General features: G+C 40.7%; 1 protein-coding gene and 1 long non-coding RNA gene across 19 annotated transcripts; one reads left to right on the plus strand and one right to left on the minus strand.

Moving 5' to 3' along the window:
• The first annotated feature begins 2,776 nt into the window (after positions 1 to 2,776).
• SVIL (supervillin) lies at positions 2,777 to 108,215 on the plus strand. 18 transcript variants are annotated; one of them, XM_041408356.1, is made up of 42 exons: positions 10,547 to 11,144; positions 12,987 to 13,088; positions 43,570 to 43,636; positions 48,724 to 48,815; positions 53,611 to 53,668; positions 53,793 to 53,944; positions 54,350 to 55,016; positions 60,049 to 60,132; positions 62,103 to 62,990; positions 63,323 to 63,487; positions 64,117 to 64,151; positions 65,199 to 65,260; positions 65,615 to 65,754; positions 66,517 to 66,612; positions 67,839 to 68,091; positions 69,568 to 69,591; positions 70,607 to 71,078; positions 72,634 to 72,853; positions 78,139 to 78,268; positions 82,343 to 82,420; positions 83,002 to 83,070; positions 88,730 to 88,880; positions 91,525 to 91,608; positions 91,691 to 91,777; positions 92,791 to 92,968; positions 93,185 to 93,357; positions 94,606 to 94,761; positions 95,510 to 95,646; positions 96,224 to 96,371; positions 96,492 to 96,637; positions 97,445 to 97,620; positions 97,721 to 97,865; positions 98,368 to 98,644; positions 100,314 to 100,465; positions 101,630 to 101,735; positions 102,550 to 102,757; positions 103,569 to 103,702; positions 104,362 to 104,517; positions 104,923 to 105,066; positions 105,757 to 105,878; positions 106,658 to 106,813; positions 106,940 to 108,215. In XM_041408356.1, exons 5-42 carry the CDS (start codon positions 53,661 to 53,663, stop codon positions 107,024 to 107,026), a joined length of 6,666 nt encoding a protein of 2,221 aa, XP_041264290.1. In that variant the 5' UTR covers positions 10,547 to 11,144; positions 12,987 to 13,088; positions 43,570 to 43,636; positions 48,724 to 48,815; positions 53,611 to 53,660; the 3' UTR covers positions 107,027 to 108,215. The 18 variants fall into 18 exon arrangements, with proteins under 18 accessions (XP_041264291.1, XP_041264295.1, XP_041264282.1 ...); XM_041408357.1 differs by lacking the exons at positions 10,547 to 11,144; positions 12,987 to 13,088 and adding an exon at positions 2,777 to 2,851; XM_041408348.1 differs by lacking the exons at positions 10,547 to 11,144; positions 12,987 to 13,088 and adding an exon at positions 7,862 to 7,925.
• Positions 22,752 to 33,236, minus strand: LOC121337917. The gene is made up of 3 exons (XR_005952958.1): positions 33,162 to 33,236; positions 32,553 to 32,718; positions 22,752 to 25,536 (listed from the first exon to the last, which is right to left on the minus strand). It is a non-coding gene; the product is annotated as an uncharacterized LOC121337917 (long non-coding RNA).
• Positions 108,216 to 144,179: the final 35,964 nt, after the last annotated feature.

Raw genomic sequence — 144,179 nt, forward strand, 5'->3', positions numbered from 1 at the left:
GTAGGAGCTCAGGAACTAGGAGGCTTCTCTTGAAGAAAAGAAGGTGGTGTAGGTGTCCTGCAGCCAACCCAGTGGGCAACCTGATGGATCACTGCAGGTTCTTGCAGAGCAGCTATTTGTCTGTTGCACATGGTGGCATTCTTTCTTGGTTCAGCTGTCAAGTGTTAAATCAGTCCAAGTGTTGATGTTCTCTGCATCTAGAAGAGTATTTGTCTAGAAGAAATGTTAGTTTGATTATTCTCTTGGCTCAGAAATGATGGATCTTTGTGTCTAAACAGAGATGATTACCCACTAGCCCCTCTTTCTAGTTCATAATAGGAACTATCCTAATGATATTTTCATGTATTTTTCCTTCATGATGCACTGACTAACTCTGGAATCTGTTGTGTAATAAAGCGTCCATGAAAATGGCAAGAATTAGTATTTGAAGTGTCTTTTCCTGCTTTTGTTCTAAACTCTCAAAATGCAGGGGTTATCACACATACAGTTCAAGTGGCTTGCCAGGAATTTCTCAGATGAACTGCAGAGAGAGCGCAAAAAGTTGCAGCCAAGTTCAGTCTTGAAAAGATTAGAATTCAATTGCCAGCCCTCACATTTTGATTTCAATCTCAAATGTTTCCTGATAGTGCTCTGTATTTGTTAGGTCTTCTGTTTGTTTTGTGTTCCTGCCAAAACTTCTCATAAGGCTCCTGACACTATCAAAGATCTGTAGCATGTAGTGACACAGGCAAATATATGTATATATAAAAAACCCCAAACCACTCCGTCAAGATATTTCCACTCACACCAGTTATTCAAGGTTCCTTTAAAAGTGTAGACTTCAAAGCTGCAGGCCTTCAAAACTGCAGCACCCTCTTCTTTTCTCTTGTTCCAATACACAAAAGTAGCATTTGCCCAAAAAAAGGGAGGAATTTCCCAAAAAAAGGAGGAATTAATAAAATGTAGTAGTGGGACAATGGCAGTGTGCGCCCTGGTTTAATGTGTTCTGTGCATTATAAATGTCCCCTCTTCCCACCTCTCAGTTGCTTCCAGGAAGTCTCTGAAGTAGTTGACCAAAATGATAGCTGGATTTCAAATCCTTTATTTTCTGTTTTGTTTTGGGTTTTTTTGTTTGTTTGTTTTGTTTTGTTTGTTTATTTTCTTTTTTTTATTTTTTTAAAATACTGATACAAAGCAAGAACAGAGGAAGTAATCAGGCAACCCTATGGTTAAGTAGCAAGAAGGAATATGGAATCAAAAATAATGTGATGGTGGAAAAACTAGTTTATCTTTCTTCCAACTATCCATTGTTAACCATCACTTTTCTTCACCTTTTCTACCACACTCAATTTACTTCAATTGAAGTGCCCACTCAATTTACCCTTCTAAAGTGCAGGAGTGCTCATTTGAGGGGAATGGAAGCTGGAAATGCAAAAACAATGGCATGTGGTTTACCATATTCTTGGAATTTTAAGCAAGTTTCCTCCCTGAGGAGATAAATGTGGGTAGATCTTACAAACTATCTTAGTTCACTTGTTGTGAGCAGTTCCATAACATTAGGGACAAGACTGATTTGCTGCCTTACCTGTCCCTATGTATTCTAAGGTAGTCTATGTTTGGGGGTCTGCTTGTCTTCCAAAATCAGAATTTTTCCCAACTCAGGCAAAATTTCTATCTTATCTGTCTTTTCAATGAATTATTTTTGTTTTGACCTCTTCTCTAGATGCTGTTATTAGAGTCTGACATGTTCAGCAGCTGCAGGAAGCAGAGCAGTGACCTGACTGCTCTTGAGTGTTGTTGCTCTAGTCACATAGGATAGCATGACTTCATTTTCTACCTCCTAATAGATTAAGAAAAAAAAAAAAAAAAACTTGAATAAAGCAGTTGTGAAAGTGAAAACAGAATATTTGGCACCTAAACATATGCAGGTGAGCTAAGCCTGAGCTGAGCAAGAGTAAAAATGTTATTTTACTTAGCAGCTGTAAGAGGAGGGAGACAAAAATCTGGGCAATAGCTCAGACTGCTTCAGGTAGTTCAGGTTTGCACTGAAGAACTCTTCACTCTCTGTGGAAAAAGCAACTGCATATGGTACAGGATAGAGTTAGAAGCCCAGAGCAGCTTGTTTTGATATGTTCAGGGGATTGGCATCTTTAAGGACAGTGAGGTGCTGGGTTAATTCAGCTAGTTTTGAAACAATCTAACTTGAATACTTAATTAAAATGAGCATCCACATGGTCTGAATCCCCAGCAAATAATGTTACAGGCACAGCCAGAGGTGTTTTGTATTTGCCAAAGAATAAAATAAAACCAGTTGTAGTTCAAGGTGTGGGGATCAGAAATCAGGCCTTGTGGCAGTGTTGTTTGCAGAACTGCTTGATAGGTCAAGTGCTCTACACTAGGAGAAGTTTTGGGTCTGTCTCCTGGTTGCTGTGGTTCTAGAAAGAGAATTGGCTCTTTCAATTGCTTCCAGTGATGTTTAAAATATAGGATTTTGAGGGTAATAGTATTTTGGTAGATGCTTCTGGTTTTGTTATTATCTCCAGTGCTGCTTGGCCTTATTGAAAGACTGAATATATAATAATAAAGGCTTCCCGTGGGGTGGCCAAGGGAAAGTTCAGCTCTTGTCTGTATGAATGGGCAAGGTAGCAGTATGCTCTAAGCTGCCTTAGCCCTTGCAGTCAATCAGTTCATCCCATTTGTGCATCTGCCTGCTGGCTCTGAAAGGTTGCCATAGCCTGGGATGCACTGTGGTTCTCACCCATGCTTTGTTGTGTTTGTTTCCTGTAGGAGGACTGCCTTTGGACCACGAGCCACCTGGGCAGGGTGATGCAGCTGTACCCAGAGGGTCAGGCCTGGATGGCTGGGATTTAAGGTAAAACTTTGCTGAAAAATACATACAGATGTGAACCAAGAACTATGGGTTGTTGGTTTTTTTTGGTTTTTTTTTTTTTGTTTGTTTGTTTGTTTTGTTTTTTTTTCTGGAGGTGTTTGGTTCAAACATTTAAAGAAGGATCTGTGTCTGCCTTCTAGTGCATATGTACTTTAATAAAATGCAGTGATATAACAGCTAAGATTCCAGAGTAGCCCAGAGGACCTTCAGAAAAGCTGACTGGTATTTAAATACCTAGGAGATGCTAATGCTGCCTTGGGAAAAAATGTTATTCAATAAGGAAGTAGCAATAAGAGTTCCTGAATCTGCTTCTGAGAATTCCCTGGGAGGCAGCAGGCAGCTAAGATGGACCTCCCATTCTAGCCTTTCTATTATTCCTTCTTCCAAATGTTGAATAGCAGAGTAGCTTCAACCATTCTAGATCATGTACAACTCCTTCAAATGTAATATTTTAATTAATTACAGATCTGTGCTTTCTTTCATGTTGCCCGCTCTGTGTTGCAGACTTTTGAGTAAATATTTGCGGTTTAGATTTGACTCAGGATTTTTTCCAGCTCTTAGCTATGGAAAAGCATTTCCCTGTGTGAACACAAGCCAAGAACAAAAGTGACCTTTTTGTGTGTGGAAGTGCATAGCAGGTTCTGTTGGTTCCAGAAAGGCAGAGCTTGCAAAATTTCTGTAAAGTGTGGGATTAATCTTGCTCTTGGAGAATTGTGTAATTTTGGCTACTGGAGAGATGTGATTTCTTGGACGTGATCAGGAATGTCTCAGTGGCTTTGAATCAGCAAAATTAGTATGTAGATGATCTATCTTTTAACATTCCTTAAAGAGAATTGATGTCGAATTCTGGTCATGCTGCCAGACAAGAGCTGTCATGCTGTTAGTTCTGCTACATGTAGCCTAAGTTTTCTCTCAGAGGTATGGAAGGCACCATTTCAGCTGTTGCACCAGAATTTTCTAAGAGCTGTTTCCCTTGCAACTTGTCATAGCTTTCTGAAGTCTGGAAGAACACTGTGTGAAGAGTGGAAGCTTGAATGAAATAATCTTCTGCTGGTTTTAACATCTTACTTAAAAGAAGGAAAGTGAGGGACTGGGAACAGTGTTTACTCTTACATGTGCTAGAAAGCCTGAAAAGTTGTAAGGCCTTGCAGTAGAAAAGCAAAACCTAACCTTGACAGCTGAAGAGTTGCACTTGGACCATGATCATGGAAAACATGAACTGAATCTTGACAATTCAGGATTAATGCATATTAATAAAGTTTCCTCCAAAAATGTTAGAGCAAGCAGATCACATCTCAGTTATTAGCTGCATGCTTTCTATGCAGGGAATAATTTAATGAAGGTGAGCAGAAGTAAGGTGCTCTTGCAAGACTAATGCAGGTACTTAAAATTATGTGAACAGTCGTGGGAATTTAGTTTTTTAAGGGTAATATGGACTTGACTTGAGTCTTTGTTGAAAGAAGTTAAGCCTCCAGAGAATTTCTTGCTGAACTTGTTTCTTGGTATATACAACCATCAACTGGTTGTGAGCTTCAGACAATGATGCTCTTAGACCATGTGAATGAGTATTCTGCTGTATTTTTTAAAAAATCAGCAACAAAAGAGAGGTTTATTTTAATAGAGAATGTACAGAGCTAGAGTTTGTTAACAGTATGCAATTGACACACTCGATGTGACACAGCTGGACCCTGTCAGATAACTAAACCCTGAGCTATTTGAATACAGTCTTCAGATGAGTGTGTTCATGGTTTTCCACAGCACCTTGGAATTCTATGCAGTATTTACTGTACCTGTTACTGCCTTATAACATATATTCCTTAAGCAATTACATGGATTTCAGATTATCTGACTGAATAATTATGGGAAAAAATTGGTGATTTCTGGAGCTCATGACCAACTTTGTACTTCATTGCTGCAGTTGCATCTAGGACTGGCCAGTTGACTTTAGAGGCTGGGAAATGTGCACAATCACTTATACCCTCTTTTCATAAGATTACAATAGAAACAGTTTATGGACAGGTATTTGTTTTTTTAATTTACAGTATGCTAACTTTGCTAGCAGCATGGCATTTATCATGTGCTGTCTGTATTTCATAGCTTCCACAATGTCAACAAAGCCAAGGCTTTGTTGTGTACAAATTCATGTGCTGTCTTGCTGGACACTTGCTTATATGTGAAGAAACATAGAGTGTTCCTTCTAATACTGGTGTATTTTTAATTACATAAATTTCAGCCAACTCTTGCTGGCTAATATAGCTTGAAAAACAGTGAGTGGGTTTATTACTGCCATCTAGAATAGAATTGGAACATTGGAGGTGCCCAGCTTTTGTAAATCCTGTGTTGTGTAGCAGTCCCCTTCCGGTTAATGTTCTTGCTAGCCTAACTGAAAACTTCATCCTCTCCCTTGTGAAAATAAAGGTAAATACATGTATTTCCTTTTTTTCTATGATATCAGTAAGATTGTTCCTCTCTACCATGGTTTCAATTTTTATGGTTTTCATTTTCCAAATGCTTTGTAAGCTGAATTATTAATGCGTGCACCATTTTTAAAAATAGTGCATGCAGTACCTCACAGTCCATTGCTGACCCAGCAGTTGGGGCTTTTTTTTGGTTTTTTTTTTTTTTTTTTTTCTGTTTTGGAAACAGTTTGCTTGAACTTCTGCATTTTACTGTTCCAGGACAATGGTACTGAACTTCTTGCAAAAGCCAAGCTTACAGGAAATGTCATCCTGTCAAAAGTGGTTTATTCGTACACAGCATATGATAATGCTTTTCTTAAAATGTATTTGTTTGGCATAAGACTTGTTGTGCCTGGTATTCTCTGGCAGTGTTACTCACTCTCAGTTTACCTGAGGATGGGAGTGTAAATGTTGCATTCTCCTGGTCTCTTGTGCAGAGAGTGAAGGTCTTTAGTTGTCCTTAAAGCTCTTCCCTCTACCAGCTCTTCCCCTTATACCTTGTTGGTAAGGATAAGTGTTACGTTATTTTCTCCATAAATTCCTCCCAGTCTTTGGGATTGCATTACTTGAAGGCATCCTCAAAACTGATTTTTGTTGCCATGAATTTTATTTAGACCACAGGAAATTTTTAATGAAGATGTCAGGTGAAAAAGAGTGGAATAGGAAGAGTGCAAAAGCGTCTCCCTTACTGCTGCATTTTTCTTCAGACTAATAATTATTGGTTAGAAAGAAGCTTTGCCTCATATCAATCCCAAGAGTTAACATGTATCTCTTCACATGGCCCCTGCATGGCTGTTGCCAAATGTCCTTAGCTATTTTTACGGACAAAGCAGTGTCCTGACTATTTGAGAATTGTAAATTTTGGATGAAGCCATTCAGTTCAGTTCTGACACTACACTTCTTTCTGTAGCATGGCTTTTGAGGAGCAGCCTGTCCACCTGGGTCATTTGTCCCTAATTTCTATTCACTGAAGGATTTTGTCTTTGTTTCTGGGATCTGGACTACTCATGCCTCTTCCCAAAGCTTTTATTCCAGTGGCCTACAGAAAACATCAGACATTTTCAGCCTTAGGAATGTGTTTTCCCCCCAAAGTCTAATGACTCAAGTGTGTTGCTGTAAAGCCACGCTGCAAAATGAGAAAGGGTCAAGAAATCTGAGAAGTGATGATTCAATTGTGCTGCTTTTGCTGATTTCTTTGAATTGTGGATTCTGACTTCATCAGTAGCGTCTACAAACCTCGGTGTTTGTGACTTGCAACTGATACCTTTTCTAAAAACAGAAGGAGGCAGGAGAGAGAGCGCTCTGTTTATTTCAACAACCACAAGCAACACTTCCAAAATACACTCGTGGTTGTATCTCAGAGTTATGAATCTTAGGTTATCTGGTGGTGAGTAATGTGGTGAGACAGTAGCCTAATATGTCCACGCTTTATTTAGAAAAGGTAGCTCTTATCAGAGGCAAGGAACACCGGTGTTTCACTCTCTGTGCTTGCTGAACTCCTAAGGACAGATGTCAAATCTGTTGACAGTGTATGGTGCCAAGACACAGCACCTCCCTCTCGGGGTCTCACTGCAAGTTCTTAAGGATTTTGCAATATAGAAAAAAACAAATTCTTTTCCCCCTCCAGCCACTCACCCAAATGTGCTTTTTAGGCTGTCTGTGGTTTGATCAAAGTTAACAATGGGTTGTGATATCTCTTGACCAGACAGATTTTTTTTTTCTTTTTTAAACACTATTATCTCACTAGAGAGGAGGCTCACAAACAGATTGTAACAGCTTTTCAAATTATTCAGGCAGAGCATAGATTGTACCAATTATTACACCTAGAGAATCCTGGTGTAATAATTATCACTTAATTTTCCTCACTGCAGAGTTAAACCTGTAGAGTCTGGGAGTCTGAGTGTGTGTCTTTATTAAAACAATAATCTTTTACTGTTTTGCCTACTTAAAAATAAAATGGAAGAGCAAATCCTCCCTGGCAAACCATGCCCAGGAGATGATCAATTTTGGGATTATATAGAGTTTGCATTGAGGATAAACTGGGCTGGGGGGCATAGGCTTTGACACAAAATGTGTGGCTTTATTCCCATGGACAGACAATGCAGCAAACTGGGGATTGCTGAAGACTGTCACTGTCCTCCTTAACCTGCCACCTTCTCATCGATTCAGAGTGCAGGGAATTGTCCATCCCCGTGGCAATAGCATCACTGTAATTTGTGGCTGATAGTGAAAGAATAAATTATTTATTCTCCCAGAAAGACATAAAGTGTTTGTGTTGGGTTTGGTTTTGTTTTTTTAATGTTGTTGGTGTTTGGTGCTTTTTTAAGATAAATAAAAAATCCTCTGTGAGTCATTTTAGACTCTCACAGAAACTTGAATGTGCTAAATGGGTAGGTTCCCCTAGCTGAGCCAATGGGGATGGCCAGGCACAGGCAACACTTTTATCCCACGAAAGGGAGGAGGGGTGAATGAGCCAGAAGATATAAGCTGAAACAAAGCCATGCTGTCCTTCTGAGTCATTCGCATACACTGGATGGGTAAGGCTTCCTGCTTCCTGGGACACACAAGTGGGGTCATGATTCTAACAATGGATGCTGGTAAGTCGCTTTTTATTAAATTTGTCTGGGTTTTTTTCCTGGGAAGTCTCTCCTTCTCCTCCCCCACCCTCCCCCCAAGCTGAAAAGAAGCTATCTGTAAACTGGGAAGCTGAGTTGTTAAATAAGAGAATGCTGAACCCAGACTTTGCACGCTGTGTACACTTCACTGTGTGTTACCCTGGTGTTACTTCTTTGCTCTTACTCACTGGAGCACATATCCTCTCCTGCAAAGCAGGACCTCAGAATCAAAAGCCTGTCTGTTAATTTGTACTTCTGTCTTCACTGGGACAGAATCTGTGGCCTGAGAAGTGCTTGATGTCTCCCTCTCTTTGGTGATAGAGCTGATAGTGTCTGGAAGATACATTCTAGATGCTAGGCTTGTTGTGAAGGGATAGTGGTTAACTAATGTATTGTCTGTGGCTTCCTCTGCTCTGTGTTTACAGAAATTTTGTATTGGGGAGGAAGAGGAAGAAACTGATATATTTCTGTGTTAGGCAGCTCTGTTTTATGTGCTTGAAGTCGAGGAAGCCTATGTTCTGTGGAAAAGCACATGCAGGATTTTTATTTTTGATATTTTTTAGTTAGGTACAAACATGAAATCTTCAACATAGTTTCTTGTGTGATATGGAGAATGAATGTAGAGTGGTTTCTATAAAAGAAACAAGCAATCCCTGTCTTGCTTCTAGAGAGGGGGTGTGTTTCCATGTCATAACTTGCATCCTTCAAATTCCACAGTAATAAAAGACCTTGGATTTTAATGGTTATGGATAGGGCATAAAGCACCAGTGATTGTGCTGTGGCAGCATGCTCTCGGCTGCTCTTTCTCTATACCAGCTGCAAGCATGCCTGCTGCATTTTTAAGAGCTCTGTTGAACTTTTGTCAGCAGCTGGTTCAGCTACTTTTTTTTCACCACAGTGCAGAAGCATAATGTGACATATTCTACAAGCTCTATTCAAAATTATTAACTTACTCAGGCAGATCTTGCTGGTCTGTTTTATCTACTTGTAACATGCTGAGTTTACTCCATGCTAATGAAATGCTCACTGTCCTTCATGCATCTGAATTGGATCAGTTGGGCATTTTCTAGGTCCTAAAGAGAAGGATATCTGTGCCTTTCTATAGCTCTTTGACTTTACTGAGACTTCCAGAAAGTGACCCAACTGGGTTATTCATGCACAATTTAAAGGAGACACCAAACCAGTTCATTTCACCCACCCACACGTAATTGAAGTTGTTTTATTATTGTCTTTGTAGGCAACTTGTGACTCTTTTTTTGTGTTCAGGGTATGTTACATGCTTTGGAAATCAGTTAAACCCAGGCCCTTTAACAGAGATGATAAAATTGAACACAAGTGTGAAAATGAATAAGATGGTGTATGGCTGACAATTCTCCATTGAGTGGAAGCTGATGATTTTTATATTTTGGCCCTTCCATTAGAGTAGCTTCTAGAGGCCCTTAAAGCAGTTTGCATAGCAGGAATTGGCAATCCTCTTCTACCCTTGCCAGAGTAAGGAGGGTGGATGCCTAGATGTAGATGTCCTGCCCAGTATTTTGGGAGGATGCCCTGGCAATGTTCAGAATTTACGTGCCTGTGGGAGGTAGAGATACAGACTTTGCCCACAAGACACTTCTGCCCCTTTGAAGTACCAGAGCTCCTGTACTGAAGTGGAGTAATTGATGTTTTGGGATGTAATGTTTTGGAAAGACTGGTGGGATGTTAATAATATATGTTTGAAAAAATACCTTTTATTTGTGTATACCTACATGCTTGCATTGTGCACTGTTTCTTTGCACTGTGAGGTGAACCCTGAAGATAATACTGCTCATCTGTGTTTTGTTGGATCCAACCCTGCTTTTTTTCTCAGAACAATGTCACTGTACTGGTTTCTCAGTAATTATTATGCTCTTGTAGACCTAGTGGTAATTTTTAGTTATACCAACTTATATGGTTAGTAAACATATACTTTGGAAGCTTTTAATTCTGTGAGAATTCTTAAATTACAGTTCTTAACTTCTTTGTGGGAAAATGGTTCTAACTACCTGAAAGGAAACATTGTAATTCAAGGATTTATAACAGGGTATTCTAGTACTTCTCAAGTATATTTAGGTTACAGAAAAAATATGCAAGCAATTCAGTGCCTTATGCCTTAATCTGGGACATGGATAGTGTTCCATGAAGTTTATCTGCTTAGTTTCATCCACCTTTTAAAGCTGATCTTGCTGCTCTTGGAACTGTTTGCTTATTTCAAATTATGTGTTTGCTTTATAAGTCAGGGATAACTTCTTTTTTATGGGCATCAAATACTTAAGCTGTTTTTTAAGAGAAGTGAGCTTGTCTTCCTTAAGGTAATTGTAAGAATACTTGTGCATCTGTTTCAAAATTTATTTAATGGGTTTGATTCTGCTGTGTTTGCCTTAGTAGCTTCTAATTTCTGCCAGGAAGAGGACATAAAATGTCTTGGACAGGGGGAATAAAAGGGAGAGCTGCAAGACAGAGTTGACAGTATAATTGGATTTGAAGCAGCTAGAGGCTGGGACTGTTGCAACAGCTGATTTGATCCTTCTGAGTTTCAAGAGCTATTTATGGTAGATTAGCTGTATCAAAGCTCTACTGTTCCAACCATAAAAGGCTGGTCCTATGTGAAGTTGCCACACTGCATTTGGCTTAGTCCTTAGAGGTTGGAGAGCCTATAGCTTTTTATGTGGATAAATCCAGTGATGGATGGAAATACTAAAGGCAGATCAAGGAATAACACTGTTGAGGACTTCAGATGGCAGCGAACTCTTAAAAGGAGATTTTCACTAATAAATTTTTTGCTCTGATGTTTGGAATCAGCACTTGGATATAGCTCCTGCATATTTACTGCATTTGGTGAACGCATGCTTTTAGGAAAGCGCTGTTCTAAATTTATCTGACTTATCTGAATCATCTTGACTGCACATGTACTTGCCAGCCATGCATGTTGATATTTGGTAACTTTTGTGAAGTCACTTTTCTGTTTTCTAAGTGGGTGAGTGTTAGGTTCTTGGGAAAATAATCTTAACTGACGCGAGAAACTTCTTTAAAACAAGAATAATGAAGTACTTGGCCAAAGAGAGCTACAGGCGTTATCAGTAACTATTTTGAGAAGACTTTGACCCCTTTTGCTGCATCTGTACCTTCTTTCTGTCCTCTTTGTGTAAAGGCAGAGAAGTGGATTTTTTACAGGATTCTGAAGTAAGTAGCACCTCACTCGGGCAGCTTGCACACCGTTGCTTGAGCCAGTTGTTTGTGAATATTCACAAGTGCAAGTGGGTTTATTTCAGCCTGTGCATGCCAGTCCTTCAGCCTTCCTTAAGGCATTTCGTCTTTTTATTCTCGTGGTTTTGCTTAGAAGATGAGTTCATTCTGCTATGAATGGAAAGTCCTGTTGCTGGTTGTTTTGTGTGATGTGTCTCTTTTCTTTTTCAGTTTTATTATGTTAACCTTAGCCACAGTACTACAGACTGCTATAAGAACACTTCTATAATAACAAAATTTTCAGTGGTATTTTTCTCTTGTGTTTAAGAAGTTCTATAAATACATCGGAGTACTGTTGCATTGGATAACTGTGCTCTATTTTGAGACTTGGAGCATTCTGAGGAAGACTTGCTCCAACTTTCCATTCTCTTAATTTTAAACATTACCAGGACACTGCAGGTAGAAGAGGTAGAAGTTACTGGCACTGTTTTAGCTTCTTCTCCTGCATGAATATCTTTGCTCACAGTTCCTTCAGGCATTTGTTTCAGAAAATTTCCAGCATTGTCAGGTTGAAATGCAAGTGTATTTATTCCAGCCTGCTTAAAAGGGGAGAGCATAAAGGACAGAGGTACTGGAAGGCAAATTTCCTTCCTTCAGGGATATTCCAGATGTTGTATTTTAATCACCAGAAACACAAGAATAGTATCCTTGACAAAAAAAAAAAAAAAAAAAGAGGAAATAAAGATAAAAGAAAATTATGCTTCTCAATTGCCCTTTCAGAAACTAGCAATTTAAGACCACCTTCCATTTTATTAGGATTATAAATCTGTATTTCTCTCAAATGGATCTAGAATTTTTGTTCTGAGTTACATAAACCTTTGTTTAGCCTGGAGAATACCAGAAGACAGAACATGTCTGGAGCATTACTATTTTAAAACCACTTTGAGTTTAGTGATAGGAATATTGTATTGGAATAAACTCCCCCATATAGTGAATCTTTCTCCCAGAGGCTTTGTTAGATATATAACATCTTTAAATAACCACCTGTATTTGCATATTTTTATAGGAGATTGAATCCTCCTACCTGCAGAAGCAGTGAGGGTTAGGAAGAAACTACCTGATAAATATACTCCTTCGGACATCTTCTTAATTTTTGTATTGTATAACATATGTGTGCTTCAGTCTGGTACTGAGTTTTAAGCATTTTTTACATTGCTTCCACTAAAATGAGTATTTTTAATAAGCATCCTTTTTTGGATGATCTGATTTTCTTTTCCTAATTATATTTTAAAAAGCAAGTTGCTATAAATTGCTCCACTATTTAATATGCCTGTTTTGTTCCTGTAATCCTGATAGAAGGTGTCAATGTCTTGAAGTCTTAAAACAGACCACAGAGGCTTCAGATTATGGAAGTTAGATACCACAGAGTGTGCAGTAGCTCGTAACTTGAGTTTAAGACTTAAGTGCACGAAGGGTGGAATGAAGGAAACATTTTGATTGATGAAAAGTAGGAATATCAGCTTCTCTTTGTGCAGCAAAGGTTTAAACTTGTTACAGCAGGCAAATTTTCTTCCCTATCTCAATTTAAAAGTTAATTCTGCCTCTCCTATGTTGTTTTGTCTTGATTACATTGCTAAATGACATTTTTGGCAAAAATTTCCAGTAGGAAGGAGGATTTCAGATTTTCTCTGAGCTTTATTCAGCAGGACTATACCTGTGCACTTGACATTTCTTCACTAAATTCTTCGTATATGATACTTTTTATGGGATAAAGGTAGGGAGGACATAAAACAGTTTTAATCTGTCTTTAACTACGCCACGTTTATGTTTTTTATGCAGAGAAGAAAGATTAGACTGTAACTGTACACGGAACTCCCCAGAACTGTCTGGTAGAGGAAAATGAAAATGGTAGTGCACATTGCTCCTTCACAGTGAGTCCAGGTAGGCTCAGAGATGGTGGAGGTGAGCCATTTGTGACCAAGACATTTAGGCAGGTCACTGGAATCTTTTGTCAGTTTTCGCTTTGGAAAATGTCTGTCTTACACATTATAACACAGTATGAGCCAAGGTTTCTCTTGTCTCTATGTTGATGAAGTGGTTTGAAAGCTGTATATAGTTTAGTACATTTGTTTATGCAAAAGGTGATTAAGAGTGTGTGGAATTTGTGGTTTGTGGTTTTGGGGGTTTTTAAATGCAGCATTGTCGTTTTACTTAGAACATGTTCACAAGATCAGGTGTCTGTGAAACCTTTAATATAATGAACAGAGGATAAAATTGCACAAGCTTATTCAGTTTAAATTGCCATTGTTTGAGTTCATGTTTGCTCCTCAATGTGTTGGCTGCTGTGGATGGAAATTTCACTGTAATTTTAAGGAGGCAAAAACTGTGGAATAGTTTGCAGGAACAGGGTAGCTGAGATTATGCACTTTGCAGAGACCCTGCAGTCTGCAGAGTGTTTTTCTTGCTGAATGCAGAAGAATTCTGTCTTCTGTTTCTGCATGGAGAAGCCTCCATTTGGCTACTGCAGGGGAACAGTGAGCTTGCAAAGGAATTAGAGTGCACCATGGTCTCACCTTGTTAATTCCCTGTTTTTGCTATATTCCTAACTAGACACTTGAGAGTTAATGGACACATTGGAAGGTCGTGATTTTTAAAGAGCAAAACACGTCCTACTTGGAGTCTGCCTTAAGCAGATAAGAATGCATTGGGTAACTGGTGGTAAAAATGCTTCTGATGTCACTGATTCACGTGGTGGTGTGTTGAAGGGAGTCTTTCAGTACAGAGGGTACAGCAATTATGCATTAACTCTGTGATGATTTATTTGGATTCAGTTGATGGAACGGTCTCTCTTTGCTCTAATGATGCCAGGTTTCAGAGTTTAAAAAAAAAAAAAAAAAAAAAAAAAAGTGAAGTCAGTTTTCAAAGACCCAGATTAAAATTATTTGGCTTTTCATGTCTCTCTTCATGTACACAAAAAAATCATCACAAGGAACTTGGACATCAAGCATCATGTGTCATAATATTTAAGGCCAGACAAATTTCTAAAGCAACTTGAGCCTCCATCAGACCATTATGAAGGACGTGTGCAATTTCCTGACAGAACTGAGCAGTTTGACACCAAAAAATGCCAGCTGTTACCAGTGTCTGTTACAAAGGGACTGCACTCCGGTGTTAGTCCAGAGATTGTGTGCCAAAGTACTGTGAGAAGTAAATGATACTTCTGTGGAGTTAATGACTGCCAAATGTGCTCCTTGTGGCTTATACCTGTAAAATTCTTGGCAGGCAGCAAAGATGTGCAGGATTTAATTCTTGCTCTGTTATATCAGCCTTAGATTTAGACAAAATTACTGTCTATTCCCTAAAATAAAACAAAGGTAGCACTGTCTCCCATCAGTTCTCTGTTGCAGGATGAAGGACTGTGGATCACTGTTTCAAAACAGTGGCACCAAATGATCTAGAGAATATGCAAGTCATATGTGCTTCACATGTGACTTTTTCAATCTTTCCCTTTCTGACAAGAAGCCCAGTTAAGCCTCAGAGACAGCTACAATAACTCTTTAACTCTTAGAAAATAATTGCCCCAGCTGTTTATATTAGGGTGAAAAATGGACAGTATGTCAATGTCATTTTCCATTAAGTGGCAACTAGTCCCAAAAGCAAGGGGAAATCCTACTGAAAGCAGCATTTCAGGCAGCTGTTGGCATTCCAGCAGTGTCTAGAGTAGGATAAGCCTAACCCTGCAGCCACAATTTAGGTCTGGGAGTTGAGACCTGGGTTCACTTGGCTTTGGTGTCAGTCATTCTAACACCTGCCTGCCTTCAGTTCCAATAAAAAAAAACCAGCCAGATGTTTTAACACAGGCAACTGGAGCTGAACAACCAACACAGTTGTTGCTCCAGCAGCACTGGATTTCACATTTTTACCTCTTCCATTGTGAAGAGGAGCAGCTATTTTTTGTGGTGAGTAAAGCTAACCTTGAATGATATATTTCTTACTGTAGTCAAACATCCAGAGCATAAAATTCATTTGAAAAGCAGGCTCAAGGCTTTAGTATTGGTAATTCCAAGCAACTTAAGCTGAGGAAAATAAAGCTCACTGCTGGCCCTAGAGTTAGTTTTTACTAACGTGTTTCAAACAAAAGAGATATGCTAGCTCCCTGAGTTGCACTCAGCAAAAGCTGTGTGAGTTGTACATTTTGAAAACACAGCTCAGCCCCCATCCCTTCATTCTGATTGGATAGTAAGGATTGGCTTGGCAAGTAAGGAAACTTCACATTTATAGATGAAGGTTGAATTTTAGAATGGGAAACTTCATATCTGTAAAATTAACTCAGGTCTTTAAAGGCTGCATTACAGATTTAAAAACCAAATTCTCAGGTTGAAGTATCCCATATTTCTTTGAATTTCTTTCCTTAAACTAAACTTTAAAAAATAGCACAGAATATGTTTTGGTTATAGAGCTCTGCATACTAAAATACTCTTTTTATCAGTACACAGATATGTAAAGATATGCTGCAAATGTAATTGTGACTGATGCAGTTTTGACATTGTCAAAATGCATTGTGAGGTTATATGTGGAATTATTGGAAACTGTAGCTCTGCAAAAATCAACATGGCATTTTCAGTCAACCAACTGTACTGAGAACAAACAAAACCATTAGAAGTTTTCTTGTGGTCAGTTCTGCTTACATAGCAATCATCTAGAATTGTGCTTCAACTGACTAGAGTGGTTTTGTACTCAAACACTTGTGGAGGAAACATCTGTTTGCAAAAATTGTTTGTATTTGATGTCTGGACAACTTTTATTTTTTCTTTCCCCTCTTGTGGATATTTCCAGAAAGGATAAGGGTCTTTTGGCTTATTTGGAGCAATAAGGACTAACTGAACTGACAAAGTTAAATTTTATGAAATAACATGTAAATCTACCCTTGACATCTGCCAAGGCTTTTGGAGGAGTGGGGATCAGGCAGGTAGATAGGTGTGTGTACACATCTGTAAAGGGCAAACAGACACAAATGTGTTGCTCCTCTGAGCAGCTATGCTAAATGGTGCAGTGAAGGGCCAGGCAGGCTCAGAGCTGGTTCCAGCAGGTTGGCGTTTAGGAATCTATACCAAGACTTCATCAGGGCTCCTGATTGTTGTGTGCCTCTGAAGAGTGACCTGTCCAGATGGAGATCTTGCAGTGGTGGGAATGGCATGTTTAAGATGTAGAATACCTGGCTAGGTTAAGTTCTTTTAAAAAGTAGCCAAGAAATGGTTGTCTTGAAGTGCATCACAGCTCAAAAGGACAGATTTGATGATTGCCTGCTCATTTACAGCATAGTGTGCCAGATAAGAGATTAGTGTTCAGATCAGAGGAACTCTGAAAGGAGCTGAAAGAGTTGTGAAGTTAAAAAAAAGCTCCTGTATATGCAAATGTTTGGCATTTCTCTTCCGATCAGAGGCTGGCAGCCTTTGCTGTTCTGTCATTAGATGAAGTCACAACCCTTTATATGTAAGAGCTATGTTTAGGTGGGCAAAGAAAAATGATCCATCCTGGCACTTACTCAGAGTGAGTCATAGAGGCCTGGGTTTTCTGGTGTTAATCGTGTTTCTGGCTATTTGGACTATGCATATTTGCTAGCTATAAAGATTTGTAAGTGTTAAGTCAAAGGAGAAAACATAGCATCAACACTTCTGTCCAACATTTTGTTCTCTGAGTAAGTAATGTGTTCCAGACATATTGGTTAGGATTCATAGCAATTACTAATTGCAGGAAAGAAAACATAAAATCATCCATGAGACTTTGTGTTCTTCGTAGCTGCCCTGCTTTAAACCAGAGAGGCCAGGAGTGGCCTTGCTATTCATTTACTTGTAGACTGGTGCTTAGGGCTGTCTTGAAGTGGATTGAGGCTTCAGGTGGGTAACTTTCAAAATGAGATTTTTGTTTAAGGCCAGGTTTACCAATTTTGTTCTTCTGACTACTTTAGGCAGCTGATGGTTTGGATTGGCAGATAGGAACAGTGGAAGTAGCAACCTGGCTTTAAAATACCAATTTAAGAATCCTTCCCACTTGTCTTTCCATTCCCAGTTTGCTCCAGAACTACTCTCTCAAATAGCATCAGTTGGATACATGGCTACAGAGATCAGGGAACTACTCTGTCAGAAGTTTTTTCCATTTCTCTCAAGTCCTCTGGGTTGCTCAGACCTGCTCACCATGGCTGTGTCAGCGTGGGTGCTGAATTAGCAGCAGAGGAAGAGTCAGGCTTTGGAAAGAGTTGCTCAATGTGGGAGTGAGCCTGTAGGACAGGTGAGGAAGGAACACTGTCTTGGCTTGGGTTACATGGCAAGAGAAGAGATGAAAACTGGAGTATCTATGAGCTCTGTGAGGTTCCTCAGTGCTTTGCTTTCACCTCATCAAGTGAGATGTCAACATTTAAATGTTTGTGGTTTTGGAGGTCTGTCATACTCTGCTTGTGACAGCCTGTTTCCTTCATTTAGACACTTAAGCAAATGTTGGTAAGACATGTAGGAAAATGTGTTTTGTGAGTGTTGGGCTAATATTCTTATGCAAAAGAGAACTTCTGCTTTATTTTAAGGCACTCTATTGATTCTTGGACCAAGTCTACTGCTGTGTCTTCTAGCCCAGTATTAAAACTGCCCACGATCTACTTGCCTCTGTGTAATGCCTCTGGAAGAGTGTCGTCATGAGGACTTAAGTTTGAACAGTCTTCTGCTTGAAATTACTTAGTACTGCATCTTTGATTTGAGATGTATGTAAACTCTTTTCTTGAATTACCAAAGCTCATATACTGCCTGTGCTGGCTTGTTTGACTTAGGTAAAAATAGGTATAAGTAAAATTGGGGCAGAATTTTGAATTGTAACTATGAAAGAATTATATTTGATATCACAAGTACTTTAAAGTTTAATTGAAGCCAGCACAGAAATAGCACATTGGTAGTGAAATATTAAATGAACAAATATTTTTGATTGAAGCCTAGGGCCCAGTAATTGAATAGAATTTTATGAGTGACTTCAAGTGCCTGTGAGGGATTGAATGCAGACAATGAAGTGTCATGACAGCACAACTCCATGGAAGTCAATTGTCAGGAAAGAAGTGACTCCACACATAATCCTCTCAGCAAATGCTTCAGATAAATCAAGAATTGTTTGGTTCACTTTCTTGTACTTCCTGGTGTCATGAGTGGCCTTCCACAGCAGGCCACTTGCTCCCTGTGCAAGACTTTGGCAAGACAGAGAGGAGAGAAGCAGGAGTTGAGATCGAGGATTAGGGACCAGGCATTGAGATGGAAAGGCAGAGGTATCTTCAAGGGAAGCACTTAAAGAATCAGAATAAGCTGAGTTAGAAGGGGCCTACAGGGATCATCGAGTCCAACTCCTGGCCCTGCCCAGCACCATCCCCAAGAGTCACAAGAGGAACTCTCTCGTGTTTTTGTTTCTCCCGTCTTGATTGGATAAATGAGCTAGTTTAAACAGGATCTTCAGACACCTCTGCTGGGAGCAGACAGGGTTGATATGCTGGGATAATAGCCTAAGATTTAATCTAAGCATTGCATCATGGGATTACACCCTAGGAGGTGTAAATGACTCGTTCTCAACATGACTTCACTTACATGACCTGGAGCCTGGCAATGCCTCATCCGGTACCTGGGCATGTTTTACTCCTTATTCAGATCTTTGACTCAGTCTGTAAAACACAACCTGCTGCTCAACTGCAGAGTCTAAAGAATGGTTCAAGTTCAAATGAGCTTCAGGCTGATTAACACTTCTGAATTCCTTCTCTCTTGTGGCATGTAACAATTAGTTGAATTACCATGATGTTTTCTGGTGTCTGTGTTGCTTCCACGAGCACAGATTTTTGTGTTAAGCACTTTCACTGTTACCTGGGGAGCAAAGCACAAGTGTGTCCCTTGCATGTTGCTAAACTGGTGGGCAAAACGTAGCCAGGAAAGCCAGTGGAGCTGAGATGAGCCCTTCTGCCTGCAAGAGGATGCCTCACTGCATCTCCTGCTGTGCAGACATGTGTGGATCTTCCTCCACAGAGGAGTCATTTTGTCAGCTCACTGGAGGTTTAGTGTATTCAGTAGAGTTCAGTAAAAAAAAATGTAGTTGGTGGTATGTTCCCATGGCCGTCAAGCTGTACTCCCTGTGGGTGGTCCAGCAAGGCAGACAGGCTCAAAATGTTTGGAAATACGTGCACAATTTAGGACCCTGAAGCTGGCCAACATGGCTGTCTATCCTACAAGAGTATTGGGTGCCAAAAAAAATTGGGCATTCAGCTTTATCCAGCCCATCATGTTTTTCTTTGTAGCTAAAAGTCTTTTATAAAACCACCTGCCAAGTGTTGTAGCTGTTTAGATTTAAGGGTTGACAGCTACCCAAACCTGATTTTATTGCAGGCTAGAGATTTAACTGGCAAGCCACGAAAAATAAATAAATAAGGGGACTTGATGGTGCTGTAAGAGTTTTGCAGGCCAGACTCAGTTTGGATTTTTTTCACCTATTTTTGGAGCTCTTAGCAAAGCAACAATCAAGCTTTTGGGTCAGATTCTTGAAGTAAATGATTTTAAACTTCTGATGCTTTTAAAAAATAATCATAATAGTTAAAAAAAAAAACCAAAACCAAAACCAAAACATTCTGCTTCTAAGGAGATTCCATACAAGTGAAAGGCTTGCTTTCCCCTGCACCACAGAGCAAACTGGGCAAACAGGCAGCTTGTGACTTTGACAATAGGTCTTTGTGTTCTGAAGACTTAGCATAAATTATTCCCTCCCCAAGGAAGGCTAGGAAGCTAAAAAACAAGTCCAAATAAGCTGGTTTCTCTACAGAAGCCAAGCAGAAATAGTGTAATTCAAGCACAGTGATGTGTGCTTGCTGTGCCCTGACCAGTGTCCAGGACTGGCTGCAGTGCAGAGCTTTCCCCCAGGCGCTGGTGGAAATTCTCAGTAGCCTTCCCAAACACCAGTCTCTGGCCAAAGCTGTGACCTGGGAGCTAGAGGAAGCATCAAGTGATGATTTCTACAAAGCCATTTTATTTATGGCACTTCAGACTTTCTGGATTGGCCCACAGGCCATTGTCTCAGTCACAATTTTAGCCTTTCCCTTTTTAAAATAGGATCATGATTACACGCTTCAGGACTTCTAACCTTTTTTTCTTCACTGTTTCAGTTGTTGATCTCTAATTTCTCTTCCCTTTCCCTTCAGGGATTATATCCTTTTTATGACTTGTTATTCTTTACATTTCTCTTATCTTTTTTTCCTGTTGAATAGTCTACAGGTTCTCTTTGGAGATGCCTTTAAATAATATTGCATTTGCCAAGTGCTGCTGTTGGAAATTACTCTTCCAAATTCAGAGCTTTTCATTGTTCTGTAAATATTTTGAGCAGAAACAGAAACCAGAAGCTTGGAATGCTCATTTATGATCAAACCTCTTACCTTGTTTGTTCTGAAGCACTGGTGCTGAGGGGAAAATCACATAATTGCATGAATTGTTGTAAGGTAAGGTTTGACAATAACTTCAGAAAGTTTTAACTAAATTTGTTTTGTCAGGAAATGACAAAAGTAGTTCTGAGCTTTGCTGAGCTGCCTCTTTGCTGACAAAGGAGAAATATAGCTAAGGAATACATAGGAGAAATGACACTATTTGGCTTTCTAGTTTTGCTTTACAGTTTGCATAACTATTACGAGGAAGCTTCTGGCTTAATAATACACCAGGTTTAATGCATTAAATGCAGCCTTGAATTTCACATTCCTTACAAGCTGTGCTCTAAATATTTGTTGTGCTATTCAGATTCATAAAAGCTTTTGATCTGCCTGCACTGTGAACTTTTACTGAGCTCTCCTTTTGGAACTGGAGATGCTTCACATCTGGGGATGGTTGGTTCACATTGTGGCACACAGTAATGTCCAAGCCAGTGGCCTGAAACTTCAGCACTGTCACAATTTGGAAAACACAAAAAAACTGTCAAACAAATTACAGCTGGTGATACAGAAGAAATGTTTACGCCTCTTGGTAATGGACCAAAGTGTCACAAACTTTATTTAGCTGTTGCAGTGTGCCAGTTCCATATGTGTTGTAGCGCTTGCTGAAACAAGCTGACTATGGGGAATAATTGCCTGTACATATCTGATAAACTTTGTGGTTTGGACAACTGTTCTTTTACACAGGAGCAGCCTTTGAAGGGCTGGCTGTTGTGTGACTTGTAATTGCAGTGGCATGTAGGAGGAGAGAAACAGGAGGAGATAAGGGAGAAACAGTTTTCATAGCCTAGAACTGATGAGACCTGTGAAGAAGCGTCATGTCCACTGGAGGGACTAATGGGCACCCTGAGCAGCAACACAAGGTGTCTGCTGTGCCACTTAATCTCTATTAATTGACCCAGATGGCTGGATCAACTGCAGCCTTGATGCACTTTCTGACTTGTAATAAATGTGCTAAGGAAGCAGCAGAAGTAATAGAACCTCTTTGGGCACTGACATGCCATTGGGTTTTCATAAATCCCTGGAAGTGTAATGCTGGCAAATGAATATTCATAAACCAGGCTATTAAAATTTTAAGAGAACCTTGAGGGGATGATGATGTCAGATTCCAGAGTTAATTATAGAGGTGGTAAAGTTCTTGACTAACTAGGCTGAACATACTCTTACAATGGTTTTAACACAATACAACAATCAGAGGGAGCCACAGTGCTGGATGTAGGTTCTCAATCTCTTAATATATTCCTTGAACTGAAAGTCTAGCAGTGTAGGGAAGAGGAAGTATTTACATCCAACTACTGTGGAAATAAATCAGCTTCTAGTGGTTGAGTTGCTATTTGTCTTTTGAACTTATTTTTGTCACTGAATTGATTTCAGTTCCTGGCTCATTCACTTGTCATAAATTGCCCTGCAGGGTTGGGCTGCCGTGCTATGGTGGCTTCCTTGAAAATTGCCAATTGTTATATGAAATCTGTAGTGTTCATGAGCCTTATTACAGGGAATACTAAAGACTTCACTACCTTTACTTACTCAAGGCAGCAATCAGTTGGTATTGCATGTTTTGACAGCATTGATTAAAAATCTAGGAGAAATGCCAATGCCAGTCCCTCGTATTTATTAGCTCACTTGGGTAGAGCATGGGGTTTCATACCCCATGTGGGCCATTCAGAGTTTGACACTGATCCTTGTGCGTTTGCAACTCAGAATATTCTGTGACTCTTCCTATGGTATTTTGGTAGTGCAATGTGCAAAACTATTGAACACAATTATAACTACCCTGGAATCAGGTGGTTAAAGTTCTAAATTGTGGGATCTTACTGAAATTAATGCTACTGTTCCATTTCTAGTAATATTTCCTTTCTTAAATAGAAAGGGTGAAAAGAAAGAACACATTACTGTGTTTCTCAGCTCAAAATTTGTACCATAGGACCCTTTTAATAGCACAGTCCAGAGAAGGAAGAGAAAGAAAATAATTATTGGAATTTTTTTTTTAGATGTTGTATAAAAATAAAATCTAAACCAAACTAGTTGATTTGGTTTGGTCAAGAAACACCCGAAAAAAACACTGTAAACATCGATGAAGCAGTTCTTAAATCCAAGCAAAAGGCCTGAAAACAACTGCAAATCTCAAAACAGGTTAAATTGATTCTGCAAGTTTAGGATAATTTAGAAAATCATTCGAACTTGCTTTGAAATTGAAATCCTTCTTCTTAAGAGACAGCTCTTCAGCAGTCAGTAAGTCTAATAGAGATGCTTTGTGACTACAAATATGAAAAAAAGTGTTACATTTTGAAATGCATTTTATCATCAAATAATACTTTCAAGAACTCTCATCAGTTCTGGGAGTGCAACAGGAAATTGCTAATGTCTAGAGAGATATGATGCAATCTTTTGAGAAGGTAAATAATTTCTTAATCTCAGCTTTCAGCAGCCCTTGTTGGAGGGCGCATAAAGAGGCAGCATCTGCTTTTGGGTGTAAAACACAGGCAGGCTTTTTGACAGAGGCCTTCAGAGTGCTCCAAGAGGAAAGCATATTTATGACTTGCCTGATCCTGCAGTTTGCATGATTAAGTAAGCATGAGGTCTTCCACACTGCTCAGTCTTGAATCCTTTTCCTTCAAGAAGGACTTGTGCCACAGAAACTGTGTCCTGCCCACCTTCTTCCTGCTTACTAAAGATGCTTTAACAATGTGGCCTCCATACCTGAGATCCAGTGGAAAAATAAAAATATACATCTGCAAGATGTATTTCATGATGGAAAACAAAGTTCAAGACTGTTGTGGATGAAAGGCTTTTGGGTGTCACATGCTGGCAGCCAAAGCTGTGCTGATTGCATCCATGCAGGAGACAGGAAAGTTACTTGTCACAGAGGAAGAACTGAACAGATGCCAAACCTCCACCACAAACCTGTCCACTGGAAAGAAAAACCATGTTAGTTGGAAAGCTAGGCTTTTCCTTAGCAAAATAGTATTTCAATAAGTATTTGCCCTTCTTTCTCATATTGACCATCCATCAGAGGGTATGAGTGGCTCCTATCATAGAAGCCAGATGTGAACACTGGTCTAGAGAGATTGAAAGTGAGAGACTGGCATAGTGGTGGTGGTGGTCCACCCAGCACCAGTGCTGGGATCAGCAGTGGAGTGGATTTTTTTTCCTCAGTTCAACAGCACTGGACCAATGCTTCAGGAGTGTAGGGAAAACCACAAGGTAAAGATTGTGCAGAGTGTGAACTTGAACTTCTGGAAGAAAAAGGTTTTTTTCTGAAAAGGATGAAAGTACCTTGAAATAGATACCTCCTCTTTCTGTTTGCTTTCATGCCTTTTTGTATGGCTCCTGTATCTGATCTTGGCAATGCTAGGGAGGAGGAAGGTAGGGAAGAAAACCTGAATGGAGCTGGATGGAGTCTCTTTTTCCAAAAGTAAAAAGAATAATTTCTGAAGATATGTCAGCTTTTCTAGCTGCGAGTTTTTCCTGGTGTGAGAGAAAGCAGGGTGGAGGAAGAAAATGCAGATCCTGATCTTTCACTTGAGGTTAGGTTATTTCTTCAAATTCTTGGGGTCTGCTCTTCTCACTTGGTCTCCTCTGCCTCTAATGTGCCCAAGATCCCTGGGAGAGAGGAGTATCAGGAAGATGACTGGCCTCAAGTTTTCCTTACATTTATTTTTGTCAAAGTGGTCAGTGGCTGTGTAAAAATAGTCTCTCTCCCTGTCTGTGGGAAGAAGGGGGATGTGATCTCAAGGAGCCATCTTGCAGGTATTGCTGGGAACAGCTGAGTCCCAACGCCAGTGTGGGATCTGCCCCAAATTCCTGCGTTTTGGTACATTGATGGTGTGCAGTTGGAGTTTTACATCGAGTTCTTTGTCAGCACTTCAGCCAGCTCCTGTTCATAGCCAGCTCTGCCTGTGCCTTGCATGGCTGTGGCCTCTGCTGTGGAGCTGGTGCTTGTGCTCCAGAGCAGGTACACTGCAGTCCTGAAGACAGCACTGTGCTCCAGGCAATATGTCCCAAGAGTGCAGCTGGGTGAGCCTCATCCTGGTGGGATTTGTATGGAGCTCTGGTCTTTGCCTCTTTCCTTTAATGATTAATAAGCAATTACAAAGGGGTTTTTTGTTTGTTTGCTTTTTCAAACCATAAACTCCACGCTTGTTATTTTTTTTTTTGTTCAAGGAGCACATGGCTGTATTGATTGTGCAGAGCTGCCTGTCACTTTGCCAAGTTGTTGTTAGCTTGCCTGTGGCCAGGCAGCATCTATGAAAAAGCCCTGCCTTGCCTGCTCCTGCATTGTTTCCAAATAAAGGCATGTCTGAAACGGGAGTTCAGCCTCCAACTGCCGGACCTTAAAGAAAGGACTTTTTGCATGTGGATTGAAAAGAGGGGATTTTTCTGCAACAAAATGCTCCTTCCCCACCCCTTCCCTTTCTCAAATTAGGCTAAAAAGTTGCTTTAAAATTTAAATCATGCAAACTGCTTGTTTTAAACTCTCTCTCTCTCTGGCAGACAGTTAGGGAACCTAACCATCAGGCCTGGAGGCACCTCAGACTTACTAAAATGTGCAGTCTATGTATTTTGTTATACATTTAGAGCAGCTTAAACAGAAAATGCTCATGTTCCTGGCAACAATTTAAATGTGATCCTTTCCTCATCTTATGTGAGGAGTGGACAAGGTGAATGAGTACCTGTAATGCAAGGTAGTAGTTTGGGTGACTTTGGTTTTTTTTTATTATTTCTTAAACCAACAGTACTCTTCATCATGGTTTAATACAAGTTTGAGGTGGCATAATAGTGTTTAGCTGTGTATGATCTAAGGACACAGCTAACATGAGGTTGTTAGGAAGAGGTAATTTATTAGACCAGCTGGTATGGGGGGAAAAAATGAGCCAAGCTTGCAGGCACACGAGCACTTCATCAGGTCTGAAATAGAAGCAGCAGATTTCAAGGTTAAACAGAAGTTATGAAAAACTGCCCTGTTTAATCAGACATGCATTGAACTGCCAAAGAGGAGCTAGCTGGTATGATATTCCTTCAGGGGAGGAGGGAGGGTGGGAAGATGATTGTTATACTGTAGAGATAAGGACTTCACAGCCTGTTAAACAGGGGGAGGCTATAAAACCAGTACCTGATGAGCTCATGACTGTTCTTAGTATCTTGGGAGTAGGAAATTTTACTTCTTTGTCCTCTCTTTGTAAAGTTTTGGTTTTGTAGGATTTTTGAGAATCGTGATTGCCACATCAGTCATTTTTAGACAAATAGTTGGTTTTATCTAAAGGAACTCTGTCAGACAAATTTCGTTTCAGGCATTCCAATTGCTTGCCATCCTTAGCCTACACCGCTGATTTAAGAAGTTACTTAACACCAAGTTCATATTGGAAAAATGGGTTTCAAGGCTTTGTAGAATAATTGATGCTTTACTTGTGCTGCTATCAGAGTTGGCAGTATGCTGTTTCTAAGGTTTGAATTAGGTTGTGTTTATCAGTGTGGTTTCACTACACATCTGATGATGCACTCACTGTCAGTATGCACACTGTGGAGAGCAGAGGAAAACTACTTGGTACACTTTAACAAAAGCTTTTCAATCTTTTTCTTTAGTGCTGTATCCTAACTTGATAAATATTATAGTTAAAGCAAGGACAGATTAAATACGTTAAAGTAGAAGTCACAATCTTCTCGCTTGCTCATCTGACTTCTTATTGTGTTTAATGAGCTGTCTGTACAAATGCTCTCTAAATTAACCTCTATGTGTATTTTAAAGTTACAGGATCTGCCTTTATCATGCAAGACTGACTTTCAGTATCAGTTATGATGGTCAAAACGATTGAGGCTGTTGTAGTGGTCTCAGGAGTCCCAGGAACCAGGCTGTTCATTTTTCTGAGTCCCACTGCTGTATGTTAGGAAGGCAGAGCTGTTTACTCAGCTGGGTCCCGTTTATACAGCAGGAGCTGGATAGGTAACCCTGGAATTTAACCCAAGCCCTGGGTAGGTGAAGGAGGTCAGAAAAGCTTAATCTAATTCAGATAAATTACTTGCCAGGAAAGGGTATAGCTGTACTAGCATTTGTCTTTCTCTGCCAGAAGACAGCTTCTTCCAACCTGCTAAACCAACAATTTGAAAAATGTTGTCAGGTATTGGGAGCAGTTACACAGCAAGTGGGAAAGACTGCAGCAGCTTCCTTGATGTTGTAAGATATCAACAGGCCATAGCTATGCCTTGGCTTTCTTGAAGATAGTTTTATAGAAACTTCTAAAGATTAAAGTATGTTAAAGTATCTCTTCCATGGGATACTTGAGTCATGGAACTCTTTGATCACGTGGCTAGTGTTGAAGCTATGTTTTTGTGGTTTGCTCTCAAATTTGTCAGAATTTGCCTGTAATTAGCTGTGAATGCCCTCCAACATTACCACTTTAGCAGTATTGCTAGTGCTTTAGTAACCTGTCTTACAAGTCTCAGGAAATGTCCTGAGCACATACACTGACAGCAGATCACCCTTAGACTCGAGGGATCGGTGCTACTGAGTATGGCCTCTCTGTAGCAAGTTCATAGGGAAGGTAATATTAGAAGCTAAAACTAATATATTGTTTTAATACTTGGCCAAAAAGGAGTAGCATTTTTAGACTGATATGTGGTGTGGAACAAGTTACAGAAAAGCTTTTATCTGACTGGAGCTTAATGGAGTGTGATGGCTCAGTTCTAACAGATAGGGGCTTTGTATATTAGCTGCATGTTGTGTAAGTAGCTTTTATTTATGGCAGAGGTAGCCAGAATGCTCTATAAAGTTGGAATATGAGTATTTATAGGACTTCATCCTGATTAATTAATAATATTTGTGCTTGGAAAGAGAGAGAATTAGCTGGCATAACACTTGATGGGATTAAAAATGGAAAGAGGAAAAAAGTTAATTAAAGCAATTTCAGTCGATGGAAATGGGTTAACTGTATATTCTTCCAACTCAGTTGGAGCCCAAATTTGTTCTGAGATATTTTTTTTCCAACTCCTATCTCTTCATGAGAGTAACTGAAAGGAAGCAAAAGGCCTGCTGCAGTCTCCACATTAAAAAAATGAAAAATTCTGTACGGAGCCCTTGTTTGTTTGTTTTTCTCACAATAGAGGATATTAAAGAGGAAAAAAGAGTCAACAAACAGGAGCACTTAAGCCCTGTAGATAAGAAAATAGAAATACAATGTTAGTTTTATTTTTGTGTAGTGAGGGATAAATTTGTTACAATATTTAACAATGTTTGCTATTGGATTTTCCCATTAAAGTATTTTCCAGAAAGTAGTAATCATGGAACACAGTCATTTGCTTCACTGATTCGAAAAAGAAACATAACTAACAGTATGACTTCCACAGAGAAACAACTTTTGAAACAAAACATAAGAGCAGTCCACTAAATGGAGATTTCTGGCATTCCTAGAGCTGATTCACCTTGGCGCCCCTCAGTTTACTCCTTTTTCTCCTCCCTGACTTTCTGTTTTAATTTTTTTGAGATTATTTACCAAGTTACCTGACTTCTGCTGTTCTTTGCATTCTGATTGCAAGACAGAATGACAGGATAGGTGAGTTCTGTGTTTATTCTCACATAAAATGTTCTAATAGTCAGTAGATGAAAAGAAAATCTAAAAAAAACCCAACCAATGAAACATTTCTTCCTGTAAAACCCAGTTCCTCTGCAGGTGTGTTTTATGCACCCACAGACCCTTGAAATACTAGAAACTGGATGCTCATACACTGTTCTTCATAATGACTTGCAAGAAATAATGATAATACTTAGCCAAAAAAAGCTCTCAGAAAAGGAACCATTTGAGAACTTACATATGCCAAATTGTTTAATAGGATATTTTCACACATATGCACACATACCCTTGAGGGCAGAAAGTGAGAATTTGACTATAAAAATGAAATTATGGTATCCCAGTGAAATCCCATATAGTGCCCTCACTAGAGCAGTCCTCTAGTTTTGTTCAGCTTCATTAAATAGCATTCTAGTGCTCTGGATCTCCTTGGATAGGATTTTGTTCTTTTCCTGTATATTGTGAACTAATGCAACTCCTGGACTTAGTCCAGCCTGTGCTGACTTTACAGCTAGACATGGGGTATAAGCTGCTGATTATGGCTTCAAACTACTCAGGAAACAAAAATAAAGAGCTCAAGAAAATGTTGCAGCTTTTCACAGTGACTTCATGCACGGCCACAAGCTGTCAGGAATTTAAAGTTTCTTGTGCTGGGTTTTAATGCAGGCATACTTTCCATGGCAGTCTGAAATACTGCTGCAGGTTGATTTACAGCCATTGGCAAACAGTATCTTTACAAGATAGTCTGAATGTCCTAAAATGTAGCCTTCACTGAGCCTTTTTTTTTTTTTTTTTTTTTTGTTTACATGACTATTTATGCACATGATTTTTTTTAAGTCCAAGCAATCTATGTGTATGCTGAACTGCACTACAAATTGTTAAATCATTTAGAGAAGCTACTGGATTACTTAACTCTTCTACTGCTTTATTTTATTCAGTTTTTCCATTAACACAAGTCAGGCCAGGTATAGAAAGGCAATGAGGAAAACGAGCATCTTGCTTGGACTTCAACATCCTTTGTGTGAAATGTAGATATAGAACTTGATAGTAAATATGCCAGTAGTGCTGGTGGGCTGGTGTGAAGTTCCCAAATGGCTCCCAGAGGCTCCCTGGTGTAGGAAGGACAGTCTCCATGCCATAAGAAAGCCTTTCTGTTGACTCTGTGGGCAGGACACTGTGCTGACAATAAACTCAGTGCATGAATTTCATGTGTGTCTGTCCAGTACATGCTCTGTCAAGGTGCTGAGGCTCATGAACAGCTGCCTTTCCTTGCTTGAATCACAAATTGTGGGCCCAGCCCTTATGGTGCATGTGAGGATGATGGAGCATTTAACAAAGAATCTTTGTAGGGTCCCTGTACCCAAAATTCCCCAAGGCTTGCTTCTCATTTCCCCTGAGAACTGCAAGGTCCTGGGTTTGGAAACAGCGTGGTATGGTGGCAGAGAGAAGTCTTACTGCAGAACATACCCCATTTCCCTGCTGGGGTTTGCCCCTCCTGAGGTCCTAGGGACTGAGCATTCTGTAGCATCACCTGGCACAGAGCTGTGTCCCACTGTGTTAGGAGATATTGTACTGTGCTTGTCTGTGATTTTGATGGTTATACACTATTCCTCAGCAGGAATTTTGCCTCACTTTTAGACAAATACCTTGCAAGGCAAGGTATTTTTTCTTTGCCTTGCAAGGCTCTAGTCCAGCACCCCTTCTGTTGGTGTATTACTGTAACAACCAATGGCCATTAAGACATCAAGGGAGTCCTTTCTTTCCAGCTCTTAATTTGTTCAAGCTGCCTGTCTTTTCTCTTTTTTAAGGGATGTCTCTTTCCATTACACATGCTTAGTGCCTCTCTTGAAACAGTGCAGCATTCCTTTGATGCTATTCATGGGACAAACAAGTTGACTGATGAAGGGAATTTACCTGCAAGAAAAAAATGTCCAAGAGTATCAGCATGTTTACACTGTGACCTTCTGGTTATTGGCTGCTCCACAGCGTGCTGCTCAAGTTAAGCTTTGTGCACTACAGTTGGTTCACCTCTCACTAAAACAGCTCCTTAGTTTCCTGTGATCAGTTCTCTCCTAATAAAGTGTGCTAGGTTGGACAGACCTTTACTGAAATCTCCTGGAGAAGGAAAACAAAACCCTTCTCAAAAAGATGGCTGGGTCTGTGCAGGAGATGAAATGAAGTGGGTTAAGAGGGCCAGCGAGGAGACTGGGTCTCTAATGGCAGAATCTGCAGTGAGAGCAGAAGAGCCAGGGGTGGAGTGGGAGTACATTTGGAAACACTGATGAATAGAAATGCAGGGGGATTACCCATAGTATGGGGTACAGGAAGAAGGTGGAAGTATATAGAAGGCAGCAGAAATAAAATCAGAAGTGAGGGATTGACAAAAATGAGAACTGGGAGACTAAAAGGAGTAGAGCTGGGAATGGTCGTTCTAGTCTTGGGAAAGGAAAATTTGGAGCTGAGCTCCTCCATCTGTCAGTAAAAGCTGGGGTGTGACTGAGCACTTTTCTCCAGCCATCACACAGGCATCAATATTGCACCAGCCCTGGGGGCTGTTCCCTGTGTGCTCATGAGGTGGCTCTGGGAATCTGGACCATAACAAACCTCTTGGCTCCCCAAGCAACTGCCCTTGTTCTTTCATTTATAGGCTGTTTTCTCTGCTCACTTCATTTCAACAAAGTCATGATGTTTTACTTTTGAGCTTGAACTGACCATCTGTAGACCAGGGGAAGAACACCTCCCCATTACCTCACTGAAACCCCATCTGTCTCCTCAGTGAATGTGTGCCTGCAGCACATAACTGGTGATTACATGGTGGATGTGTTTCCTCTCGTGTGACCGAGAGCTGGGGTGGCAGCTGATTCTTGTAAGGTCACTGGAGGAGGTGGCCTTTTTTGGGGACTGAGTGTGGAAAGTATTCTTCAGCCTTGCTTTAAGCAGAGGTCTTATGTGAGCCATTATTCTGTTCTTTCAGCATCACCTTTGCTATGCATGTACAGATTTTGCTGAAATTGCTTTTCTGGCCTGTTCTTGAAAAATTCAGCAAGAATTTTATTCTCTAGCTCTGCACCAGTCAGGTTTAACTGACTACAGTAACTGTGCTTTGTCCTGAGCATTGAAAAAGCCAGATTTCTTCATGACAGTGTCTTCCCTACCACTTAGGTATCCTTTTGGGTTTAAAATATTCAGAACACAGATTTTAAAAAATATTAATTCTACCTTTTCCCCTATCTTTAACACAGGAGAGGAGATACTGCTGTATTTCCAAAATTCCTTTCTGAAGCCTGTCTTGGAAGTCATAATGTCTATGAGCAAAGATGAAAAATGGGAGTGTTAAAATGGAGAAAAGTCAGCTGTAACATTATCTCCCATTTAAAATTAAAACAGTGAAAGCATAAAAGCATTGGAAAGCCTTTGCTCATGGGCAGTTACACAAACTAAATTAACTGGTGACAAGTAAGCAATCACCTGTGAGGGTGTCAGAGTGTTCCATTCCAGATGTGCCTAGGTTTATTGAGATTCTCCTTTTTAACCAAGAGGAGAAGTAGTGTTCCCCTGGTACTTTGGATTTGTCACTGTGTATTCAGAGAGACTGGAAACAAATAGGTGAACCCATTTCCTCTAGCAAAGCAGTTTCTTCTAGCTTTTCTCTCATCCCAGCCTGAAAGTCTGTGAAATGTCTGTGAAATGTGACTGATTTTCAAAGTTCAGGGCTATCTTGACTTTTTCCTGAAACTCTTAACAGGTCTAATGCTCACACAGCACTTCTTCTCATTGCTTGTGTGTTGTTTAGTTTCCTCCAGCATTCATTATTGATATTCATAAGAGCATATTATGCTGCTGATCTAAGCAAATTGGACACAAAGAGAGTTGGCTTATTTTAGGACTTACCTTTGTGTAATCATGTCTGACTGGCCCTTTTTTGAATGCGTGTGCCCCATTTCTGTGTAGAAGTGAAGCATATTTTGGGTGAGAACAGACTGAGGCGAAAGTCAGCAATTCTGAGCCAAGATCTGTGTGTGCACCTGGGTACAGGTTCAGCCCAAAATGATAATGGCTAAGCTTACAAACTATCAGCTGTTTTTTTAAATGTACTGTTTTAAGAGTGAATGGGCCACATATTTTATCTCTTTTAATTATAATAGTGTGAACCCCAGGTTCATAGGAGAGCAGGACATAATTGTGATCGTTTGGTTACTTCAGTAGGGTGATAATCATAGTTTACTTTTACTCCCTGTGCTCAGACTATTTTCTAGCTGAATCATACAATAAGTACATCATTATATCTGATTGTATTAGGTAGATATTTAAACCTAACAAGGTGGTTTTGATGAAGGATGCAAATGCATTGTCTGTACTGACCTGAAGGCAAAAGCCACTGTGCTGTCCCCTCGCAGGGGTCTCGTGGCAGCGCCGTGGTACGAGGTGACCCGTGCCAGCTCTAACCGCAGAGCTGTCTCCTGGCTTTCCTCAGACTCTGCTGGGAAAGAGGGTAGGACAGTATCCAAGTCTAGCATCTTGAAGTTGCCTTAGGAGTGGTGTAAAGGAGAAAACAGACTGAATCACAAGGGAAGCAGCAGCAGAAGGATTTTTTTTTATTTGGCTGGATCGCTATTTTTATGGAGGGTAAATCATTACTTTTGAAGCCATCTGTCTGAATTGCAGTGAATCTCACCATAACTGATCAAGAGTAATAAATAATTAAATAGTAGTGCTCAAATGAGTATCTCTGCCTTGCTTTCATCTAGTTCCCTTGGTTGTGGTGTTTGACAAGTACCTGTCTGCTCCTTGGAGCTGTGAAGGTGGCTGTTCATACCTACACCGCTGCCCTACTTTCGAGCAATTCATGCAGTGAGAAACCTGATTATTTTTTCAGTCTAGTGATCGTACAATGCGCTGTGGTGGAAACTGTACCTGCACTCCCCGCAGTTTCATGCTGCTGTGGTAAAACCAAAGCGTGTCCCCCCTCACCTGTGAGAGCCTTGGCCTGCCGGGCAGCGCCCGTGGGCCCCGGGTGCCGCGGCCCTGCAAGCGCGGGGACGGCCCGGAGCAGAGGAGGGCTGCGAGGCTGCAGCTGCCGCCGGCTTTCAAGGTAAACACTGGGTGACCTATAAGCCAGCCAGTCAACTCACGCCTGGCCTTATTAGGCAAGCTGCGGAGCCGTGCCTGGGGACGGAACACGCGCAGCCCAGAACGGATCCGGCGCAGACCCCGGGAGATACGACCCAGTACCGCGGCGCTGACAGCGAGCTGCTGCCGCCTGAGCGCAGCTGGCACTGACACTGCGCTCTGCCTGGCAAATATCAAGATTATGCTAGAGGTGGCTTTAAAAAGTGAAATCTTTTTGTGTAAATGTTAGTGGATGTAGTTCTGTTCCTGGTGTGTTTTTTATGTGCTTGATTATAACCTTAGGACGCCAGTTCACACTGTCAGTCCATATAGTGAAACACTTTGTGGGCCTTTGCTGGGAAGTGTGTCTTCATTCCTTGCACTGCCTGCTTTCAGAGGAATACTGGACTAAGAGGAACTATTTTTTTTTTTTAATGACTTTGGGACTTGTTTCTCCTCTCTTAATATGCAGTTTTATGCCCTTTATTGGAAAACTGATTTTTACTGGCTAAAACAATTATCTTGCTCCCAGAAGAAAGGGAATATTGGTACCCACTGTCTGTGTACAGACCAGGACTAAGCTAGGTTGCTTCATACCCACCTCATAAAATCTGACTTCCACATGGAAGAAGTCTTTAAAAAAGTATTTACATTTTTCCTTTAGCATAATCTCCATAGATTTAGACAAGCAGATGCTGTGGAAACTTTCCCAGGCAGCTCTGGGAAGGCTCTTCTTGAGATCTGACTTGCGATTAACTTCCTGGTACCCCCTTGAGCACCAGCAAGAATGTTGGTGATTTTTGCAGGGGCCTTGGGAGTGAATAAGGGCAATGAAGAGAAAAACGCCATAGCTGCCATGAATTTAAACCTGCTCTCTAGAGACAGACTCCAGAACTGCAGCATCACTGAGTTAGCTTTTCTTTCCTCTTTAATTTTTGCTTAGCCATGCTGATTGCAAATTAAGCCTGGTACATGTGCCTTTTTCATAGTGCAGTGACAGTACTTGCAATTGAGTCTCCTACCTTGACAATCAGCTCTTTAATAAAGCATACATTTTTCTTCATTTCTTTTAATAAATATTTAATTTTTTGAGAAAGCATTGCAACATGCCATAAACAGGATGGGAGCTGGGGTCATGGATTTCTTGTCTGCAAGGTTGCTGTCTGCCTGAGGCTTGAAAAATTATATTTCAGGGTAAGTATGCAGGGATAGGATGTGGCCTGTGAAATATCACATTGCAGTGGTAAACAAAATGGGTATTTTCCTTAGATGACTACACGAAGAGCCAAAGAACTTTATAATAAATTCTTCCTTGGGGTATGCATGCCTCTCTCTGCCCTCTTATTGGATTTTTACCCACGTGCAGAGGTGTTCAAGAGCAGCCAGGGGAAAACTCAGTAGTGTGGCATTCTCCAGTGCTGTTTCACTGCCATGTCTCCTCAAAGTCCTTGAGCTGTTTAATGACTGAGATTGTCTGCATTGTTGGGAGAGGAGTTGCTGCCTTATCCTCCTTTCCAGCCATTTTGCTCAGTGCAGAAATGGTTGTGTTACATCTGGCATCTTCTGTTACTGCTTTGGGCCCAGAGACAAATAGGTGTGACTGAATTCAGATAATGTGCCCCACTGATACATCGGATTACCACATGAGAAAAGGGCATCTGGCCTTTGAACTTCCTTGAAGGAGCTCCTCTAGTCTGATCCTACTGTTGAAAAGGAAAACCTTGGACATCTTTTAATTATGCTACAGTCTTGCCATGCGATTTTGCAAACAGTGATATGAGAAGCGGGGATGTTTCTTACTCTGAAATGTGTTCCAAAATTGAAAGATACCAAATCTCCTTTTAGGAGTAATTAATTGCTGAAATTAATGAGTGGAGTGAAATCTGAAATAGTAATCTGGAGATTGGAAGGGGATTTCTAGTGTGGGTAGAAAAATACCTGTTGTTGTCCCTTTTCCCAGAGCACATTACTAAATAGCCAGTACAAAAAGACCATCCAGATTCTTTCAACACATTTTGTGCTACAAACCTCAGTCCCCTTTAAAAATCTACTAATCAGCTTTTTTCATCTCTTTGCATATGACCTGTTTTAAAGTGCGCTACACAAGCAATGCAGTGCTGAAGTTAAACTGAAGTCTTGTCCAAAACACAATCACTGGTCAAACACAAATCGTTTTGCCAATGATTATTTGGAAAGGATTGTATTTGCTTTCCACTGGAGGGATGACACCATGTCAGGAAACTTTATCCTATTTTTAAAGTTCATAAGAATGGCCTCAATTTAAGAAATGAGAAAATACTACTTCCCCACATACATGGGGTTTGGATGGAGAAGACAAACCTGACTGGCATTGCCAACCCAGAATACATACTGTGATTGCAAGGTGGGCTGCTGGGATGTGACTTGAGCTTTTGAGTGATTGTACTACTGAAGTTGTCTTCTGGGAGATTTTTGACCTGTCCTTCAGCTTTGGGCTGACTTCTTGAACAACTTGGCAGAGATTGCTGGAGGCTGGGAGGAAGGGGAAATAACAAAAGGGAGTGCCTTGCCACTTCCTTTGGAAAGATATGCCTACATACCAAAAACTGACAGGGTGGCCTGGGGTAAGCAAGAAGCCTGCAGCCTGGGAGGGGAGGTCAGATGGACTGATGGAAAAGAGTGGTCTGATTTAGCCCAGTCTTCTGACCTTCATTCCTGCCATCATCCACAGCATCTCAGGTCTTGGCATAGCTCATTTTGACTAGCTAATCCATGAATGCTCACCTTGGCCAGAAGAGCAGTTGAATAACATTTATGAGCTCCTTTAGAACTCTGCCCATGAAGAGTGGATGAAAATATTATTTCGTCATTACATTTATACAGAACATCTCCGTTTTCTGTGCTGCTCAGATTCCTGTTTATCTAATTAGCATATTTGCAGAAAGTTTCATGCAGTCACTGTGGGTTTTCTTTCCTCTGCATTGTTGATTTCTTTAAAATTTTATTTTATTTTTAGGTTTTCTTCAAACAGCTGTCATGAGCTTCTTTGATTTTTGCTTTTATGATAACTGCAAGTCACAACAAAGTATCTACCTCTCTTTATCACTTCTAAACTCTTCTAAATATAAATTCATAAGTGATCAAAATTCAAGAAGAAAAAAGGCCTGATCTTGGTGGGACCTGGCTCCTTAGTGCTTTGGGGCTGGCAGGCCTGTAAGTTGGGAAGTGTTTTGCAAGTCGTTTCAACTCCAGCTTTGATTAGAGCTATTAGTTTTGCCAGACAAAAGGAAGATATTTTCCTTCTCTTCCTGTGGGAAGCTTCAGAACAACATTTAACTGCCAGCTGGTCTTTCATGAGCGGTCTCAGATTTGAAATGTATACATGCTTAACCTCGAGCTCTAAGCCCAGATGACTGCAAACTTAGCTTCCCACTGGGCTGCCCCTGTTTCTGAAGGCTGAACTGTTGTTCTCTCTGTGTTTGCTTATGTTGGAAGCTGCTAATGCTGAAGAATTAATGATGGCAGAGGGGGACAAGAACATTACTACCGATTTGTAACACAGCCTTGATACCGTAGTTTGGCTGAGCACACTGACACACAGTCCTGGAGACTGGGTCATTTTTGAAGGACAAACTGCCCTTCCTCCTTTCTTCATCAAATATTTGGATATTAACTTCTTTTCCTCTGGGAAAGATTTGCTCTTAAGCCTGCTCTTTTCAAACAAGAAGCAAAATGCTAAATCCGACACTTCTTTTCTTGATACCCTTAGTTGACTCTGCTGACTTCTGTTTTTTGCACCATTTTCTCCACTTCCAAAGCTGGTTAAGGGCTAGCACAGAGACTCCTCTTGTGATAGATGATCCCTTTTTGGTGGAAAGGAGGAAAGCAAGTGGTCAGTTACCTACAGTTCAGTGTTCCAAATGATCTGTGTGAAGTGCATAGCATTGCTGTAATACCAAAGGCTCCAACATCTCAGAGTTTTAATATTGGAAGCAGTGTTTTCACATACCCCTTATCTTGAATCAACACTTGCAGATTCTGCACAGCAGCACAGTTTTAGTATCAACAGCAGTGCCAGGAAAGTTAAATCATAGGTCCTGTGCATGAAGCAATGGCTGATGATCACCTCCCAACCAAACATGATCTTGAAGCCAAACTCTAGGTATTTTTGTGAAGAGCTTGATAGAGATTATTTTTTTAATTGACTATGTTACTTTCCCCTATAATATCTCTTTGGACCCATGAGGTAGCCCCGGGATTCTTGACTTGCCAGCTGTATATAGTAGGAAAAGGAGTCCTGTTTGCACCAAAGCCTATCACAGATATTTCCATTTGGAGAGACTGTCTTCTTACTGTGTCCTGTAGGCAGAATCTGAACAGCACAAGCAAGAGCCCATTTAAAAATTACACAATTGTGAAAGGCATTCCACAGTTTTCCTGTCTTTCTGCAGCTCTCTGTGCTTTCCCTTCTGCACCTCATTCACCAGGACAAAATGCTGAGGATGATTTATAGCAGAGGAATGGGGGAGTCTGACCCCTCCCTCCACAAAAACAGCCATACCCCTCCTCTCTGTTGTAGGGGACATTGCCAGACAGGGGGTGACATCTGAGCTGAGCTCACCTCCTTTGTTAGCCAGAAGAGTTGATCCCTTTCCTGATCATAAGATCTTGTGCCTTTTCCTTTGTTCTGGCACCTCCTGAAAAGCACACCCAGCAGAAATAAAAGAGAATATTTACCAGAAGTTTAGTTGTCAGGCTGGGTCACTAGGGGAGCAGGACCTAGCAGAGGTGCTGCAGCAGGAGAAATGATGGCTAGGACTGTCTTTCTTGGCAGCCTTGAGCTATTGCATCAGCTCAGCTGTCAAGTCTAACTTCTCCTTCAACCTTGCTAAAGATTGCAGACACAATATTTATCAAATGAGTGGAGTTTACCTTAGCTTTATCAGAAACTTCCCTTACTGTGTACCAGATGAGTTACAGGTGCTTAAAAATGCTGCAAGTAATAATACCTCTATTCACAAGATCAGGTAAACAGTCTTCAGATAGGCAGGCTTGAGAAAGAAGGTTTTTTGTCAGGAGCTGGGTGTCTCTTGTTGCTATACCAACACATATCCTAGTCCAGAATTTCCCCATTAACTGTTACCAGCAGCTCTTAGTTAGTTCTGCCCCATCTTACTTTTGTGTTTTAAGCACACCTGCACTTATGCCTGGGCCATAAAGCACCAGATTTTCATGTTAATTGCAGGTTTGGACTAGTGCCAAGAGATTACATTTTTTGTATATATTAGGCTCAAGTACATGGAGGCCTTCACAGCTGGTCAGGAGTGCACTGCAGTGTTGGTTTGTGTTCTGTTCATAGTGCTGGGAGTGGTTAGAATTAAACACAAGAGGTGGCAAGGTTACAGGCAAAGAAAATAAATGTGGTATGTACCATCAAATATTTCTGAACAGAGAAGGTTACTTGATGAGTCAGAGGCTTCAAGAGGCTTGTGTTGGGTGACTCTTGTTCCAGAGAGCTCTGGACTGTTGAAAGATCAGCTAAGAAAAGGTGCTTTGATTAGGTTGACTCCAACATGATTTATGGTTTTAAAAATAGATTAAAACAAATATCAGGTCCATTAGACAAGATGGAATGTGTGTTCTTCTATCCATTGCAATAACTTGTTAGCATGAAGAACAGTGTTTTGTTTACCTAGACAGGCTAAATGCAACTTCATGATGAGCCAACAGCCCTTAATAGGTTTTTGGTAGAGTATGTTTTTCACTTGTGGTTTTGCAGTCTCTTTCACAGCATCATTGTTCATATCTTGTCTGTACATTGAAGTTCCCAGCATAGATCAGGATTCTGTTGTGCCAGGCATCACAAAACCTGGCACAACAGAATCCTTACAAAACCAGGTAAGAATAGTCAAGAACTTCAGCCTTGTGTTTCTAGTCAGCCTTTTCATGGTCCTGACAGCCCCAGTCCTGTGGAGAGTTTTCTACACATAGAATCATAGACTGGTTTGGAATGGAAGGGACCTTAAAGATCATCTCATTCCAACCCCCCTGCCAGGGACACTTTTCACCAGACCAGGTTGCTCCAAGCTCCATCCAGCATGACCTTCAACACTTCAGGGTTGGGGCACTTCACAGCTTCACTGGACAACCTGTTCCAGGGGCCTCACCACCCCCACAATAAAGAATTTCCTCCTAATATCCAAACCTACCTCTCCAGGTTAAAGCCGTTACCCCTTGTCCTTGTAAAGTCCCTTTCCTGCTCTCTTGAGCCACCTTTAGGTACTGGAAGGTGCTCTAAGGTCTCCCTGGAACATTTTCCATGCTGAACCACCCCAGCTCTCTCAGCCTGTAATACTGATAGTAGCTGAAATCTTTTGGGAAGGAAGAAGTCTGTTGGAGGAAAGCTGATAGATGTCCCTATTTGTTTGGATGGGGTTAAGTGCGTGGACCTGTTTCAATCACAGATTTAATGCTTCTTTGTGTCTGTGTTAGACCATCAGGTAGCTCAGTGTGGGTGACTGAGCCAGGGTTATTGCACCATTGCAAACAAATATTTCCAGACTTTCAAAATTAGCTAAAAGGGCTCCAACTCTTCAATCCAAAATCCATCAAATCTGTTTAACAAAAAAAAAGGTAGCTAGACAGTACTTTAGTGCAATTTTTCACCTTCTGTCTCGAATTAAAATATTTGGAGCTGTGGTGTCTGTTCTTAAATCCCTACCCCCACCAGTAATTTTGCTCATATGTTATCCATAAATCTTGTCTGTTTTAAATGTTCCAACTAATAGTTAGGCAAAACATTTAAGCATAATGCTATGATTATCAGAGTCCGTTTTTTGGCAGCCTGAGTGCTGTTTTTCTTAAATAAACACTGCAGTTTATCCTGATTAGATATATGAAGGAATTATTCCTCTTCTTGACATTTTTTCTGTTGTTGTTGGGGTGTTTTTTGTTTGTTTCGTTTCTTAATATGAGGATTCAGGGGTTCTGCATTCGTTTTGCAGGAATATAATATGCAATTTGGCTGGATCTTTGAAGTGGTAATATTATAAATCTCCCAATCACCGTTGCCCAATCTGTTTTAGCATTCATGTGCCTAATTTCTGTTCGTAATCTGATTACTGGCTTGAGCTGCTCCGGCTTGCAGCCTATTGCTATGCATTTACTGTATTCCCTGGGACGCACAGCCTGACAGCTCCAGTCCTGTGCTATGAAAAATCTCTACACGATATTGCTAAGACAGGCCTAAGGGCTGTGGCTGCCTGAGAATTAGCTGCTATTGTAGTTTCTCTTTGCCGAATCCTTTGTTTGTGCAACCATGTTCAGAAATCCTTGGATCTCCAGCTATTTGGGAAATGTTAAATACTCTGAGGAGCAAGGTAAGAGTTCCAAGCAGATAAGAGAAAATGCAGTTTGTGCATGTTTAATCTCTCATCTATATGTGTGCATGTGTAAATATTGTTTGACTGGCTCTCCTGCAGCTGCATTAGGTACTTTAGCAATCAGTATGCAGTTAGTCACTAGGCTATTTTGTTATTTCCTAAAGGACACTTTTGAAAGATCCGATTAGATGGATCTTTTAATTAGCTTAGCATGCCACCGACTTAGGGCCTGTAAATATACTAAGTAACGCTGGAAGGTTATATCTACTTTTTCTTTTTAGATTGTTCATTTTAAATTTCCAACATATTACATTATGGATAGTGGTTTTACAAGGTAGTTTGTGCCTAAGAGAGAGGGTATTCTACTGAACAAATGGTTAAACTTGGTGAGCAAGTCTGATTTACACTTCAGTAAAGATACTCTTAATTTTGAATAAAAATATTTTAAATTGCTATGATTATGAACATGTTTAGAATTCTTTAGTAAAAAGCAGAACAAAATGCTGTTGTAAATATTTTTCTTCTGTCTATAGAGTACAGTGAGGGTGTTTTTTTATCTTTAAATTAACCATTGAATATGACTCTGCTAAACTGATATTTCTTTTGTGGGCATATTTATTGTCTTTTGATGCAGAATTATTTACTTTTCCCCCTGTGTTTGTATTTAAGACTTCCATATTGTGGTAAGTTTTATTGGACTTTAATCCCCCCCACATGGTGTTTAATTTGAACAGGAGGAAATACATAAAATATCGAAACTCTGTAATGGAATTTAATTGTCTGCTAAGTTTTTCTGTGTTTGGGATGAGGGGAAAGATTGGGAGTCACCTCTGTGAAACACAGCAAAGTGTTAAGATGATTTTGAGGCATTAAAGATGTGGTGTGTATGAAAGTTGCTGAATGTGTTTAAGGGGTGCAAGAGCCAAACAGGCTGATGTGCCCCTCCTAGCAGCCCTTCTCCCTCTCTGCTCCCAGGGAAGCAATGCAGGCTCCTTTCTTCTGTTCTCATATTCCCTGCCCAGTTTTGGCTGGGCTAGGCAGAATTTCTCTGTGGTCTGCTTGTGGTTTTCATGGTGGACAGCTGTTCCAGTGCCAATAATTCTAGGATGGGTTGCATCCTGTTAGAACAGCTATAAATTTAAGATATGCCTGGTTCTGATTAGCTAAGCTGATATTGAGCTGGGCTTTGGAAGTTAGTGCATAGTCCTCTCAAAGTAATGTAAATCTCGCCTTTTTAGAGGATCCATATGGCTCAGAGTATTCTTTTTAATGCTGCAGTGTAAAATACAATGATTTATATACCATTCACACTGTTTTTCTTACAATATTCTGTTTTGATCTAACAAGATGCTTTTGTGTAATCTATGTGCTTTATTCTCCATTTAATGGAAAGAGAAAATGAATGTTAACAAAAACAGGAAAAGTTGCCTATTAAAGTTGAAGACTGCTATTAGCAAAGCTGCTTGAAATCTGCACTGACTTGTAGCAGATGCTTACAAAATGCCTTTTTGCACATCTTGAGCTTCTTTATCAAGTTGTTAAAATCATCTTTTTTTTCCTGTTACTTTTTAAAAGTTGTTTTCAATCTTTATACCTGTAGAGGTGGCAGAAGGAAATGGAAGAGGACAAGAAGTTTTGAAATGCTTAGACAAAATGTACATTCTCTAAATTAAGACCCATATTGTCAGCTATAATAAGTTTCATAAAACCCTTTCTGCAAAAATAAAATACATTCTACCCAAACTTAAAATACTGTGCATAAACAAAAATATATATTTTTTGCAGTTAGGTCCTCCTTGAAATAGTTAAATCTCAGTTCTGAGGCAGAGTAATAGGAGTGTAGCTGCAACTGAATTGTTCTAAAGTCTGGACTGTGTTCTAAAGTCTGGGTCTGTTTTTGAAAAATAAAATGATTGCTGTGTCAATGACCAACTGTTTATTAATGTAGGGTCTTGGGTAGTAGATTTAATACAGATGGGGACGGAAGGCAATTTTTCATTGGGAGTAAGTTGTCAGTAGCTCCATGTGGTTTTGCACAGCAGTTCCAGACCAGGATCTGCTCCCTGGCTGGCAGTGCTCTGGGGTGTCTTGGTTGCATCCTTGCTGAATGGAGGGAGAGGGTGCTTGGAACACTGTTCCCTCTTGCCACTGGTCATCATTTAGACCCTCTGGTGATGCACTTGATTGCAGAAATGAAAAAGTTTAATCTAGGAGAGGGTGGGGAGATTGCCCATTGCTTTTTATGGTTCACACAGTTTTGGGAACCCAGAGGCTTTGTCATACATGCTTTTTTAACATAAGGCTGCAATTTTGCTCTCAGTGTAAACATGAGTTCCTCTGTGAAGTGCATGTTGTAAGGCTATTCAGAAAAGAAAAAAAAGGGAGCTTCCAAACAGTAGACAATCTTCAGAAATATTTCTGTCATGGATGGTGTAATACTGTTGCAAAAAATCCTCAGCTGAGCATCTCTTGGCTTCTGCAGTGAATATGCAGTTTTTATAGTATTGCCAGGCTGCAGCCAAAAAGGCTTTTGCTGCTTGCAGCAGTTCTCATTTGCAGAGTGCTTCATAAACATGTCCATTCCCCATTTTATAAGCCGGGAAACAGTGAGTTTAAATGATCACCTCAGGCTGTATTACTACACCACAAATATTAGGAATAGAACATGGCAGTTCCATAAAGTTGATGCTTTTTATGTGTGTACTGTCTGTATTCATTTTTGCAAAGCTTTGTTTTTTCACCATCTTGGACATGCCAGCTGGTGCTCCTTTGATTAGAGAGAAGGCCTCTGCACAGTCTTTTGCAGGGGAAAAAGGTTATGCTTGGAAATTATAACCTAGTGTACCAAAAGTTCCCCATTTATTACAGGATCTTCAAATTGATGTGATTTTTTTTTTTCTATTTCACAGACTTTGCCAAAGGAAACTCAATCAGATTTAAGCCTTCACGACTGCTCCTAAGGAAGAGAGCGTTAAGGTAAGGTTGAGTTTTTCTCGCCCAGTGAAGATGGCTGGGTGCAGTAACTTTCCTTCATTGCTTGAATCTACATTTAGTCTTTTGTCAGCAAAGGTGATTATTGGTCCTCTCACAGGACAAAGCTTTTGCATAGAGCAGATGCTCTGATCAAGCATTGAAAACACCAACTGCCTCTAAAGTAATGTTAAATTTTCTAGCTGACACTGCTGAAGGGAAAGTCCCACTGTGCACTGAGTTTCCTGCCATTGCAGTGCCCATTTTAATGCCCATTTTTCCTTGCATAACATGGACAGAGTACAGACATCCAGTGTGAACCAGCCTGTAAGACTTACCTGTCTGTAAAAGCAGATGGCTGAAGTGGGTGAATTAATCATACATCCTTGCATGGAGCAGTTTGGGGGAGAGAGAAGAAGGGGACACTGCAGAATGAATGGACTGGTGGTGTTGCTTCCATGCAGGGCTGTGGCTGCCTCATGGTCTGCTTTTTTAGGACACAGTTGCACAAGGCTGAGTAAGGGGATACAATTAAACAGTTAAGCAGGAAGGCAGGTCACATTCCCTCTCTCTTTCCATCCAAGCTGCCTTGGATGTCCACATTTGTGCTTGCTGGACTCATTCACAATGGCACAGAGAGGAAGTCAGGAGTTGGGAATTGCCCCTTGCCCCAGGAACCAGCTGTGTCATTGGCTCAGCTGCACAGGAATCCACTGTCACAGGTGCACAGGCTCATATTTGTGGGCTTCTTTTCAGTCAGTGCACACAGCTGGAGCACACCTGGTTCCCTGCCATGCTGGTTCTTAGGTCCTGCAGAGGGCTGGAGGGAATGGATGTACAAGACACACGGTGCTATGAAAGCAGGTAGGGGAAAGTAGCAATGAGAGCAGGAGAGAAGGACATGACTGTAAAATGGACCTTTCACATAAGAGTCCAGGGAAGGAAGTTCTCCTGGAGGTAGAGAAAGAGAAGAAAAGTGAACAGCAAGCACCCAGCTGGCAGGTGTACAAGTGGGTTTTGTACTTCAATCATAAAATCTCAGTATATGCCACAGCTTTAATTGGGATGGCAGGTCAGTGTTACCAGTGGCATTTGGATCAAACTTCTGGCTGCTTTTGAGCATGTAACTAGGTTAGTGGGACAGCTATTTAGAAACCATATGCTGCTGCTGCAGCAGCAGATGAAGTTTTTCAGCCTGGAATCCCTGATGTGCAGCATGCAGCTCACACTCACTTTGGAAGTTGCCAGAACAGTACAACTACTGAGACCGTCAAGTACTCTACTAATCCTGCATTATACATTGTTCTCAAGAAAAACTATTGAGGTTGTGAAATATGGTTGCTAGTGTTTTAACAGGAATCATCTGAATTCCTGAACAATGGAGAGTATAATGAGTTTGTTGGGGACCTGAGGCCAAGCCACACACGAATCCTGTGTGAAACACACTGGTGGAACCTCATGCTGTTGATTGCATTTCATGAATGCAATCATGATCAAAGCATATTTCAAGCAAGGAAAGGACAATAAGTTCGTCCCTCTTTCAATATTCAGATTTATCAAGAACTTCAAGAAAGAATTCTTTCAAACATCTGGTTAATTCTTTTTTTATTTAGAGAAACCCATGTATTCCCTAATTATTTTAATACTAAATGTGCATAGCCTAGCTATTAAGTGCAAAAATTCATAGTGCTGCTGCTCAGAATCTGCACCTAAATTTACAGCATGACTAGATGTAGTTGTGGTATTTCTAGAAGAGGGGTTTGAATGAGTTTGAAGGTACAATATATTTGACAATCCATGTCTGACTATCTGACTGCTTAAGCAACTGAATTGATGCTGCGACTGCTCCTCCACCAGAGAAACGAATAAAGCAGGGAAAGGTCTGGAAAGATCCCTTTGAGTAAAAAGGGAGGTCTTGTTAAGGAATTACTTATGAATTTGTTTTTTAAAATACTTATAAATGGTGATGAATAGCCTCCTGTAATTTTCTTTCCCTATTTGGAATTGCCTTAACATCATTCCAACTCAATTTAGATTCTTGATGAATATTCTTATTGAACACCATGACATGTCCTAAATATGCCTACTTTCATTTTTAGAATTAATTTGATGTATGTGTCTATAAATACTCAATTGTTTGGCTTGATTCTATCTTCTTCAGAGCAGTGCTGTCTCTGAATCCTCTGTGCATGGGAAAGCAATGTAATTATGCACTGGATTAAAACATTTGGGTTTTCTCATGTGCAAACATTTAAAACAAGCAATTCCACCTGCAGCTTAGCAAGAGAGGGCAAAAAAAAAAAAGTGTCTGAAGAGATAAAACTCCTAAATTGTGGATAAAATAGTGTATGAAAATTGTTAGTCTTTAAAAAATGGGTAATGGTTGACAGTCTGTCCAGAGGGAAGTGGAAAATGGGGGCATAAGGGAAACTGTGAAGGGACTTTCACAAAGCAGATAACCTGTGATGCTGTCTAGTGCAGTGAGGGTTAAGCTTAGGAAGTTTGTGGTTATTTAAGGAATTTTAATGAAATCTGCCAGTGAGCAAAGGCTGAAAGCCACCCTCTGTATAAAGGAGGAGGGAGCTCCCATACAGGAAGAACTGGATGACCTTGAGGAGTAATAGAAAAAGGATGTAATGTAATAATACTAAGTGCACATTTGTGCATTGGGGGCTGATAAATTTTTCTGTCACTTACAACTGATGAAAGGAAAGCCTTTGCATATTAGTTTCTCATGCTAGGATTGAGCAACCCATACAGTGTATATGTAAAAAGGCAAGTGTGTTGTAGATCCCAGCATTCAGCTAGGTATATAATAATGCTTTCTCTATTTAAAAAAAATCATATTTTCATACGATATTGCTGAGACCCAAGTCTGGAATCAAGACTATCCAATTCTGGTCACCAGATACAAAAAAAGATTACTTAAAACTGGAATAAGAGAGGACATTGTAACAGATAATCAATGAGACTGAGAGCCTGTCCTAAGAAATCCAAGTACATGTACATAACCTCTTTTAAGAAAAATAAGCAAGGTAAGTGACAACACTGGCACGAGAACAAATGGATGGAAACCCAGTGACAGACATTTAAACAGGATTTAAAGGATCTCTGCCTTCAAAGTCGCTAGAACTCCCTGGAGGGGAGGAGCAAGAGTGAATGTAACTAGTTTACAAGCAATCCAATAATACGGTTGTTTATAGAACCATCAGGCTAGTGCCAGTCCTGATTCTGTTCTTTTACCCTTGGAAATTCACGTGGGAATTAGGCATAGTGGTGGGTGTTCATGCATAGTTCATTTAAATAAGGATTTTGCTCTTCAGTGAATGCTTTTCTGTACAAAGCCCGTTGTTCAGGGAAGCTTGAGGTGCTGCATTGTCACAGGCATTATGAAAGCAAGTGGAGATACTGCTAAATAAGGCGCAGGTATTCAAAAGTCTGAATGACTCTGAAGCTCATTCCAATGAGCTGGATCCTTCAGCACTTTTGTCTTAAGTAATTAAGTTGATTTGGCAGAATAAATTTGGGGTTAGTTTCTAGCCTTAGGCCAATATTATTTGCATTTTTCAAACTCATCCTCAGCTAAAAGGAGTAGAAACTGCTTTCACATGGGAACTGGGTATCTATTTCTCCATCCAGAAGTGTGTCTGTAAGAAAATAATATATTGTGAGACTAGTAAGAATTACAAGTGTTGGCAGTGGGGGGTAGGCATAGAAAAACATCCAGTTAACTGTCAGAGTCTCTACGCAGTCTCAAATGACACATGGATCCATTTGCTTGTGGCTGCTATTTTTTTGTTGTGTTTTGATTTTTGTTTAGTTCAATTACCATGTGTTTGCTGTGTAAGGACACACAGTTCTCTCTAATGGGCATCTTATTGCAGCTCTCCATCTTCTATTTGTTATTTTCTGTAGTGGCTAACATTGCTTTTCTTGGCAGTACCTGGAATAATTTCTCTAAGTGCAGTTGTTGAAGACAATTTGCAGCAGGTGGCATGGTGCCTAGTTGTGACACAGCCCAGTTTGTTCATTGTCATTTCAAGGGTTTTATTCTCCCCTCAATATCTTAAAAAGGGATGTTATTTATAAACTATATATTTATAAATGGGAGTACTTGTGAAACATATTAGTCAATATATGTTAAAACTCTTTTCAATGAGAATTATTCTTTGGAAATAGTGAGTACAGAATTCATACCCTTGAAAAAAAAAGCAACCATTTAAAATCTTTCCTAACAAAGGATTTTCCAATAGTAAGATAGTGCGGTTTTTCTTATCAGAATGACATTAAATCATACGGCACACCACTACTGTGACAAAACAAAGAACCTGGGATCACTGTGAGGATTTATATCTGTTACACCTGTCTACACAGTTTACTAAAGGCTTTAAGACCATTATAAGTTTTCTTATGCCCAGCTGGTACAGTCACAATGGCTGAATACAATAATTTGTTCTCTATTTTTATTGACTGAAGAAAAAAAATCTTGCTTACAAGGAGGAACACTTCCTCCAAAAAGGTCTCTGTAGATAGTTGGGATCTACTTTAGACCATTATGACACCTACATTTTACAGTTAAAATTTGCATATTTAAAGAAATATTTTGTTTCATCTAAATGGGCAGTTTTCCTGTTTTGAAAAGACATGGTATAAAATTAAATGATCTGGTACTCCTATTAGCATATTATAAACTGTGTAAGATCCAGAGAACAGTGCAGTAACAACAGCAGAGTAGTTGTGCAGAAGGCGTCTAGGTGGAGTGTACATGCAGTACTGCATTTGATGACATGTTTTAATATTTATGAAGAACCATTCAATATAATTATTTTAAATGTACTTGCTTAGTAGAGCATGTTGAAGGCAGCCAGTAATTTAATGCAAAAATGTGTCACAGTCAGCTCCAAACAAGTTTCAAATTATGTTAGGTTTGGCTTTCTGAGTTTCTTTGGGTTATTTCTTAGCTCATTCTTAGGGAAAATATTTTCTTTGGTATCTCTGTCAGACTATCTTGCAGTAAATTGGTTATGTCTTGGGTTTATTAGATTTGTAGCAGAGACATCCACAGTCTTCTGTAAACCAGATGTTGCTTTCAGTTTTCAGAAGGAGTTCGCACTTGAAGATAAAGAAGAACTTGCGAACAGCACAAAGGATATTGATGCTAATCTCTTAGCAGTACTTCCCAAAGGTAAGTAAGGGAGAGGTATTATGAACACAAGTGGTATTTTTACAGCATGTGAAGTTTCATGTATGCGAGTACAAGGCACAGTTAAAATCACTTAAGCACAGATGTTTTGTAAATGAGTTTTCTCTGTGAAGTATGCATGAAGGATGAAACAGGGGATGAACCACGATGCTCTTTTATGAGACCTGCCTACATCCCTGCTTTAAAGTTCAGCTTTGTTTACCTGGTTTCAATAGGTTAGTAGTTGAAATCCAAAACTTCTGAGAGTTTCTTTTTACAGTTAGATTAATCCTGAGTTCAAAAGTATTAACTTGACTTGTTAAGAGCCATAGGTCCTTCCAGGCCCTTTGGTGGCTGGTGGAGCCACTGTGCTTGCATGACCAATTGACTGCAACTGAATTTTTGTCTTGCATGCTAAAAGGCCTGCACTGCGTATGGAGTTTAGTTTGGGAGATATTTTTTATTTTCCAAACTTCTGTCTTAGTCTGAGTAATTTCTGAAGAAAACGGCAGTTCCATCTTTATCATTTGACACAGTTGAGGTAGAGGCAAGAATTAATTCTCTTGAATTATTTAGAGAAAATCATAATGTGCTTGATGCCCAAAGGGTGACATTTAACTGAAGAACTATGTGCAACTGGCACAAAGATGTTCATTTCATTCAAGGATATTATGGACATCAGAACTTGGATTAAAATTGTGTGTGTGTATGTTCTGGTGGTATTTACTCTTTTCAGACAAGCTACAAGGCTAAATGCACTAATTCCAACATAAAGGAACTGTCTTGCTTTTTTAATGTCATTTGTTGCAGAGTTCCTCTAGAAAGGAGCACTTCTTCCAGCATAACATTTAAGTGCTATATAAGTGACATGCTTGCTTTTAAATATGATCATTACAGATGTTCAGAAAGAAACATTGTTGGCAAAATGATGGAACAGAGTGATGTGCATTTATACAATACAGACTTCGGACAGCACCAGACAGTAATAATCCATAGTCCCTCATTATTCCTTACACTTAGCCTTACAGTCACGTGGCCAGCAACTTAACTGAGCCTTCACTTGAGAAATCTTATCTGTAAGTTGCTTCATAGTGAACTAATTTCTATTCCAGGATGTTTCTATTTCTCAAAAAAATATTCTCATAATGAAGACATCATATTTGGTGTGTACCAGACTTAAGAAACAGCAGTGGGAGCTTTTGGTTTCTTCCAATGGGACTACTTAAAGACCAGGGCTTTTTGAAAATCTACGTTATTTTCTAGAGCCTAATTTTGATCCAAGTTTGCATATGTTGAGAAATTGAAGGCATATGTTTACTTTTCAACTGATACAAACTGAACTGAGGCCTGCAGTTGGGAATTGAACCTGTCAATACAGCTTTGCTGGCATAAACAGAAGATAAATGCTTTTCCAGCCTAGTTTTAAGACCATCACCTTTCCAGTTGTCGAGAGGAGGAAGTAGGAATAAGGCTGGTAGGCTTTGCTGTTCTGTTAAATTTTCCTCAGAATGAAAATGTGTGGTACCTGTTTTGCAATGGATATTTACCATCTCTGATAAGTTAATCCTCTGGCAGGTAACCTTTTGATCCATATCTATCCAGGCTTCACAAGAGTACATGCTCCCCCTCTATTATCAACTTTTGGAAGGCTTAATTGAGTATTTACAGCCTCTGTATTGTAAAAGAGGACTGCTGTTACATGGCTGCAACTTTATTTACATAAAGTCCCCTCTGGAGCTGTCAAAAAGGGCTTTCAGCATAAACATGTTTATATTCTATAGCAGGTTTCTGAAAGATTTCTATGAATATATATTTCTATAAGAAATATTCCACCTTAATTTAAGGAATTTTTAAAATATAAGATGTGCTCCAAATTTACTTTTTGTTTTTCATTCTGGGTCAACATACAGAACAATATTGTTTTTCCTAAATAATGGTATTCCAAAGTAAATTTTGTTTCAAAGGACTACAGTTGCCAAAGTTAAGATGCCTCTTGACATATTACCTCAGAGGATGTCCTACCACAGCATCCTGCTCAATATCCTAAAATAAAGCCTCAAGTTCAGAGCTGTTTCTGAGCTGTGGCTGTTCTTCCTCTTGCCCTTAACTGACCAATGGTGTTTACAAAGTGTGTTGCCATGAAGTAATCTAGATAAGGAGCTTTTACTGTGAAATTAATTATTTTAAGCTTCTTAGTTTTTTCTTATGTGCTGAATCAGATTTTTGTGCTACTTTTTAGGTAAAAGTGTTGCTGGTTTTTAGTGCTTCCATGGTGTTGCTTGTGATGGTCACATGGGAAAACATCCCATGGTCAGATGGGAGCTGGCACCAACATACTCAAATTGTAAACTAAAAAGGAGAAGCCTGGTCACCTAAATTTGCAAGGGCCAACCAGTGTCCTTGGGAGTGAAATGTCTCCAACTGGTTTTTATGTTTCAAAGTAAAATATTTTATTCATCAAAAATAAACTAGTGAAGATTTTCTTCATTTCGTGTTCTTTTGGTTTTGCTTTCTTTGTGGTTCTTTCTCCCTCATTAGCAAAACATGAATATTGCTGGAACTGCTTTCCCCGAAAATACTCTGCAGGTGTTGTCTGACTTAGCTGAAATTACTTCTGTAATCTCAAGCTTGGAAAAAGTGTAAGGCAGCATAGAGTAGTCCCATGCTATTTCTGTCCCATGTTGTTTGGGGAGGTGTTGGGAGACATTTTTCATGAGACCAGTGCTCTTATTAGGACTGCAAAGTGGTAGTAGAATCTCTGGAACTTCAGCTAGCATGTAGCAAGAGAGTGTTGAACTAATGCTTTAGGAGTTCTTTGGATGTTACACATTTCTTGTATGTGGACAACTTATAGTCAAGTTTCCTTCTGGGGGTGGGGGGAGAGAAGACTTTCACTAATAAATGAAGCTGTGCTTTAGAGATTTACTAAAGCTGTGTAAAAGACCTGTTCTCTGATGATGGTTTTGGTGACTGTATAGACTGGTGACTGGGGAGAAAAATAGGATCAGGATTTGGATGGAATGTGATTTTAGTAACTCTGAACTCTGGAGGCCTTTGACTTGTCTGAAGACAGATAATTATGGGTTTTGTTTTGAAATGTTGTATATACATAGCCAACAGATGGAACAGAAAAACTCTAATAGCTAATGGAATATAATTAAACAATAGTTTTGGGGAGGTGAGAGCAAAGTCTTTATGAGAAATCATTTCCTTTGGTGTGGATCTGAAATGAAGGCTGGTTTCAAATGGGCAAGTTCACTCTTTAATACAGTTCCATTGCCAGCACAGCTTGAGTAGACAGGGCAACAGTGGAAACTGCTCATGCATTGAGAGAAAAATCTGTGAAAACACAACATAAGGGCTCATCTTTGCTTTGGTGTTGGTTGAGGATCACAATGTGTTAATTCTTGCTGATCCTCCACATTTTATCTGTAGTCCTACTTTCAGACTTTACAGCTTGTGAGATTGATGTGGCAGTCAATGTCAAGAGTATCTACGAGATGTGAGCACTGGTATTGAGTACAGCAAACTTCCTGGATGAGTCAGTGAGCTGGAACCCTGACCAAGCCGTGCATGTTAAGTTCTTGCAGTAGAGGAAAGGCAGAAAAGGTGCATCTGACCTTTAAAAGGGTGGTGTTACAATAATATTGATCTTTAAGTATCTAGAGCAATGAGATCTGGTAGCAAGAAAAATAAGCTGATAGGTTTACCTCTGCAGTGGAACAGTGTCAGCTAGACACTCCTGACTCATCAGGTGTTTCTGATGGCAATCTCTGCCAATTTAGCAGGCATAGACTTTCACTTGCTTTAACTTTTGATCCCTGGGTCAACAGGGTTAGAGCCCCAGAGGTGCATTGTCTCAAGAATAGGTGCACACAGCGTTCAGCGCCACATTTGCCAAGGCGGCAATACAGGGGCAGGGGTGTGGATGTGCACGTCTGTGTGTTAGGCACACCCCACCCCAGTCCACTGCTTCCCTGGACAGCCTGGGCAGTTTCTCTTCCTGGTGGTAAGAAGTCACACTGCACTTATTTGTGTAGCACTCACTGCTGCAGTGTGGTTTGCACGTGCACATGTGTGTGTATATATAGGGATTACTTTATCTGTTGTGCCTCCCCTTGGTTCACTACAATTTTGTGGACTGTGGCAGCTGTCTGCTGGCACTTAACACCAGCAAAGGGTTCAGGGAAAAAGAAGGAAAGTATGTCCAATTAAAACTACAAGGGAAAGTTAGCAAAGTAGCAAGTGATCAACCATGCAAGAGTACTGTGATGGTGCATGGTAATTTTCACTGAAGCAATGAGTCACTGGGATTCTTGGGATTTGATCAATATAAGGGTGTGGAGGAAAGTAAGGAAGAGAGGACCTCTTCCTTACTGCTTCTCTTTAAACATGGTCACTCCCTGACCTTTGAGTAGGCAGGGTAAGCAGACTTTCCATACTACCTGGTTTTGAATTGGGTTACTAGGGCACATAAGTTTGACTTCAGCTAATCAAAATACAACTTTTCAAGTATATACTATATCTTGAAAACTGCTAGGATGGGCATAGCAAATTTGGGATTAGCCTGGATGTACGTGGAGGGGAGGAGTACTTGGTGGTCACACCTATGTGCCTAATGCACTTTTGACAGCACAGCCTTAATAAACTAGGAAAACAAGAGGAAAATGCTCATTTCCTCACAAAAGCTATTTCAAACCACTGAACTTTATTTGACTGTTCCTTCTTATTCTAAAGCATTTTAGCAAGTTTCTGAAACTTATTGTTTTATAAGCTACATAATCTTTTGTTGTCTCAGTTTCAGAATTAAGAAAACTCTTTGAACCAAACAACCGAGATTTTTTGGAAATGAAAAGGTAAAGGAAAAAAAGTGTTTGGCCTGTAAAACAAAACACACAACTTGTTTTGTTACCTCCTCGTAGAAACTCTGCCCTCGAATCTTCAAGATGCCTGTTTTCACATTTTTCACATATTTTTCAGGAAAGAAAGAATAGCTAGGCGCTTAGAGGGAATTGAAAATGATACACAACCTATGCTTCTACAGAACTGCCCAGGATCAGTCACACACCGTTTGCTAGAGGAAGATACACCAAGATATATGCGTGCAACTGACCCATACAGCCCCCACTTAGGTAAGTGGCACATGGCAGTCCATCTTGCACTGCTGAATTACTTCTTGTTTGCTACACTATCAGCCTCAAAGCTCTTCTACAGAAGAGCTCTGTCAGGTTGTTTGGGTTTTTTTTTAATTTGCCTTTTAAGTCTCCAGTTGTCTTACTTGAAAAATATTGATTGTTCTTATTGCTTTAAAATAACTATTTGAATTGAAAACTATTACTTATTAAATAATTATTCCTAATACATATTTTCTAATTGTTTGTGTGCGCTTTGCACACAAGTGCAAAAATATAATGTGTCTCTGCATTGACTTTGATTTGTAAGAAAATGGAAAGCTTTTAGTTTAATCAGTTTGAGTGGTGGGTGGGGTACCTGGAGTTTTGGGAAGGACTTGCTCATGTATGTTGCACTTTTGACAGGAAGATCAAATGAAGAGGAGGAAACTTCAGATTCTTCTGTAGAGAAACACCCCAGATCATCCAGATACCGATCAGAAACCACAGGAGGTAATACAGAGCCCTTGTACAGTACAGCAAACATGGATGTCCAGGAACTGGAGTCAAAAGCAGAAAGAATAGCTAGGTACAAGGCAGAGAGGCGACGCCAGCTGGCAGAAAAGTATGGATTATCTCTTGAGTCTGATTTGGATTCTGACTACTCATCCAGATATACACGGGCAAGGAAAGATCCTGACAGCGTGGAAAGAAAGGGAGTGAAAAGTGAAAGGCAAGATGATGAAAACAAGGACTATGGCACCCTCTATTTTTCCAGGACTGAGACGAAGGCATCAAAGAGTGTGATTTCTGATTCCAAAGAATACTCCAGCCGTGAAGACAAAGATGGCCTCTCAAATGAAAAAGGTGTTAGAAAAGCAGATGACAGTGCCATTAGACAGCCTTCTGACCCTTCAGCAACCTTGGATAGTTCTGTCTCCCTTTCACTTTCTGGACGAGACTCTTCCTGCTATAATGAAGTGCCAATACCACCAAAGCAAGCCCCCCGAGAGTCCCTCTCTTCACCGAAGCGGGCAGCCTCACCCACCCACTTGCAGAATGACCAGCCCTTGCACAGTAACAGCAGACAAAGGTAAGTATGATTTCTATTTTTTGTTTTGCTGTAGATTCCTTTACCTTAATCAGCTTCTGCATCAGTGTCTACAGTATTAATGAGAATGTATTTATTACCCTTGAAGAATGTATTTAGTTGCTTTGGATGTCTCAGGCTGGATTAGTTGGGTTTATTGTATCAGTGTGTGTCTGATACAAGGAAGTGGCTATGTATTTCTCTAATTAGCTATGTCCTTGGTTTCACTTTATATTTATAGAATTTTTGCTAAAATTAGGCCCTTTGTGGGGAGGACACAAACTAGAAATTGAAGGAGTTATGGTTCTAAATCCCCTTGGGTTTTGTTTTTTGTTTTTTTTAATAACCTGTTAGAGCAAGTCTTTAACTTTCTTTCTTCTATATCTTGTAATTGTTGGCTTGGAGCTTCCACATAGAGGCAAGCTGTTTCTCAGTGAAGATTTGAATATCTTTATGATGCCTTCTGCCAAAATAAAGTAGTTTTCAAACTTGAAAGCTGAAGAGTGTCTTAGCTGAAATAATAGTGGATTTGTTTTCCTGATGTGAAAGTGTAAAAACCTTTTTGAACTGTAGTAGTCAATTTTTCAGATAATATCAGGCATCTGTGTGCATGAAGGGGCAGAGGGGAGAGATAAAATTCTATGCTGAATTGCTTTAGACTTGACAAATTTACTATGGTAATAGGGTAACCAGATTCTCCCAAAAGGAAAAAAAATTAGTTTCCACTAATTTTACATTACAATTTCTCAGTGTGGTATAGAAATACTGTCAAATTCTTATGATGACTGAAGATAATGCGTGACTGAGAATTTTTTTAAGTATGATTTTCTCTAAGTGTCAGTGTTTAATTTCTTGGTAGGCAGATAGATAGAAAATAATAACTGTAAAACCTTAACTTAAAATGTTGCAACTAAAAATTATGTAAATGAGAACTTAATTTTATACATACATGTTGACTGTTTTTAAGAAACTGAGGTAACTGGTATAAACTCAACCATTTGTGCTTTCCATAGGGCACAAGAGCTTTTCAGTTCCCAGTTGTGAGAAATCAGGAAAAAAAAAGGAAAGACACCAACATGGATTATTAAAGAAGTAAATGCACATTAGTGAGAGAGGCAGGTGTTTTGGGAAGAGTATAGAGACACTTACCTGTTGTGCAGAGATGAGGTTAGGAGGGGCAAGGTAAAGCTGGAACTGAACTTGGCAAGGGATGCAAAGCATAGCAAGGACTTCTACAGGTATGTTAGCTGGATATGAAAAGTCAAAGTAAAATGAGTAAAAGCAGATGAGGAGAAGGCTCAGCTACTTTTTTGCCTCAGCCTTCAATAGCAACCTCTCTACACCTCATGAGTGGGTGGACAGGAGGGTGCTGGCTGGGGAAGCAAAGTCCCTCCCACTATAAGAACAAAATCATGTTCCTGACTGTCTGAGGAAACTGAACAAAAATAAGGCTACAGGGCTCTATTAGATTTATCCTGGAGTCTTGAGGGAATTGGCTGATATGTCTCCATGATATCTGAGCAGTCAGGTGAAGTCCCAAGTGACTGGAAAAAGGGAAACATTGCACCCATCTTTAAAAAGGGTAGAAAGGAGGATACTGGAAACTGCTGCCCTGTCAGGCTCACCTCTGTGCCTGGGAAGATCATGGAACAGATCGTCTCAGAAGCTATGCTAAGGTACATGGATGACAGGGAGGTGATTCGAGACAGCCAGCACAGCTTCTTCAAGGCAAGTCCTGCCTGACCCATCTAGTTGCCTTCTATGGTTGAGTGACTACATAAGTGGCCAAGGGGAAGGCTACAGATGTCTGTGCTCCTGCAAAAGCACACAGTTCCCCCCACCATCCTTCTCTGAATTGAAGAGCTATGGATAGATTGTTCAGTAGATGAGGAATTGGTTGGACAGCTGCATCCAGGGAGTAGTGGTCATCAGCTCAGAGTCCTGATGGACATCAGTGACAAGTGGTGTCCCTTAAGAGTCTCTGTGGGGACCAGGGTTATTTAGTGTCTTCCTCAGGGACACCAGGGGGTTGAGTGCACCCTCAGCAGTTTTGCAGATGACACCAATTCGAGTGGTGTGGTTGACACTCTGAAGGATGGGATAATCACCCAGAGGGATGTGGACAAGCTTGAGAAGTGGGCTCATCAGAGTCTCATGAGGGCTTTTGTAGGGCCAAGTGCAAAGTCCTGCACCTGGGCTGGGGCAAGCCCCGGTAGTACCAGTACAGGCTGGGGGTTGAAGGGATTGAGAGCAGCTCTGCCAAGAACTTTGGGTAAGTGGTCGATGCGGGGCTGGATGTGAGCTGGCAATGTGCACCTGCAGCCCAGAAAGCTAAATGTGTCCTGGGCCACATCAAAAGGATCATGGTCAGCAGGTTGAGAGAGGTGATTCTGTCCCCCTACTTCACTCTCTTGAGATCCCACCTGGAATACTGTGTCTGTAATCCTTAGCACAGGAAATACAGGGAGTGTTGGAGAAAGTCCAGAAGAGAGACACAAAAATAATCAGAGAGATGGGGTACCTTTCCTATGAGGAAAGGCTGAGAGAGTTGGGGTTGTTCAGCTTGGAAAAGAGAAGGCTCCAGGGAGATCTGATTTCAGCCTTTCAGTGCTGCAGGAGGTGAGCATGAGATTGGGACAGACTTTTTAACAGGAACATTCCTCCTTTCTGATAGGACAAGGAGGAATGGTTTTGAACTAAAACAGACCCCTCTAGATTGATACTAGATATAAGGAAGAAATTTTTTACAAAAAGGCTGGTGAAACAGTGGCACAGGTTGTTCAGAGAGAAGGTAGATGCCCCATCCCTGGAAGCATTCAGGGTGATGTTGAATGGGACTCTGAGCAGCCTGATCTAGTTGAAGTGTCCCTGCCCATTGCTGAGAGATTGGATTAAATGACCTCTAAAGGTCCAATCCAACTCAAACTATTATGTGAGCAATAACATGATACAAATTGCTGACTGCATTATCTCTAATTTCAGATTTTTTTTTCTGGATGAGGCTTGGGTCAGTATTTGCATAAAACAAATTTCCCCTAGTTGCTGTCTGTCCATCTTTTGAAGGAAACCATCTGCACCGACCAAGATGTGGTGTAGCACTTAAAGCAGCCAAGAACTTAAATGTGGGATTTGGTCTCTTGTTTGGATACACATGTAGGCAGTTGCTGGTATTTTAGAGGCCATGTTGCCAAGACCCCATTCTTTAATACCTCTGACACTTCCAGTGCCAGTGTGTACTCCCTGGTATGATATTCAGAGATGTAAGAATAACCTCTCTGAAACTCTTGTCCCTGATTCTGAGTAGTAAAAAAGTCATTGTGTCCATGCAGTCCATTTAAAGTTACTCTGTGGTGGTCTGCTATAAAGCTATTTGCACAAGAGAAAAAAAGGCTAACTCCAGTTTTTCATGTGACTGCTGTTCTGAAGTCAGTTCCACATTATATGCAGGCTATAAAATTGGTTTTGTTAAATTTAAATTTCCTGAGTTTAAATTGGAAAATAAATGCAGATCACTTTGGAATATATATGAAAGCTTTTGTGCCTTCAGTACTAAGATTTAATAATTAATCCAGTTACCCATCACTGAGAAGGTATCATTTGACATTGCCTGCATTTGGCTCCTGAAATGGCTGATTAAATTCAAAGGGTGGCTTACGTTCTTCTGATTGCAGTCTTCAAAGGATGAATGATCAAGTACAAATAATTGCTGCTTGGGCCGTGCCCACTATAAAATTGTGCCAAAGTACACATTAAGAGAGAAGGAAGTTCCTGTGCTTCAAAACAATTCCAGCTAGCTGTTTCTAGTCAGCTTCTGTGAAAAGGTTTCGCCTCCTCTTTGGTCAATTCTGTTAGGGATTCAAAAATGTTTGCAAAAACAGAAGGTGTTTCAACAGTTGGTGTTTGATGTTCTAAGATAGATTTGGATTCATTGACAACAGTAGGTGAGTTCTCAAATTTAAACTTACTTGCATCAAATACACTGTTATCTCCAGAACAGTTGTTGACTTAACCTTTTTCAACTATTCTTCATGAAAGAGTAGCTAAGCAAAATTTAAGTATATGACCTGAAGCTTAATTTGGGGTTTTTATCCCAAATGGCTCTTCTCCAATGGAAAAGTTTTTTCAGACATAGCTATAAGTAATGGAAAGCATCCTGGCTGCTTGTCACCTCTGGGGAGTGAGTTTGTAAACGTTAATGTGGCAGGAGAGGCTGTGCTTGCAAGGTTAAAAGTACTTGATGTGTTCTGCTGTTGCTGGGGGATTGAAGGTGAGCATTGGGAAAGTTTTTGAGAAACCTTATGTAGGCAGCCTGCAAACACCCTTTCTTGCACTGCTGCAGGGCTTTTAAAAGCTCTTCTTTCTTTTTATGCTTTCAGCTCCAAAATGTGAACAGAGTAAAGTCAAGGCAAGATTAAATTAGGGGTCACTTTTTTTCTTAAGTTTTTCCTTTGCCAAGTCACCCAGTGACACAGTGTCTTTGACTTGTGCTAACCAGGTGGGCATTTCTGAAGCTCTGTGATACAGGGGTACAAGAGGACAGAGGGATTCCAGATACTCCTGAGAATTTCTTAGGAAATATGATATAGCCATGTGAATTTTTCACTTCATTAAATTCCTATTGCTCCTTTGTTTTGGTTGCAGCAGTCTTTACTACTTTAAATCACAAATTAAAGGAATGGTTTTAACAACTTTTTCAGATGTCCTTACACAAACTGACCTGCAATGGCAAATGCAAAAATAAGGTTGTGTAGTTGCTTTCACTTCTCAATTTTTGGGCAATGTGCACTTGGTAAAGTTACCCCTGCAGAATCTTTACCCCTTGGCATACTTTGTATATGTTTGTGGGATTATATAATAATTTCTTTCACAGTTTATCACCTTTGAATTGGCGTAGTGTGCATTGCTTTTGTTTTCTAGAACAGACCTCTGCAACTGAGTAATCAAAAATAAAAAGCAGTGGGGAAGGGAGATTGGGAGAAAAAATGGGAGCATGTATTGAGATCTCAGAAATTATCTGAAGTTCTGTTTTCTGTAGTAGTGCAGGGAAAGCAAAACCTGAATGGTTTCTTCAGAAAGATTCAGAAGGGGACACATCTTCACTTATCAGCTGGCCCTCCAGGTATCATAAACATAGCTGTGTGGCTAACAATCAGACTACAAACCCCCTCCCTTCTTTCATTTTGTTATGTACATTTAACACTTGCCCTTAATTTTCCCTTAACAGCAGCAAGAAAGAAAGTAGGTTTTTTTGTGAATAAAAAGCCTGTGAAACTTTTCTGAAGCATCTGCTTTTATTCTAACTTAGAACCAATTGGTGTTTTGATGAAGAAGTACAAATTCCCCAAGCTTCTTCCACAGTTACTATCATTCTGGCTTCCACTAGATTTTATAATGTCTTATTTTATCTCATTATATTTTTATACTGTATACCATTCCATCTTAGCATTCCCTACAAGTAACTCCTTGAATTCCAAAGGAGATGGTACAAGAGAAATTAAAAAAAAATACATGGAAAAGTAAAACAAAATAGTGATCACAGCTACAGGCAGCTGCCTTCTCCTGGTTTGGTAACGTGTACTGTAAGCCCACCATGAAAAGCATTGCCGGAAGACTGTTTTTCATGTTCCTGATTAAAGTAATACCCATAACCCAGTACTAACATTGGTGTGGATGTTCTTGGTACATGTAGTTCAAAGCATTCTTCTTCAGACTTAACACACTTTATGTGCTTAAGCAACTTTCCCTGACAAGTACATCAATCTTCAGAGGTAAGAAGCACCAAAATGTTAGAAAGAGTGGTGTTTCAAATAACTTCAGATATCCTGATTTATTCTCTTAGATAATTTGGCTTTCCCCCCCCCCTAAATATTACTTTTTTTCTTAATGATGTAAACTCCAAAAAGTCTGTTGGTAGCAAGCCTGGAATTGCACATACTTTGAGCTGGATTACTTACTTTCAAACATTAGTTTCCTAGCTTGACTCTCTCTCTTTCCTCAAAATTAAAATGATTTTTTCATATCCATTTGGGATGGGAGGAAGTACAGGGCTTTCATTTTTAATACTGTGTGTGTTATCTACAGACACTCACCCTGTGAGGTGTCTGAGCCTTGGTGAGGCTGTGAAAGTGCTGGAGAGCTTTACCTGCAGAAGTAGCCCCCGAGCAAAGGCTGCCCCTGGCTGTGCGTGTTTGCCTCCCATTGTGCTGCTGTGTTCTGTTTAGAAAGGTTAAATAAAACTCTGTTTTGCATGGATGTTGCACAAGTCCAGAGGTGTTTCCAGAAAACACACTGAAGTAAGGTAACTTTTGGGAACGAGGGGTTTTTTTTTGCAAGTTTTGCATGTTAGAATGTAATAAACCATTTTCAAACAGAATGCCTGTTTCAGTTTTTAAATGCCTTTTTCCCTGCAAGCTCTCTGAAGAGCAACAGCCATGCCATAGTTTTGCTTTCAGGTTTAGGACCTGCCCTTTCAATGTATTTATTCACTTACTGAAACAGGTTACACTACATGTGATTTTTCAGATGTCTTAAATTATATACAAAAACACAAGTAAACCAGTCTCCGGCAAAATATCTGAAGGGCTAGGTGGTGATAACATGTTTTTTTCATCCCTTTCCCCAATGCAACAACGTCTTGGTATGACGTAAGCTTCCGAGTGTTTAGACATCTTCAAACATCTGACTGCATACACAACTGCCAGTAGAATTTGCAATTTCAGGCTGAACCCAACACTCTGATAATATAAAAAGCAGTTTTGATCATCTTGTTTTTTTGAGACTATGGGTATGTGCTGTTTGGCAAACGCACTTGTGATCTCATGAGAACATGCTGTATGTTCCCAGAGTTTGCTCAGTTACCTTCTCAGGAGTCATGCATGTCCATGGCCCATGAATCACTTGACTGTTTTTGAGCAGTGTTGCTGCTAAGACCTGGGGGGAGAAAGGGTTTGCATCATAAGATTGCTTTATTTTAATGCATTGATTTTTATTTTACTACAATGTTGCTGTCTGTACCCACAGTAGGTGTCTGTGTTCCTTTCCAGATTGGGTATTGCTGTTCACAGCTTTAATCCTTTTTCTTTCTTAAAGAGTAAAAGTTAGAGAGAAATTGGTGAAAGAGGAAAGTGCTCGTGGAAGCCCTGAATTTGTCACAGACACAGTATCTCAGAGAAAATCCCATCCAGTGCCAGCCCACTACATGCCTCTTCAGACAGAAACGTCTGCCTTTGATAGGGTTATAAATCAGCCCGTCAGTTCCATCCGCCAGCCAATCCATGGCTATATCCAGCCTGCTGGCATTGCTCACACAGCTCAGCTGATGGCAACAGAAGAGCCAGCAAACACCCCTGCTGGCAGCTTGCTCCCAACAGACAGCGTTAGCCTCGGAACAAAGTCCTCAGCAGCCACTGCATCAGAGAGTGAAAAGAAAGAAGCACCTGGTTACGGAGCAAAACCTGCTGAAGAAGATTCCTTGGAGGGTGAACAGGCCTCCAAAGGCAGAAGGCCCATTCTGCCATCTGAGATTCGCAAGCAAGGGAAGAACCACGAAGGCCTCTTTGGTGGAGGAGAATTGGAGACCCCTGTGGGGAGTTCCTCCTTTGCAAGCAAGCCGAAAGTTAACTCAGAAGTTCAGAGGGAGTTGGAATGCAATAAGAGACAGGCCCCAGAGCAGCAGTTTAAGACCCCTGAGAACGTAGAAAGGAGTGAAGCTGTTATGTACATACAGAGCGGATCCGTATTGCAGCCTGACAAGGCAAAGGCTCCTGTTTGGAAAGTGTCAACAACAAAGCATAAGGTCCTGACTCGCTCCATGTCTGACTATACTGTGACTACTAAGCTAGAGCCTTTTAAAAGCAAGGAGAGCATGGAAGCAAATCCACCAAATGGTGAGATTGGCATGGTTGACACAAAAGTCTCTGTTGCCCAGCTCCGTAATGTCTTTCTGGAGTCTGCTAATGCCAACAAGAAAACGGAACTGTAGGTGACATTTCACTCGTATTTTCGTGTGAAACTTGCACGTCCTTGGCAAAATTACACCCACTCAACAGCAGTTGTCGTTCGGCACTTAAAGCACACAGCTTAGCTCTCACCAGTGTGTACTGGAGGCTGAGATGGTTTGAACCCTGCTTTTGTGCTTCTGCTTGCTAGTGGGAGTTGTGATGTGGGGTAGCTGGAATGCGTTCGTCTGCGCATGGACCCGGAGGAGCATGCAGAGTGATCTCTGGGGAGTTGTTGAGATGCTTACATCTGTGTTTTACTTCTCTCTCCTATTTTCTTTCCTATGCGCTCTCTGTCGTGCGATTTGAAAGTGAATCTCGGTTTGAGATGTCGGCAGCAGGTAGTACTGTGTCTGCCAATGGGGACCGTGGGCCACGAAAGGCAAGGCGCTATTTTACTCCTGGTGAAAATAGAAAGACTTCTGAGAGATTTAAAACTCAACCCATAACATCAGCAGAACGAAAGGAGACAGATAGGTAGGCACGTACGTAGCTCTGTGAAGCATTCTGGCGCAAGTGGATATTAACAAGGTTGGGACAAGATTTGTTCATATGTTAGAATAAACGTTTTGCAAGGTTATTGTTTGTCTTTAAAAACAATCAAGTATTTATTATAGCTTCTTACAAAGTGAAACCCAAACCCCCCACCCTCCAACAAAACCAATTTGTTGCAAATGCCTCCCATTTGAAATAGCAAACAGTGAATCATCATAAAGTACTGTGGCTGTCTGGTTTGAATGTTAAATGCTTTTGGTTTTATATAAAGGGTTTCCTTTCCATTTTCTCTGCTTTATCATTTACTCTCTTTGTAAACTACCAAAGGTACCTATTTTATGTTAAAAAGGTGGCAGCAAATCATAGACTTTTATTTTCTGCAAGGTAAACTAGGAATAATTTTCCTTTACTGTATTTAAGTTTGGCTGCAATTGCTTGCATTTATGCTTTATTAAAGGATGTTCCCAAGTGGACACTGCTGAAACTTGAAAAACAGATAAATTCTCCCACTCTTAAGACTTTGAGGTCCTGCTACTTCAGATTGAATTTGAATTTTATTTTTGATGTCTTGTTTCCAGCTAACTTTTTTCTGTTTGATAATTTTTCACTAGGTCAATTTTGTATGCAGAAATACCAACTGCTGACGGTATGTTCCTGTACTGTTTTCCAAGGAAGAAATGGGATCTGATGTGTTTTATTTTGTTTTGACTGAATTGTTTGATAATGCAAACAAAATCCACTTGAAAATATCTTTACCTATGACATATAGTTGAAATATCCCTTTTCCTTGAGCCATATCTACTACAGACTTGATTTCAAACTCATTTCAATCCAAAAGTCAGTCTGTGGATACCAAACTTCAAATGGGAGTCAAGTGGAGAATGGCTTGAAACTTTCCAATATAGTTGGGGTTGGGTTTTATCCTAATTTAGACAATAAGTAGGCTAGTTGTTGGGGAAAAAAATTAATCATTGGTCAGGTTTAATCACTGGTCTATGACTTAAAGAAAGCCTTTAGGATATTGTGAAACTGATGTTGCTAACATGTTTTTTGGCTAAGGAAGTTGCAAAATGCAGGTTATTAAATTACAGAATTCAGTCTGCCATCTTGCTTCTCTTTCCCTCTTGTCACCTTTGGCAAGTGTGGTACAAATTAAGTAGGTAATCTCATGAGTAGCTATATTTAGATATAATGCCTTATGCTATTTGAAAGCTGATATTCCTTGCAGCTCTGAGATGCTGGCTTTTGGATCTGGAGGATGCTGATTTCAGCTCCTGAGGATACCAATTTAGCCTCTGAGAAATGTGGACACAAGGTGGTAATCAGAATGGCCAGCTAGTAGAAGATAGATGTTCAGCACTCTTCACTCACCCTTAAGGCAGTCTTTATTTTCTTAGTCCGTGTGTTTTCATAGACTGATGCAATAATTTGAAATTACTTAAACTGTCCTGAAGACAAGTCTTTTGTTTGCAAATCATGTCAGCCTACATGTCAGACTGTATTGCTCATTTGATGCAATACGTGTAAAAACAGGTAAAGTTTACACAGCTGGGTTCACAATGAGTTTTTTGTTAAATGTGAGAAACAGACAGCTTATTTTCTGATTTGTAATTATTCATATTTTAAAAATATTGTTCTTAATATGAGATTGATTCATTATGTTCAGTATCCTTTTTTTTTTCTCTTTGTGTAGATGAAGAAAAAATGGATGACCGAGCTAAACTAAGCGTAGCTGCAAAGAGACTCCTTTTTAGAGTGAGTATTGCATTTTCTAAATAGCAGGTTGAATGAAATATTTGAAATACAAGATGTTGAAGGAACCCAAAGTGCATTAGAATGAAGTATAATGCAGTTAACCAAGTTCAAGCTACATAACTTTTGTTTTTTACCTCATTCCCTACCTACACAGTAGACCTGTTGCTCTAAAGCCTGCTTTAAGAATGTCATTTAGAGAGAAGTGTGTAGTGAATTTTATCTCCATGCATCTCACTTCTAATTCAGAGATGGGCATTTGGGAACTTCACCGCCGTGCATGCAAGAAAGCTAAGAAAAATGTATTGTTTCAGAACTTTTCTTCCATGGTTTTAATTATGACATATGTCCTTTTAGGAAATGGAAAAATCATTTGAAATGAAAAATATTCCCAAACCGCCTACCAGAAGTTCGGCAGTAGAGAGGAGGCTGCGGCGCTTGCAGGACAGGTCTCACACACAGCCCATCACCAGTGAGGAGGTGGTCATTGCAGCCACGTAAGTCCCGTGCACGTGTTGGCTTTACCCCTGGCTCCTGCCTTCAAATCTGGGAATAAGCTCCATATCTGTGGTCCTTATAACTTTGTAGCAAGGAAAACATTTATTGCTAAGGGCCTTGAGAGCCACAGGGGAAGCTATATTGAAATTCCTTTTTAAATGTAGAGGGACTAGTAAAGCATAACTTGTATGAACTGTAATTTGGCAGGAAGTTTAGGAACCTGTGGATTAGGAAAACGAGATTAATCACAGCATTGTTTCATAACCCAAATGAATAAGATAGTTTGTGCTGAGGGAAATCTGCACAATTTCTTATGGAATGCATATGTATTGGGGAAAACTTTTTACACCCTGAAATCTCAAAGGTACTTTTTGGAAATGCTTTTCTTGCACTGTACTCATATATCATGACATTTTCCTGAAAAAGGGAAAATCGTTTTGGGTGGGGGGAAATTAAACAACAGTGAATTGAATGGATGTTCACCTAATGGTCAGCTGTTAACTTACTTTATGGGTTAAGAATAACTTCATGAGACAGCCTGCTTGCTCCTTTAGGTTTTTAGTTCTTTCAAGGTATTTGGAATTGCTTTGCAAATGTCACAGCAGATAACTCAGTTAATTAAAAATGATTGCTGTTTGGTTTTTTTTTCTGTTTTGTTTTGGTTTGGTCTTTTCTGTAGTTAACACTTAATGTATTGCTTTTCTTAATGCTTTTTTCTTCTCTCTCCCTGTGAATTTTCCCTCCTTGGCAATTCTTTAAAGTGAAACTACCCCTGCTTCACGTTCTGTGAATACCCACACAGTAGTGACAAGAGTACCTAGTCCCACTCTAGTTAAGAGCACTGTACAACCTACCAGGTACTGGGGGGGTAAACATGCATGTTACATGGAGCACAAGATTCCTCAATAGCAGATGCATCTTTAAAGTCTTGAATGCCTTTTTAATGTGTCAAGTGAATACTTAGTTTCAAGAATATTTAAAACATTCGTCAACTTCATTAATGTTTGCATGATAAAGCAAAGCAGCTTTTTTTTTGTCAAGCGTCTGTTTTCAAGACCCTTCTAACCACACTTCACCTGTTGTAGAAGCTTATTCTTCTTCTGAAAGAAATTAATTTGCATGTGAGCAAACACAGCAGAACCCTCTTTGCTCTTGTAATTTTTTTTTGTATGGTGGTGTCATCCTGAGATGAAAATAGCACAGCTCAGTGCTTGATTTCACAAGCAGTACATGTCCTTTGTCTGTCTCTACATGTATTTTTTTAGCTTGCAAAATTAAAGGAAATATAAGAAATTGCACCACCTATAGGTAAAGTTGCAGAATACTACTCTGAATGAGAATTTTAGCAGAGACCGTGACAGAAAAAAATAGAGAATACTTCTAATTCCATAAATTTGAAAGAAGTTGAACAATAAAATCTTTTATAGTAAAGATGAATAAAATACATTATTGTAGAGACAAATGCGGTTACAGCTTTTGTGAATGAAAATGTCTGCCTTCAGCATTGGTCAATTTTCAAAATCAACAGACTGTGTTTCAAAACCAATTTTTGTTGTTGATTTATCCCAGATAATTCAAAACAAAAGACAGTCTGAATTCTGTTCCATTTCAGATTAGAAGAGTCATTGCAATTTATTCTAACTTAAAAGCAGCACAAACTTGGAGTTTAAGTCTGTCTTTTAAATGTTTTTATCATAGATGGTCCACAAATTGCTTTCAATAAAATTGAACTGTATATAAATTGCACTGTAGGACCTTAAAGGCATCTTAAATGTCTCTCCATAGCTCTGTGCTCTGTATAAAGAGATTGTCTGTAAAATCTCTCTTCAGTCTTGAGTTCCCTTGTAAAAAATGTTGTGTCCTAATCAAATGAATTCATGAATGAAAATGTAACTCTTTTTTAAATCTTCAGCTGTTGAATTAGAATTCATCATGCCAATGTTGAACCACTGCATACCCACTTAGGCTGCTACATTACATTGGCTATTGTGCTTCACGTGCAGATCTTCTGCTTCTATCAGGTTGAGATTTTAAAACTGCACAATGGCTTCTTCAAAACTAATTTCCAGTTCTGCTTCTTCAGCTTGCAGGCATCAGCACACCAAAAAATTTTAGCTAAAGAGGAGATAAGAGCAGCCAAAGAGGCGATGGGGCAAGATCAGTCTGAGGAACCAGATTCTTCCACCTTAAGCTTGGCAGAAAAGATGGCTTTGTTTAACAAACTGTCTCAACCAGTATCCAGGGCCATCTCCACCAGGAATCGGGGCGATATGAGGCACAGGAGAATGAATGCTCGTTATCAGACCCAGCCAGTCACTCTTGGAGAAGTTGAACAGGTAAGTGCCACCATAGCTCTTTTGCATTTCTTTTTGTTGGAGAAAGCAGCTTCAGCGTAAGATACCATAAAGGCTGGACTTTCCTTTGCTCTGAGCTACACACACAGGAAAAAGTTTGTCAGGAGGCTGCCTTTTGACATTGAACATTCCCTGAAATGTTCAAATTTTTGGTATGGTTTTCTTCTTTTTTAAAGTAATTTGAGAGTATATCGACTTCCTGCCTAGTGCAAGTTGTAGCTTTCACAGTGTGGGTCACTTCCACTAGAGTATTACATGTTGTACCTAAAAGTAAATTCCTGATCAAAGGTGTAAAAAACTGAGACACACATCATTTTGCTTTAGGTGTATTTTCAGGGCATTTTGGAGCTTTGTCATGTGCAGTTTTCAGGCTCTTTCCTGAAAGCACAATATATTTCTGTTATTAGTGAGGACATAGTCTGTCATTTTCCTCTGGAAGGGGCATTGATTTTTATCTGTATTTTTTTCCCTAAAAGCAGAATACTTTTGAAATTCAGGAAGTCAGAGAGAAATTATTTAATGTGCAGTGAAATTTGGCTTCCTGTTCTGGAATACTTCATCTAATTGGAACTGCAAAGGAATGCCTTTTTAGTAAAGCCTCAGCATAAGGTGGCCCAAAAGTAGTCTTTTAGATCTTTTCACAATAGCAGAAACAGCAGTCCCTTTGCATTACAGCTTTGAAAGAAATCACTTTAACAGTGAAGCACAACTCCTGTGCATGGTGTATTTCTTTGTATTTGGATAAATCTGAGTGTTAGAAAGTTCCTACCCTTTTCTTTCTATATGCTTCATTCATGATTATACATTTTCTATATTTTATAATAACAGGATAGTGAGAAAGCAGAATTTCTCTAATCATATTGGTTCAAGGCTGTACAGATTATAATTGTACTTTATGCCTACTTTGCTTGCACATGAAGTAGTAATAAATGCTTGACAGATTTATTTAAGCAAGATTTCCAGACCTTACATAGTCCTTTTTCCATTCACTCTCCACGTGCCAATCACTGTCACAGCATGGTCTCTTTAATGATTGTGTCACTGACTTGTTTGGGGGCCAGTAAGGTGGTGAACAGAAAAGGGCTGAAGCAGATGGGAAGAAGTGACAGTCATGTTACTTTGTCAGCCTTACACAGCAAACATGCTTTTCAAGCAAGGAAAATCAGAGGAAGCATGTTGTGTCATCTTTCTGAACCTAGCAAATGAAATCAGAGTTGACTCTGAAAGCAAGCTCAATGGGAATATATTTTCAAAAATACTTTCTACAATGAACTTTTCATTGGAATCTTGGGGGGTTTTGAGATGCAGGTATGGTTTTTCCAGGAAGAAGCAAAAGAGACCTCTCAAAATAGATAACTAGAGGTTATATTCCCAAAATGCATATTTGAAAATGTAAATATATTGTAATTGAAACTGAATTCACTTTTCTGATCTCATCTAAATTTCTAATTCTGATAGATGCAATGGAAAAAAAATAAACTGGTAACTATTTTCTTAATCTTGTTTTGGAATCTTTGAGCTAACATAGTCTTTGCTCTGCTTCCCAGTTTGCTTAGTGAATGATTGTTGTCTGTGTCTTATGGAATCTGCATGCACTTTTTAGGTTCTGAGCTGATTTCTTCCTACTGGTGTGATCTTGTCTGTCCTTTTGCGCACTAACTCTGCAGTTTGAGAAAACAACAAAAAAAAGCCCTCTCCAGATGTGTATGAGGCATGTTTGTCACTCTCATAGCTTTTGTCTCCTTTGGAGAAAATAAAGCTCTGCATTTCTGAAAAAAAAAATGCATCTTAACTGCATCTAGGAAAATTTTACAAAATTTTCATGTTAGAAGAGTAGAAAATATAGTTGTTCCACCATGGGGGCTGGCAGAATAAGCTTGGAAGGGTTTTTAATGTGCTTCTTAGGCTCAAATACTTGGCTCATGACAGCCAATGTTTATATTTGAAAAAGTCCTGCATGAAGGTGATTTATGTGGAGGGAGCATCAGGAATGTCTGCCCTGGGTTAGGACAGCACGGAACAGTCTCTCCCTGGCACTGGGTGGTCACCAGAGCTGGGTGCTGCAGAGCTGTGTAAGAGCAGAGCTGTGCCAAAGCTAATGAGTCCTGCTGAGATGCAGAGGTGATTAGCCTGGGCACATGGCATGTCAGCTGGCATCTGGAACCTGAGCTAATTCCTTCCTGCACTGCTGCAGGTCCTGAGCCCTGACACGATGTCAGATTGCATGTTCCACACACACCCCTTGTTACTAAAGATGTTGCTGCTCACATGCAGTTGTTTTTACCTTGAGTGGAATAACCCATCTGCAGACAAATTACAGGGGCATTGTTGCTTTCCTTACCTGTCCTAGTCTGTCCTGATAGAGTGCAATATTTACATGAAAACATACCTTGGATGAACTGATGTGATAAGGCTGTTTTTTGGAATTGATAATTTCAGATCTTCTTAGTCCTGTTTGGTTTTTCTGGATTTTTTTGTTTGTTTTTTCCCTTCATAGGTACAGAGTGAAAGTGGAAAGATTGCCCCCCTGTCATCTGCAGTTGCAACATCGATTTCAGCCATGGCCTCTGCCCTTGCTCCGTTGTTTGGGGACCTGTCTGGGAAGCCAGGGACTGATGGAAGAGGGAGTGCTGCCACCAGGTTCCACCCTGCAGCAGAAAACTTGGACTCATCAGGAAAACACACACACAAGTCAGAACAATGGCAGCCCTCAATGGAAGCACTAGAAAGCAGAAAAGCATCAAAGAAACATGAAGAAGAAAGAAAGAGGTTTCTAGCCCATGAAGCTAATGAAATTAAAAAGTACAGCTCCTTTGAGGATGAAACCACACATCCTGTTCCTGAAAAAACAGGAGACCACCATAAAGACACAGCATACAGCTTCCTGAGGAAGGGCAGCTTGGAACTGTTTGGTTCACAAGCACTTTTTCAGCCTCTGGAACAGAAAGAAATCGATACTGGCATGCAAGGTAAATGGGAAGACAAAAAAGGGCAGTCCTTTGAAGAAAAGGTGGATTTGGAAAGTGTTATGAAAAGCAAGACTTGGCAAAGAGGTGTGGTAATTACTTGCTGTTGGTGTGGTCTCATTCAGCAAATGGTGTTTCAAGCTTTATCAAGGCTAGTTACGTTTCCTTTTTCTAACACTGCTTAGAAGTACAGAAATATCTGTGAAGTGTTAAGTTTTACAAATAGAGGGGTTTTTTATTCTTTCAATTTTTCAGTCTTTAAAGATGGCTCAGTTTTATTCAGATTTATTTACTTTGAAAGAAGTGGTATTATATGCTGAGGCTAAGATTTATTCTTTCTGGTTTTGCCCTTGCACCTGCCCTCCAAAATTCAGAGCAAACTAAACTTGCTGCTCTGAGTCAATTATCTGCCCTTAACTTTTGCCTTACTGTGCATATAGAGTTATGAATTACCCACATATGTGCATACATAACTAGGAGTGGATAATTTTCTGATAATTAATTTTGCAAAACTAGTATTATTTTCTCTTTGATGTGGTGATGAAATACAAACCAGGAAATTCTCAGAGCAATTACATTTTTATATGCACAGCATAATTTAAACTTAAAAAATAAACTTGCCCATCTTCAAATAAAGTACTTTGGAAATAAACAGTGAATTTGGCCATTTCATAAGTCCTTCTATTCTGCTGAATTTGGAAGGATGTTGTATTCCTTTTCTCTTCCATTATGATGGGTGACAGGATCATACTACCCTGTAGCACTAAAAGCATTTTTGTGTTCATCCTGTGGAGTTAATTTATTTTGAATTTAATGGTCTTCACACAGATGTAGAGAGGGAGGTACAGCTCTGCCTCTATTCCTCTAAAGCAGTATCCATTCTGTCCAATTAGCCTTTGATGACTGCAGGGGAGATGGAGACTGGGATATATAATAGGAGCAGTCATATATCAGAGGGGTGTTGTGCTTATAACATTTCAAAAAGAAAAATGAACGTTACATTTCTTTAAGGATAACTGTCATGGTGCATTTATCTTTCTTCAAGGCAGTTTTTTCCTGTGGTTTAATTGCTGCTTGAAATAACAAACCCAAAAGAGCCCTCAACACCCTCCTAGAAAATAATACCTCTATTAAGCTATTAAATGTTCTAGTATGCTACTGAAGCATTAAACTGCTTTACCAAATAGTTAATTTTCTTGTTTAAATTTTGTCTGCTTCTCTTCCCCTACTCTTTGTTCCCTGCCACTTTCATGTGTTCGTTTTCCTGTTGGTGTGATGAGGGGAGCAGCAGTTTGTGCCTCACCCACGTGAAGTTCAGAATTGTGTATTGAACATGATATTCTGTGGCTTCATGTGAACATCAGTCACAAATGGCCAGTCCCTGTAGCAAGTAATGCTGCACAATTAATCTTTGTGCTCTAGCTCAGCCAGAAGTTTCTCCCTGTTAGAATAGTATGTGATGTGAATGTTTAAAATACAGATTTGCTTCTTCACTGTTAGTAATGTAAAGTGTCTTTGAGAATAGAACTAATTCAGCACTTCTCTTTTGAATGGGCAGACCACGCTGAGCCTTCTTCTGAACTCACCAGCACATCAGCCATGAGGACAGTTTCACAAACAACAGCTGCAGCATCCTGTAGACTGCAGGAGCTCTCTGAACAATTGGAAGACAAATTTTATAAGAACTCCTGTGAGATGTTTTCCATGGGAGAGAGCAAAGCACAAACAGCTGAGGACGTCCTTGATAATTCCAGCAAAACAATGTCAATTAAGGAAAGGTACTTACATTTTTCTTTCTTTTTTAATGATCCCTATAAATACAGTTATTATATTGATGATGGTGTAAAAAGAAGCTTTAAAACTGTTTCTAAAAAAGCTAAGTAGTGATTATGAGGCGTTATTATTACTAACAGCAGAAACATGCAGCTAATCTGCCTGACATGCTTATGAAGCAGGTGGTGGTGAATGAGAATTACCATTCAAGAGAACATAATAACCTGATTTTGAAAGTCACCTGAATAATCAATTAATATTTCAGAAAATTAAAGTTGTAAAATATACATGTTCTAATTACACTTATATACTCAATATACTTCTCCAGATTCTACTTTCAGTTATACAGCAGGTAAAATATGATTCTGGTGTATTTTAATAACCATTTCTTGTTGGTCTACAGGAGTCCCTTAAATAAGCTGACTAGAGGGAGTCACAGATAGACTCTGATATTGCCCTGCTACTTCAGAAGTACCTGGTTGCCATTTTGACTTCTTGGAGCTTGCTGTAGGGATTTTAAAAGGATAGTATGGGACAGGTTTATAGGAGTACTAGAAATACTTTTCCCAACTCAAGATCATTCTGATCTGAAGCAAAATGTGAAGTCCTGCACTTGTGCAGAGAGTGGGAGTTCAGGATTGAAGTGCCAATAGCTGCTGTAGTACTTGTAAAAGTTTTCCTAACTTAGTTAAAACTTTGAGAGTATAAACTCAGTCCCAAACTGGTAGCAGTCCAGTGAGTGAATTACGATTATTTGGCCTATCTTTGCTTCAGTTTTTCTGCATGAAAGCAGAACCATTAAATGAAAATAGCTGCCTGGTTAAACTTTCACTATATAAAAGTATTCCCTCACTTAATGAGGGTAGTGTGATATTAGGCATTCTGAACCTTTTTTTTTTCTTTTAAATGTAATTCCAAAGTTTGCTTCCCAAATTCATGTGAGTCATTCTCATTTACAAGCATCCCCACTCCCTGTCAACCCCTTTACACAAGGGGGTGCAGGGGCAGCTACAGCAGCTGAGCAGTCTTAGTGCCCTTTCTGAAAGCTGTACTTACCTTTTTCAGTTTACTGTTGTTTTGCTTAAAGCAACTTTCATCCCCATCCCCCTCCTCTAAATATGTCAATTGTCTTGGCAGATGAGGTTTAAGACCCAATGACTTCTGGTTTATAGGTGGTAAATGATCTACCATCCCTGATCCTGGTGGAGAGAAAGAGGTTGGAGGGAAGATCCAAGTTTTAGTAGCTGTTTCAGTCCTAACTTCAATGCCTCAGCTGAGTGGATCTCTTGAGGAACTGAAGCCTGTCAGTCACACAATCAGGAACCACTTTTGTTAGGACTCTGTCTACTCAGTCCCAGAGCTGACAAAAGGAAATATCTGCTGTCTTGTCAGGAGTTTGTGTTCCCTCATTCCCCAAACATCTGTAAATGACTGAGCTTATATCAAAATGTTTCAGCCTTCCAAAATACCACAGTAGTCTACTTCTTGTCCCAGAATTAAAAGACTACAACAACTAAGTTTCTTTTGCTTGGCTGCAGTTCATGCCAAGTATTCATAAACATCAAAGAACATTTCTGCTAAAGATTAACTATTACACTTGGATTTATTTTTCCTTTTACATTCAGTAACTTCATCTTCCCATCCAGTGGATTTTTCTGGCTGCGTCAGACATTCTTTCACCTTATGGAAGAACAACTTTTCCACACATGAAATAGTATTTGGGCAGAATGCATGAATGCTGGTCTGGATGAAAGTGATTTTCCACAAAGACTTGCTTCACTGAACTAATACTATCCTCGTAGAGTGAATGTATGGCTGGCATTTTCAGATTACCTGTATTATAAAGAAGAATGAAAATCATGACTTTTTAAGGAGGAAAGACACATATACTCTCTTTTCCTGTCTTTGTGCATTTATTGAGACCAAAGCCCATCCTGTCAGCTCCACTGCAGAAGTCAACTGCATGCCATGATCACTATTTTAGAAAGCTACATCTGATTAATTTCTGCTGAACCTCTTAACATCATTCTCACTTTCTCAGGAAAAATCTAGCCTAAACTTAGTTTTCAACCTTTTTTGATGTATGGATGCCTGAGCAATACTTTCTTATGCAGTCTGGTTCCCACTGTACTGAATTTATGCACTCTTTTAACAGGCAACTTCCTTTCTGTAGTTATATATCTCATATTGCCCTCCAGGATTTATGATTTATCCAAAAAGAGCTGGTCAAGTGCAGCCAAGGGAGAACATGTGAAAACCAAGCCTATGTCCAGTTTATTCTAGCTCAAGGAGACAACTAACAACTAAGATACTAAAATATTGCTACAGAAGAAAGATGTGTCATTTTGACATTTTTTGCCAGGATTTTTGCCAAGGCCTTGCATGCAACTCTCTTTGTTTAGGCAAAACCATTGTTCAGATCTCATTTCTGTTTCCCTTCAGTATTCACTATCCAGCATTTTGCCTTCAGCTCTGAAAACTTCTGCTTTGAGGCCGCCCTGATACCTCTGGCATGAGAATCCTGTCTTGATGTCACATAGTCTGTCTCAGTAGCAGGTGAAAGAAGGATACAGAGCAAGCTGTCAAAGATGGGCAGACACATTGAAAGCTTTTTCTTTCAAGAAAAGAGTAGAACTTACTTTCTTCATATTGGAAAAGGACCTTTGGAGGCAAAAGTAGTGTGTCTACACTGTGAAAGTGACTAATGAATGATTATTCATTATTTATAAAGAGTGGAAAAATATAGGTATTCAATTAAACTAATAAGCAGCAGGCCTTAAAAAATCTAATAGTTAGACCTGATATTTGCCTTATTTTCTAAGACTTTCCAAAGAATCAGCTGCTGAGCCAATTCTTTAGAAATCAATTCTGGGCTGATTCAAAGTAAGCTGGTGGGCTTACTCTTAGGAACCAATTCAGTAGTTCTTGCATCTTCATTAATACAAAAGAGTGTCCTCCATTCAGTTGTTGCTGAGTCAGGGCAGTCTGATTTTATTGCCACTTCCATTGTTCAAAAGAAATGCGTGGCTTTAGGTTTTACACAGCAGTGAAGTTTTTATTGGCATATATGTTTCTTTTAAGTGGTGATTTCATTGCTCAAATTCAGGCAAATGTGTGTTCTCACTTGTAGGAGTCAGTTTTTTCATTACACATACCAGTGAAGAATGGAGGGCTGCTATGAAACCATCCTTATGGCAGAGAAAAAAACAACATCTCCAAAGACACAGAAGTATTCTTAGAATTATATATTTTTCTCTCCCTGATCAAGCAGGCTGTTTGGGTCAAAGGTCTAGATCAAATACCCTGTGGTTATGTTAGCTTAAAAAAAAAAAACAACCAAGATCCAAAATCCACTTTTTTCCCCCTGCCTGCTATGCTGAGTAGCTGTAAACATTTTTAAAAATAAACAAGGCTGACCAATATGCCTTCCAGCTTCAATTATCACAGATCATTTCTAAGCAAAACTGACTTGAGAGAACATAGCTACTGAAGATAACTCATTGCATGGTGGCAATTCAGTCCCGTCTTGGTCTCCTCCACAGTTTTACACATGCATGGATGCACTCCAGAAGATTAGTTCTGGGCAGTGAAATCTTGTGTCCTTTCTGCAAACAATGACCATGACCTCAGCTCCTTGTGAGTCCTTCTCACCCCTACTCATCCCATGCTGTGAGGTATGAAGCAACCAGGCAATGTGAAGCCTGCCAGCACTGCCTGCCTGGGCAGGAAGAGAGGAAATAACTGCTTTCTTGAATACTAACATTCTTACTGCCATTGTAGTCTGTAGATTTACTGTTTTCTGCATTCTCAGTTTTTCTCAAGTGACTGCCTTAGGCCCAATTGATCATCCCCAAATAGGTCAGTAGCATGGTTGTACCCCCTGGATTTTTGCAGGAGGCAGCTGCCTGAAACTTGGCTTCTGGCTAGACCTCTTTGGTTCTACCCTTTCCTTCTCCTCAGAGTTTCCAGACAAGATTTGCTGTGAGGATAACAGTAATCACATCTCTGAAAAAGAATTTCCGTATCTTGTGGTCAGAATAGGTTTAATTACTCAACCTGTTCAAACATTAATGGGGTTAAGGGTTTTGTATAATTCTTACTGAAATGCTGTAGATTTGAGAAAGGTATGTGGTAAGACTTATTTAAACTAAAATAATTATTTAGTAGGTCAGTGCAACCGTTTGCAAAAGTGCTGCAGATACACATTTTATGGATTTCTAAGAATGATTTCTGAAGGGCAGAAAACTCATATAAATGTTGATTTCTGAGGAAGGTAAACTGAAGATCATCATGCCTGTATAGACCTCATATTCCTGACTGACTTCCCCTATCCCCAAAAGTAGTCACCTCAGGGTTTGTATGGACAAATACAATTCTAGCAAAATTAATCTACATGTCCCCACTGCAGCCAGTCAGCCCTTTGTACTATATTCAGAATTTTGCTCAAGATTAGGAAACAGCGCTGTGAAAAGATCCCACTTACTGAGATTAATGGTAATCCACATTTTAAATGTAAGACCTCCTTTAAACAAGTTGAATCTTGCTGATAGATTTCACAGCTGCAGGGTAGTTAGCGCCAGGTTATTAGTGCCTTGGTGCTGCTGATTTGTGTCACAGCAATCCCTGGGCTAAGCAAGGAGATACAAAGTGATCCCAGGGAGCCTGATAAGTAACCTCAGCCCCTGGAGTTGTAGTGAAAGCAGGAACTGCAGAGTTGTCCTTTGATGTGCCTGATGAGACCTAATTGGTGTGTGCCTGCTGAACAGACCTCTTTCTTCTTGGGCTTTAAAGAAAATAATTTTAAAAGTATTTTTAAATGAGTACAATGAAGACCAAAGGATACATATTCTTAACTTTGGACATCTACAGGATAAGTATCCGTAGCCGAGCTACTCACTTGCTGTGCCTTAGTGACAGAGTGGAGGGGAAAATAGCAGTTATTAATCTGACCTTTTTATACACCTACTTCAGGAGGATCTGTGTTGTACCTGGTCTCCCTTGACTGTATTGGCAATTTCCACTGATGATATAAATTAACTGGAGTGTCTGTCTCAGGTCTGGTTGTCTGTGTTTTGACAGATGATTGCCATTCAACATGTACAGTATAAGGCTTGGTGTTTGTTTGTGAGCTTTGTATATGTGTATGAAATGTAAATAACTTAGGTAATGCTAGAAAACCTAATTTCAGATTATCTTGAATGTAGCATTAGTGAAACAGTAAGGTTATCTTCTAAGGATAATGGGAAGGACAGTGTTTAAAGCTGCCTGTTTGGCATGCTTTTCCTTATAGGTTGGCATTGCTGAAGAAGAGTGGTGAAGAAGATTGGAAGAGCAGGCTCAGCAAAAAGCAGGAGTATGCAAAAGTGCCTGTTGCTGATCGCAGTGCGCAGATGCAAGAAGTTGAGCAGCTGTTGAAGAAGGTAACTCTGTCCCTATTTGGGAAAAACATCTTGCTTGAAATGCTTTTGCTTTTTGAAGATGCATCCAAGTAGACAGGCATGCCTAATATTAGCTCCTAGCTCCTGCTACTCTCTTGTTGTCAGGCTTGTTTAAAAACCAATTCTCCCAGTGTGAGACATTATTTAATGAGGAAGTCTTCACTGTCCTGGGATGTGTAATAGTGTCTTCACATCAGAAGATAATGAACTAGTAAGTGGGTCTGTAAGGCTTCTGCAGCATGTACAGGTATAATGATTTAAGCCCTATCTCCTGCCCGTCTTTCCTCTCGCCCTTCCATGCCCCACCATTGAAATTGCCTTAATACTTAGTTCTGATGTTTTCTTATGTACAGGTGAGTTTGTAAAAATGTCACATTCCTAATACCGTGTTATCTCTGTGCATACACTGGGTTTTTAACCAGTAATTTTGGATCCTAGAACTACTGGGGTAATGAAGGTACAAGAGCATTCATGAGCCATTTGGCTTTTGTTTATCTTGCATGATCTTTGTTTGTGAATAGCCAGAACTGGCAGGACCAAGATTTTATCTGTCTTACAACAGGTAGTGAATGGAGAGGGAGATGGGTAGAAAGGTGTGGAGGAAAGGGAGATCCACATTGTTAGCACACTCTGATTGTCTATACATGAGTAAATTAGGTTGCCCAGCAAGAGCGGATCTGTAAATCGGAATAATTACCGAGGTAATAATAATTACCACTGATGATGTGCTGCTTGTGCCATACTTGCTTGTTTTGGTTCAGTGAAATTTTGTTTCAGACTAGATTTAGCTTGGTCCTGTGGCCTGACTGCCTTTAGCAGCAGTAGTGCTACATGGGGATCTTGGAGTGCATTTCTGGGCTTGGTTTCTTGCAAAAGTCTGTGCAGTCTGCAGTGTGAACCAAAGTGCAGAATGTGAGGATGACTGGGAGATTTGCTTCAAAATGGACTGTCCCCTGGCTCAAAGTACAGGACTAATGGAGACTTGTTTCCCTTCTCAGTCACATGAAATAGGCTGTCTCAAAAGCCTTTAATTTCTGTAGGAATACTTCACAGAGGACAGGTGAAAATAAAATTTGTGTTACAAAATTTGCTAGTGGGGACGGTAATCTTTGAATCCAATTATTTAGTTGTTTACTTCTACTAAATAGTATAGGCAAACAGTAACAAAAAGTCTCCTGCTCCATCAGTGCGTTAAAAGTAAGGACAGTTTGTCATTATTGAGGATAAATCTGACCCTAACCATATGAGTCATCAGTCGTGTTAACTGGACAGAAAAGAATAAAGCTGATTTTTGCAGTTTGGTTTATGGGGTTTGTTTTGGTTTTGCCCTGTGGACTTGTTCAAAAATCCAGCTGCTAGTTTGAAAGACATACTAAAGCAAAAATAGTTCCAGGGAGGAAAGCAAAATTGTGGTCACATTTTTAACAGGCTACTCTCCAAAATGACAACTGTTGAGATCAGATAACAAATGTACTCCTGCTAAAGACAGTGGGGTTGAGAAAAAGCTTTAAACAGCTGCCAAGATTTAGGCAGAGACAAACCCTTTGTTCTCTCTTCTCACCCCTCAGCACCCATACCCTCCCTGCTGAGTTACCATGTGCAGTGAGCTCGAGTCAGGCTTTTAAAGCAAGTAAGGGAGCATGAAGTGCTTGAGGGATACAAGCTTTGAAGTGACAGTGCTAGCAGGGGAAGTTTCTGTGACACTGGGTCACCCACTCTGATAGTTCACATTAGCTCTTGGCTATTTAGAGCCTAAATCAAAGGATTTTCATGTCTTCCTATGGATGAAAACTCGGTGTGTAAGATACAGAATTCCATGAACATATTGATGTTTGGGATGCTGATTCTCATGTGATACATGAAAAATATGTAAACCCTTTCTGAGGTGACCACTCTACTTACAAGACACCATGTCAGCTGCCCTTAAATGCAGAAGTACTGGTTTTGATAAGCAATCAGTGTGGTGCCTGTTACCCTTTTGAGGACAATGAAGCACTGTGCTATTGAAATCTGTTTGTAGAACTTTGAGACTCTGTTGTATTTGAGAACCTTAAGTGTTTTCTGTTGCTGGATTACAGTAAAAATGCAGGAATTTTGTTGATTACTGAATTTTGAGCTAGTTAGACTATTTCCACATGTGGCTGTCATTAACACCATGGCATCAAGAGCAAGGGTATGTAAACTTTGGTCATGCCCTGCTGGTTCAAAACAATGCCTGATGTTTTTAGTTGGAGTATGGTGCTCCTATTAATGTAGTCAGACACTTTCTTAGGGGTTTTTTTTGTGTGCATGTCTCTGTCTTAAAAGGTTACCTAAATTGTTCTGGAGATTTGATTATTCAAGCCTACCTGCAGAAATTAGAAGTTATTAGAGTGCATTTAGATTTCATATAAACAACAAAAGTGGAAACATTCATACTCTTAAAAAAATAGCTGCCTTAAATAGTGCTGTTTGATTACTTCTAGTCAAAATGCTTCTTCGTGGTGTCTACATGGTGAAATATTTATCCAAATGTGTTACAGTCATTTGTGTGTAGACTAAACTGTAGAAAAACACCATAAAATTCATGGAAAAGCTGACGGAGCAACCTCAAACAGGGGAAAAAAAAAAAAAAAGAGACTAAGGAATTAACACAAGCAGATACAGATGAGGGGGGGAAGCTAGAGATTTACTTGGAGGTCCAGCATCTGTTTTGATGATTGCTGCACACAGGAGGAAAAATTTTTGGAAGCTGTGAGACTTCCTAAATTATTTATATATATGGTAAAACATATTTGGACAATTCAAAGAATAGCTCTAACATCAGGGGAACAACTATCTTGCTGGAATGAAAATGTCTTACTGGATGAATGTCTTACTGGAAAAGAAAACCTCTTTTATTTAGGAAAAATATTTTGGATTTAGTATCTTTGTTTTCATCACCTTAGGCTGGATGGAACACTTGCAGTTTGTTGGATTTCTTCTTGAGTAGAAAAATTAAATAACTTCAAAATCTTTCCATAATATCAAAATAGAAAGATTTACTGGAATAAAAATTTCTGTTTTATAGTAAACCATTCTTAATAGAGTCCCTGATTAATGTGATTACCAGCTGCATTGCAGTTGCATTAAAGCAGTGACTGACATTTGAAACACTTAATTCTTACATTATGTTTAAATTGCAGCTCAGCACTGGTGTTGAAGGCTAGGGCTGGGAAGTCATTTCAAAATTACTCAGAGATGAAGTGTGTAAAAATCTTAGAGAGGGTAAGCCCTTGAAAAGTGACTTTTAGGCACTAAGATATTAGTCTTTTGCTGTGGTCAGAGTTTTATCCATTTCATATATGGCATCCACCAAGGGCTTGTATCACATTCTCATCAAAGCTGAAACTAATTATTAGGCTTCATTTTGAGCCACTCTAATAAGCTGCATTTATCCATCCACTGTGCCATGTTCCCCATTTGCTTTAACCTACAGAAAGGGAGAAGAATTAAAGCTGGTAAAGCCATGTCTAATCAGCTTGGGGTAAGCCCAGCTCTGGGGCAGAGTTTATTTGTAGGCTGTGTTTGGAATGGTGAACTCACCTTCACTGAGTACTCTGGGCTTAGCAAATCCTTCCAGATGGCTTTTGAGTCTCCCAGTTTCAGCAAGCATTCTTTCCTTTCATCCAGAGAATAGATGATTTGCTGTTTAGCAGGGTCTGATTAAACTTGCAGCAGAATTATTCACATTGTGGTTGACATGGTTCATCAATTTAATGGTGCATGAAAACAGAGACATATAAAAATTATAAGTATACAAAAAGTGTATCTTCCAGCTGTGCTGTTTTGTTCTGTGTTGGGTTGTAGTGATATTGTTACTAACTTTGATAATTCCTGCATGGAATGGCTTTGGTAAACGTGCTGTTGTATTATGACAGCATTTTTGATCTCTGCTTTCCAACAGGGAAAACATTTCTAGAAGATCAAAATATTTACTAAGAAATAAGGGAAAGAGGAGTTATTTCTTCCCCATTTCCATTTCTGGTGGTCCAGTTCTTTTCTAATTCCTTTGCTCTGCTTCTGTCCTTGTCATAGGAACCTGTATATGCTTCTACTTACTCTCCTGTTATACCTGCTCTCCATAAATTTCATCCTTTTCTACCTATTAATCAGGTGAGCAAAAGTCTGCACAATTTAAATGCTCAACAATTTCAAGTAAGGACATTTTACCAGTGTTTTTTAACATACAGAATTAATAATCCTCTTAACTGATTAACCAGCTCAGTAAATGTAGCTTTAAAGAAACATAATGTTATGCCACTATCCTGTGTACTCTTCTTCAATATACATTGTGCTACTATTTCTCTTATGGTTGCTTTTCTGAAAGTTCTGTATCTGTTTTAGACTGTATAGGTGAGAAAGTAAAGGAAGAAAACATTATTGCTTTCATTATTACTGAAAACTTGTAAGTTGCTAAAGAGAGTGTATAAAAGGAGTAGTATGGAACTACACAGCATTTATTTTAAAATAAAATGCTGTGTACCCTGATCTCCCTGTAAGTAATGTGCATGTACAGTGTAAGACATAACATCATCTAACTTACTGACTGTAAAAAAAAAACTGCTTTTGTTGAGAGGCAATTTTCCCATAGTGCTTTTCCCTAGTCCCTATGTAAAGGATTTTTGTCTTGGCACATCCTTCTTCTATTCTCTGACTATCCCATCTTCCTGCTTCTCTCTCTTTCTTCCTTTAAGGTCTGTAGTACTAGTTTGAAAGAGTCAAGCTCTCTGATTTCTGGTGACCGTCATCCTTGGAGATGGAAGGTGAAATGCTATATAAAATTTCTATTTCATTTTTGGAGGGAGGAGTGAGACAGAAAATTACACTCAGATTGATGATCATATTCCTAATTTGTGTTTGCTTGGGAACAGAGTTCTGCTGCTGCTCCAGTAAATGTTAGAGAAGCTTCATGTGAAGTGTTCTTGAACATCATGTCTGTACCTCTGCAATTCCATCACAGACAATTTGAATAATTAATAGATAATGAGAAATATAAACTTCCTACACCCAGAGCAACAGAACAAAGTTCTCTTTGAGCAGTAGAGTACTAGACCTTGATCTGGGCAAACTATACCTGGTTCACGTGATCAGAGGTAAAAAATGCAAAGGCAGAAGTGGGCAAATAAACAAGCTGCAGAAAACCACAGGAAAAGAAGGAGAGCTCACTGGAAGGTCTCAATAGATCTATGAAAATCAAATTCTGCTATATTACACTTCTTGTCCCTTGCCTCCCAGCTCGCACTTGTGGTTCCTTTGCTACAAGGAATCCATTGGGTTCTTCATTCCCGCAGTCTGTGCTGCATGCAGGGAGCTTTCTGACCAGCATGGGTAATGGCAGTGAATTCAAGTGAATACTTACTGCTGGGTTGAGGTTGATGAATACAGAAGAAGCTACTGGATATATTATAAACATTTAGGCAACTGATATTTACCATTTCCACATTCACTTCCATAGCTGTTTTTGAGTATGATCTTTTACTATGAGTTTTTTAAATTGAACATTAAATTTTGGGCTATTTTGAAATGTGTTAGTGTTACCTCTTTCCTATAAGCTCTGGATTTAATATAGCTTATTTACTTCAGATCACCTGTTAATCTGGTTGTGACAGAGTTCACCAGCTTTATGTATCTAGAGGATAACAATACAGTGCAACTTAATAATAACCCTCCAGTAATGACAGGAGGCCCTTTAACGAGCTGTTCACTCCATCTGTCTTAAAAGGAAAAGAGCAAAAATAGTGTTCATCTTTCCATTGACTCTGGTGAGATACATCCTTCTCTCTTAGCAAGCTGCTTCCTTCCAGCACAGTGTAAAGGTACATGCAGACTTGTTTGGGATTTTGTTTTTGGGTGTTTTTTTCTGGCACAGTTAATCACTTTGTTATTTGCACCAAACATGAGTTGAGTGTGTTCTGTTTTCCTCAAAGCAGTTCTGAACAGAAAGGCATACATTTGCATGGACTTTCCCCTCCATGTTCTCTTATATGAAGGCCCATATAAAGTTGCAGAGCAAAACAACACAGAGACTTTTTACCATACTTGTACAACTGTTGGATTCTCCTTATGCTTTTTTATCTTAGGAGCTTAAACTAGAGAAGCTACTTGTATTAAAAAAAAATAGATACTTTTTAATGTAATTTATAGCATTCATTTTAAATAGAACCCTCTTTTGAAAACCAGATCTTTTTTGTGTTCATTCTTGGTTCAGATTCCCCCAGGTAGGGGCAGTCTTGATCTTTTACATAGAAAACCATGAATTATCGTATTTCTTCTTATTTATTAAAAAAAAAAGACAAAAACCAAAAAACAAACCAAAACAAAACAACAGAACCAAACAGCACACCAGCATGCTAACAAACCACTGTTTCTCAGTTCTTGCAACCTAAAGGGGACACTGCTTGTACTGCAAAACTGTAGAAGCATTGCCTAGATGTGGCCCCTTCCTTAGCATCAACAGGGGAGTGCCTGCCATACCCTCAAGAAATGTGTTACTGTGCTAGAAATGACCAATATCATCATCCAACCTTGCCAAGCTGTGGGAGAAAGTAATCCCTGTTTCTAACTGTTCTTGCAGTGAGTCTGTAAATCCTTCCCAGACTAAAAACAGGACCTTTTAGAAAAACACATAGTCTTAATTCTAAACTGTCAGCCTACAGAAAATTATTGGCAATATTAAGTAATTTTTCATATGTTATTATTCTTGCTGTGTTAAATGTAACTCTTAACCCTTTCTTCAGTGAAAATACATATTTAGCTCATAGAATCTGAGGTCAATTTCTTTTTTTAAATAGTTCAGCCCTTTCCTAAAACCTTTCAAAATTGTCAGCATCCTGGGTAGAAGCATAGAGGCTGGAAATGGATGAGTTATTCCAGTACAGATTATCTGTTCTGAACAACTTACCATGCGAGTTTTTTTCTCTCTTCTTTTTCTGTCTTCCTAATTGGCTGGGTTTTTGGGTTTTTTTCCCTTTTCAAATCACATTTCTCTTAAAAGCCTCATTTACCAGACTTTTCTGATATCCTTTTTTTTTTTAACAATCTATGTGATTATCTCTTCTTTATCTTCATAATTCTTCTCTCTGTTGGCGTCATCATACGGGTCTTCTCAGGGGATGATACTACATCCTTTGTTTTTCATGTTCTTGAAAACGTTTTGATCAAGTTTGGGATGAATCACATCACTGAATGGCTCTTTCCTGTTTGGTCAGTTAACCAGTTTACAGCCTGTAAGCTGCTCTGATATTTTTATATTGCTCAAAAAAACCTTCCCCAGAATGTCATCTGTGATTAACTCAAATGTATTAAAGAAATCAGAGGTAACAGTGTTAATATATTTAATCACACTTGAGCTCATCAAACTTACCCTTTTGATTAAACCTGTTTTCCATAATGCCATGTGGAATGGCATTAATTACATGCTGGTGATTTGATTCTTCATTGATTGTCTTTGCAGCAGCCTTTCCATGGGTGTCTGGAAGAACCCACAGCTTGTGTGACCTGTTCCTGCCTGCTTTAGTTTTACTTCTAAATATTGTCCACATCTGAGCTTTTATCCTATTTATTTTCCCATTTTCAATGGCTTTTTTTGGAAATTGGTTGTTGTGTTTCGGGGCATCGCCTTTTCCAGTTTTTTTGTCTAAGGTATCAATGAACATATCCATGTATTGTACACAATAAATTAGAATATTTCATTGAAAGTAACCACTTTTTTAATGAAAAAAATTGCATTGGAGCTGTTTTATTCCTAAGTTTTTATATGTTATTTTATTTATTCTCGATATACTAATTTTTGATTTGACTTTTTTGCAGTTGCAAATTTGAGGTTCTTCTTTCATATCATAATTTGGGTTTTTAAACTTAGAAATTAAATTTGGGCGTAGAAGCTTCTTGAGTTTTAGCTTTCTTAGCATATTTTCTCCCAATTAGATTGTGCTTTGACCAGTTAATTCCTCCACAAATTCTCCATGTGGCAATTCTGAAAGCTTTCTAAACTGTTCCCAACTAGCAGGTGGGTTTTTTCTGAAATCTGTTATGACAGTTGCATTGCCTCATATTAGCTTTCTAGCTATGTAAAATTATTATTTATTTAATCATGGCATATACTTCTGGTTTTCAGCAGAACTAAGGGAAATTAAGTTGATTGGGAATTTCCTGATGCCTATTTAGTTTATAATATTTTAGTTCATTTGTTCATTAATAGATTAAGGTAGGAGTCTTCATGCATTAAGAAGAGTTCTAGTGTGGAATTTCTCCAAATTGTGTAACATATGTACGCAGTCTGATTTTTTTTTTTTGGGGGGTTTTTTTTGTTTTTTTTTTTTTTTTTTTTTTTTTTTTTTTTGTTTGGTTAGGAACTCCAAAGATGTTTTGCCCAATGGAACAGCTTGTATGCTTCCATTCAAAAAAAAAAAAAAAGAAAAAAGAAGTCTGTTTCTCCTGTCTGACAGCTGTATTGTTTTATCCTTTGACACAGCTCCAGAATTACTGACAATCTTTCTGGCAATTCATGTGTGTAGTGATTAACACACTTACTTTCTAGCTCTGCATCTTCAGAATTTGCAGTAGCTCTGTAGATGCTGAAACTCCAGGTATTTGCTGGAGACAAAATCCAAAATTAAGACTCCTGTAAGGTTGAAAACCCAAACCCAAATCCACATTAATTTACTTCTTTCTGCCTCTCCCTCACTTCCCTCATATCGTAATGGAAGTCAGCATCCTTACTAAGTTAAAAATATTTGTTTTGTGTATTAAATTTTACTTCTGGCTTCATTAGGTATTTATTAATTTCCTGCCCAGGTGCCCCTTAATATATTGTTGGGGTATTTTCTACCAACTTTTCATCCCAGAGGTGGCTGTGCTGACACTGGAATGGGTAGAGACTGGAAGAAGTGAAAGAGACTTGTTCAGTGTTTTTCTTTAAAGCATTCAGAGGCTTTGACAGATGAGGAAATTATATTGAATAGACTTGTATGTTGTTATTTCTATTGAACATTTTGGAGTTCTAGAGAAAAATTCAAGTATTTAATCTTGATTATCATGGCTTGCAGTCCTATTGTCTGGCTGTCCAACTCTCTTTCCTGATAAATGGAGAGGAAGTGTTGCTGCAGAAGGCTGCAGAAAAATATGGCACTAGAGGGAAGTAGTGGAGGGCTCTCATGGTCCTAGTCCTTGTACAAACCTTTTCTTGGCTTGTCTTCATTCTTCTGACTGATATTTACTGATCCTGGTAAATGCTGAAAGCTACATAGTCTCTATATTAGAGTGTCCCCTGCAGTCACAATAGTTTTTATATAAAGTGACTTATTTATTTAGTCTGATTGATTTTTAAGAAAATAAAAAATAACAGTATCTTCTTTGTATCTTGAAAGGAGAAGAATGTTTATGTTCACAAGCTGGTGCATACTTTTGCGTCGTCCTTCTGTGGTTCTGTGACCTAGAGTGGTATTAAAGCTTGAGGTTTTAATTTGTTTTTTTCAATTCTAGCAGCTAGGTTGTGAAGAAAAATGATGAATAGCCTCAACTTGGAAGTAATTCTAGAGTTGACAGTCCCATGCACTAAAAATACTCCTATGTTTGACTTCTATGCAGTGTAATCCCTGAAATGTTGATAATTTTTAAAGATAAGTATATTAAAGTAACAGTCCTTTGGCTTGACCTAGCTGCAGCAGAGTATGTAAATACAGTTTCTTTCTTGCTTAAAGTACCATCATCAATCCATCTGCATGAGAAGGGCACTGAGATAGTGCACCTTCTGCTTCTAATCACTCCGGCTGTTGGCTGCCAACCTCCAAAGCAAGAAAGCAAAGCTAAGGGTGACCTAGGAAAAAAAAAGGAGGGAGTGGTAGAGATGATCCTTCCTTCCTCAGATCCAGGAAAAATATTTAGTAGAGCAGGCTGACTTAAGAACTAAAACGAGCAGCTCTGGAGACACTGCTAATCCTGCCTGGGGAGCTAAGTTACTGTAAGAGATTGATTAGGAATGACCCACTGAAGTTACACCACTTCTCTGTTTTTCCCTGTGCCACCTGCAGATTTGCACACTTGGAAACATCTGCTCATAGTCAGTAGTGATGTCACTTGTGTAGCAAGTCATGGTTCAAAAGAACAAGGCCTGGAAAATGATTTCATACACAGAGTGAATAGTTTGCTTTGCATAGAGGAGTGCCATCTGCCCTGGCTGGTAGTCTCAAGAAAAGGTCAAAGAGCACAGACCGAAACCTTGTGCTCACAGTGTAATGGGGCAGGAAGACAATGAAGCACTGCAGGGTCACCAAGCTGTGTGTGACTTCACTGCAGTAGCTTGTTCCCTGCTCCTTTCCCTCTGCATCTGGCAGCTGAAATGTTCAGCCAGTCTTTAGCTATGTGTCTAGCAGGTTTTTTAAATACCTCTTTCTTTCTTTCTTCTTTCTTTCACCCAAAAAGCAAAGAATGGCAGATAACCAGGAGAGTCAGATGACCATTGAGGAGAGGAAACACCTGATTACAGCTCGAGAAGAAGCCTGGAAGTCCAAGGGTAAAGGAGCAGCCAATGACTCCACACAGTTCACTGTAGCTGGCCGAATGGTAAAAAAAGGTCAGTGACTAAATGATCCCAATATAAATAAGACACCTCTTATCTGTCTAGTCAAAATAAAGTCAAACTAAAGCTGTGCAGAAACAGCATCTGTATTTAGCAAGAGGAAGACTGTTTATCTTCCACTGAATAATTGTGTCATGAGTCTGTTCACTTTAGTTTCTTGTGGGCGTGGTATTGATCCATTTTATTCTGCACTGCCATCCACTTATCACTGGGCTCTGGCTGGCTGGTGGAAATATCACTTGAACAGGGATATATGTTTTGGTTTTCCTTCTAATGCAACCCACAGGACATAGTTGGATTATTCTTTCTTACTTATTCTTCCTTTTAAAACCCAGCTGCACTGTCTAGAGAATAGTTGTGAAATCGAGTTGTTTCTGTTGCTGGCATTTTCCCCATTCCTAGGATCACTTGGAATATTTAGGAAACAAGTATTGTTTTTATGGATGCTGTCTTGGAGAACAGCTTGAAGTGTTATGTTTGGCTGAAGATTCCCTGGTTCTGCATAAAACCACAGAGTAGAAATGACAAGGGAGCAATGTTGACTTTTTTGGGATCTCTTGAATTCAGTCTCTGTTTCCAGATCTAATCATTCTTCTGAAGTGGACAGGAGTCTCTGAAGGCTGTACATGGTAGGAATGCAGCTGTTCACACAGCATGCCTGGGAAGATGATAGCTTTGGGAAGAAGGCACCTAAACTGATCTTTTTGCTTAACGACTACTAGGTTTTGGGTTGGTACAAGGACTTGGTTATTAAACACAACAACAGTGAACCTTGAATTAAATTACAACCATGAAGAAAAATCATTGTAGGGCAAGGGCAATACTGCAACAGGAGTAACTGCTTGCAATCCAAGACACAATCTGTTGGCAGAAAACCAGATAAACAGTATTAGGAATTACCTCTGTTAGTAACATGTTTTAGCCGCTGCTTACATTTTACAGAGTTTTGCTGCTAGAAATGACAGTTGGTCACTATTTGAAGAGTAACCCTTTTTGGGGGGTCACTAAAAAAACTGTTTAGCTGTCCGCAGATGTGCTCTTTCAGATTTTTTTTTTGCAAATATATTGGTCTTTGGAAAGGAAAAGAAGGTGGTAGCATTTGCTCTTCTTAATAAGAAAAAAAAAAAAATGATCTTGAAAGGATCACTTTAGGTGAAATGATGATTCTTTTGAACAAGCAAGGTAATGCAATGACAGTGAAATCAATAAAAGTAGCCCAAGTGGGATTTTAGTTAGATGTGTGCTGATTCATATCCTGAGAGAATAAATTATCATTAGAGTTTTTAATTTAAGAGATTATGAGAAAGCAATGCAAAATAACATCTTTATCATATGCATGTGCACAGATGCTTCTTATGGCTGAAAATTATCCAGTCCTAATTGGAAGGTGATCCTTTCCTAAGCAGTTCTCAGTGTGGTCTTGTGGATTATGTGCTGGTAGAGCTGCTTAAGAGCTGTGTTCTCTTGAGTGTGTCTTGAGGAAGGCTTTACCCATTGACTTAAAACCTGCTGGAATTTTGAGTCTCTTAGGTAATATGGGAAAAATTGCTTGTGGAAAAACTACTTAGTTATATTCCAAATTTAACTTGGAGTTTAATGATTATGACAATTCTATTGCTATGACTTGCAGTGAAGATAGTGGAAACATATATGTTCTCCCAGCGCAATATTGGTTTAATCTGATCAAAATAACTAAAGACTTAAACTTACATGGCTCAGTAATTAGAAAACTGTGGCTAAGTGGAAAATAGATAATAGAGAACAGTGTAAATGTCTGTTTCCCCATTTACTGAAAGTCTAGGCAACTAAAGTTAATAGGTGCAATTTTTTGCCTCAGTATGCTTTTTTACCTAATAAAATCCACGACTCCTGTTGAGTCCAGTTCTCTTAGTAGAGCAGTGTAGATTCACATGAAAATTAAAACTAAAAAATCCATCCTTGTTTTACACACTGGGTCCAGAATGAATTGCTTTATGACAGTTACTGGAAAGGATGAAGGAGAGTACAACAAAAGGAGAGGGTAGTGCTTGATATGGTTGAGATTCTATCTTCCGTTTCTACTTCAATTTCCACGTGTTCTTAAAAACCCAACAGGGCCCAAAAATTACTGTGAAAACCAGGGACAGCATTCACAACTCAGATGCATCCTGTTACGTCTATTAATAGAGATGTGCTTAAATTTAAAAAAGGGAGTAAGAGGGTGGTAGAGGTGAAGGTGCCTAGCAAGATCATGGTGACTTCCCTGCTAAACTTACCCTTTTTTCAGAACACTTACATGGTTTTAAAATGTAGCTTGTGGTACAGCTGGAGCCCAAAATGTAGACCGAATGAACTGCTGCTACCTTGAAAAGGAGCAAAATTACTATATTCCAGAGACAGCCATATCTTGTGTTAGCTTGCAAAGAGACACTTGGAAATGAAGCTTTGTTCTTGGGAATGGGGTGGTTTCTGAGGCTACTGTTGATTAAAGGAGCAGGCAGGGCCCTCTGCCATCTCTAATACAATGGCTGGGGAAGTGTGCTGGCCTGTAGGAAGTAGCCAGGCTCATCTGCTTTCCCCAAATAGCTTCTCTGTCGTCACTGTTGGAAACACAGGCTGACTCATGGCTGCATTTCCTATGTTCTGTGTCCCTGTGCAGGCCTGGCTTCTCCAAGTGCACTAACACCAGTAGCATCCCCTTTCCGGCAGAAGTCTACCACGCCAGTTACAAAGCCCTTGGAAGGTAAGGAATAAAAATCGCTGAAATATGTTCAGGCTTATTTACTTCCTGTCAATTAACAGGTTTTACTTTCTGGTTTGCTTAGAAATTGAAGCCAGGCCTGATATGCAGTTGGAATCAGATATGAAGCTTGACAAGTTGGAGTCCTTCTTGGGAAGGCTGAATAACAAAGGTCGGTAGAGTTATGAAGGGTGGCGGTGTATGCACCCTCTGACTTTAGTAAATTGATAAAAGTGCCCCTTACTTAAAATATCTGGTAGCAGAAACTGAATATTTCTTTGCTCAGACTTCAGTTACTGATAATTTTATTACAAGTGTACAGTAGAATAAATCACAGATACCTAAATAACTTTCTTAATTCTATAGAAACAATGTACACATCCTTCTGTAGGGCAGAATTTCCTAAGAGCACACAGCCAGTCTGAACCATATTGCCATACACAGTGAAACATCTTTAAATGTAGTTGAGTCCTATTAAAATCAAAATAGGGTACTAAGCTGCTCCCAAGCACAATTCATTCACTTTCCTGCTTTTTCGAAAATTGACTGTCTATAGCAGCTCATCAGCTTCCCTGTACAGTTTGTTGGCTATTTATGAAGGTCTCTGGAGTTGTCTGCTGTTCCCATCTTATATGTCTGTCCTCATTTGTGAGGCAAAAATCTTTATTACATCCTTATGTAATTTGTAGTGTAACAGATACCATAAACAAATGTATTCACATTTCAGTACAGGAAGCACTAGCATAGGATAAAGACTGTGCCACACTCACTAGTCTGAAGTAGTGACTTTTCCCCTTGTGATTCTAGATCTTTTCTAAGGCAGGAATTACACAGTTGGAGGCAAGATGGAATATACAAAACCCTAAAATGCTTACATCATCATACTATAGCAACTCATTTATAGTGTCCAAGTTTTCATTTAGCCTTATTTCCCTACCATTTTATATAATGATTATTGCATATGAGTTGCAGTTACACTGTTTCAATATTCTTTATCAACACACTTTTCTACCATCAATTTAAAAAAAAACTAACACAGAAAAACCCCAATAAAAACCAAAATACTACCACCACACTGAAAAAAAAAAATTACCCAGGCAACTACCAAACAACCCATGTTTACCTTTTCTAGAGTTAGAAACTCTAGTATGGCTATTTACTGGGTGAGGTGTTTTCTTCCTGCAGTTGCTGGGATGCAAGAGACAGTGCTGACAGTTACAGGAAGATCTGTGAAAGAGGTGATGAAGCTGGATGATGATGAAACATTTTCCAAATTTTATCGCCATGTGGATTTCCCTTCCTCCTCAGTGCCTTTGGACCTTGATGAGGACTTTGATGCCATCTTTGATCCTTATGCACCAAAGTAAGAATTTTTTCCCCATTGTTTTAAATGCAGACATGAGGGCAGTGCTCAAAATGTTCAGCTCTAAGTCATCCTGTAGGTATCTTAGTACTGGGCACGTTCATTTCTTCTGAAATCATGCTCCTGCCTGATTTGAGGAGATGATCCTGATTTTGTCATTGGATGATCCTGACTAGAAAAATTACCTGATGATTATAAACTCTACTTGTTTTTCAGGTTGACGTCTTCTGTAGCAGAGCACAAACGTGCAGTTAGGCCCACGCGCAGAGTCCAGTCCTCAAGGAACCCCCTGAAAATGCTTGCAGCAAGACAAGATATTCTTCATGAATACACTGAACAAAGACTGAATGTTGCCTTCATGGAGTCAAAGCGAATGAAAGTAGAAAAAAGTAAGCCTGCAGGATGATTTGTACAGGACACCATCTTGCCTTTGTAATTAAAAAAGAAAAAAAAAACCCAATGCAAAAAATGGAACTGAAGGAATGGAACATATTCTCTGAGTGGCAATAAATTGATTGATGTATAAGGTGAAATGTAGACTGTGTGGGAGACCTGGAGAGAAAGGCATGTGTGATTTCCTCAGGGAAGGCTACCTATAACCACCTCCTGTATGCAGAATTTAATTATTTATTTTTAGCACAGTCACCTTATGCAGAGAGAGAGAGAGAGCCATGATGCCTGCAGGGTGAGGACGGGAGATCAAGGAAAGCAGATCCAACTTTGTCATGCTGCAGTGAGAGCTGGCAAGAGTAGATGAATTTTTGTTCAGATACACTGGCATCAATTTTGAGTCCTAATTTTCTCTCAGAAAGTGGAATTAGCCTTCTTGACTTCTTCTGATTAATTTCCATAAATGATCAGTGCTTTGTGGCAGGGCTTACAAGGTGCTTTACTTGGGAATTTGCTTTTTCCTGACAACCAGACAGACAGCAAAGACATCATTGTAAAATTTCTTTAAAGATTTGTCCAGCCACTCTTACATTTTGGGGTACAAGTTTTCCTTACTACACTTGAGTAAAGAAAGATCATCTTTAGCTGTTAATTGTATTGATGAAAAGGCTAACTATATATGTAATACTTTGTTGCCATCTCAATGAGAAGGATTTCCCCGAGTTATAAATTTATAAAGTGTTTTGTCTTGTCTTTGGTTGAGCGATTAACAAAAGTAGTCAAGCATCTGGGCTGTAAGTTTACAGTAAAACATTGCTAAGACTTTGAAATGTAAATGGGTGTTGCATCAAACTGTCTCAGCCAAATTTTAAGGGAATTACAGTTAATTAGCCTTGTCTCTATGCTGTCTCTTATTATTAAGTACTTCTAAGGCATTGAAGATCTGCGCAGTACTTCACAAAGCATTGGGTAGAATGGTTCCTAGCAAAGTTGGTATTCATGCCAAATAGCATAATTCTGACACTGACAGCGTACTCTTGGATATCTAGAAATTCAGATAATCCTAAACCAACAAATATTTTGGGGTAGTGGTTAATCTGAGTTCAACCTGCCTTTACTGTTGCTATGGAGAAAAACTGAAAATAATGGGCAGAAATTATTTTCTCAATGCAACAATAATTTTTTATTATAATTTTGTTATTTTTATGTCTGTCTGTCTTTTCCTCCAATTTCTTTTTATGTACAAGTGTCTACAAATTCAAATTTCTCAGAAGTAGCACTTGCTGGCCTGGCAAGCAAAGAGAATTTCAGCAACATTAGCCTGAGAAGTGTTAATCTAACAGAGCAAAACTCTAACAACAGTGCTGTGCCATACAAGAAGCTAATGCTCCTGCAAATTAAAGGTATGCTGGAACTGCTTTTACTTTCCATAAATAATAGGCTGAATGCAACATGTGGGAGTTGCTACCACATTTAGATGCTTAACTTGTTCTAAATCTTCATGATTCCAAAACCTGAAAAAATAAATGGTAATTGTGTAAAAAAAGTTAAACCTCACAAATAGTTTTACATTGGTCCACTGGTGTATGTTTCCCAAAGAGAAAACAGAATATTTCACAAATTCTGGCTATCCCCTGTGGAAGTTTTTTAACTGTCCCATTCTTCCAGTGCTCAATATAATTTGGAAATGATGTGACAGTGTTCTTGCTCCACTTCTCCTTACAGTGTATAGTAACATTTCTGATTCTGCAAATAGCTAGGTTTTGGAAAGCAAAATTTTTAAAATTCTTAAAACTTTTTACTGCCTACAGAAATTGTGCTATGACTTCACTTAAGCAAATATAAAAGGTTCTGGAATTTTGCTGCTGTCTGCCATTTACTTAATTCATTTCTTTCCAGAAGGACACAGAGTTGTTAAAGCAAGAACAGGAAATAATAGAAATATTAGTTGATAGGAGACAACATTTATTTTGTTTCCTGTGAGTAAACTCTTTTTCCACAGTAGTAGTCTTTTAATTATTCTTAAACAGTCTGTTTCCACATATTTTGCTACATGTGCTGGAATTGTTTGTGTTTCATTCAAAACAAATTAGATCGTGGCATTTGATAGTAGTAGTTGAAAGAATATAATTAGCTTTGTTTTCTCTTTAGGAAGAAGACATGTTCAAACAAGATTAGTTGAACCAAGAGCCTCATCACTGAACAGCGGAGACTGTTTCCTGTTGTTAACTCCACATTTATGTTTCTTGTGGGTAGGAGAGTTTGCAAATGTCATAGAAAAAGCAAAGGTCAGTACTATTGTGAGGTTTTATTTATTATTTATTTTTAGAACCTTTGCAATATATGTCTGTGATAAAATTGAGCCTTAGTGCCAATTCTCTCAAAAAGTGGCATGTAACTGATAGTCCGTGACAGGGAGATATGCCGAATTCCTGAAAATATATTTTAGGTCATGCACTGAATGAAAGCTGGCATTTGTGAAAGAGTGTGTAGTTTGTGAAGCTGCAAGAGAAAAAAGGATATCCTCAGGATACAGACTGAACTAAAAAAACATAAATAGTCTGAATTGCAGGATGTCCTTTTCATTCCCATGTCCACTGAGATCAGTCTTGCTTTAAGGCAAATGAAAGAATAAATTCATTTCTGTGACATTTCTTCTATTGTCTGTTTAGTGCAATAAATAATAACAATTTTTTTCTGCTATTTGCTGTATTATATATCTGTTTATTTAGTGCAATAAATAATAACAATTTTTTTCTGCTATTTGCTGTATTATATCTCATTTGCCTTCTCACTGAGCAAGAATATTGCACAAGTATTCCAAAGACTTAAGCAATCCTGTTCAGATAACTGTTAATCTCTTAGGCTTCAGAACTTGCAACTTTAATTCAGACAAAGAGGGAACTTGGCTGTAGAGCTTCTTATATACAGACTATAGAAGAAGGAATAAATACCCATACCCACGCAGCCAAAGACTTCTGGAAACTCCTTGGTGGACAGACAAATTACCAGTGTAAGCATTGTTTAGTTACAGTATCTGATGCTCTACCACAATAAAATAGTAGAGTTGGTTCTCTTTAGTAAAGATAGTTGGAGGTTAATTTTTTTTTTTTTTGGACAATCTTTCCTTAAGCCGCTGGAAGTCCTGAAGAAGACGAAATGTACGAAGCCGCAATAATAGAAACAAATTGCATTTACCGCCTCGTAGAGGATAAACTCATTCCTGAGGATGACTACTGGGGAAAGGTGCCAAAATGTACCCTGCTACAACCAAAAGAGGTATCGTGCCACTAACTGCTCCTGTGGTAAGTGCAGGAACATGCAACTGGTGATGACTTGCAGTAACTGCAAATGCTCGTGGAGAGGATCGCTGAAAGCTGGGTCCTCTGTGTTTCTGAAAGGCTTCTGCACATTTTGCTGTCTAGACTGTGCTGCAAGGTCTCAAGAAATTAGTTCACATTATCTTCTAAGTAAAACACCATATTAGAAAGTCTAAACCTTTTTTGTCAACAGTGGCTTACCCCAATGTCACGAAGTGCAGAACAAGTAGCACTTTGGAAAAACAAAACAAAATAAAACCTGCTTTTATTTCTATCCCTAGCTGACTTTTGCAATAACCATTTCACCCAAACAGTCACCCATCCTTCTAAAATGAGGACATGAAGCATTTTCTTGAAAGTATTGAAGTCACTGCCTTTTTGCCTATATTGTGTGTTCTGTCAGCCCTCCCTGGCTGTAGGACAAGGCATAGATCTAAATGGCAGAGAAAGCTGCTGAAACTGGACAGCTATCAGTCATGCAACCAGGTTTTTAGCAGTAAGAGCTCTCTAATCTGCTAGTGACTTCAGCCACCTAATGATACACCTCACAGCATTCCCCCTGCTTGCTTCCAGTCATCCTCAAAAACTGGGCATTACAATGCAGACCACTGGCCTGTCCTTAGTTGCATTGCAGTGCTACTTGCTACTGTCACTGCAGAAACTCGTATTTGGAGGAGTTTCTGTTCAGCACAAGGAAACTGGAGGATCAGGGTGTCACCTAACGTAATGGCAGGTTGATTTTTCTGTTGTTTGGTTTTGATTTTAGGTGCTGGTGTTTGATTTTGGCAGTGAAGTATATGTATGGCATGGAAAAGAAGTTACTTTAGCACAAAGAAAAGTGGCATTCCAGCTGGCAAAACACTTGTGGAATGGCACCTTTGACTACTCCAATTGTGATATAAATCCTCTGGACCCTGGAGAATGCAATCCCCTCATACCCAGGTATTGTAACTCAAATTTAGTCTCATTGCAGATACATAGTTTTCTTGCCCTCTTTTCACAGTGTTTAATTTGATTCTATATCTTTTCTTCCCTTGCACAGAAAGGGACAAGGACGCCCAGACTGGGCTGTATTTGGCAGACTCACAGAACATAACGAGACGATTCTGTTCAAAGAAAAATTTCTTGATTGGACAGAACTGAAGAAACTGAATGAGAAGAATTCTAGTGAATCCCTTCACCAGAAGGTGCATATAATAAGCATGCTAGGTATTTCAAACTAGATGACTTAGTTGGGATGGCAGCCAGGGAAAATTGTGCTCAAGGATCAAGAACACATTTTTTATTTTGTGGGCTTTGACCTAGGGGTCAGAACATCACCTCCTACAGTGAACCCACAGAGTTGTTTTATATTATTATTATTATTATTATTTGTAGATTGTAGTATAATTATATCTTATGTGTTGTTTATATAATATATATATTATATGTAATATATATATAAATTTTAAATTATTGCTGTTAATAATATTAATATTATTAATAATAATATTAATATTATTATTACTGTTAATATATGAGCCAGGCAGCTCAATGAATACTGCTGAGGTGGCTTTGACAGGGCTTCAAACGACAACAAGATACTAAAGTACTGAAATATGCAGGAGTCAAAATGTTTCACTGGAACTGTGGGGTGAGGAGAAAAAAATGCTGTGCTCAAAGAAATCTCTTCTCTGTGTTTTCTGACAGGAAGAATCCAGATCTGACTCTAAACCATATGATGTCATGCTAATGGTAGCTGTGCCTCAAACAACTGTGGGCACAGTCTTGGATGGAATGAATATTGGCCGGGGTTATGGACTGGTAGAAGGAGAAGATGGGAGGCAGTTTGAAATTATCACTGCCTCTGTGGATGTCTGGCATATCCTGGAATTCGATTATAGTAGACTGCCTAAGCAAAGCATAGGGCAATTCCATGAGGGAGACACATATGTGGTGAAGTGGAAGTACATGGTGAGCACTACAGGTTAGTGAACAATTCCATTTCATCCTGCTGAAACACGCAGAAGTGCAGCTAAAACTCCTGCTGTTAGTGGTGAGATCCAGACCTGGATTTCCATGGACATGAGACAGTTTGAAAGGTTAGGGATACTAATTTAGCCTTTCTAGGTCATTAAAATGTAAAGTTTTGTATTTTGTTTAAAAGAAAGCAGTAAAACATAAAGAAATGGTAGTTATTTTGGATACACCAGATATAATGCTGTCCATCTCTGCTTTTACCCACCACTGGTGGTGTACATGTTCACAGGATAGTTCATGAACCAGAATTATGCCCACAGCTTACCACCAAAATAATTAGGCAGCTGGACTAATAGCAGTGATCTGAATGTCTTGCAAAAGAGGTAGGCTTAGCAACAAGAAAAACCTTTGCTGGTTATGGAGATCAATAACAATGACAGGAAAAGCCCTTGCCAGCTCATTGCCCTTGCTATCCCTTCTGCCATTGCTGGAAAGCCTTTGGTCTGGATTTGAGGCTCAGCAGTGTTCTGACAAAGAGCCTGAGAGCAGCAGGTAAAGCCTGAGAACCAGTCAGCTCCATAAGTCCATTGGAACTCTCCCTTCTGGCACTAAACTAAGAATAGGTGGTTTTTGTGGTAAGTTAAAAACAAATACTCTAAAACTGATTGTTCCAAATAGAGTTTATTAAAGTCAGTTGAAAGCACCAGAACAGTTATACAGCTTCAGGCTTTTAGCCAAAAAAATGTAGGTAGGTCTCAGTCAGGATCGTTGAGATCAGATACTGGCAAATCCAAGAAAAATACAAGAGCTTGTAAGTCTTGGGAGAAGTGGGTAACACTAGTACTGAACTGTAAACAGGCTTCTAATCCAAATGGATGAAAACATATTCCATCACTCCAAAACAGAATAAATTTTTATGTAGGAGGCAGTACTTTTATGGGCTGAATATACAGATAAGAATGAAACCCATAAATTTTAAAGTAAGTAGTGTTTTGAGTATCCTTAACTTGAAAAAAACAGGATGCTTTCTCCTAAGTATTTCACTTGGATGCTGCTCAGCACTGCTGGAATCAAGGCAGATGTTTTAACTTTTTTTTTTTTCAAATCTGTTTTAAAACTCTTGGGTTTTTTAAAATCTTTGATTTCATTCTAACTGTTTATTCTCTATTCACTGTAAAGACTGCAATATTCTGTAAGTGGTTGTGCTGTGAATTTCACTTGCTGTAAACATTATTTGCTTATCATAACAAGTAAATGCCGACTCCTAAAAAAAAGAAAAAAAAAAGCAGCTCCTCTCCTGCTGCCAAAGAACAGTGTGTAATGTGGAAAATCAGCCATAATGCACTCTTCTGGTAACATTACTGGACATGCCATTTCACATGCAAATTGGCTCAAATGCTGTCAGTTATTTTTCTCCAGATAGTACCAGGTCTTTCTACATCTCTTTCTCCAACCAACACAGGCATGTCTGCCTGTGGGCTTACATCCACCTGAGGAGACCATGCCAGCTCTGCATGGGGACCCTCTGGCTTGGAGACCTAATGTTCCTCCAATTGCACATTTTTACTTTCCTGTTCTGGATGGGATAGTGCTGAGCTGGCAGATGAGATGAAACCATGTGCTGTTTAAACCTATAGCCAAAATACTTTCTTCAGCATGTGCTCTCTGTTTCACAGTTGGAAGCAGACAAAAAGGAGAGCAACAAGTACGGGCTGTTGGAAAAGAGAAATGTGTGTATTTCTTTTGGCAAGGAAGGCACTCCACAGTGAGTGAGAAAGGAACATCAGCACTCATGACAGTGGAACTTGATGAAGAGAGAGGAGCACAGGTGAGCTTCCTAGATGGCAGACCTGGTAAGATCTGCCTGTCTGGGTAGCCATGAACAGTAATCAGGAATTATCTTCTTTGCCTCCTCCCTTTCTGTAAATGCGTTCTTGCCATTACAAATAGTCAGACCTCAAAATTACTTTTGACATTATTCCAATTGCAAGATGCATATAAGCTCCTTTATGGATTGTGATTCCCAAATGCTGCTTCTGAAAAAGGCTGAAGAAGAAGGTCTTTTCTCTCTTCCCTGCAGGAATAGGTGAAGCACAGTAGCACAGATTTATGCCATCCTTTTGAGTATATGTTCAGATAGCAGGACTGTCTTCTTCGTGCTAAGGAGAAGCACTTTTTGCAGGCCAAGGCAAAAAAATACATTGGAAATTTTCAATTTGCTTACTCTGTAATTACATATTAATTGCATTGTTTGCAGAGATTCTACAAATGCAGTTTGAAGCTGAGAGGACAAGCTAATTTGCTTTGTCTTTAGGCAGACTTGGGCTTTGCTGTGGCTTCACTGTTACCAGCATACCAGATGGATGGTTTAAAGTTAGTTTCTGTACCTTGATCCTGCTTTAATTAGTTTTTTAACAGCAGCATAGAAATAACCAGCAAGACAGGAATTCATAGAGGAGAAATATAAGAGCCCTTGATCAAGAGTGTAAGAGTCTCTGCAACATAGCTGATTTAGGAATTGGCTATATCAGTTTCATACTCCAAATGCAATGTTTAGTGAGCAAAGAACATGCATGTTATCATAGAAATCAGTTTTATAGCAAATTTTTTACCTAATTCAGTTCCTGTGTTATCTCCATAATGGTTTTAGTGAACACTGGTCAAGGTGGACAGGTTCTGTATTCATAAAATTTTAAAAATGGTTAGTTTAAACCATTTTAAATTAAAGTTCATTTGGTATTCCATTATTCTCTGAAACTCAATTGTTGGATTCCAGCTAGAGGTTTCTTTTAATATGCAGGCCACATATGGAACCCATTGCATGCTGATATATGGTAATTTAAACAATAGTCAGCAGTTGTAAAGTAGAAGGAAAGCCATCTTCGAGGGTGGCCATAACTATATAATTTTTAATAATCCATAGAGACCTGTTTTCCTGAGTCTGTATACTTGCTTTACTTTTTTAATGAAGAGTGGTGCTTTCAATTTCCAGGTACAAGTGCTTCAAGGGAAAGAACCACCGTGCTTCTTGCAGTGCTTCCAAGGAGGGATGATTGTGCATGCTGGAAGAAGGGAAGAGGAAGAAGAAAATGCACAAAGTAAATTATTGTTAGTTAAGAGTTTCTGCCCCAAACCCCTTTTTTAGCTGTTGTGGAGAGTTTTGTATTCAGTCTCAACTACCCTACTCTGTAGAAAAGAAAAATGAATGCCATGAAACTCTTGAGACAGCTTTGCAATGTTTTGTTTCAAGGTATCCTTTTTTTTTTTTTTTTTGAGCAGAGAATGGATTTTGTCACCCTAGAGCATGTTGACTTGATTAGATTAATGCACAAACAATTTTTTTTAGTTTGGTTTTACTTAAGCCAAATGCCCATTTGCTTTAAAGTATGTTCTTTTCTTCACAGTCTGGGGAAGAAGAGTGTTTTTATGAGCAGTTCTTCTGCTCCAAAGAAAGCTCTAAGCTTTTATTACCCAACCATTGCTTTTTGTAACATATTCCTTGAATGTGGTAGCTGAGGTAGGAGAATTTCAATGGAAGTGTAGCTTGGAGATGCTCCAGTTTTCACTTGACTGTGCCCTTATGTTCCCAAGGTGCAGAGGGGAAGAGGAGCTGAATAGGAGGAATGTTTGTTTCCCTTCCTCACCATATGAAACAGCAGAACTTGACTCTTCTGCTCTGTAAAGCTCTGCAGCTCTCAATACTTGTGCTCTTGTAGCAGGGTTTTAGAAGGCATCTCTTCTGCACAGGGTTTCTGAAGTAAACCTGGTGCTTGGCTAGTTCATTCTGTCACAGCGTAGGCCTTCATTCTGTGAAATTCATCCAGTATGAGAACAGCTGTCCAGAGCAGAGGTTTTGAATTTTCAGTCCCATGTGATTTTATAATAGTGCTGCTCTGTTCCTGTCTGCTCCAGGTGATTGGAGGCTTTATTGCGTGCGAGGAGAAGTTCCCAATGAAGGAAACTTACTTGAAGTAGCGTGTCACTGCAGCAGCCTGCGTTCCAGGACATCCATGATTGTCCTCAATATCAACAAAGCTCTCATCTATCTGTGGCATGGCTGCAAAGCACAGTCTCACACCAAGGACGTAGGAAGAACAGCAGCCAATAAAATAAAAGAACAGTGAGTGTCTGATCTATATTTTTGAGATGATTATATAGACTACCAATTTTCTTGAAGTAGTCTTACTCAAAGAAATTTTGAAATAAATAAAGCTGTCATCTTAAGTACAAATGCAGCATGTGCATGTTTCATCTGGAGGAGGAGTGAAGGTTGGTTGGTTTGGTAGAGTGGAGAAAACTCATATCCTGTAATTGCTTTCATTGGAGGTCAATTTCATTTATTAATAAACTCATAGAATGGTTGGAAGGGATGTTAAAGATCATCTAACTCCAGTCCCCCTGCCATAGGTAGAGATACCTTCCACTAGACCAGATTGCTCAAAGCCCCATGCAGCCTGGCCATGAACACTTCCAGGGATGTGGTGCCCACATTCTTCCTGCTGTACTAATTACAGTTAAAACAAAGTCATTTTCTATTTGGAGTGAGATGCTAAACATCTGAATAGCAAATTATAGCGCATTCTATAGGAGGATTAGAATCCAGCCTTGTGAGTGAGGAAGAGGAAATTAACTTGGGAAAGCATGCGAGGAGGACAGCAGCCGTTACAAAAGCAGGCAATGACAATCTCTACTAAGAACTTAGGTGAGCATCTCCTTCACTCTGGGAATGGGATCCAAATGCTACAAGAATAGCTGTTGAAATTCCCTGCCTTGTTTTTTGATAATTTTTCCAAGTGCGTGTGTTGGCCTGAAGTGTGCAACAAGCCTGGAGGGTACTTTTGGGGTCCGCTAATGTGAGTGGCCAGCAGGTTTGTCTTAGCTGTGTTTGGGGCAGGAACAATATGAGTTCACTGTTTCTTTGTGTTTTATAGGTGTCCGCTGGAGGCAGGGCTGCACAGCAGCAGCAAGGTGACGATTCATGAATGTGATGAAGGGTCAGAGCCCTTGGGATTCTGGGACGCCTTGGGGAGGAGAGATCGGAAGGCCTATGACTGCATGTTGCAAGGTAGATCTGCCTTCCTGGACTTGGCACTCACATTTTACTCTACTAGTCTAGGGTGTTGTCAAATTTAATGTAAAGTTTTTGAAGAATTTTTTGGTAGTTGAGTTCTTCAGAGAAATGCTTCCAAAAATCTTACTGAGTTAAGTAATACTGTTCTAGAAGGAAAGTACTGGAAAACCAAGTGTTTCATTTTGTTCTCCCCTGCTTCTGCTGCCCCTCTGTATTCAGGCAGTACAGAGCAATAGTTAACACTGTTACAAATATATTTTGCTTCTCTTCTAGAGGGATTTAAGAGGCAGTTTTGCTCACATTCCCGTCCAGCCTTTGCTTTGAAACTGCCAACAAAGGTAGCAGGGGAATTGATTTACCAAGTGGAAAATTTGTCAGCTAACTCTGCGATGGGCTTGCTTCACTTAAGCTGCAGAGCAGCGGGTTATGAAATGGCTGATAGTAACTAGCCAGGGTCAGATTCAGACTGATGGCAGCCAGCCGCTCAGCTCAACTGCTTTACAGCTGTTGCTAGTCCCTCAAGACATCTGGTTGTCTTTCCTGGTTTTTCAAAACCCAGAAAATTTACAGTCACTTTTAAAGTGTATTGTTAGTTTCTACAATTAAGTCTAACATTTTTTGTTGTGACTCTTCTTAATTTTTGTTCTTTAAAGATCCTGGAAAGTTTAATTTCACACCCCGCCTGTTCAGCCTCAGTAGTTCATCAGGAGAATTCTCAGCCACTGAGTATGTTTACCCTTCAAGAGACCCTGCTGTCATCAATTCCATGCCATTCTTGCAAGAGGATCTTTACACTGCCCCACAGCCAGGTATGTGTCTTAAAATACTTAAGTAACAAGAAAACAGATGACTGTATCCTGCATTGGGCAGTGTCTCAGTAGTTGTAAGCACTTTTAACTTGATATATCACAGGAAAATCTGTGCACATGATGCTTATACAGTACTAAGCAATAACAGTAATTTTTCCACGATGAAGATGCTGAGAAATAATCAAGTGTATGCATGTATGCCAGAAGCTTCCTGTAAAAATACATTGTTTATATCAGAGAATCAAAGTCCAGCTGAAGTTTAGCTGGATAATTAACAAAGGAGTTGGTAAAATGTGAAATTATCCTGTTGTGATGCTGACAAGCACATAAAACTGGGGTTGTTGAGGGGATTACAAAAACTAGTTAAGTGGCTAATGATGGATTTGTTATTTTCTGACTGTGTAGCACTCTTCCTTGTTGACAATCACCATGAAGTGTACCTGTGGCAAGGCTGGTGGCCTGTGGAGAACAAAATCACTGGATCAGCTCGAATCAGGTGGGCTACAGACAGGAAATGCGCCATGGAGACGGTGCTCCGGTACTGCAAAGGTAACAGACTGCTGTGCCCGACTGCTCTGAGTGTGTCAGGCCTGTCCATGCCTTCTCTCCTGAGCTGAAAGGTGCTCCAACAATGTTATAAACATCAGTTTATTTGAAAATACACTGCCCACTCTTTCTTAGCAAACCATTTGTCTAGTAACAGCATTGTTCCCTAATTGCCAAGGTACTCTACTGACTCTGCTCTCAGTGGAAAGGCTTTATTGTGTTATACCTCAGAATCACAAGTTAACAGTTTAAACATTCTACTTAAGCCTCCAAGCTTAAGCTTAGTTGGTTCTTGGCAGGACACTTCTTCTGAGCGTACCAGAAGGTTTCGTCTACCTGAATTTGGCTTATTTCAGACCATCACACTCTGCTTACTCTATTCTAAGTCTGTTTTTGTAAGATAATAAAGGCATTGAGCTAGAAGTAGCTGTTGGGGATTTTTAGCATATATGTTTTAATCTTTGCAGTCAGATGCAGTAAAAGGCCGGTGTAAGAATACTGAAAAGCATGTTAAAAGGTCCCATATTAATTAAAAAGAATCCTGGAAAATTTATTCTTTCTGCCTTAAGCTGCTTCAGCTTTTTAGGAAAAATTAAATACCCTTAGGAGGTAACTTTGAATAGTGCGTGAGATTGTAAATACTGTACTTTTTGTAATTTCTCCCTCCTTTTTTTGTATTTTGACTGTTTTTAGGAAAAAATGTAAAGAAGCCCCCAAAATCCTATCTAATTCATGCTGGCCTAGAGCCTCTGACATTCACTAATATGTTCCCAAGTTGGGAGCACAGGGAAGACATCGCAGAAATCACAGAAATGGTAAATCTTTTTGTTGCATAATCTGTTTCCTATTGCTAGTAATTGTGTCTTGTCTTGTCAGTAACATCGGTTATTTCCACTGTCAAGCCCCAAGATCCAGAGAATAAACTTAGAAAGCACAGTTCAGGAATCTGCACTGGGGGAAAAAACCCAACACCACAGCTAAATTCTGACTGGGAATGTGTATATCAGAGGCATTGTTTTTTTATTTTTCATGTAACTTCTCATATTCTTTTTTTGTTAAAAACAGAAGGAAAGTATTACCTGAATCACCTCTTAGAAAGAGATGTGCTGGAGTTTTAGCTTAACAGAATAGCTGTTTCAGTCATGCAGCAATGCACAGTTCTGGTCTCTTCCCCAGATTTGAAGTGCAGGGGAACAAAACACTTCTCAAAGGATCAGCTGGCTCAAAGGGCTTTGTTACTGATGTCCTCACCTGGGAGTCACAGCCAAATTACATGTGGCTGCTTTAAAATCTTCCAGTCAAAGGGCAACTCAACACAAATGACATTTTCTGTTTTGTAAGTCTTCTGCAGCCATCCTTAGTAGAAAATGCTGGCTTCATGACTAAACACAGATTTCAGCCTTAAACTGAGATTCTGGCAGTACAGCATGTCCTTTTGCTAAGTGCAGACCTGCTTTTAGTGTGAAATTGTTGTAGGGCAAAACATACAGCTTTGTCCTCTGGCAGGGAGGTTATCCCATGCCATCTGCAGATGGCCATGGGCACAGCTGATGCTTTCAGCATTGTGATCCTGTTCTCTATTTTCTCCTTTCAGGATGCTGATGTTTCTAATCAGATAATACTTGTAGAGGACGTGCTGGCCAAGCTGTGTAAAACAGTGTATCCGTTAGCAGATCTCTTAGCTAGGCCTCTGCCTGAGGGAGTTGATCCACTGAAGCTTGAAATTTACCTTTCAGATCAGGACTTTGAGGTAAGGAGAGAATAGGTGCACTGTTACTCTGTGCATCTACGCCTAACCACGCAAGAAAGTAATTTGCTGGTTGCGCTACTCATTAGTTGTTTTTGCTGATAGTACATCCTTTCATTTTAAATGCAGATTGCATTAGAGATGACAAGAGAGGAGTACAATGCACTGCCATCTTGGAAGCAAGTGAACCTGAAGAAGGCAAAAGGACTTTTCTAAGCTGTGTTTATGGAAGTGAGCACTAAAGGGATGTCCACTCTCACTTTCTATGTCCTTTAGAAGAATTGTACCCTACATTTACAGAACAAATAAAAATAATCCGAAGTTATTAGTGACTACCTATCTGGAGGTGTGTAATATTATAATAAAAGGCCAAGAGAACTCTTTGAAAATTGAATTCAATTTTGACTCTTAAAGGTAATGTTTTTAAGCTCCGTTCTCCTATGCACTTAAACAGTAGTTTCTTGAGCTACTGCTGCAGGTGTCCTTTGGCTATATCCAATACTTGCCATTTTTGTTTTTAAAGAAGTTCTCTTTGTAAAGTGTTATTTTGTTAGTTTGTGGATTACAAAGAATTTATATTTATATAAACACATAGAACAAGTATGTATTTAACAATGCAATATGTATTCACTTTCAAGACTTCCATGTCAAAACTACAGAAAAGTAGCTGGATGGCAGTTGCTTGTACCGAATTAGCTATACCACCAATGTGTATCTCCTTTGCATTCTGAAAAGTTTCTCTTTGCAATAGTTAATGAATCGTTCTCAGTGCTGCTTCAGGTGCTAAACTGAACAAAGCATTTGTATTTATAGCATGGATTTCTTGAGAAACTATGCGAATCAACCTTTATACTTTATTATCCAAAAATGTATAGTGCCTTGTTTTTTGTGTACAGTTTATATACAAAAAAAAAAATTGGTCTGCATTTTGAAGATGGCTTAGAACGGTCTCCTATGTTACTTTTATAATAGTAGAAATAAAAACATCTCAGTTTCTAATCCTTGTTGTAAACATTAAACATGTCTTTTGTGATATAAGAACCGAAGGTAAAAGCTTCTGAATAAACTCTTAGCAATGCTCTGACTTGTCATTAATTTGTACTATAATCTGTACTAGCATTGGAACCTTCCATAACAGTATTTTCTCAAAATATTTTAACCTTGTATGTCTGTGGGTATTGTACAGAGTTTGAGAAGCAGATAATGTAGAAAATAATCAATGTATGAGATAAAATTGGGCAAAACTTTAATGCTGAATGTTGGAACCTGTCAGTCACACAACTCTGTATTCTTTGGGTTTCCCTCTTTTATATACAAAACCAAAATTATTATGCTGGTTTTCAAAATTTGAAAAAAGTCTTTTCAACCTTTGTGCAATTGGGAGTAAAATTTGAATTGAAAATGAGTGTTGTGTCCATTCTTTCAATAAGCACTGAAGATAAAATTGTTTTTACTTGGTTAATTAGGACACTGAAGAGAATCTTCAAGTAAATATTTGCTTATGGTTTGAAATGTTTTTCAGGCATTTGGCATTTCTATAATACTGTGTGGTTCTCCTCTGGTGTCCTAGTGGGTTTCACATTTTCATTCTTGTCTGCACAGCTTTCCTTCTGCCCTGCAGGAATTTAGAGCTGCTTGTGGTGATATCTCAGGTTTTAGCTTTTCTTGGGGTGGTGCCTGTTGCTGCTCTTGTCATTCTCCTAGGCCAAGGGATTTGAAGTGGGATTTTTGAATATGTGAGGTGTGGATTTCTGCAAGATCTGCAATAAGTATTGCTTCATAGTTAAAGTGAATCTTGTTTTGACAGATGGGCTGGTAAGTTGTAACCAAGCCTTTAAGTAAATGAATTAAAAACTTAGAAATACACAAGTACTGTTCACCTGACATGAGACATTACAGGTGAATTTTCAGCAGTGGAGTATTTCCTTTCATGTATGGGTTTCTGTCAAGAACTGAAATGAAATAACCCAAGAAAATGTTAGCAGTATTCAGAGCCAGAATGCTTTTTACATACATGCCAGCAAAAAGCTGTTTAGATGCCAGTTCCTCAGAGGTCCTCAGCTGCCTTCTGCATGTGATACACCATTAGTTTGAAAATGCAGGACTTCATAGCCGCAAGTTTATTTTTCAAGCACTGAGAGGTTTCTAAACCTAATGTATTCATCTAAGCATTTTTGCACCCATATATTTTCCTCTTTCACTCTCCCTGGTGATAAAATCAAGCAGGAATTAGGTTTTGATTATTCATGTTCAGTCTGTACCATGAGGATAGCAGGTTCCTCTGTTTTGATTTTTCTCTCCAACAGAGAGCTAATTTGCATAGCATGATTGACCTTGTTTTTCCCTCTGCCAGGGTAGTATCATTTGCTTTTGTTTCTTGAAAACATTGTCAGTCCTTCAAGTGCTGCTGAAGGGCAACATTCGCCCACCTCTAAAGCCTTTAGAATCTCAGCTGAAAGACAAGGGCCAGCAAGGGGGCCATAGGCACTGAAACAATTCGCTGTTGTCAGATCTCAGAGTTCTGTAAATTTTACATTATTTCCTATCTAATGGCCCAATTCCGTAGGACACAGAACCCAACTTTCTACCTGGGTGCTTTGCTCATAACTTTGCTTAGGAAAGCTTTAAGCTTTTGCAGAAAATACTTTATTGTCCATTATATACTTGTTACGTATCAAAATGCTTTCCTGAAATGTGAAGCTGACAACAGAAAGCAAATCAGTGTAAGGCCTTAGACAGACCTGTAGATTATGCTTTAACTTTCTGCTACCTTCCCTCTCCACTTTAGGGATGCCATTTACTGGTTTTAGAGCCCTGCATGGGAAATAGAGCTGAAACATGTCTTGTATGGCTAGGAGTTAGTTTGGTTGCTTGCCTGAGTTACCTGGTGTTCTCTGCTTGTTTCAAACAGACACCCAAGAACTCCATGTTTAGGCAAAGTTTCTGATGTAGGGAGTCTGCACATGAAAAAGGTAGTACATTGAAGGTAGCATTCTGTGGTTTCTGTCAATCCCATAGCTTTCAGGCTTTGAGTCATGATTTTATTTCCTATGGCTTTAAACTGTCCCATCCTGACTCTTAAAAGTATTGTTCTTTGGTTACACAAATATTCCTGCCCACATAAGGATTTGTTAGCAGTGAAATGGGCTGGAAACATAATATATTAGTATGTCAAAACAGCAAATAAAACATTATGTCTGAAAAATCTGCTACCTGTATGTGGCAGCCAGAAGAGGAGTGAAAATGGGAGGTAGGTAAAAGGAGAAAAAACCAAAACTAATCTTCAGTTGTTTGGGAGAACTTTCTTCTGTCTACCACTGTCCCACCAGTCTCCCAAACAGGTACTTAGCTCAGGAGGAGCTGTGGTTCCATGGACAGAACTGGTGAAAGCTGATTCTGAGCTTCTCTGAAAGCCTGTGGTGTTTTTGTGGAAAGGAGCAGTGGCAGGTTGCTGTGGTGAGTCCCACTGTTTGCAGCCCTGCTGGGATAGAGGTTTTGGCTGGTGGGACAAAACACAGCATCAACCCTGCTTAGCTGCACTATGAGGAAGAACAGTCTCTAACTCCCAGTCAAGATTTCCCTTTTGGATCAAGTGGTAGATGAGGAGAAATAGCTCAATAATCTCCAAAGTGCCTGCTTTCCACTGAGGCTCCAGTTTGCTCCCAGTATGATGCTGGTTGCCAACAGCTGATGCTGCAGGGAGTTCCCTTTTTGGCACAGGGTAAGGACCGTGCTCAGGAGGTCAGTGCTGGCTCTGAGGACACTTTCCTTCTCACAGGGCAGCAGCATGGGGTTGACCACACAAGCCTGAGATGCTGCCCCTGGTAGATGACCACTTTTAGCTTTCCTCCTGAGATTGGATTGGTGAGTTGATGGGGATGAAGAAATTTGGAGTGCACTGCTTGAAATGCCAGGTTTGTTTTCTCTCCTCTGCTCTCATATGTGTATACCCTGTAAGATTAATGCTGATTTATGTTGTTTTCATGCAATTTGATTGGTGGAGTAAGAGGAGAACCTGGAAGAACAGCTAATCTGAGAGTAACAGCTAATTGTAACTCCTGCTGCTATTGAGGTGAGGTAGTAGCTAAAACTGCCCAAAGAACAGCCTAGAGAGTCAGTGCAGGTTCCTCATTCATACTGGCTCTGTGGGTAAGTTTTGTTGAAACCTGTGACTGTGGGATGGTGCTGTCAAAGTGTTAGTTTTCCTCTATCTTAATTCAACAATCCTGGTCCTATAATATTTTAATAATATTGTTTCCTTCACATTAAGGTCTGCATGTGCTGTACTGGCTTCTTGCTAGCAATATTTTTCTGGGCACTGATTTCTGATCTTGGAGATGAACAAGTGCAAAACCTGTTGACAAAGGCACAGCCCAAATAACTGAGTGGTAAGTACAACCAATCCCAGCAGAAAAGGGATGCAGCCATTTGTTTTGTGACTCACAAGTCATCTTAAACTCTGTTTAGCAGCCCCAAGCCTTGCTCTGTATTAAGAATGTTTCATGTCGGATTTTCCAGTTTGTGAGACTCAGGGGTAGATGTGGGATATGCAGAGCTATATGGCAGGATTTCACCAGCCATTCACCTGGCAGCCCTTTCCCATGGGTAGGACAGTCCTCTTCCACATGCCTCTGTGCTCTGGGGTCACTGAGAGCAGTGTGGGCTGGGAGCCAGTCATGTGGGGACTATTCCAAGAGCTGGAAAGCCACTGAAGAATCAAACCCAACCAGCCAATAATGCTGCATGCTCTAGAGCTGAAGCTAAGTAAATCATCCTCTCTCTGTTTCACCTGAAGTGCAGCATATTTCAGAGGAATGGTGAAAAAGAGGGAGTAGCATACACTCCACACACCACTATATTTTCTGCAGCTGGTACTTTGCCTTTGGGTACTCCCTGTCCTTTATTCCTTGGAGAATTGGTGCAGTGTGCCCAAGTGCCCAGGCAGCAGGCACATGAGATCAGAAGCAGGGACTGCATCTTCACATTTTGATGTCAAATCTTGTGCTCTTCTCAAGGATGTACAACCCAAGGGGCAAAGATGTTCCCATCCTGTTTCTACAGCCACTGTCATAAGGGCAGCCCTATGACATGCTCATATGCAGTCCTATTCTACTGACAGTTCCCTCTTGGCAACAAGAGTGCCACTTTTCTAAAGCTTTGTAAATCACTCCTGTGACCAGACTCTGGGCAAATTTCTTACGTTCTGTTGCTAAAATATACGATATTTATGTAAAAGAAACATTCCTTTTCTGCTCTCTCATTGCAGTAAGGAACTGGGGTATGTGAATAAAACTCTCCTTTATCTATTCAAACAGAAGACAGAGTCGGTTGTAGAGAATCATGGTAAAAGGTAGTGATTGTGCACCTGAGGTCCTTGGCTCTGCTACACAAGCTGCACACACAGACCAGGCCCTGTGCTGGCAAACCCTTGCAGTTGTGCATTTCTACGTTTCTGGCTCTACCAGGCCAGCCAAGCTGGATGGGGCCTTGAGGGGCTGCCTGCAGCACAGCTGCAAATGTTACCTAAACCACCCCAAAGTTCTGTTCTCTCCTCTGCAGGTACCTGCCCACAGAACTGCCAAGTTACTGAACCAGAGAAAAGTCTTAGAGTGCATGCACAGCTGAAAGAGCAAGTCAGGAGAAAGCAATCTGTAGTGACCCCATTTGCTATTGTACTAACTCATACCTGCTCAGTTTCAATTTTACACTCCCCTATCTCCCTCTGCAGCCTGTGTGTTCCAGGCTGTGCTAACCAGCACATTAATTTTGCAGTGGCAATTGCTGAGCCACTTGTGCTTCATAGCAAAACACTGATGTTTAATTCCTTTAATTTAGAAATGTGCTGTATAAACTGTTAACTGTTTGCACATGTGGCTATTAATAGTCTTTAAGCAGCCAGTAAACATATAACCTCAATACAATCACTACCCTTGGTCATGGCATCTGCCTGTGAGGAAAGGCTTCCTACTCCCAAAATCAGCTGCTGTATATAATAATGTTGTTGAAGTGGTAACACTTTATTATTAGTGCCTTTGTTTGCTCACTCTATACTTTATAAAGTGGAGATGACTTACAGACAGAAGAGTAATTGATTTGGCTTGGTTTATCTACAGGGGCCCAGGCAATATTTTATCATTTTACTTTGAAAGCTGTTTTTGAACTCAAGTCATTTCCAAGTAAAATCTCTGCTGGTTCTCATGCTTTTTCTTTTTCCAACTCTGCTACCCTCATTTCACTGAAGTTTTACAATTTAAGTATGTGGGTGTTTTCTTAAACAATTCTAACTTTCATATTTGAGGAATATGATTGCTGGTACCTTGCTGTATAGTTGTCGGGGGTGTATTTCCCCCTACACCCCACCCCACGACCACCACCCCAGTTATTTCCAACTGGTTTATTAATGATCTCGGAAATATGATTCTCTATTCCAGAAAAGATTTTCAAAATTTGGCTGCCAACCAGAAGCAGAACCATACTGCACCCCACCAGTGCAATAAATACTAAGGAACCGTGAACATTTCACAAAAGGAAAACTACCAGAAAGAGTCTAAAGTTTTGACTTCATCCAGAAGCCTCTGGTTTACTACTAAATTTTTCTGCAAAACAGACTTAATTTTGCAATGTTTTTTTGTTTTCAATAGAGCTATGCATTCTGCCAAGACAAGGCTGCTGGATGAGCAGACTTCCAAGACAGTCTTTGCAGCAACAGGTGCAGGACTGAAGGCTGGAAGTGACATGAAGCCTAGAATGTCCAACTAAAATTACACATGGCAGCAACAGGAATGAACTTTGAAAATCCTGAGTCTGAGCAAAAGAGGGACAACATGGAGCCCTTCAGGAAGATGAGATGAAGCCCTTCTGTGAAGATGAGATCCTCTGGAACCACTGCCAGTCTTGGTACCAGTTTGGACAGATGCCACTGTAGAGTATCTACAGTTTGTCTTTAAAATATATGCAAAGACTTCATAAGGTGAGGCTTATGAAGAGCCCATATTGGTTGGGCAAACAAGATACCACCTGTTCCAACATACCTCACTTGTTGATGTTCATACACCATAAGACCAAGTGCTAGAAGAATGTGTGGTTTTGTATTTTGAGGATCTTGCCACATCTGCCTCATTTCTGATGACAGAGAAGAGGCAGTGGTCTGTGAAAGCCTGGCAGCAGCAGATTTGTTTCCATGTTCTGTCTCTAGAATGAGATAATCCTTATCAAACACCACCAAGTGTGGAAGTGGAGCTTCTGGGAGCACATGTGCATTGTCATCTCCCCATTCTGTCATGGAGGAATCTCTTATGGGTTGGTTCTTTCTGAAGCCCTCCCCTTTTTTAGCCAAACTCTTCCAAAATAGTTAGAAAACCTTTAAAGCACCATCTTCCAAAGAAGTGACTGAGCCGTGTGTGGGAAAGCAGCCAAAGCCCAGGAAGGCTGGTAGAGGATGTATGCTAAACTGTCCTGGTATATGGGATAATGATTGAGCCTTCTTAGGAGGGTAGAGACGAGGAAAAACCATTGGAAAAGTGCCAGAACAGAGTGATTAAAAGTCCTTTCATTTTATATTACAAAGTGGCTGAAGGCTGCCAGCCTTCTTTGAATTTAATGGCAGCTTGTCCTTGACCCGTGTTCATGCTGCATCACCTGAGTCACAGCCGCCGGGTCCTGCGAGAGCAGGCGCCTGGCTGGGCGGACGCGCGGCTGCTGCGCGGCACACAGCGCGCACACGGCGCCTCCGGAGCCGCACAGGTAAGGCAGGGAGGGAGGCGGGCAGGGCGCTGTGCTGCTGCCCCGCTCCCACCGTGCTCTGCCCGCTCCGGGCTGCCTGGTGCCGGGCTGCCGCCAGAGCATCATCCCCGGCGAGGCTCCCCCGCTCTTCTGGCCGAGCCTGAGCTGGACGCAGGTTGTTGTGTTACCGCGGGCCGCTTCACCGGGTGCCCCCCACCTGGCCAAGCGTTTCCAAGCGCCGTTGCAGGGATGGGACGGGAACAGGCAGCCGCCCGCCCCTCGGGCGGACCGAGCGCCTCTCGCCGCAGCGAGGAGTCCGTGTTGCACGGCTGAGCAGCCGATCGCTCGGGCTGTGCGCTGCCGGCCGCCCTTTCCCCTCATGCCACCTCACGGGCCCTGGAAGCAACTTTTGCGCCGGCGTTAAGCCCCGCGGGCCGCCTCAGCCCGGCCGCGGCTCTCCCCTGCTCCCGCTTTCCTCCTTCCCTCCCGGGCGCCGCCGCCATGTGGCCCCGCGGGCGGCAGGGGGCGCCGCGCCGCCGCCCGCGGGCCCGGGCTGCCCTCTCTCTGCGCGGCGGGGCCCAGCGGGCCCGGCAGCCCCGGCCATCGCCACACGGCCCCGGGCGAGCTTGGTGTGACCAGCCCCGGCCATCGCCACACGGCCCCGGGCGAGCTTGGCGTGACCAGCCCCGGCCATCGCCACACGGCCCCGTGAGAGCTTGGTCTGACCAGCGCCGGCCATCGCCACACGGCTCCGGGCGAGCTTGGTGTGACCAGCCCCGGCCATCGCCACACGGCCCCGGGCGAGCTTGGCGTGACCAGCCCCGGCCATCGCCACACGGCCCCGGGCGAGCTTGGTGTGACCAGCCCCGGTCACAGCTCTGCCCTGCGGAGGAGCTCGCGGCAGCGGCACAAACAGGAGCTGCCGGCTGCCCGTGCCTCCCCAAGGGGCCCTTCTCCCGCACCAGGTCACCGCTGCGTGCCCTGGGCTCCGTGCCTGGCTCGACCCCAGGCCGGCGGGGTGGCAGAGCAGTGCCACAGCCCGACTTTGGCCTTGTGACCCTGGCACTGCACTACGAAATGGGTACACGAGCCCCTCACCAAATGCCTTCAGCAGCCGCGTTTGCCACTCTGACATTCCACCGGGGGTGTCAGACCGACCCTGAGCAAACTTCCCCATGCTTGACCATACCTTCTCTCCCAGGTATCTCAGCCTGGGGAGGAGAGCTGTGGTTGGCATGAACCACGTTGCTCCATCCAGAAGCACATGAAAAGGCAAAACTCTATTTTTGGCCGTGAGAACTGTTTTGGCCCTTTGGGGACCGTGGCACAGGGCACAAAGGAGAGGGAAGAGGCCTGAATCGAGGCTGTCACCAGCACTTCAGTGGGGGCAGTTTTAGGGACAAGCATTTTTGCTGACAGCTGATTATCTGGTAGCTGGTCTAAGCAAGCTGGTCCTGAGGTCCTGTTTCATGTGGCAGCTCCAGGCACACCCAGGGTTTCGTGGCATTCCTTGCTCTGGAGTAATTTGAAAAGCATAGCTGCTCTCTCCTTCTCCCTGAGGACCCAGTTGTTTGGGCCAACCAGGCTGTGGCTGTGCACCGAGGCACATCCCAAATGCCAGGTGCTGGGGAATTTGTGATTGCTATGTGTCAGTAAGGAAGATCCACATCGCTCCTCCTCCAGCTCCACCAACCACAAACCCACACACTTCTAGTGGTTCTTCCCTACTCCAGCAAAATAGTTGGCACTGACTAGAGAAGCGGCAGCTTGCAGCTGGCACAGATCAGCCATGACTCACTGGCCTCAGTGACTTTGAACTTGCTCAACTTGTTGTTGCCTCTTCCTTCCCCCCTTTTCTCACAGAGCTGCACAAAGAGAGCTGGCAGGACTGCCCACCACCCCAGCGGGCACCACTCACCTTGCCAAGCAGGGCCCCCTCCATGCCCCCTTCCTGCCACCCCCCAGCTGCTTCGCCCCCATCACTATTGTGTTCACTTGCCTTTGAAATTGGCAGGAGACATCAGCTATTCTCAGATGATTGAAAGAGAGGCAGAAGCACCTGCTCATGTTTGGGGCTTGGGTTTAGAGCTGTGCTTGTGCTGAATATGTACACGTTATTTGGGTGTGTGAATATATACACGTTATTTGGGTGCCCAGATACAGAAGAGTTGGAGGGGGACTTTTCTTCAGCTGCTGAAATACTCAGCCAGATCACAGTGCAGCAGTTTGCAGAGAGACCACCTCTCCCATCTTCACACCACCACTGTCACAAAAAAACCCTATTATTTTTAAGCACTTTGTGTGCTGAATGCTCAAGTGTTTTTTTTCCTTACAGTGGGAACACTGTTGGGATGGGCTAAATGGACTAACCAACAGTAAACTTCTTGTCCCACTGCACAGTGACAGCATGTGTTAGTTACCTGCATACATCATGTCTCTTGAAAGCATTTTGGGACCACAAAATTTCAACCTGTAAGACACATTTGGATACCTAGGAGGTTAGGCTGTCTCTAACATCAAATGGGAAGGAAAGGACATTTTTCCAAGGCATGGCAACTAATGGAGTGAGGGTGAACTACTTGTGACAGATGGTTCTTGGCAGTTTCCTTGCTCACTTCCAAAGCATAGATCCAAATGAGTGACCAAAACAAGCTTGAACTTTCCTCCCTCTCACTTCTATGACTTTCATGGGGAGGGAGGTGGGTCTAGCACATTTGGCCTGAGGCAAGGTAGTGGTTATGAGCCCTGCACAACCCAAGCCTGGCAGCAGCCAAGGGCTGCCCATGTGCAGAGAGTTGGTAACAACACAAGGTGCAGCCTGGTGTCACACAGGCTTAGCAGTGGGTCTGGTGGCAGTACTGACACAATCGCCTGGCATTGCAGCTGAGCTAATAAGCCTTGGGTTTGTTAGCTTGGGCACAGCACTGCACTGACATCAGAGGACCTGCATCACACCAGCTGGGATGCCTCTGGGCTGTTTTTCCTGATTCTGGTGCTGGGTAAGCACAGAAGATTTAAGGGCCAAGAAAGTTACATCATTCAAAGTCCCCCTTCCTTACTTTTTGTAATACTTACTAAGGCTGAAGCCCCAGCAGTTCTTCAGCTTTTGCTCCTGCCTCCATCTCAAGAGGAGATGGACAGGAATGAGCAAGCTAAGGGAGGGCATGGGAGTAGCTGTAAATGGCTTTGTCACTGTGCCCACTGCAATGCCCTGCATGCCCACTCTTCCTTTTATCCATTTTCAGCCATCAGACTTGAAGAGCATCTTGCACCTCAATCCATCTCATGGCTCCACACAGCGGCTAAAGGAAGGTCTGGGAAATCAATCACCTCTGCTCAGATGACACATGAAATATCAGCAGAACTAACTTTGTTTGTTTCAGCTGCTGGATTCCAGGACTGGAGTCACCTCATCCAAAAGGCAGCAGTACATATCATCAGGTGAATTACATCCAAAAGGTTTTTCCCTTACACCACTAAATAAAGGAGCCCATGGCTCCACTTGAGAGTGAGGAGAGAGGAATCCCATCATTGGAATCCACAGGTGTTTAAGTTTTCTCAGTAATCCAGGGCTCTGCACTGGATGTCTACCCTAAGCCCTTGCCATTGCAGCAGGACTCCTCAGATTCCTGCCTAGAGCTGTGCAGGATGTCCTCTTGCCCTCCCTGAGAGACCCCAAGGCACAGGGGTCTCCACTAATGTTCTCTGCACAAGTAGCATCAGACCTGGCTGTGATTGGGCTGGTGGAGGCAGCACTGTCTGCCTTTGCCCCTTAACACTGTCATTGCAGCTAAGGAGAGATTTGGGGGTGATGTCTGAACTGACAGGCTACAGAGTTGTTACCTTCCAGTCATCTTCCTGGCCATCTGATGTCAGTCTGCTGGTGCAGGGGGAGACTGGAGGGAACCAGGCTCATGCAGGGGAAGTGGGGCAGGTGACTCCCATGTCACTTACCAGACAATTCAGTGCTGGGTATTAAGGGTCTGTGGGCCACATCCTGTCAGCCGTTCCATGGGGTTGACCCTGCCTGCCCAGTATCAGGTGGCTGGGTACCAGGAATGCTGCATGGATGGAGTCTGACTTAGTAAATATTAGTTTTCAGAGTCATGTGTGATCTAGTGAAATGTAAGCAGTTTCCTGCTAAAGAGCCCCTTTCTGAAAGCTGGGGTGGTGAAGTTAGGAACACTCACTTTTCCCCAGCAGACACAATGCCTCAGTCATTAAGTGGGGAAAAGTCCCAAGGAATTTGAGCAGTGCAATGATAAAAGGCCATGAACAGCTGCTGAAAGTGTTCGTGAACCAGGCGTAACTTTACATAAAGAACTAAAACAGAAATAAAGCCCAGTTTGATTAAATGGTTGGATTCAGGAAAGCAGGTCACCTCCTGGAAAGCAGCTTATGTAGGTGTGAGATGATTCAGGCTATTTCTGAAGAGGGAAAATATGCAACAGCTTCCTGGCTAAAGCACAGGCCACCCCACTCCCAAGTACGGCCACAGATTTTTAGTGACTTGTCATCACTCCTTCAGACCCTGTGCTCTCTGGGAATAATAATGCTCCTCTGCCTGATCTCTGCTTCCAAAGCTGAAATACACACACACAGAGTCAATCACACATGCAAACAATTCCCAAATTGCTAAAATTCATTCACCAACACAAAAGCAATTTCAAAGGTGGAATTCAAAGGTGGTGAACCTTTCCACTCTTGGTCACATCATGCCCAGAACTTCATTCCTTAGGTAGCACAGTGGCCAAAACCCCTAATTGAAACTATAAACACTTGGCATCTGAAAATCAGGACACGTCCATTTTTGTGTCTAACCTCAAATAATTGCTTGGAAATGATACCTGATGATTTCCCCTGAGGACCTAAGGGCACCATGCAAGTCACTGCAGGAGATGGAAACCTTCAAGCCCCTGTGACTGCATGGGTCAGCTGGCGACTGCTGCTGATGCTGCCCACGTAACCAGGTGAGCTGGAAAAAACGAAGCTGTTTGCTAACTCACGCTTTGTCACTATGACTTGTGAGAGGCGAGATCTTGTGGCCTGGGTGATTTCTTTGCAAAATAGCTGGCAGAGAGCCTGGATACACATCCTGGCTCATATCTGCTTTCACTGTAATTTGGCCCAAGCAGTCAAAAGCAAATGAGGGAGGATGTAGCAATAATATAGGGGAAGCTGGAGATGCTGGAAATATGTGCAGGAAATAATCTAATTAGACTGTGCCTGGGAAAACCAAAGTTGATACATTTGGGAAAATAGTCTGAAACACTACTGCTCAATAGGACAGAGAAATCTGGAAATCAGGAACATCAATAAGCAGAGACTGCAGCATTATGGCCCGGGACAGGTCCATGTGATTTGGGGCTGCCCACTGAGGTATCTTAGTGCAGAGTGGGATGTGCTGGGGCTGCAGCAGGGCTGCTGCCATCATTGCTGTACACCCCACGCCAGGGGGTGATGCAGACAGACTGAAGGCTTTCAGAGAGCACCACGTCAGATGAAAGGTGGGAGGGAACAGCTGAATGAGGAAAGCCTGAAAGAATTTGGCATAAACAACTTTTCCAAATAGTGACTAAATGAAGAGGATCTAATAACCCTCTGCAAGTATTTGAAGGCTATAAACACCAAATGAGGCTCATGTGGGATAAGATTAGATGTAATGGGATAAATGTATGAGCAGGGTAAAATGTGTTTTATGCAAGGACAGAGGTACAAATTAATAAAAGGTGGTTTCCCAAAGGAGGAGTAGAAGTCTGATTGGTGTACACAAAACTGCTTCAGGTAGAAAAAGGAAACAAGACCATGTGCTGTTGGGACAGTTCAGCAAAGAATAAGTGGATAAGGTAGCCTTTACCTTCAGGTCTTTTGCTGGGAGGCGTGTTCTGTAGAAAAGAAAAACTTATATTCATCACATTGCTTGAAATCCCTACCAGAACCAAGCTGAGTACAAAAATAGGTATCAAGACTCTTTTTCTGCAGTGGTGAAGATCTGCTCATCATAGTCTGGAACTTTCCTTGCTTCCACAACAAAGGAGGTGTGACATCCTGCTTTGTGTGGGTTTTGTGGAGGATGGCCCAAAGGACATAAAAAGGGATAGTTAATTGCAGTCAGCTGTCACCTATGTCACTGGCAGCACGCTGGCAGTGCTGAGGTGACTTCATCCCACACTGCATTCTTCATGGAAATTAACATACAACGTACTGGGAGTGTTTGTTGGCCAGGTACCTGGTGACCAAGCTGTAATTACTTCCTGGGATTGCAGTGAAAATCAAACCAGGGAAGGGTCACTCCTGTTCTACAGTTAATTTTTCCTCACAGTAGAAGTGAGGCATAATTTTTTTACCTCATGTTTATTCAGAACTTTTGGAGCTCTCTCTTGTACAGGCATTTTAAAGGAAAAAAATCAGAGCTTGGATGCAATCCTATCACCTGCCAATTGCTCTCTCCATTCCAGTCAGTAGAAAGCTAGGCAGAAAAGGGCCCTTTTTTCCCACTCTGTCTCTCTCTTCCTCTCCCATTCCTCTAAATCTGTGTAATCTCTAGAGGCCAGGGTATTCAGTGCTGTTCAGACCCTGTATTTTGGCTCATTAAAATGTCAGACGTGCCACTGCACACCCAGGATGCTCATTCCTACTGACATCAATGGACAATGAAATTGGTGGGAGTTGGGGAAGTAGAAAAAGCCCACAACTTTCTTTATGGTGAGGTTAGTGCTCGAAGTAGCTTTAAATTATGTTAAACTCCTCTAGTGTCATTAAGCAGAGTTGTCAGGCTGTCCAGTCTAACACAAGCACACAACATTTCAGGAAGTTTTCTTGTGTGATTTGGGAAGAAAACGTGTCTGACACTCACCTGTGCTCTGCTGATGAACTGTGCCAAAGCTTTTGTGTTGTTGGTGATGGGTAAAACATGAGGAAAATGGATTTTGCTGCTGTGTTTCCAGGTTTTATAATGCATCACACAAACCATTTAATAAATACACAGTAAAGTGGAAAATAAATTGTTCTGAGAGAAGCCTGAGGTGATCTGAAAGCCAAGCGCAACAAAGCTGTCACTCAGCTTCTCTGGGATAAAACCCTTCCTTCCCTTATTTTCAGACTGCAGAATTGAGTAAGCAGCTACTACAAACTCAGTTGTCTTTTACCTAGTTGCTTCCAAACCTTATCTAAGGTATTTCTTATATGTAAGACTGCTCACAGAAATAATGCACAGCCTGAAAATAAGATTTGATAAGAGCTAAATTACAGTTTGGAAAATTGTACTATTGTGGTCTGTCACCTTCCTCACATTTAAAAGGATTTTTATACTTTCACATTTGGAACAATACATCCCTTGTCCATAGATAAGACCCTTATGGCCCCAAATATGTCTAATAATGTTTATAGTTTAATTCTGGAAATTATTTTAATGAATGCTCTCTTCTAATAAACCAATATAATAGAAGCTAATGAAATACAATCAAAAGGTTTCTCATGTAATAAATCATTATAATATTTTATTGTGTGTGAAAGAGCTGCTCAGCATTTCTGTGTATCTCAAACATGAACTACTTGTCCAGGATACTACCAAGGAGCTGTGTTCCCAGAAGAAAAGCAAGGTGGTAGTGTTTCTGCTTCATTTCTCATTTTCTGCTGCACCAGACATATCTGAGGTTGGGGCTGGCGTGGGCAGCAGTGGTGCTCCAGTGCAGGCATGGACACAGGGTCCTTAGAGAGCTGTCCAATAAGTGGTAAAAGGAGGCAGTGCATGTGTGACACAAGACATTTAATTAGCATGTTAAATAATCACATGTGCATTTGAAAGCAGTGCCAGCTGAGCAGGAAAGGAGCCTAACACACTGTTTGAAGGAAACACTCATATTTGCAAGCTTTTTTTTTTTTTTCCCCTAAGTTGACTGTTATTTTTTTTTGGACAGTAAAGGGAAATCTATTTTTTTGGAAGCAGAACATACTTTGAGGTCCTTTATTAAATCAGCTGGCTGAACTGCAACTGCTGAAGGCTATGGTAAGAACTTGCCAGCTTCTTTTGAAAAGCACTGTCTTGTTCTGGGCATGGTTTAGGCTATACAAGTTTATTGCAGATACTGAACTCTGCCCATAGGGTAGGGGCACACACTTCAGCATACATCATTGCAGATTTCTGGGACACTGAATTCTGCCAGAACAAGTTACCTTGCTCCACCTGGACCCAAGTGAAACAGAGGTTTCTCTCTTTGATTCATCAGCATCTCAGCCAGATGAACTTGGAAAGTCAACTTGCCAAATTCGCACAGTTTGAGAAGGTTCACATTAAATCTATGGGACCTGACTGTGCTTTCCAGAGCTTCTCCTGGCATTATTCCTGTAACAATCCCTTCCAGTTCCATTGGCCCAAAAGCCTGACAAAATAAATTCTAAGGAAAGTGCCTCCCTAGTTAAATAAGTTCCAGCCCCTTAGCTATCACCTGGAGTGAAGCTGGCCCAGCACACACCCACTCATTTCTCTCTTTTGGGCCACCTTCGCTTGCAGGCCAAGCAGCAGTGTCCTGTGCAGGCAGCAGAGGGCAAGCAGGTATCTACCTCACCTTGTATCAGCTAGACACAGGCATGGTGCCACTGCAGCTTCTGCTGCCCTGCAGACATTTGTACCTGGATGTAAAGGTCTCACACTTGAAAAAAAAAACCAAAAAAACCACAAGAAAACAAACAAACAAACAAAAACCCCCACCAAAAAAAAAAAAAAAAAATCCAAACAAACCCATTGCCCCACCAAGTCTAGTTTTAGAGACCCCAGGAGTTAAGTGTAACCATGGGTGTAGGAATTGTAAAGACCTTCTCCCGCAGCACTCTGTCAGAGCATCACTGATTGGGGCAGCAGGAGTGTATCTTCATGGGTGGGTGCTCCAGAGGCCCGGGGGGAGGGAATTATTGCTCCTTTGGACATTATGTTCCACCATGCTCCCTTTCCCAGTATTGTGGAGTGGCAGCCAAAAACAAAAAAGAGGGACCTGTAGTGACTGAACAAGGGGCAGCACTTTGAACAGTAAAGAGGGAGGGTTTAGGCTGGACATCAGGCTGAAAATTTTTATGATGGGGGTGGAACAGATTGTCCAGAGAAGCTGTAGATGCCCTGTCCCTGAGAGTGTACAAGTTGGATGAGGCTTTGAGCAACCTGATCTAGAGAAAGATGTCCCTGCCCATGGCGGGAGGATTGGACTAGCTGATCTCCAGAGATTCTTCCAACCCAAACTGTGCTGTGATTCTTACAGCCACTGCAGCAGAGTGCCAGTGAGAGGGGAGCTGAGGGTGCTGGACACGTTGCAGGATTGGACCACGCATAGAGACAAGACTCTGCAAGGCAGTCTTGGTCTTGATCAGGCATGTTTTGGTCATTGAGTGCTGGTCATTTGGATGCAGTACACTCTAAAAACATATCAGATGTCAAGGTCCTGGTGGCTGGAAGCTGATGAAAATGAGAAGACACCTGGGAAAATCTGAGAGCAGCAGGAAATCAGGAGGCTGGAGACAAAACTGCAGTTTTTAAAACCCTTTCTTCTCTAGAGTTTCACAGTCTGCTGGGTTTGGCCTAAGTTGACATGAAAGATCTGCTGTGTTTCCTGTTACACATGAAAAATGACATACACTCCAGTAACATCAATATTATTATAATTTTTTTAATCGGACTTCACACGTAATTTTTTACTAAAAATACGTATTTTGAGATTTATAGTTCATCTTAGCCTGGTTTTTCTCATTGAGCGTGACCAGAGTTTTGGGAAGAGTGATGAGATACTGCACCTCCAGGCAACGCCCATCACTGCCCAAAGTTAGGTCAGTAGTGCCAATGGGCCACCTGCATCTTTAATAATGTCAAGCAGCTTCAAAACACTGACATCTGTTTGTGAAGTTTGAAGTTTAAGTGATTTCTCAGATATGCAAGTGAACACTCTCTACCTGGAACCTTGCTTGGAAAATATTTGACATTTCTATAGCAGGCATTTGCTCACTTAGGAAAAAATTATCCAGAGAAAATAAGGGCTTTGCTGCTTAGCCAATTCCTACACACACCACAAGTGAGCTCCCCTATCGTCTCCTTTCTCTACATTGTCACGTTACTGTGAGAGAGGGAAACACCACCACCACCATCAGTCTGCTTGTGGGCTTTTCCCTCCTGCAGGAACTTTACTCTGCTGCTCATACACTGGCATATTTGGTTTTATTTTTGCTTGACAACTCATTATGAAAACAGTAAAACTGGGGGATTTTTGGTTATTTAACTAAGGATACTTTAATTGCTCAATTATGTAACAGATCTTGTAAGGGGATCTGAATTTTTGCTCAAATACCAAAATCCCTGGCAAAAGTTCAATATTTCTTACATTTTAAGCAGGCCTTTATACAGTGTTTTACAATATTTTAAAGGATCTCATCTTTTTTTAATAGCTTTGTGGGGATTGGGCTGTATAATAACATGAAGACTTGGATAAAATCTAGTCTAGATCAGCTCCTTTTACAGAAACAAATCAAAGAGAGTTGATTTTTTTTTTTTTTTCTTTTTTTTCTCTTTACTCAAAACAAGTAACAGAGCTGGATCTGTATCAGCTGCCAGTGAGTCAGAAGTTAACCCAAACATGTTAAAAATCTGCAACTGGGTTCATCCTTCCCCCCAAGGCCAAGAAGGGCATGCATGCTGCAGTCATGCAGACTCATCCATGCATAGAGAGAGTGTGACTGCTGTGTATGGCTATATAACAAAAAAACCCGCCCCATACACCAGAGCAGGGTGTTTGGTGCTGAGCTGGTTCTAAAGCCAGGCTGGAATCAGCACCCTACTCTCTCAGCAGCTCCAGCATTCAGCAACTTGACAAATCAGACCCTCATGTTTAAGTAAATCACAGCAGCAGCAGCAGCAACCCCAGCACAGGTCAGAGGGAGCTCCTGTTCCTGTTCTCCCCAGCATGGCTTTCCCAGCTCCAGCCCTGCTTCAGCCCCCTGGGGAGCAAAGCCTGATACACAGCATGGTTCAAACACATATTTCTTCCTTATAAAAGCATAGAACAAGATATTTGTCTTCTCTTACCAGAAGCTTGGGGTATAATTAGTCCACCCTATTTTGCATTTTCAATTATGCCTGCACTTAAAACTGTTGAGGTTGTGAACAACTTGGATATTTAAGATGCAAGGAAAATATTACAGCTGTTTTCACAGGGAGAGAGGCTGTGGCATAGAGCCTCTGAGTAAGTAGGCCAAACTTCAGAGAAAACCTGGAGCATGACTGAGAACAGAACCCAGATGTACCCAGGCTCATGCTTCATTTTAATACAGCACTAGGATCCCTCTCACTCATGATGCCAGTATAATGGTATTTCCTCTCCTGGAATGGTGTGTTCAACTTTGGCCAGCACCTCTCTCTCTGAGAAGTCAGATAGAGAGAAGGAGAAAAAGACCAGAGAAGCACAGCCAAGGCAGGTTCCCCTGTGCAGAGGATCTCCATACAAGGCAAGGAAAAGGCACAGGAGCCTGCAGAGGGCTGTGAGGTGCTCTGTGCCTGCAGGCAGACCAGCAGGCTGGCAGCACGGGGCTGGGCTTCACCCTGCCACACGATAAGAGGGCTTGGTGATGGAATTTGGGGTCAGCTTGAGTCTGCTTCTACTTTCTCTCTGTCCTGCAGTAAGCCATTTAACACTTAAGGGCTTGTCTACCAGACTGGGGAGAGCTTTGGCAGGGTGTTTTACAGTGCAAGTTTAACATGTGCCAGCTGCCTTGAGTTAACTCCCCAGGTCAGTCCAAATGCAAGGCAGAGCACACGTGACTGGCTATTCCAAACGAGCTCTTACACCTCTTGCTTTCAGGTAATTTGTGACAGTATCATAGATATATAGAATTGTTTGGGTTGTAAGGGACTTTAAAAATCATCTAGTTCCAAACCCCTGCCATGGGCAGGGATGCCACTCACTAGATCACGTTGCTCAGAGCATCATCCAACCTGTCGTGGAACACTTTCAGGGATGGAGGGATGGGGGCATCCATGATCTCTTTGGGATCCTGTTCCAGTGCTTCACCACCCTCTGAGTAAGGAATTTCTTTCTTCTGTCTAATCTAAACATGCCCTCTCATTTAAAACTGAATTTTGTCTGTCCCTTGTCCTGGCACTATCTACCCATATAAAAAGTCCCTCTCCCTCCCTTTTAGAAATCCTCTTTATGTTGTATAAGGTCTTCCTGAAGCTTTCCCTTCTTCAAAAGTTCTCAGCCTCCTCTTTGTAGGAGACATGCTTTATCATGGTTTAAGCACAGATGAAAATTAAGCACCACTCAGCCACTCATTCACTCCTCCCTTCTCTCTGCATCCTCCCCCACTGGAACAAAGAGGACTGAAGTAAAACTGGTATGTTGAGATAAGAACAGTTCAAGAATTGAAAATTAAGTAAAATACAGTAATAATGGTAAATAATGGTAATAAAAAGGAAATAACAAGTGATGCTCAGTACAACTGCTCACTGCTTGCTGACCAATGCCAGACCCCCTTCCTGATCCCAGATTAACCCCACTTCCAGGTAACTCCCAGCAGTTTACATGATGTTCTGTGGTGTAGAATACCCCTTAGGTCAGTTCAGGTCATCTGTCCCAGATGTGCTCCTTCCAGTTTCTTTTGCATACCTCCTCAGGGCAGAGCATGAGACAAGGAGGGAAAAAAGGTCTTTGACTTAGGATAAACAGGACTTAGCAAAAACCAAAACATCAGTGTGTGATCAGCACCATTCTCATTCTGAATCCAAAACACACTGCAAACAGCACAGTAACAGCTACTGAGAAGAAATTAATTGTACCCTACCTGTAACCAGGACAGTGCTCCAGCCCTCTGACCATCTTTATGGCCCTGCTCTGGACCTGCTGTATTAGGTCCACATCTTTCTTCTGTTGAGGATCTGGATCCATCCCCAAACCTGGGTGCAGTACTCCATGTGCTCCAGTATATCCAGGTACAGGGCAGAGTTGAGGGGGAGAACACCTCCCTTGACCTGCTGGCCACATTTCTTTTAATGCAACTCAGGTTTAGCTTTTTGGCCTGCAAGTGCACCCTGTTGTCTCATGTTCAGCTTTCCATCCATATGTGTCATGATGAATATGCTGGGAAGTCCCACCTTAGTACTGCATACAATGGTCCTTACAGACATAAGACCTCAGGCAAGAAGAGCAAAGCTCAGCTTTATCAAAACTGAAGACCCTCACATGCACTGTGGTGGTAGAAATGTGAAGTATTCATTTTCAAGCCTCTGTAATTCTAGAATGACCTGTGTTAAGTACCCTGGCCCTTATGGCAATGGCAAAATGGCATTTACTCAGAAAGAGTTTCTATTTACATAGAAAGACTTTAAAAACTTGGAAGACTTGAAAAATAGATCCCATTCAGTGTGTTAGAGGAAAACCACCTGGGAAGATTTGAAAAAAATTAGGGGAGCTTTTGACCCTGTATAATTACTTCACAGAGCTCTTCTAGTTCATGCTTGCAACTAGTGGCCAAATATTAGAGCTGGGAAGATGCACAGTTTTACTGAGGACACTGGGTTTTTTTTACTCCAGGCCTGTGTAAGAAGCACTAAAATGCAATTACACTATGCACTGTGCTGTGAGGTAGCTGAGCAGAGCTCACATCCCAGGCTTGGAAAATGATGGTCTCCACAGTGCAGGGAAGGACCTGATGAGCCCCTCACCCCAAATGGCTGCAGGGCTGCATCCTCTAGGGGCAGTGAGCCTGTGCAGGAGCAGGCAGCACACCTGATTTAGGAGCAGTGGATTCCACACCCTGCTCTTCTTCCTGCCTGCCTTGCAAAGTGTTGCAATCACCACCTTCAACTACACATGAGGAATGAAATGAAGCCATGCCAAATGTCCCAATGGAAGATATGGCATGCTCTGTGCAGAGCTGTCAGACAGACCATGGTGTGATGGTGGCATTGTGAAAAGCAGCCTTCATCTGGCAGACTCAGACAGGCACCACTGTGCTGTGACCTTCAACAAGGCAAAGCTCACCAGATTGATACCCAGCATCCCCAGGTGTCTGCAGGCACAGGTGACAAACCAGATGCTGTCACACCATCAGCACTTTTACTCACTCAGATATGCCTGGCAGTCCTACCAGGCTTTCAAGCTGTTGTATCATGCTGGACAAAAATTAAGCTCTCCAAGGAGTTTGACCCCCAGATGAGTGTCTTTTCAGGGCATTCTTCATTCCTCCCAAACACAGACTGTGAAATGTAATCTGTCAGCTCCCAGGTACTTCTTTTAGGCAGCTCTTTGTTGTACCTGTGCCACTGCATGAGGGTGTAAGGAACTTGGTTATGGGCACAATCACTGGACAGACAGGATGAGTGCCTTAAGCACAAGGGTATCAGACAGGGACGGTTCAGCCCTCCAGTGGCAGAGTAGCTCAGGATTATCAGCATTTGACTCTACTTTAGGAGGTGGGGGAGGCCAGGAGACCCCAGAGTTGCATCAGAGCCCAGGTCTGCTTCATCTTTTTGATCCCAAACACCACAAATTCCAAAGACACCCTCTCCTCCACCATAACCAGATTCTTTATTGCCTCTGGAGACCGAGGTGACCTTGCCTGACACCATATCCTTTGACTTGTATCTTCATCTCCAAAAAGTCCTGCTTTACATCAGGGTATGCAGAGTGGTCTTAGCAATTTTTTCTCTCCTTAAAACCAGAGGCTGTCTGTGAGAAAGCATCTCTTCCCATATCTGCATGTTTTGTACTCACTTTGAAATCTGAGATACACCTATGGTTCTGCTCCTCTGCTTTGTGCACATATTAATGTGAATGTGGGAATTCATGCGACTTGAGACAGAGATTTCCTTCAGTACTCACAGCCATGATCTGCCTTCACCCTGTAGCTTAGTGATCTCCTGGCAGCCTGTACCACTCATTGTCGTTTGCACAATCTTTCCTCTACCACTCACCATCTCGTCCTCCCATAAACATTTGACAGTTGTGTCTAAAAATCTCTTTTGCCATGGTGCCAAGGAGAAGCCTTCTCAAAACTGCTCTTTGCTGTTTATAATGCTAATTCTCTATCAGTTCCCTCAGATCCAGGTCTGCCTGTGCTGTAAACTGTCTGCACAAGACAAACACTTGTTCTTTCTTTGGCGCAAGGGGATGATGGTCCAGCATGAGTGATGTTCTATGAGACAATAATAAAAGTGATAAACAAATAATCGGACTAATGCAGGGGAAAGTCCTTGCTAGAACCCTGGTAAGAAAGATCAAGTAATTCTCCTAAAAAGCAAGTTATTCCAAATATCATCTTCCTTTACCCAAACCAAGTGATCAGGACTTGCACTGATTTGACTGACCACACTTTCTGTCATCAGAATCTGCTTCCCCACTACCTCTTCAACTTCTGATTATCTTCACTTTCAGAGCCCCCACAAATATAATTCAGTTAGAAATAAAAATCAATTTACAACATCAAAAACAGTCACATTTGGAAACAGTCTAATTTCCTGATGCTCAAAAGCACATCACATTGTAATTTATCAACCATCACATTTTTAACTATGTCAGACATTTGTCATAAAATCACCATTAAATGGATATCTAATGGCTTCTAATAAATGTCAAAATGAACTTGCAGATGCCTATTCAAAATATATTAGGAACCATAAAACAGCAATTAAAAGGAAGTTTCACAAATAATATTTTATTTTAGATATGTTGTAGAGCCAGGCAAGGAAAGGACAGTGACATTTTGAGGACCTTCTGGAAATGCTCCCTTGTGCCACGTATTTCTGCAATAATGGACTGCATACCTCCCTGGAGAGCATCCCATGCTTCCTGGACATCCCTGCATGATGAGGCCCTGGGCACTTATGATGTGGATGCTGTAATTCACTGCTTTAGGGCACAGCATGAACAGTATGTGAGGTAAAGGCATTATTCCCACTCTCCCTCGTGTCCTTCTGCTCTAGGGGCAGAAAGCTGTCCCAGACCCTCCCCAGCGTTGCCCTCCAGGGTGCTGGAATGTGCTGCAGCACGGAGGGATGTGGGGCAGGAGGGGATAGCTGCCAGTGTGGGGACAGAGAAACAGACACTGACATTTTCTGGAGCTTGGAGGGGATGGGTAGAGGAAGATCTCCAGAAGGGTACAGAAGGTTTGGGGAATGATGAGCAGAGAAGGGAATATGAACAGCCATTCTCCCTCTGGAAATGTGAGGTGTGTGAGAAAGAGGGTTACTAAATTGGGGAGATGGACACCTTGAGGCCACTTAGCATTAAGGTGTGCATATGCACTAAACCCCAAAGTGTGCACAGTTTTCTACTGGCTTCAAGGAGAGAGCCCACACCACTGGCACTTCCTGCCCTGCAATCTCTCTCTAGTCCACGTATTAACAAAAGTCACCTCGTGTGGCTGGTGCAGTCTGGTGTGAGCACGTGCTAGGCTCTCTCAGGAGGGCACTGAAGGTCACCTTTGCCTTCTGGCTCGAGGCTCTCCAGAAGCAGCTGTGCACTGAGAGGCACTGATGGTCTCTGTTTTTCCTGTATGTCCATGCTGCTTCTGTTCTGGAGCTGTGGTTTAAAAGGTGTATCTTACAGGCATATTAAGTACACATGGACATGTAAATACACTTTATATAAAATATACAGCTCATTACAGGTATGATGCCCTTAGTTGCTCTTGCAACACAAAGATTACTTTATTTTCTATAGACTCATAGAATCATTTAGGTTGAGAAAACCTGTATGATCACTGAGTCCAACTGTTAATTCAACACTGCCAAGTCGACCACTAAACCATGTCCCTATACCTTGAAAATGACTCACAGACATGTAACCTTTAGGAATAAACACTAGCATTAATATAAATGTTAAACATGAACACTAACAACAACAATTCTTAACAAAGAATTTCATAGTATTCACATTCCTATAGCAGTCCAGCCACAGCTTAGAAATAGTTAAAAAGATGAACTTCAGCCCAGCTTGCTCCATTCCAATGCCAGGCTCTCTTTAAAAGAGGAGCTTGCTTTATCCTCTTTTCCTTTTTTTTCCACATTTTCCCTCACAAACAGAAGGGAGGGAAGGATGGGACTAGATGTGACCATTAATCCTGCTGGGGTTCAGGCCAGTGCAGTGAGAATTAGGTAAGCAGGAGGCTGTGGAGCCCAGTGGGGACAGCACGTTCTGGCAGGGTCAAGAGCACGAGTAACAAAGCAGCATCTTACACAAGGAGGTCTCAGGAGCCACTAATAGAGCCATTGTGTCAGTACACAAATATGTTGTTATGCTCCACCTTCTGTCCTGTTTGTTTCTTACAGTACTATGGCTACTTTCCTCTCCCACTGACGTAGCTGAGAATTGGTCCTGACACAGAAAAAAAAGAAAAAACTATCATTCCCCCCACCCTCCCCATCAGTCACACTGTAAAGGACCTGTTTACACAACTGTGGAAGAGGGTGTGTATTTGCATATTAAATGGGATCAAGAAAATATGTAACATATGTTGCAAACAGAACTAATGTCTAAACACACATGCAAACCTGGGCTAACGGGTCCTGCCAAAATATTTTAACCATCTGTTTTTACTTAGCTGTTTTTGAACAAATTATGTTTATTATGTTAATTTATTTTACTGTCAACAACAGCAAATGACAGAGTTGCTGCTAAACAGCATCATTATATATCGCATTCTGGCATAATACCAGCAGGTTCTTCTAATGCGACAGGAATAAATGCATATTAAAATGTCAATTTGTTTAAAATCTCGTTCAGGATGGTGAATACATCTGCACAAATTCATCATGTTCCAACAGACATTTTTTGCACGCAGACTATTTTAAGATAAGTTGCTCTGAAAGGACCTAAAGAGGCAAGAGCACAGAGGTCCTGCCTGTACTCCTGGCTCCAGCTTTCAGGTTGATCCCAAGAGGCAGGGAAGAGAGGACCAAAGTGGGACCTAATTCATGTTTTAGAAGTTGTGATTAAACTTCCCATGAGTCTATATCTGCAGCATCCCGGAAATCTCTCTTAGATGAAGACAAACTGAAATTGAGATCAGCCACAAAATAACATTGATCTCCATCCTAGGTCCACGTCCTGTTCCCCAGAATACACTGTCCCCAGGCTCTTTACTGGGCTTTTGCAGGCAAGGAATACCCAGTGGTACAGGCAGCTGCTGCTACCAAGCACATATCCAGCACAAAATTTCAGTGAGAGATGTGCTCTGGAGGCCCCAACATCTCAAAAATCCCCCAATAGTTAAGTTACATAATATCAGCATCAGCTCTTCTCTCTCTTGATCAAATAATTTTCTGCTTGTTGCCCAAAAGCAAATCTTTATTTCAGCAGGATTTTTCTTGCTGACCTCCCTAAGAGGAAAGATCTCTTCCCTAGAAGTGGCAGGTGGGTCTGTCAGTGGCTTCCTTGCCCTTCTAGCTGCCTGCCTTCACCATCCACAAGTTTGAAATCATTCTTCTCCTGATTACCAAAGTCAGCACCTGTTCTCCTAAATCAGCCTGCTCCCCAAGTCCTGTTCCCATATAGACAGCTGCTCATAGCTTCTGTAACAAAAACAACCCTTTCTCCAAATAACTGATGCTGAATCCCATCTTCTCCCACACAGGCAGTGTGACCTCCCCTCTGGCTACATTTCTCTTCCAGTACAATTCAAGGGATGATGTAGACTGCATTTTGCCTCATTCCTCCCTCCTGACCACGCTTGCTGGGCTGACCTTCCTTCACACAGTGAGAGAATCCTGCTTGTCCCAGCTCTGGGCTGTACATGCTTTTAGACCGCTTCACAGGCAGGTCAGGAAAGTGGTCAGAAAACTCCAACCTGCTTCACTTCATCCTTTGCAGTCATGGGAAAATAGCCTATGGTTCCATACAGCTGGAAGCAGAGGTTTTTATGTGCTCCAGAAGACAACTAGCAAAACTGGAGCACTGGGGAGTCCTCTGGGTTTTCAGCCAAAAACCATAAAGAAGACAGACTGTCTTTGCTGCCTAAATATTGCTTTCTTTTTTTCTTTCTTTCTCTCTTCTGCACATCTGAAGCACTGAATCATGGAATCAGTAAGGTTTGAAAAGAACTATAAGACCATCACATCCAACCGTCATCCTGGCACCACCACCACCAGGCTCACCACTGAAAAACATCCTTAAGTGCCATATCTGCCTGTTGTTTGAACACTGCCATGGATGTGTTCCACCACTTCTCTAAGCACTGTTCCAATGTGTTACAACATTTTCTGTGTAAAAAAATTTCCTAATATCTAATGTAAACCTTCTTTGGGACAACTTGAGGACATTTCTTCTCATTCTGTCACTTCTTACCTGGGAGAAGAGACTGACCCCACCTCACTATGACCTCCCGCTCACCACCCTGGCCTCCATCTTGTGCAGACCTCTAGGGCTGTCTTGATGATAGCAGCTATAAACACAGCAGCTGGGACAATGTACAACAGGCTATGGAATTCTTCCCGGTGCTTTTATAGAGATCTCAGAGAGGAGAAGAGAGCAAAATGAGCCTGAGGCCTTCAGAAATACTGAAGAATCAGAATAGAATAAGATTAAAGAGGAATGAGTAGAAAAGTCCAAAATGAGCACAAGTAATGCTCTCTGGTCATCATGAACTATCCTGTTTGCTCCAGGTGCTAAAGAAAGATGTAAAATGTAAGCCAGTGACAACGTAATACATTACAGGATATGGTGCAGCATAAAATACAATGAGACCATAGTCCTGCAAAGACCAATGCATGTGCAAAACTATGCACGTGGAAGGTCCTGCTGAGGGCTGAGGAATTATTCTGGTGCAGATGGCTGACCACAAGCACAAAACCTTGCAAAGCCAGAGCCCAGGAGGGGTATGGTGAAGGAGGAGCTTTCCTGTCCTGAGCAGTCCTAACGCACTGTAACAATGCCTCTGATGTTGAATTGGCTGAGAAGCAGTCAGCAAGGAAATACAATATTCCTTTCTGGGGATTAAGGACAAGACATCTTGGGATAAGATTTTGCTTAAGACAAGGAACAGGTTCATTTTGAATAACCTCAGCCTTTTGAGAAGTGTAGCAAAGAAATACTGTCCACATGAATGTTTTGATATCTCACTAACAAATACTGTAAGCCATGGCACCTTTGTTTAAATGCCTTTCTTTGTCATGACAAGGGCTGTTCATGCAACATGGTAAAGGAATCCTTATTTATATCATCCACAAGAGCACTAAACTTTGCCAAGTGCAGTGACGTGAGAGGCAGTGCCATGCGGTGCACAGCTTAGGGGAATTCTCCCTCCCCTCTCTACATTCTGGTTTTATGAAGAGAAAGGTTACATAGTGTATATTTCAGGAGTTGAAGTCCTGAGAAAATAAACCTCAGTCCAAGTACTTGTCCAGCATACAAGAGATATTCCATAAAATGTATGGGCTGATTTCATGCATATGGCTGCTCGTTTTACAAGGGGATGATTAAGATGGTCATGGTTATGTTGGCTTTTAGTCCACAAATGCCTCAGCTGTTCTGGATTCATTTAAAATCATAATGTACCTCTGTGTGCTAAAAGCAAGCAGCCAGCACTCCTCTGCTCTTTCTGTCCTGCAAATCCAGCCCTTTGCTTGTGACGGCGTTTCCAACATGGTTCATTAGTCACTATTGACTTACACGGTCCATCTCTTTCTTCTCAGTCTGCCATCTCCCTCTGCTCTGGCACCAAAGGGACCCACGGAGCAGACAGGGCTGCCTTTGGGAAGAGATGAATTTTTATTGCAGTTTGCTGGCTTCCACCCCCCTTCCTGACGTCTTTCTTACACTTTGATATCTCCCAACTGGCATTTCACAGCCTGCCTCCTGAGGGATGTCAGCCCACCCTGTCCGGGCCTTCTAGCCACAGCACACCAAGCTGCTCTGCTGGCACTTTCAGAGGAGCAGTTTGTAGAGAAGAAGTGTTACCAGTGGAAATGGAGTTCAAACGGGATTTTTCCCTTCCTACACTGAAAATTCAGCACTTGCACCTCAGTCCAAAAGAGAAGCATTTCCAGCACCATTGGGAGAGCCAGTTTTTCACACCCAGGAGTGGAGAAGCTTTTGTGGCATGGCCTGGGTGGCGCAGCATCATGCAATGTATTCCACATCCCCTCCTCAGGAGTCACACAGGCAGTAATTAAATGGGCAGGCTTTGACTCACAAAACATAACCGCCTTTTCCCATTTTAATCTGTTTTGGTCATCTTGGGCTTTTCAAGCACACTCTATTTGATACTTTCTGCTTCACAGGTTTTTCTTGCTGCAGCTGCCTAGCATCCTTTTCCCTCACCCCCTCCATATCTTGTCCTGCATTTGGTTTATCTCTTCACTCTAAAAAGGAAAGGAATTTATTGCTCCATTCACATTAAGTGATCATCATGTAACAGAAATAAACTGCTTGTTCCTATATAATCACAGATCGCTTTGCAGAACACAGGCTTCAAACAGCAGAGGTAGAAGACCTCAATGTTTTCTTCTGAAGCAATCTTCATTTCTTAAAAAAACCAACAAAACAAACCCTAAAACCCCTAAGTCAGTATCTTCCCACAACTGCAGCTGATTTCCTGTGTAAACTAAAACCATGTGATATTCCATAAATGCTTCCAGCTCTAAATTACAGGAAATGAAAACCATCATGGAAAAGGAAAGCTTTGGACTAAATTCCCAGATCAGATATCGCTGTAACTCTATTTCAGTCTGATTACAATTTGGATGCTTTCTAACATACCTGTTAGTAATTAAAGGAGCTGATAACAGCTGTTGGAGCACAATGTCCCCCAGGGCCTTGCTGTAGGACAGAGACATCTTCCACACCCAGGGCAGTGCCCCAGAGGTGCCACAGATGGAATCATGAGCTGAGTTTGATCAAAGGAAGCATTTTTATGTAGCCATTGCGAAGGTCAGGCTCTGAACTTCCAACTGTGTTAAACTGCATGTGCTGCACACGGTAACACTTTGCAGTCAGTTGGCCACACACCCACACCCACAGGTAGGTGCTGTTTCATCCTCAAGGGCTTCATGGCTGTGCAGACCTTCATTGCTCAGTAACACGTTTTGCAATGAGAAAGAACGAGTTGAGCAAGGGAATATGAGCCAGTGCTGATACAGAACATATACATGGCAAGAACATAAGAAAAGAGAGGAACTGATCTCACCCTATCCCACCTGAATTTGGAATATGTGCGAGGTCCTTTGGGAGTGGTGCTGTCTGCTGCTTCTCAGGGCCTTCTCAGAGCTGCTCTAATCCATGGAAAGCTGAGAGTTAGGCCATGTCATCCACTGTGACATGCACCACGCAGTGTGCATGTGCAGATGTGCATGTTTTCCCCAGACAGGGCGCCCACAGCCCCTCAGAGCTGCAGTGAATGCACTGCAGAGTTAACAGACTCAGGCCTTCAGGTGCCTCTCTGTAGCTCTCACTTGCTGACAAGTCAAGTGGCCAAGCTGAGATTTATGGACACTTGTCTCAGTGTTCTCATCTCATAAATGACTGCAGAAAGGGGATTTCCATTCCAGTGACCAGCGCATTCTCTTCATTTCTGAAGAGTGTCGGTGTCCTTCAAGGCACTAAATCAGGCTGCCACTGCTAAGAAATAGAGATTTCAATTAAACAAATTAATTGCAATGTTCTACACAATCTCTTAATTGATTCACCAGGAGATTTTTAGTTTGTTCAGCCAAGATCATGATAATTTTCCTATTGACCTGATGCAGTGAAAATAATTATCAGACTGAAAACAAGTTGAGGCAAAGTACTAAAGGAGAGTTTTGGGTACACTATCCTTCATTTCTTATTTCAAGTGTCACAGGAGCAAAGCTTCACTTTTACTGGGAAAGGGAGTCTTGCTGGTGCCAGACCAATGCCTGTACACCACAGTCACCCTTTTAGATGTTTTAACCATTGCTGTCACTTCTTCACACATAAAACATTTGGGGTAGTCCCTAGCACCTCTGGGTGTAAATTAAAGCTGTCCTGTTCCTGGTACTCTGAAAGCATTTCTATAAACCAGAGTGTCTCAGCAGCCATCAATATATCATTCACATTTAGGCTTGCATTGATTTCTATCTTGTTACCAGAATGAGGCAGATGCTTCAGCAGGGCAGAGGGTCACATATCCAATGCCAAAGGCACCAAGACGATTTGCACAAATTGAGGACTTCAGCCAATACTTTTCATAAGCTGTTCCTGCTGAATGTCCCAAATGGGGTTTCAGTGCCAGCAAAATCATTAAAGTGAGCAGGTTTGCCTTGTTCCCTACCGAGCAGACATTTCTGTTAGGGTAGGTCATTAGTTATTCCTGAGGTCATTAGGTTATCGCATTGAATCTTAATCCATCTAATTCATCCCAGTGCACTCCCATTTGTTTCTAGTGCTTGCCTTTTAAAATACCATTAAATCATGTCACAGGCTGCCTCTGCACCTGCCAAGAAAGCTGCATGCCTTCTCCGATTTTCTTTGCCAGGTGAATTCTATTTAGTATATTCCTGGAGAAGACAGCTTATTGCAAATCCTCTTTCTCCTGTTTCTCCTTCCCAAGCACACTTGCTCACTCACTCTGGGGATTTCAACTTTTACATACCCAGCTTACCCCTCGCTCAAATCAGTCAGTGCTGTCCTGAGCAGATGCCAGTGGGTTTCCATTGCCTCAAGCTAGCCTGGGTGTCCCACTTTCTCTTCCCGAGATAAGTTATTAGGGCAAAGAAAGAAGAAACTGCTTGCCTTTGATAGTGTAATGCAAAAATAAAGAAATCCCAGTAAAGCCTTCCCTTCTTGTCCATAAAACTCTTTGGTAAAAAATTCTTAGAAGTGTACTATAAATAGAGAAAATCTACTGAGATTGGTGAACAGCTTGAAACCAAACATATAAATTAGTAAAGTAATAGCATTCTCAGTTGTAGATAGCTTGTAGTGAATTAGACCAGGGCTTTTAGAGAACAAAGGAACCTAAAAAAACCCCTAATCTCACTTTGACGGGAAAAAAGTCTCTGATCACTCCACCTGCCACTTCTTTCTGTGCCAAGAAAAACTCAAGTATACACTAAAAATACTGAAGGAGAGTTGAGTGTTGCACTAAATTTATGGACCACTAGAGACTAGGGTTGAATGTGCTGACTGAACTTATTCTAATAACTTAGATGGGAAAAATCCATACTGCAAATCACCTTACTTAGGTTGATTCAACCAGAACTATTTACCCAAGAAAGAAAAAAAATCATGAGTGCTGATTGCTTTCTCTCTCACCCAAGAAATACACACAGCCAGAGCCTGACAATTTTTTTCTAGCTGCAAAATACCACAGAGTGGGAAGGAGAGTAGTTTGTTAGACCAAGTAAAGGATTTTTCACAGAAAACAAGCAGGATTTGCAGAGAGCTGTGTTTGTGCATGTGCAAATGTTTACCATTTGAAGGCACACAGGGAACCAGGACATCCTGGGGTTGTGCTGATGTTGTCTTAGTCATCGGGGTGAACCTTAGGAAGTGCACTGGACCTTGTGTTTCTGAGCCCACATCACTTGGTCAGACCTCCATGCTCTTGGGCCATTCCGTGTGTCCTAGTTTGGATCATAACCTTAATGTTATTGAGTACCACCTCACACCCTTGCCAGGGCCAGGGGAAAGGAACTCTGGCTTCCAAAAAGAAGGGGGTGGCTTCTGATCATAAAAACATGGCAGCATTGTCCACCACTGTTGGTTTTCTTATCTCATTGCTGTTTTCAGTAAATTGTTCTTGTCTCAACCTGTAATCTCTGCCTTTTAGGCTTCCCATCGGAGGGGGCATGGGGAGTGGCTCATGGTCTTTTTAGTGAGAGGACTAAATTGAGGAATACCATTCCTAAACCATGACACCATGCCTTTTACTTTATGGCAAGCACTTGTTTGCAGTCGTTCACCTCATGTACACACGCTGTGGATCTTGGTTTGGGGCAGTGGGAAGGGGCACGGTCTGGAGGTGGATCAAGTACACAAAGGCAGGGGGTGAATGGATTCATTTCCAATGACTCCAGGGCAAAAGTCACCTACACCCTAAATTACATTAGCTGAAGAGAGCAGACCCTAATTTAACAGGACCTTGTCCCCAGACTTAGTCCAGTAAGACACATGTTTGTAAGTCTAGTCAGTCCTATGGTGAGGGAATGAGGAGTTAGGAAGCACCCTTGGGAGGACCTGGGGACTGTGGAGATGGAAGGGGGTGAAGGGGCTAAAGCTAGAGCAGGTCCCAGGAAGACTCAGCACAAAAGATGGGCAAAGCTGCTTTAATTAAAAATTCAAAGCCTTGCTGATGAAGCCAGTGTGTAAGAGCAGCCTCTGCTGCAGCCATGGTCTGTAGCAGCTTGTTCAGTGCCTAAGGCCACAGGGAGGGCAATCCCTGCTGAAGTTGCCAGGGAGGTTTCCAATTAGCACCAATTGAGGCAAGTTATTGGGTGGTTTTCTTTGTGCAGACACAGCTCCCCTGGGGCACAGCATGAGACCACCCACTTGCACTGTATAAACCACCAAAACACCATTAAACTCATAGGAACCAGTCTCAGTCTCTAGCAACCCATACTAGATTTGAACCATCCACCGAAAGGTGAAACGTTAATGCGAGCTAATTTTTCAAATCATTGCTGTAACATTAGGAAGAAGCTCTGGTAACCCTTTGGGGGCTGCTGACTTACTGCCTAGTGTTCATTTGGCTGATCTTACAGGCTACAATCATGATAGGATAGTGTCCCAAGAGACCAAATAAAATCCAAGAGGTACATTTTTCTTCTCAGCACTTGCCCACTATAATTCTGAATCCTTCATTAAAAATGTGATAAGCCATGCAATATATTTTCCTGTAAATTATAGCCTTTAATCTTTAATGTTAATGACAGAAATTTTACCATTAGCAGGACTATATTTTGCTCCACACTTTAAACATTCTTTAGTAACCATGTTTTCCTGCCCTCTTTCAGACAGATGGTAACTATTTCAGCTTGAATTCCTTTTTATATTAACATAAAGAGAATTTGAAAAAACAAACTAAGGTATAATATAACTAAAATAGAAGTATTTACAGCACTGAAATGTTTTTCCTAGCTATGACCACCCTTTGACTTTGCTGTTACTAGGTGTGTGCCTTGAAACCAAAGTCAGTTTTGTAAATACTGCTGACAAGGAAGAACCAATCCACCTCAATCCCCAAGTCACACTGCTAAACTTGGGCTCAAATCTTAGAGGACAAATTATTGTCTTATCAGTTGGAAAATTTGTGTATTTATGAAGAATGTGAAAGCCATGTTGGAGAGTAGTGCCTGATCCAACAACTAATTTTAAGGCTGGTAAAGAAGGAATTCCTGAAGTTTAATCTCAGCTACATGTTTCTCTCCATGTCCTTCACACGTGCCTTTGCATCTTCCCTTGCAGCTTTGACCCCTGTAGCTGTTCAATGCAGATTATAGCACCGACACCTGCGTGTTGCACCAGTTTTGCAAGGAGTCATTTACTATGGTGGATCTACTTACAAAGGTGGCATCACATTTCATGTAGGGCTACAGCCAACATCCAAAAAGTGCTATGGGATTGGCCACAATCCTTTTAAAGGTAGGAGAGGAATCATGAAGAAATACTTCAAATCTGAGATGGGGACCAGGAACTGGGGCAACATATCTTTTTTTATGTGCCAAGCATAACAGGGTCCAGTCTGCTGGCACACAATTGCTGTGCCTGTAATGAACAGGAGGAATGGTGAAAGATTTCAGTCTTTGATCCAGATAGACTTTCCTTTGAAAACAGTATTTCAAGCACAAGGCTTGGGGGTGTGTGATACCCTCCTACTGTCGCCCGCCCTTCCTGTGGGCTGTGCCTTGGTCCTTGGCAGTGGCTGAGGGTACCTGAGGTGCCAAGGTGTGAGCTGGCCAGAAGCCACCCATGGATTCAAATAGCCAGTCTGGGAGATGGCAAAGTGGGGAAAGTGACCTGCATGGCAGTCAGTGATCTTCATTGCTCATGAGCTTCCTGGAGGTGGACAGCTTTTAAGGAAGGAAAAGGACATTTGTGTACTTTGGCCTCCAGTGACTTTTGTTCCTTCATTCAGGGTATGAAGGGGGATAGAGCCCCATGCAGTGGCAGACATTAGTGATGCTATTGCTGGCAAAACCAAGTGATAGTATTGCTGGCAACGCTTCTGCATTGTTAGATTAGTTTTCCCCCCAGTTTTTTCATGCTAAATTTGGTCCTAAACACCACACATTTTAGACATTAATGGACCTTCTATGCCTCTTATCTGTAATTTTTACTATTATTTTTAAGACCACAAAACTAATATTAGAAGATCAGCAGTCTCTTATTCTTTTTGGAGGAAAACCTAAACTTTCCAAAATTCCATTTAAAATTCTAGCAGTGGCAATGTGGAAGGGCTGTAACTACTGAAGGTCCTGCAGTACTGGAACAGTATTGTTTCAAGTAGCCATTCAATAAGGACAATGCTCTCATTAAAGCCTCCATTGGCCTTCCCCAATAAATCAGTATTGTTTCAATCTTTGATTTTTAGTAACAGGTCTATATTAGAAGGTTGACATAAATTTTAACTGCCACCGAGGCTCTGTTGTGATTGATAGAGTCAATGTTTTTCTGTTAATCAAATTTGCAGGTATTGTCAGTGTAATTCCTGCTACTGCATCTAGAGATTGTTGCATATTACACCTAATACTGGCATCTTTTTCTCAGTTTAAGCAGATTATTTTTTGCAGCTGTAATGCAGTAGCACTAGAATGTAGCTGATGATCCATATCTAGCAGAGCAAACACTAAATCACCAATAGGCTTAATTACCACAAGGTGAGAAAATTTTGCCCTCCATGAAGTTGCAAGGCTCATGCTTGGGAAGTGAGGGAGGCATGTAGACTCTCCTTGTCATCATCACCTTTGTCAGAATTAATTTTGTTACAAAAATTTCCTGTCTGGAGAGTTCTATCTGTGTATTTTCCTGTAAATCAGTGTGCACTTTAGCATGGTCAGTAAATAATAATAAATATTAATTATAGGCAGTTCTGGTTTTATCACACCATACCTGTCAAAAGCCAAAACTTTACCTCATCCTTTATTATAATATTATAAAATAATGATTCATATTTCTAATCTTTTACCGGACAGCTGAATATAAATAATCTCCCATTTTTGTCTCTTGGACTCTCAACAGCTTTATCTCTGCTACTAATGGCTTCTTATGTCTCCAGAAAGAACAAAGCATAAAAAAAAGAAGATAATGATTTAATCAAAGACAACTCAAATGGCAGTTTTGCTGTGCGGACATAAACAGAGTTAATGGTTCTCTCAGGACTCCTTTTTGAGAAGCATAAAATCCCGACACTTAAGAAATAAGAGTTAATACACACTTTAAGAAGTGTTTTTCTAGTTGAGGAAAAGACTGAAGTCTAATAGATTATTAGCTGAATCTTAAAACATTTATGATGGTGGGAATACAGGCTTTTATTATACATTTCATCTTCACTTCTTCATTTATTCTTACAATAAAATCAAATCATCAGTAATAAGCTGATATTTTGGTGTCAAATGGAACCTAAACCACACACAAAAATGGAAAATCATTCAAGCAATATGTGAACCTTTAGTGATTGAACCTTAACTAAGTAATGGACTACAGGAGGTGCCACTTGGGCATTTTATCTTACTCCAAGGACTCTTTCTCTCGTTTTAAAGTGCTAGCTACTGGCACAAACAATTATGGGGAAGTCTTCATGCCATTGGCATTGCTGGACAGTAGCATTTTCAAAATGAGCTTCCCACAAGTCTTCTTTTCTACTTGGGAGAAAACAGTACAATTAAAGCTATCGTACAAAGGAGATGCTGAGGTGTCTGCTTACTATCCAGCTGCAAAAATATGTGCATTGCTGAGACAATTTACTTCAAGACTCCTTTCTCACTTTTTAATGGTGTTAACTGGAAATGACTAGGAAATTTCCAAGTGCAAATTTGGTCTGGATTTCTGGAGACTCACCAAATGAAAGGTGAATTTAAATTAAAAATAGTATAAGCAGCTTACAGGCTTATAACTGTAGATGAAAGATTATATTCTGTGTGGGAGTTTTGCAGGGAACTCAGGCAAAAGTGTTCAATATCACTAACCAGTTTGTTTCTTTCCATTACAAAAAAAAATTATATTTTAGGACACAAAACCTCAGCAAAGAAAGCTGGAAATTTTAACATCTACTGGAGTACCTAATTTTTTTTTAACCCTGTACTGTTTTGCAAGCACCTTCATAGTTTCTATTCTGAAAAATAAATAAATCCAGACTGTGCTACTTAATAGCATTAAGAGCATCAGTCTGCTCCACTGGCTGGATCTGGATCAAACAGTAGAGATCAAAAAGAATATAAATATACTTGATGTTCCATCATCTCCAGAAATAAACTGCATGCAATAGAAGGACTAAAGTGAAGAAGCATATATGTTAAGTATTTTTATTTCCAGTGTTCCTTCACAGTTACTGGATTAACTCACCCTTCATTCCCTCTTTACTCATTCAGATCTTGACTCTTTTATCCTCTGCTGGCAAATTGAAGGTCTGCCTTGTGGTCAGAGGTCACTGAATTAATCACTTTAAACAAGAGATTTGCTGAGGTTTCAGAATTTCTAGTGTGACCTATTTCTCCTTTCTG

Source organism: Onychostruthus taczanowskii, unplaced genomic scaffold, assembly GCF_017590055.1.
Source record: "Onychostruthus taczanowskii isolate IOZ18803 unplaced genomic scaffold, ASM1759005v1 scaffold3, whole genome shotgun sequence".
Lineage (NCBI taxonomy): Eukaryota > Metazoa > Chordata > Aves > Passeriformes > Passeridae > Onychostruthus > Onychostruthus taczanowskii.

What these genes read in the sequence shown, in the direction of transcription:
- SVIL (XM_041408348.1), top strand. Translation starts at nt 7,862, where the DNA reads ATGGGTAAGGCTTCCTGCTTCCTGGGACACACAAGTGGGGTCATGATT. An exon ending in CACAGTAACAGCAGACAAAG is followed by an intron (nt 55,017 to 60,048) that starts GTAAGTATGATT and finishes TGTTTTCTGTAG; the next exon opens with TAGTGCAGGGAAAGCAAAAC. An exon ending in CAAAGAGACTCCTTTTTAGA is followed by an intron (nt 65,261 to 65,614) that starts GTGAGTATTGCA and finishes ATGTCCTTTTAG; the next exon opens with GAAATGGAAAAATCATTTGA.